The sequence below is a fragment of the Physella acuta genome, unplaced genomic scaffold (genome assembly GCF_028476545.2).
Source record: "Physella acuta isolate Inbredline_101_S28 unplaced genomic scaffold, ASM2847654v3 ptg001488l, whole genome shotgun sequence".
In the NCBI taxonomy this organism is placed as follows: domain Eukaryota; kingdom Metazoa; phylum Mollusca; class Gastropoda; family Physidae; genus Physella; species Physella acuta.
In genome coordinates, this window is record NW_026733003.1 from 62,064 (window position 1) to 186,188 (window position 124,125).

General features: G+C 40.3%; 2 protein-coding genes across 2 annotated transcripts; one reads left to right on the forward strand and one right to left on the reverse strand.

Moving 5' to 3' along the window:
• Positions 1 to 3,505: 3,505 nt before the first annotated feature.
• On the forward strand, positions 3,506 to 81,160 carry LOC131928352 (uncharacterized). The gene is made up of 23 exons (XM_059284353.1): positions 3,506 to 3,697; positions 5,756 to 5,882; positions 8,120 to 8,221; positions 10,377 to 10,489; positions 16,944 to 17,006; positions 18,369 to 18,429; positions 18,622 to 18,663; positions 22,060 to 22,274; positions 22,879 to 22,947; positions 23,896 to 23,986; positions 24,466 to 24,683; positions 28,767 to 28,817; positions 29,389 to 29,485; positions 30,220 to 30,309; positions 37,702 to 37,876; positions 38,903 to 39,123; positions 40,019 to 40,212; positions 41,162 to 41,257; positions 41,741 to 41,955; positions 42,921 to 43,058; positions 76,283 to 76,427; positions 77,358 to 79,067; positions 79,871 to 81,160. The coding sequence occupies exons 1-23, from the start codon at positions 3,557 to 3,559 to the stop codon at positions 80,102 to 80,104; spliced, it is 4,608 nt and encodes a 1,535-aa protein (XP_059140336.1). The 5' UTR covers positions 3,506 to 3,556; the 3' UTR covers positions 80,105 to 81,160.
• A 23,818-nt stretch (positions 81,161 to 104,978) lies between these two features.
• On the reverse strand, positions 104,979 to 121,677 carry LOC131928354 (bone morphogenetic protein 2; the record flags this gene model as incomplete). Its single annotated transcript, XM_059284356.1, is given in 2 exon segments — positions 104,979 to 109,894; positions 121,165 to 121,677. Coding segments are annotated over 2 exon segments (1,481 nt in total), but the record flags the coding sequence as incomplete, so codon positions are not given.
• Positions 121,678 to 124,125: the final 2,448 nt, after the last annotated feature.

Genomic DNA, 124,125 nt, shown 5'->3' on the forward strand with positions numbered 1-124,125 from the left:
CTATTGGATTTACCTTATATTTTCTTTTCATAAACTGCAATAAATATTGATCTATAGGCATCTATTTACAGCTGCGTTGCTAAATATGAAATTATAACATTAAGGGAATTAATTGTGCTAGTTCTAATAGTTACGGCAAAAATAGAAAATAAACCTTGGTCATGTCCCCTGGCAGTAAGAAAACTACAAAAGTAATATTTATAATTTATCAGCATTGGTTCAGACAAAAAACAAAATATTGAAATTTAAAATAATATCATATTACTAGCAGATAGTTCATAATAAATCTGAAAATGACTCTCCCTTTTTATACACATAGTATGCTTCAAAATATAATCATTTCTCACCCATCATAAACTCTTCCGTCATACTTCCCCCCCCCCCCCCCCCCTCCCACCACCATCATACACTCCTCCACCTCTCAGAGTACGTAATATGGAACGGATCAAAGTGTTTAGAGAAGCGACATAACTCGACGTCTCACAGATGGAACCAGTGGCGTAGCGAGGTCGGGTGTCACCCGGTGCGGCACTTAATGGTGTCACCCCCCCCCCCCCAGAGGCGTAGCGACCCTTCCCGGGGACAAACTTTCAATTTTCGATTTGCATCCTCCCACCCCCCCCCCCCCTCAAACTTTCGATTTGCACCTCTTTAACACTCGAATTAATCACTTAATTAACTGGAATTATCATTTTTCTCTATATATTTTGCTATTTTTTGCCTTAGTGTCACTCCCCTAAATGGTGTCACCCGGTGCGGTCCGCACCCCCTCGCTACGCCTCTGGATGGAACAGAACAATTTGTGTAGGGACAAAACTTGATGTCTCACAAAAAGATGGAACAGAACAATTTGTGTAGAGAAGGGACAAAACTTGATGTCTCACAAACAGTGTTTCTTCCAGACTTTTTTCTCCGGGGGGGGGGGGGGGGGGCACTTGAAATTTTCGGGGGGGGGGGGCGGTAGACTTTCTTCGGGGGGGGGGGGCGGACACTGTCAAAAGTAAGTATTTTCTATATAAATTATATAAATTTCATTTCGTTCGGGGGGCGGTAAAAAAATTTCGGGGGGGGGGGGGGGGGGGGCGGGGGGGATGCTTAGTCCCCCCCCCCCCCGAAGAGATGCCTGGAAGAAACTCTGCTCACAAAAAGATGGAGCAGAACAACTTACCTACTTAGAGACGGGACATAAACCAATTTTCCCTCTAAGGGGGAAAAACTAGTTTTCAAGATGTATTTTCTGTGCGCGCTGTTCTAAAAGTCTTATACAGGGATAAATTTATTTTACAACTTTACTGCGCGGCAGCTTAAAACAACTGCGCGGCCGCGCAACCGCGCATCTTAGAGGGATCATAAACTCGATGTCTCACAAAAAGATGGAACAGAACAATCTGCTTAGAGAAGGGACACAGCTCAGTGTCTCAAAAAAAAAATTATATATATATATATATATATATATATATATATATATATATATATATATATATATATATATATATATATATATATATATATATTAAAAATGGAATAGAACAATTTGTTTCGAGAAGGGACACAACTCCATGTCTCCCAAGACCGGCGGTTCTGGCTAGGCCAGTGGTGTGGCACGCTCCAGTTCCCACACCACAGAGATAAGATCGCAATGCATGTTCTTTACAAGACAAATATTTCTGGAATAATTGTATACATGTGTGTAGTGCTATGTACTTGCAGAGGCTTCACGTGTTATTTATTTAAAGCAAATTAACATATTTTAAAACACCGTTTATGCCTCAGTCTTAGAAGCATCTGATGTTCTGGATTTCATGAATTAACTTCTATACATTTTTCGACAATGTTTTTTGATGTTGTATATGGAAGTATGTGCGTGTAGATGCTTCTTATCTTGTTGTCTGCAGAAAGCAAACAGACAAATTTCTGGAGTTCCTTCTTAATGGAATGTGGTGTTTTGTTTCAGTATTATTATCTCTACAGTTGAAAGCTTTCATTTAAATTAACAAGACCAGTGTCTACGTTAGTTGCGTTACATGAAACAAGAATAAAAGATCTAACAAAGAATTCACTTTATATATGCAACATATTTACTCCTTCACTGGAATGTAATGTTTTACATTTTTCATTTAAAAGTGATACTTAATTTAATTACATTAATTTATTTCAGTTAGAATTTTTTTTAATTTTTTATTTTAAAATTCGACTCTTCTAAAAATAGAATGCAAAAGTTGAACCTGCTAAGAAGGAACAAAACAATCTCAGATAATCGAGTACATGACACGACTGTCTTATCAGTACATTAGCCCTGTAGCGTACACTATAGCACTAGGTGTACAAAAAAAACATGAGTTTTTCGTGGACGCTTTTGTCTAGAGAATACTAAGACTTAGAAAGTAGGAACAACTAAAATAAACCATTAACAAATATTAAATTTCACGGTAAAAAAGTTCCACGTTAGATATCGAGTGATTTTAAAAACATTGTTTAGGTGTTAAACTATAAAGATTTTTTTAAATATCAGGCTTTATTATTTTATGGATTTTAAACAACCGGCACTTGATTTTATCACCCCCTCCTCCCCAAAACAATATTTTGATGTTAATTTCCCGGTACTCTAGCAATAAACAAAGAAAAAGTTAATGGTTAAATTGATGGTACTTTACAATTACAAAGAATACGTTAAACTATTTTAATGTTAAATTGCTGTTACTTTTACAATAGAGAAAGAAAACGTTAATATAAATTGCCGGTACTTTGAAAATGTTAACTTATTTTGATGTTAAACTGAAGGCACTTTGAAAATAAACCAACAAAATATTATGAACTTAAATTAAAAACAGGTTAAAGTACTTTAGCGTTGAACTAAGTAGATGTCACGCACTAAGAAGATAAGCTATTTTAGACGTTAAGTGATTTTTCACAAAATATAAGACAAAATAGTTTTGAGATATTTAATACTTATAGTTCTAGTATTTTGTGGATTTATATTTTTAAAAAAAAAACGCTTTTAAAATTTGATACCATTTACATTTTCAACTGCTATAGTCGAAAGTACAGTAACATAAAATAAAAACGCTATTCGTTTTGATGCCATTTAGATTTTAATTTAACTGCTATAGTTGAAATTACAGCAGTCAAATAAAAAACGGTTATCGTTTTGATACCATTTCGATTTTTAACTGCTGTAGTGGAAATTAGGTTCAAACAAAAATGGATTTTTTAAATATAATTTTGATGTGTATTTAACTGCTATAGTCGAAATTAAAGTAACAAATTAAAAACGCTATTCGTTTTGATGCTATTTAGATTTTAATTTAACTGCTATAGTTTAAATTACAGTCAAATAAAAACGGTTATCGTTTTGATACCATTTCGATTTTCGACTGCTATAGTCGAAATTACAGTAAAATCAAAAACGCTATTCGTTTTATAAATCACATGTAGAAGTGTGTTCAACTGATTTAGCGAAAACTGAAGTCACATTTAAAAGAAAACGCTTTTTAAAAAAAATAGCATATGAGATGTTTGTATAACTGCTACAGTGAGAGCTGAAGGTAAAAAAAAAATGGACACTGTGGTAGCAGTGTTTTTGATACTGTGTGTTGTTTGCTATGGAGCATGTAAAGCACTGCAAGCCGAAGTGATAGACACAGAGGGGAGAGAACCATGTGTGGAGGATTGTACGGCTTGGTGCTGTTCAAAAATGGTAAATATAGTATTGATGATTTTTTAATGGGTGAGTAGATGTGTGGTGGGATAGGTGTGTAGGGGGTGGGATGAGGGTGTCTAGGACATTACCTCCCTCCGTTTTACCCCCGAACACCCTCCCCCGGAGTTATTACTCTCGTCAATTACTCTCCCCCCCCCCCCCCCCCATCACGAAGAACCCTGACCCTAACCCCAAAACCTAAACCTATAGCTAACCCTAACGCCAACATCAATCCTAAAAACAACTCTAAACCTACATCTAACCCTTACCTAACCCTCACCCCAACCCAAATCCTAACCCTATACTTATCTGTGAGGGGGGGATAACTGACAGGGGGAGGAATTGCCAGGGGGAAATTGCTCCGGGGCTAATGTCGGGGGAGAGGGGGGGGTAATTGACCGGGGGGTAATGTCCTGCTCCCGTGTATTAGTAGGCGTGTGTTGGAACTTATGTTTAATTTTATAAATATACAGAGACATATGTAATAGTACAGGTGTGTAGTGGTATATGTGTCTAGTGAAGTAGATGTGTAGTGAAATAGGTGTGCAGGGGATTAATATATAAAGAAATATGTAATTAGGGGATATGTTTGTAAAGGACGGTTTGTGGACGGGTATAACTTTAAGGGAATATTTTTACCCATTCGGTACAGTGGAGTAGCTTGGGTGTGGGAATCGATTCAACATGTGCATAATTTTGTTAAAAAAATGTGGCCTATATAGGCCTACAGTAGATGGGACGGCTTGGCCTAATCGGTAGAGCGCTAGGCTGCTAACACAGAAGTCTCGAGTTCGAATCCGGGTTCAAGTCAGTAGAACGTCCACTCTGATGAGTAAAGTTAGGGAAAGTAAATGCAAAATGCTGACCACACCTTCCCTTCATATGTCGAGGGCAAAAATCGACTTTTGCGGACGCGTCTGGACTGGGGGGAAGGGGGGGGGGGCGGTTCAATGTGGACGTCAAAATGCGGAATTAAACTCGTGGTCGAGTCGGTAAAGCTCATGGTTGCTACACCGAAAAGTCTCGAGTTCGAACCCTCGGGCAGATGAGGCTCGTTAGCTGGGGACAGCCACTCTTCTAGGAGAGACAACTCCAAAAATTAAACAACTGCTGCCTTGTAGTTTGTTCTTGGTTGGACAAAGGCTATGGAAGCAAATCCAAAAAAGAAAAGCAGGCTGAAATCGGAGTCAATGGCCTCAATGGCGCATAACCAGTTGACACGTAACGCTTAATTGTGTTGGAGGCGTGGTCGAGTCGGCAAAAAGCTCATGGTTGATAAATTCGAACAAAGTCTCGAGTTCAAACCCACTGGCAGATAAATCTCGATCCCCTTCAACACTAATAATTAAGAACGAAGAAGAAGAAGAAGAAGAAACCACAAAATACTTACATTTGATAATTTTAAAAAATTGATTCCGAAATTTTGTAGACGTCATAAATAGATGACCCCATACCTTTCCATTTTGTCCCGTCCCCGGCTATTAATTTTGCAGCCTCCCAAGACATCCCTGCTGTCTGCAGTTCTTCAAGAAGACTCCGCCTCCAGGTCTGTCTTAGGCGCCCTGTCTCCCGCTTTCCCTGGGGGTTCCACCCCAGCGCCTGGCGTTCTTTACTTTACACACAGTAGCATCAAAAGTCGAGTGCAGGGGGTGCGGTCCGCACCAGGTGACACCCGGCCTAGAGACGCCACTGCCTACACATAAGCCTGTTACCTACTTATTTGCTATTATTCTTTCTTCTACACCAGGGGTCTCCAAACTTTTCAGTCCGATGGCCGCATTAACTATTAATTTTCGATTCGAGGGGCCAGTTTCTTCCAGACATGTCTTTGATTTTTCTGGGCAACGTTCCTCAGCCATCACCAACAAACGTTTTTTTCCGTGGACAAAAAGATCTCCGCGGGCCGGATGAGAGGACCTCGCGGGCCGCATTCGGCCCGCGGGCCGTAGTTTGGAGACCCCTGTTCTACACTGTTATTTTATTTATTACTTCCTCGTTTTCATAAGCGGACTTCATATATTTTGTGTCAGTGTCAAGCCGCCATTTCTGTTCCAGCCTTCGTGTCACGCATGTCATCTTCTTATGGGGAATCCCCAACAGTGTCGTCATGAGTGGTCACGTGACGAACACAGCAAGATGGCGGACTGCTGGAGCCGCTGCAGCGAAGGGCTGAATGAAACAGGTTAGGAAGTGACGTCACTGCGTCTAACTATCCCGTTTATTAGACCCATTCGGAATTAAAGATTCAAAGTAGAGTGGCAAATATAGAGTTCTAGATACATTTATCCGAAGTAAAGATAATAAGCAGTGGCAAATATTTTAGTTCTAGTTAAATTCTTCCTAAGCAGTGTTTCTTCCAGACTTTTTTCTCCGGGGAGGGGCACTTGATATTTTCGGGGGGGGGGGGGGCGGTCAACATTTTCCGAGGGGGGGGGGGGGCGGACACTAGTAAAAGTATATGTTTACTATATAAATTCCATCTTGTTCGGGGGGCGGTGGACTTTTTTCGGGGGGCGGGGGCAGAGTCCGCCCCCCCCCCCTCTCCGAAGAAATGCCTGGAAGAAACTCTGTTCCTAAGTATAGATAACTAGCTGCATCCCGTGCTCCGCCACGGTAAATCTTTTTTAAATGTACCAACTTTGGAACAGAACAAAACAAACAAAAACATAACACAAACACAAACAAAACACAACCACAACACAACACAACCACAACACAACACAACAAAACAAACAAAAACATAACACAAACACAAACAAAACACAATCACAACACAACACAACCACAACCACAACCACAACCACAACACAACCACAACCACAACGACAACACAACCACAACATAACCACAACACAACACAACCACAAACACAAACACAACCACAACACAACCACAACACAACCACAACCACAACCACAACACAACCACAACCACAACGACAACACAACCACAACATAACCACAACACAACACAACCACAAACACAACCACAACACAACCACAACACAACCACAACATAACCACAACACAACACAACCACAACACAACCACAACACAACACAACCACAACACAACCACAATACAACCACAACACAACACAACCACAACACAACCACAACACAACCACAACCACAACCACAACCACAACACAACCACAACACAACCACAACACAACACAACCACAACACAACCACAACAATAGAATCACCAACGAACAACACGATTTTCTTAGGCATCCGCGCCCAGAGAGAGCCTTTCCAGCATTCTCTATACTATAATTCTAAATTTTCACCATCTGTTAACACCGAAAAACAAAAACAAAAAAATAGTGATTTTGAGAGATCATATTCTAATTAGAAAATAATGTAAATAATCTTAACATTTTTTCTATTTTACTTAACATATAATAATCAATGTGGAAGTAATAAAAAAAATTAACTTAATTTATTGAGAGTGAGTTGAATATTTAAAAAAAACATTTTCCCATACGTCCGCGCTCAGAGAGAGCCTTTCCATTATTCTCAAAAAGTCTAATTTCACCATCTGTTTTCATAACACCGAAAAACAAAAGCAAAAAGATAGTGATTTTAGAGAAATCATAGACTAATTAGAAAAAAAAAATAAATAATATAAATAATCTTAACATTTTTCTCTTTTAATTATGAACATTAACATATACTAATCAATGCGGTAGTAATACAAAAAAGATTAACTTAAATTATTGTTGAGATAAATATATTTTCAAATTACCTCCCTTGAAAAAAATTACCACAAAAAAAAGTTGAATTAATTAGTTTTTTTGACCTACTTTTATGGAAATGTATCCATTTTTTCTAAGAATATAAACTAAAATGATATTTGACATTGTACTTTTTAATATGTTTTAGCAATGTGCGAATATTTAATATTTTCATAACGTTATGCAAAAAAGTAAACACAGTGTCATTTATAAAATAGCTCTATGCCGCTATATAAACAAACCCTACTCTAACACTTATAATAAGACACTGCGGTGCACTGAAAAGCACAGCATGGTGCGTAGTTTACTTTTATAGTCCCAAAATCTATAGCGATGACGGACGGACGGACGGACGGAAGGAAGGAAGGACAAGCACAGCCCGCTTATATTATAGATACGTAATGACAAATTTATTATAGAGTACAGGAAAAAGAGAAAAAAATGTATTGGAGTTCTAGTTATATTCTTCTAAACTAGAGATAAAGAAATAAGTGGCAAATACAAAGGAGAAAAAAAGTTAAGTGAAAGTTCAAACAAAACAAATAATACTGAAAACACTAACAAAATATTATCATTTCTTTCGAGAACCCAGTGATTTTTTTTTATATGATGTTTGTCATGGTTTAACAAAAAAAACAACAACAACTGTCAACTCATCCACATTATTTGAATTACACACAGGCATGTCCGAGTGGCAACCCACAGACCTTAGGGTCACGCAGCCGGAGTACAGGACCCAGTCGGAGGAGATGGTACTCACACTGGAGTGGAGATCCCCCAACGGTAACCTCGGTTTTAACTCATCGGTATACACGCTCTATTAATAGATGTGTTGGTGAGCGGGGGGTAACGGAATAAGGGTAACTGACATGGGGGTAATTGCTCCGGGGGTTATGTCGGGGGGTGGGGGGGGGGGTGGGGGTTGTGATGTCCGGGGAGGAGGCAATTAACAGAGGGTAATTTCTCCGTGGGGGGGGTAGTGTCGGGGAGATGTCCGGTTGTAATTGACAGGGGGTAACTGACAAGGGGGTAATTGCCCCGGGGGATAATGTCGAGGGGTTGTCCAGGGAAAGAGGTAATTGACAGGGGGTGTTTTCTCCGGGGGGATGGGGAAATCTCTGGGGGTAATGACCAGAAGTATAACTAACTGACATGGGGTTTAATTACTCCGTGGGTTAAGACCGAGGGGGGGGGGGATATCCGGGAGAATGGATGGTTGACAGGGGATAATTTATCCAAAGGGGAGGGGAGGGGAATTATGTCGGGGGAATGTCAGGGGTAAATTGACGGAGGGGGGGGGGGGGTAATGTCCGGCTCCCATCGCGAGGAGGAAGCTGTTGTTCAGAGTTCTGTTCGCTTCTGGAAACGACTGTAGGACGTCAATGAATCCACCCTTCATTGTCATAATAACCGGCACTACTTAACATTTATTCCGAAAATCAAAAGTAAAAAAAAATAAAAATAAAACATACTTTAGGATCCAGCAGTCCGCGTGACAGGTACAGTAGAGTTCATTGTTTTCCCCAACCTCGGCCTCTCGTATGCTTGTTTGGGCTTTGCTGATATTCTAAGTGGCCGAGGTACGTTCTTAATCATCTTCTTCATAGTATCAAAACAATACGGATACATTAGTGTTTCTTTCGGTCAGGCTTCTCTCCGTGGAGACGGTGGGGGAGGGAGAACTGCCGTATTGAACGTCCATCGACCCACATCTCCAAAATAGAAAATTAATTAAATTTTTTTTAGAAATATATAGACCCCTTGCAAATGACGTCATGACGACAGGGTCACTCAAGATGTAAACATCCGCCACCCTTCTACACCCCCCCCCCTCCGGAAGCTTAAGGGTTCCCCCGGAAATTTCAAGTACCCCCCACCTCCGGAAAATATGTCTGAACGTATCCTTTGGGCACATCGTAGCTGCACGATAAATTCGGTTTAGAGAATTTATCGTTACCTAGAAAAACCAACAAACTGTTATAGCTTTATCACTATTATATACCCCAATAATAAACCTATCCAACAAACAATCGGATAATTTTTATATGTAGTCTTAACCGTAGAGATAAACTATCGCTAAGGCTTATTCGTTAGAACCCATATATTTTTAAAAAGTGATTCTGATTTTACCCTGATGTGTAGTCTGAATGTTTGTGTGTTGTGTGTGTTGTGTGTTTGTGTGTGGTGTGTGTTGTGTGTTTTTGTGTGTGGTGTGTGTTGTGTATGTGTGTGTTGTGTGTGTTTGTGTGTGGTGTGTGTTTGTGTGGTGTGTGTGTTTGTGTGGTGTGTGTGTTTGTGTGTGGTGTGTGTGTTTGTGTGTGGTGTGTGTTGTTGTGTTGTGTGTGTTTGTGTGTTGTGTGTGTTTGTGTGGTGTGTGTGTTTGTGTGTATGTGTATGTTTGTGTGTTGTGTATGTTTGTGTGTTGTGTGTGTTTAAGTGTGGTGTGTGTTTGTGTGGTGTGTGTGTTTGTGTGTGGTGTGTGTGTTTGTGTGTGGTGTGTGTTGTTGTGTTGTGTGTGTTTGTGTGTTGTGTGTGTTTGTGTGGTGTGTGTGTTTGTGTGTATGTGTATGTTTGTGTGTTGTGTATGTTTGTGTGTTGTGTGTGTTTGTGTGTGGTGTGTGTTTGTGTGGTGTGTGTGTTTGTGTGTGGTTTGTGTGTTTGTGTGTGGTGTGTGTTGTTGTGTTGTGTGTGTTTGTGTGTTGTGTGTGTTTGTGTGGTGTGTGTGTTTGTGTGTATGTGTATGTTTGTGTGTTGTGTATGTTTGTGTGTTGTGTGTGTTTGTGTGTATGTGTATGTTTGTGTGTTGTGTGTGTTTGTGTGTGGTGTGTGTTTGTGTGTTGTGTGTGTTGTGTGTGTTTGTGTGTTGTGTGTGCTTGTGAGTTGTGTGTGTTTGTGTATGTGTGTGTTTGTGTGTAATTTCATCTCCCCGTGCTCACAGATTGGCAGGCAGACATGTTGACGTACAACGTGACTCACCAGCTGTCGTGTCCACCACGACTGGATGTTGTTCATATCTTTGGTGACACCCCGGAGCTGGTGACCACTGGTCAGGTGAGTTTTGTAGGCCACAATTAGTGAGGTGAGTTCTGTAGGTCACAACTGGTCAGGTGAATTTTGTAGGTCACCAGTGGTAGGTGAGTTCTGTAGGTCACCACTGGTCAGGTGAGTTTTGGAGGTCACCACTGGTAGGTGAGTTTTGTAGTAGTAGATGGTCAGTGGTCGATGGTAGATTAGATGGTCAGTGGTAGATGGTACAGGTATGTTTAGTGGTCGATGGTACATGTAGATGGTCAGTGGTAGATGGTACATGTAGATGGTCAGTGGTAGATGGTACATGTAGATGGTCAGTGGTAGATGGTACATGTAGATGGTCAGTGGTAGATAGTACAGGTATGTTCAGTGGTAGATGGTACAGGTATGGTCAGTGGTAGATGGTAGAGTAGATGGTCAGTGGTAGATGGTACAGGTATGTTTAGTGGTCGATGGTACATGTAGATGGTCAGTGGTAGATGGTACATGTAGATGGTCAGTGGTAGATAGTACAGGTATTTTCAGTGGTCGATGGTAGAGTAGATGGTCAGTGGTAGATGGTACATGTAGATGAACAGTGGTAGATGGTCAGTGGTAGATGGTACATGTAGATGGTCAGTGGTAGATGGTACATGTAGATGGTCAGTGGTAGATGCAGTGCCGGTGCCAGGTTATCTAGCGTCCTAGGCAAAACTTATTAAAACTCCCCCTTTCACACAAATTAATTACTAAAACATATGCATAAGAAAACAATTAAATGAAAGTGACTTTAATTAATTATCAGTTGCATACACGTTATAAGTAGACATCAAAGTCTAATTTTACTTGCCTCCTCCATCTAAAAAAGTTTGTACTAATTCTGTCAATTCCAGTTTGCAAGACTAATCACATTTATTAAAATTGTTGCTAAGTGCACGAGTCAACTTTGTACTTTACAACATAGCCCCTCCCCCCCCTATCCCTCCCCCCTTAGAAAATTTTAAGTGCTTCCCTTCCCCCCTCCCGGGAGAAAAAAAATCTGGAAAAAAAACCCACTGAATCAAAAAAAGTTCTTGTAGTGTTGGGCTCTCAACAGTCCTCCCAAGGTGAGTTCCAAACCGGAACTTACCTGTTTTAAGCTTGACTGTCTATAGTTATAATTGTAACATGTCTATATTATGTGATTATGTAACGATTTTTCGGTTTTTTGAAAAATAAAAGTTTATAAATAATATAGATTCCAGCCTTTAGGAGAGGGTAAAAAATAACTAATTAGATGTTTAATTTATTACTAAGACTGTATGTCTACTAACATTAATTATTGCAATCTGTAACGGCTACTGATATATTTGTTTTTCAACTTGATAATGCTAAAAAAACCTACCAAACTATTTTGTTTAGAACTTAAGCTCTATATCATTTTTACAATAGCAAATAATAACTTAAGGTTGCATTTATATGTAAGCGGTCAACCTAAGGTGCAGGAATTTGAAATGAATGTAAAGATAAGAAACGAATTATCTCCCATTTGAAAATACAAATACCAAAATTTTATTCAAGGGAAATAATTTTCACAAGAATCGCTAAAATAATCAAATTTAATTAAGATATGCTTGAAAAACACAATAAAATATTCTAAATTTCATTGCGTAATATATATAATGGATCTTTTGTATTTTCTATGTAGCCTTGTGAAAACAATATATTTTACCTATTTAATACTTAACTATAGGTTTTGTTTGAATCACTAAAAACGGTAGCTTTATCATAACATACTTCTATTCAAGTTCGATGACATATTATTAATTGCGTTTTCATTTACAAAAGAAATAAAATTTTGGATCCCCTGAATAAAGGGACGCTTTCAATAAAATACTTAAAAAAAACTTTTAAAAAAAAACACGTTTTTCTTGTGGACTAAAAAGTAGAAAATAAATTTTCATACATTTGATGACAAAAAACGTGGGTACGTTCACCATCAAATTTCCCGACCCATCTGCCCGACCCACGTTTTTTGTCATCAAATGTATGTAAATAGTTATTTTCTACTTTTTAGTCCACAAGAAAAACGTGGTTTTTTAAAAAGTTTTTTTTTAAGTATTTTATTTTCTCCTTTTTAGTCCGTTGCTACACATGAAAAACGTGGTTTTTAAAAAGTTTTTTATATAGTTTATTTTCTACTTTATCTAATCACTTGATTAAGTATGACTTGACTAAGTGTTTTTAAATACACGGACTAAAAAAATCTTGAGCGACCGATACGCTTTAAACAGAGAAAGGGTGTAATTTACGTTGCTGGCGTGGAGATCTACTCACGAATCACGTGATCAAATCTCCCATAAACAAACAAATAAACGCGAAGCTGAGTTAAGGAAAAACGTGTTTATGTGTATTTTAGCATGCCCAGCGTACCAACCGTGTCACCGTTAACAATGTGTTACCGTGTCCGTTCTCCTTTTTAGTCCGTTGCTACACATAAAAACGTGGTTTTTTAAAAAGTTTTTTTTAAGTATTTTATTTTCTCCTTTTTAGTCCGTTGCTACACATGAAAAACGTGGTTTTTAAAAAAGTGTTTATAAATACACGGACTAAAAAAAACTTGAGCGACCAGGATTCGAACCTGGGTTGTCGCGGCCACAACGCGAAGTACTAACCACTATACGATCACGGCCAGCGCGCTCACATCGATTGGGGCCGAAGTAACTGTGTCAATAGGCCTCAAGTCTTGTCGGTATCTTTAGAAATCATGTCCTCAATTTTATGGTCCTTGGGGCGTAATTAAATTAAGCTAATTACGGTCACTAATTGCTAGTTTTTATGATTGCATCTGAAATTGTTAGGCGAAAGTAGCATGCATGCCAAATTTCAGGTCTCTAGAGCAATCAGAAGTGGGCTAATTTTCGATGTCAATTTTAACAACAAACAAACAAACAAACGCGAAGCTGAGTTAAGAAAAACGTGTTAAAAACGTGTTAAAAACGTGTTAAAAAATCAAACACGGGTAGATCTAACTGTTTTAGACATTGCTGGAATTATTGATTAAATATAAAAAATATATATAATTCATCAAAACTTACCAAACCAGTATAATACTTTGAACACCCCGTCATAAAAAACTCTGTTCACCAGGACAGGTTTCTAATTCAAAGTCAGAGAAAACGAGAATTACAAGCCCTATTAAAATTAGATAACCATTTGAAATGTTCGAAACTTAAAAAAAACGAACTTATTTAATCGTTTTCTACAAGAATTATGTGACACCAAATTAAAAAGGCAAAGTGACTGGTACAGAGGCGTAGCGACCCTTCCCGGCGCCCGATTTGCACCCCCCCCTCAAACTTTCGATTTGCACACCCCTCAACCTTTCAATTTATTTTTCCAACTCCTTTTGGCGCCCCCTAAGGTCGGCGCCCGGGGACATATGTCCCCCCCTCCCCCCTCGCTACGCTACTGGACTGGTAAAAAGCGCCCCGACCTTTCCAAATTTGTGAGGTTGAGTTGCATTTTCACCATCGCGAATAAATATAGGCCTATGTAGACCTAATTTTGGTGTGGGGGTGCATAATTGATAGTTCGTCCTTGGTGCCGAAATAGATTGCTACTCCTATATAAAAGTTATTAATTATTAGGTACTTTTTACTTTCTCGTATATACGAAGTATAGAGAAAGTATTGTAATCGTGCAAAAAAAAAAATTGAGATTTTTACAAATCTCGACGTTTTACACCTCACTGATACGGAAAAACATAATTTTGCAATCTTGTCCGTATGTCTGTGTGTGTGTGTGTGTCTGTCTGTCTGTCTGTCCGTGTGTAAACACGATAACTTGAGTACCGTTACAGCTAGGTTGATGAAATTTCATATATAAGTATTTTATCAAAATCGTAGATCCGTATCAACTTTTGAGCGATTTCCGACAACCGGAAGTGGTACTTTTTCTACTTTGAATTTTTCAAAAGCCTATAACTTGAGTACTAATTCAGATAGATAAATGAAATTTCACATGTAAGTAAAAGATCTAATTCTCTACCTTCTATCAAATTTTGAGTAATTTCCGTTGACCGGAAGTACTAATTTACGCTATTTCCGATTTCTCAAAAAACGCAAGTAAATTTATAAAGTACTAATAATATTGCGCACTATTACGCACATTTGGTTTTGGTGCTCGCTTGGTGCGCAATTTTTTTTCTACTAGATTTTATTCTATTTTTAAAAGTTTAAGTAAACAAAAATCATGTCTATATTCCGAGTTGACATCCCACGTAGTGTTATATTAGAATATTCGAGAAAGTTTAGGGGAGATCACTCCCGGTTTATTGATAATAGCGATTAAACATTTTGCGCCCCTCTAGGGATGGCGCCCTAGGCGATCGCCTAGTTCGCCTTATAGGTAGCGCCGGCACTGGGTAGATGGTACAGGTATGGTCAGTGGTAGATGGTACATGTATGGTCAGTGGTAGATGGTACAGGTATGGTCAGTGGTAGATGGTACATGTATGGTCAGTGGTAGATGGTACAGGTATGGTCAGTGGTAGATGGTACAGGTATGGTCAGTGGTAGATGGTACAGGTAGATGGTCAGTGGTAGATGGTACAGGTATGGTCAGTGGTAGATGGTACATGTATGGTCAGTGGTAGATGGTACAGGTATGGTCAGTGGTAGATGGTACAGGTATGGTCAGTGGTAGATGGTACAGGTATGTTCAGTGGTAGATGGTACAGGTATGGTCAGTGGTAGATGGTACAGGTAGATGGTCAGTGGTAGATGGTACAGGTATGGTCAGTGGTAGATGGTACAGGTAAATGGTCAGTGGTAGATGGTACAGGTATGGTCAGTGGTAGATGGTAGAGTAGATGGTCAGTGGTAGATGGTACAGGTATGGTCAGTGGTAGATGGTACAGGTATGGTCAGTGGTAGATGGTACAGGTAGATGGTCAGTGGTAGATGGTACAGGTATGGTCAGTGGTAGATGGTACAGGTAAATGGTCAGTGGTAGATGGTACAGGTATGGTCAGTGGTAGATGGTACAGGTAGATGGTCAGTGGTAGATGGTACTGGTATGGTCAGTGGTAGATGGTAGAGTAGATGGTCAGTGGTAGATGGTACAGGTATGGTCAGTGGTAGATGGTACAGGTATGGTCAGTGGTAGATGGTACAGGTATGGTCAGTGGTAGATGGTACAGGTAGATGGTCAGTGGTAGATGGTACAGGTATGGTCAGTGGTAGATGGTCAGTGGTAGGTGGTCAGTGGTAGATGGTACAGGTAGATGGTCAGTGGTAGATGGTACAGGTATTGTCAGTGGTAGGTGGTCAGTGGTCGATGGTACAGGTATTGTCAGTGGTATGGTCAGTGGTGTGGTCAATGGTAGATAGTAGTGGTAGATGGTCAGTGGTAGATGGTCATTGTCAGATGGTAGTGTTTGTTGATCAGTAGTAGATGTTCAGTTTATGAATTTTTTTGTCTTAGATGGTGTCTGAAGAACTGATCCTCTATTCTGTTGCTGCATATAATATGTTGCAACATACAAACTATATGCAACAAATTACTTTCAAAGATACATGAGTGTAGAGATTTTTAAGCAGCAGTATGTTTGTTATAGTCAATGTAATATAATTAATTTAATAGCCAATATTGTATAATCTATTGTATAGCCAATGTTACATGATCTATTTTATAGCCAATAATATATAATATATTGTATAGCCAATATTATATAATATATCGTACAGCAGTGGCGTAGCAAGGGGGGGGGGGTTACGGACCGCACCGGGTGACACCATTTCAGGGGGTGACACCAAGGCAAAAAATAGCAAAATATATAGAGAAAAATGATAATTCCACTTAATTAAGTGGCTAATTCGAGTGTTAAATAGTTTTTTTAAGAGTTGCAAATCGAAAGTTTGAGGGGGAGGGGTGCAAATCGAAAATTGAAAATTTGTCCCCGGGAAGGGTCGCTACGCCTCTGGGGGGAAGTGACACCATTAAGTGCCGCAACGGGTGACACCCGACCTCGCTACGCCACTGCCGTATCTATCTATATATATAATTCTCTTCTGGGAGCCGTTAGAAAACAAGCTGCAAGCGCCTCCTAGCAGTCCCCTCTCTTTCTCTCTATCACTATCACTATCACTACCACCCCCACCCCACCCCTACATTGTCTGGTGAGCTGTGGTCACGCTGTTTACATTTTACAATCATAGAGTCGGGTTTGGTGACGGCTATTAGGGGCAGATAATTTAGTTTGAAACGATTTTAAACTTAGAGGAGGTAACTAAGAGGAGGCTGCTTTCACGTGGGGGGGGGGGGGGGGGTGTTTAGTGTTTTTAAGCAAATATTTTCAGTGGCAGCATTGGTACTGTCGAATTCACAAATTATAAATTACTGAAAAGTAGAAAAAAAACAACTAAATAGCGGCGTATGATACGCAGCGGGTCGGCTCGTAGTCAATATTATATAATCTCTTGTATAGTCAATCTTATATACTCTATTTTCACAGCCAATGTACCGACAAAGATTTCGTATTTCGCCCCCAGTCGTGGGCTGCCAGGATAAGATTCAAGTGAGTTGTTGTGTGTGACGTCATTATCAATATAAGAGAAATATCCACGCTGTCTACTTTATATGCCGAGGTCCCTGAAACACACGAACTCTACTTCATCTGCAATATGCGTCTTGGGCACGAACGGGAAAAAGATGACGCTGATGATTCAGATAGTGGTCCATTTAATTAGTTTGACTAAGATAGCAATTTAGAAGGTTTAATTCGGTTAATATTGCAACTTAAACTATTTAATAAGCTTGATTAACATTTTTAGATAGACCAGTTAACTAGCTTGATTAAAACTTTTTTTTCAGACCAATTAATTAGCTTGATTAACGTTTTTATTTAGACCAATTAATTAGGTTGATTAACCTTTTATTTAGACCAGTTAATTAGCATGATTAACATTTAATTTAGACCAGTTAATTAGCTTGATTAACATTTTTATTTAGACCAGTTAATTATCTTGATTAACATTTTATACCAATTAATTAGCTTGATTAACATTTTATTTAGACCAATTAATTAACTTGATTTACATTTTTATTTACACCAGTTAATTATCTTGATTAACATTTTATACCAATTAATTAGCTTGATCAATATAGCTATTTGGATAATTTAATTTACTAGACTGTCATGGTAATAAGGAGCATTTAATTACTTCGACTAAATGCCAAATGGCAACGATTTAATTAACTCGTACAACATGGTCCTTAGACCAGAGGCGTAGCTACCCTTCCCGGCGCCCGGGGACAAACTTTCAATTTGGCGATTCCCCTCCTATACAACCTTTCAATTTTCAATTTGCACACCCCCCCTCAAACTTTTAATTTGAACCCCCCCCCCCCCTCAAACTTTCAATTTGGCACCCCCCCCCCCCTCGGGAACAACCTTTCAATTTTCAATTTGCACCCTCCCCCCCCCCCTCAAACTTTTAATTTGAACCCCCCTCAAACTTTCAATTTGGCACCCCCCCCCCTTCGGGAACAACCTTTCAATTTTCAATTTGCACCCTCCCCCCCCCCCCCCCCTCAAACTTTTAATTTGAACCCCCCTCAAACTTTAAATTTGTACCATTTTCAGTGGCGTAGCAACCCTTCCCGGCGCCCGGGGACAAACTTTCAATTTGGCGCCCCCCCCCTCGGGAACAACCTTTCAAATTTTCCATTTGCACCCCCCCCCCCTATATTTTTTAAAAATATATTAATAATGCAAAACTGCAGCTAAAATTAGTTTTAAATTTGTTTTAAACCCATTTTCGCGCCCCCTTAGGTCGGCGCCCGGGGACGTATGTACCTCCCCCCCCCCCCCCCGCCCCCCTCGCTACGCCTCTGACTTAGACCACTATTCAACGTTGTCACTGTTTTTCACTTTCAGGTGATAACCCTGTGTGAAAACGAGACAATCGGTCGCGCAGGGGAGCTAACTCTAGAAATAAGTAAGTGTGACATGGGTTGGAACTCGCAAATAATTAAAACAACCTAGTAGACAATTATATTGAAATTGTGTTTTAATTTATTAGTACATTCTAGAACTTAAAATTTGTGTTTGTTCAGAGATTTAAAAATTTAAAAAAAAAACGGAATAAAACTTTGAATTAATCAGTTTTAAAAACACTTTTTTTTTACAGCTTGCGAAATCGTATCAGACTTCAACTGTCCTCAGAAGCCAGGTTAGAGTGAATAAATAAAGCTTAAATTAGAATTAATGATTAAACATTTGTTTTCATTAATTTTGGATCCCTAAAATTTAGGGACAGTAAAAAACAGAAAAAAATGAATTTTTTTTTTATTTCTTCCATTATGCCATCCTTAAAATTAGTTTCAATTTAAAAAAAAATTATCAAGCATATACAAGTAAAAAAAACCTTTATAATAAAAAAATATACGTTATCTTTGGTAAAAGTATTAGTCACCAGAGGCGTAGCGACCCCTTCCGGCGCCCGGGGACAAACTTTCAATTTGGCACCCCCCAATATATTTTTTATATTTATAATTCAAAATAACAGCTAAAATGACCAGGTTAGCGCCCGGGGACATATGTACCCCCCTCCGCCCCTCCCCCCCCCGTCGCTACGCCTCTGTTAGTCACCTTGAAATCGCGTACAAATTTATTTTAGCGACCACAATTGTTCCTCACTGGCGTAACAAGGTCAGGTATCACTCGTTTCGGTAAAGGAGGGCGTCGCCCCATCCCCGTCCAACAATTTTGCATTTCCGGTTTGGTGTCATCCCTCTCCCCTAATATTCCTTTCATTTATAACTTGATAAAACGTTGTTTTTGACAGTAAATTTTCCGAATTTTTAATTCGGTGTCACCCACTAATGATGTAACACGACTATTGAAGAGTATTTCACATACATTTTAAAAGGAATTTTGCTTTTTAAGCATATGTTGTTTTTTTTTTTTAATTTTTATTTTCGTGTGTAATAAAAAGAACGGGGGCAAATCTAAAGTTTAAACGGTTGACGTAAATTAGTCCATTTTATTGTTAAAGTAGAGCGGTCAATCAAACGCGACCATTTTTCAACCCCTTAATATTACATTGGTGGTATTTTCCCAAGCTATCTGACAGTTTTGTGACGTATCTGCAGATGGTCGATCTAATTCAAGCATTTTTTTAAATTTAAAGTTTTTGTAAGCGTTTAGAATATTTCTACTATAAAACTCCGTATAATCATATACGAGAAGGAGAACCTTGAAATAGCAAGTTGCTTGAAATGAACTTATGTGAATAATAAGTTACTTACCATTTCATTTTTTTATTACACCAAGGGAGACAATAATCTTAAAATCGATACGCATAACGGGCATTTAATAAAATACAAAACAGCAAAAAATAGTATAGTGTATTATGTTTTTGAGCATAAATTATAAAACAAATGTAAAATATGACTTGTTTCTATTCTTTGTACATTACAGAATTATAATTTTATTTAATTTAAAATATAAACCTGTTAGGAATATTCAATTAATATTTTTTTGACTTTCGAACGCTCCCAATCTATTTATGTTGGATGTCTGAATCCATATTTTTCTGGTGTAATCCTATGGAAAAAAAAATCCCTTAAATCATCATTTAATTACACATTTGCATTTTATGAATGAAAGTAGGCTACAAGTAAGAAAGAAGTATTACTATTGTAAATCTGTATCAGTCATCACAAGCCGCAAGCCGATGATGAAAACTGTAATACTAAAGTGAACATGCAAGACAAACTGACGCTGTAAATTACATGTCTGAGGCGGGGAAAAAAAAAGAGAAAAAAGAAAGAAAGAAAAGAAAAAAATGGGGAAAAAAATCCCTTCAATCACAATTTCACCTAGTAGTTCGCTTGACTTAATTAATAATATTCTAGGAATCATTAAGTCAAATTGTTTTTTTTTTACAAGGATTACAAAAAAGATTATGTTACGTTCATCGTTTTGGGTTGTAACGTGTGTATATTTTTTTTTTGTTTAGAGTGATACATTGTTTTGTTTTGTCGGCCTACATTGTGTATTTTTTTTTTATTTCTGCACTTAACATTTTTAGCTGAATAGCTCAAAATATAATAGATTATGAATGCATTCTTTATTGGGCTTTAGGGGCACAGCTATTAGACTAATTGAAGAAGGGCGATAAGTCATGGAAGTAGTGTGAACGTTTACATTACTTTCACACTACAGCGCATATAGATTTTTAAAAATATTTTTCTCAGCAACATTGCGTGTTAGCTACTGTAGAACAATAGCTGCTACCGTAGACCTGTCTGTTTTTCACAAAACCACTCTCAATTTACACGAAAAAAACATAACTTATGAAAAAGAAAACGCATTGAGTTTTTGGGTCAAATTTTGGGTCTACTCTATGACTCCCAACTGAGTATTGAATTACATTGTGACTCTCATTAAACTGATGTTTTGATTACCTTGTGACTCCCACTAAACTGATTCTTTAATTACCCTATGACTCCCACTAATCTGATGCTTTGTTTACCCAATGACTCTCAACTGATTTTACCAATGACTCCCACTAACCTGACTCTCTGTTTACCCAATGACTCCCACTAAACTGACTCTTTGTTTACCCAATGACTCCGACTAACCAGATACTTTGTTTACCCAATGACTCCCACTAAACAGATTCTTTCTTTACCCAATGACTCCCAATCAACTGACTCTCTGTTGACCCTATGACTCCCAATCAACTGACTCTCTGTTGACCCTATGACTCCCAATCAACTGACTCTGTTTAGCCAATGACTCCCAATCAACTAACTCTCTGTTTACCCAATGACTCCAAATCAACTGACTCTCTGTTGACCATATGACTCCCAATCTACTGACTCTTTGTTTACCCAATGACTCCCACTAACCTGAATTTCTGTTTACCCTATGACTCCCAATCAACTGACTTTCTGTTTACCCTATGACTCCCACTAACCTGACTTTCTGTTTACCCTATGATTCCCAATCAACTGACTCTCTGTTGACCATATGACTCCCACTAACCTGACTCTCTGTTTACCCAATGACTCTTAATCTACTGACTCTCTGTTTACCCTATGATTCCCAATCAACTGACTCTCTGTTGACCCTATGACTCCAACTAATCTGACTCTTTGTTTACCCAATGACTCCCAATCAACTGACTCTCTGTTGACCATATGACTCCCACTAACCTGACTCTCTGTTTACCCAATGACTCTTAATCTACTGACTCTCTGTTGACCCTATGACTCCAACTAACCTGACTCTTTGTTTACCCAATGACTCCCAATCAACTGACTCTCTGTTGACCCTATGCAGGGGCGTAGAGAGGGGGGGGGGGGCGGGGTGCGGACCGCACCGGGTGACACCATTTGGGGGGGGGGGGGGTGACACCAAGGCAAAAAATTGCAAAATATATAGAGAAAAACCTGAGGGGGGTGCAAATCGAAAACTTGAAAGTTTGTCCCCGGGAAGGGTCGCTACGCCTCTGGGGGGGTGACACCATTAAGTGCCGCAACGGGTGACACCCGACCTCGCTACGCCACTGACCCTATGACTCCGATTCAACTGACACTTTGTTTACCATTCTATCCAGCCCTGGAGCCTGGCCCAGCCCAAGACGTCCAGTCTACCGTGTTCTCGGTGCTGGGCGGATTCGTTCTCTTCCTCTACTGGCGCCCGCCCACTTTTCTGGGCTCGTCTGGTCGAGTTGAGGTGTATCATATCTTTTGGGGCGTGGTCGATTTGTCGCAAGGGGATCTGTACTTCTTTAATGAAACGGTGGGCGTGGTTTCAATGCAGGTGCCTGGGGTAAGTGGATGTCTGTGGGCGTGGTTTCAGGGTAAGTGGATGTCTGTGGGCGTGGTTTCAGGGTAAGTGGATGTATGTAGGCGTGGTTTCAGGGTAAGTGGATGTCTGTGGGCGTGGTTTCAGGGTAAGTGGATGGTTGTGGGCGTGGCTTCAGGGTAAGTGGATGTATGAGGGCGTGGTTTCAATGAAGGTGCCTGGGGTAAGTGGATAAATGTGGGCGTGTTTTAGTGTAGGTACCTGGCTAAGTGGATGTCTGTGTGCGTGGTTTCAATTAAGCTGCCTGGGGTAAGTGGTTTCAATGAAAGTGCCTGGAGTAAATGGATGTCTGTGGGCGTGGCTTGAATAAGGGTGCCTGGAGTAAATGGATGTCTATGGGCGTGGTTTCAATGAAGGCGTCTTGAGTAAATAATTTGAAGTGTTTTTTTTTAATCACTGTCGCATTACGTGGGTGTTGTCAAAAGGGGTGTGGCTACAAACACCACACCCTGTAGTGTGTGGCTGCGGTCACTGGGCGTGGCTACGACTGTGGCGCCAATAGAATGATACCATTCGGTAGAATTAATTGTTGTAGAGACAACGATCTAATATTAGCTTTACCCAACAGGACTCGTGGAGCGTTAAGATCAACACAGACATCACGACGTTGACGGAGCATGAGACCATCGGCGTGGAGGTAAGAGCAACTGTTTGGTGATGCTGTGTTGCAGAGTTTCTTTCGGGCATCTCTAACCCCCTCACTAAAACGTCTGCCCCCCCCCCCCCCTGAACGAGATAGAATTGATATAGAAAATACACAATTTTACCAGTGTCCGCCCCCCCCCCACCCCTCGGAAAATTTTGTCTGCTCCCCCCACCCCCGAAAATTTCAAGTCCTCCCCCCTCCCGGAGGAAAAGTCTGAAAGAAACACTGCACTGCTGGCGAAGCTGCAAGTCTGACACCAAGCTTTGAACTTTAAAAAAATTACCCTCCCTGTGAATTAAATCTTTGATCTCTAAGACTTTCAATAATATTGTTATGCATTTGCTTAACTAACACCGACTGTTATATGTTGATACGATGTGATCGTTCACAAAAAAAAAACTGTCTACGATGGCCACAATCTCTCAATCACATCAATATCGGCTACAACCGTCTTGTATTTTCTGGCGTGTAAGACGATTTTCAAAGCCCAGAATATCTCAAAATTCAAAGGGGGTGGGGGGGGGGGGGTGCTCTTATATGCCTGTGCAGAGTTCCCGTTTTGTAAATTACATATCTCCCTGCATGAGACTTTGAGAACACCGCGCACACAAAACACACGTTGCACGCTATCTTTTTCGCCTCAGAGAGAACGTTGATGCTAGGTGTCGTTAATATAAAGCGGGTATCTCTAACTTTGTATTGTAACTAGCAAAGTTATGGTTGGGTGGGGGGGGGGGGGGGTAGTTTTATACACTGATCATAGTGGTTTTTTTTTTTAGCTAAAGTCGTATTTTTTAAATGTGAACTTATATATCGCAACAATAACGCAACAATGATCACAACAATAATTGCAACAAAAATCGCAACAAAAATCGTCTGAGAAAATATCTAATGAAATTATTTTCTCCTCTTTATTTCTTTACATGACGACATGACCAGGTACGAGCTGCCGGCCCAGACCAAATTGTGGCGGGTCCCATGGGCAACATCTACATCCCAGCCAACACCTACAGTCTCACCGATGTGTCAGGTGAATGTTCTCTCAACACGACATGTAGGCCTAAACATAGATTATACCTGTCGGCAAAAGTGGTGACCAGAAAAATGCGCAACGGAAAAAAAATGCGCAACATTGAAGTGCGGAAGGGAATTTAAAAAAAAAAACCTATAATTTAATTTGACGTTACAAAATAAAAAAAAAAAAAAAAAAGAAGAACACGTGTGTACATTGTAGCATAATAAAACAAAATATTTTCTCACAAAACAGGAAAAAAAAATGATATTGTATAAGTATAATAAGTATTTGCTCATTTTTCCTGTAAGCGCAAGTTCCGGTTGCGCATTTTTTTGCGCATTTTTCCTCGGAACCGAAAATGACAAAACAGAATTCTATTTAGTTTATATTTTATATCTTAGAAATATATTGCTTTTGTCGGTTAATTTTTTTTTATTAGAAGAAAATGAAGTTGATTTCGCCACGCCCATGACCTTTTGACCTCTCCAAACCAGATTTACCAACCGATGACGCCAACGTCACGGCTCTGGAAACCGTCGACGAGGAAGACGTGATTGACGTCATCGTGTACTGGCCAAGGTCTGGGCCGGAAGTGGCCGAGTACCGGGTCCTCTGGTGGAGCCCGTGCTCTGACGTCACCAACAACTCCACGCTGACGTCAGTCAGTGAAATCGCGTGTCGGGCAACAGCCAATCAGACCTCGGTTACTCAGGTACTAGGAACTCATTGTTAATTTAGCTAAGTTTTAATTTAGCTAATTTAATTTACCTAATTGTAACTTCAGCAATTGTTAATTTAGCTAAGTTTTAATTTAGCTAATTGCAACTTCAGCAATTGTTAATTTACCTAATTTTTAATTTACCTAATTGTTACTTCAACAATTGTTAATTTAGATAAGTTTTAATTTAGCTAATTATAAATTCAGCAATTTTTAATTTAGCAAACTGTTATTCCAGCAACTTGTCAATTAAAATTATTGTTACTCTAGCACATTATTACTTCAAGTAATTGTTACTTTGCAGACTGTTCCTTCAAGTAATTTTTACTTAAGAACATTATTACTTCAAGCAATTGTAACTTAGAATTCTGTTAATTCAAGTAATTGTTACTTGAGCATGTTGTTATTTCAAGTAACAGTTACTTAAACATATTATTACTTCAAGTAATTAATACTAAGAACACATTGTTACTTCAAACACTTGTTACCTAGAACACTGTTACTTCAAGTAATTTTTACTTTAACACATTGTTACTTGAGTAATAGATACTTAGCACACTGTTACTTGAGTAATAGATACTTAGCACATTGTTACTCGAGTAATAGATACTTAGCACATTGTTACTTGAGTAATAGATACTTAGCACACTGTTACTTGAGTAATAGATACTTAGCACATTGTTACTTGAGTAATAGATACTTAGCACATTGTTACTTGAGTAATAGATACTTAGCACATTGTTACTTGAGTAATAGATACTTAGCACATTGTTACTTGAGTAATAGATACTTAGCACATTGTTACTTGAGTAATAGATACTTAGCACATTGTTACTTGAGTAATAGATACTTAGCACATTGTTACTTGAGTAATAGATACTTAGCACATTGTTACTTGAGTAATAGATACTTAGCACATTGTTACTTGAGTAATAGATACTTAGCACATTGTTACTTGAGTAATAGATACTTAGCACATTGTTACTTGAGTAATAGATACTTAGCACACTGTTACTTGAGTAATAGATACTTAGCACATTGTTACTCGAGTAATAGATACTTAGCACATTGTTACTTGAGTAATAGATACTTAGCACATTGTTACTTGAGTAATAGATACTTAGCACATTGTTACTTGAGTAATAGATACTTAGCACACTGTTACTTGAGTAATAGATACTTAGCACATTGTTACTCGAGTAATAGATACTTAGCACATTGTTACTTGAGTAATAGATACTTAGCACACTGTTACTTGAGTAATAGATACTTAGCACATTGTTACTTGAGTAATAGATACTTAGCACATTGTTACTTGAGTAATAGATACTTAGCACATTGTTACTTGAGTAATAGATACTTAGCACATTGTTACTTGAGTAATAGATACTTAGCACATTGTTACTTGAGTAATAGATACTTAGCACATTGTTACTTGAGTAATAGATACTTAGCACATTGTTACTTGAGCAGAGCCGGCGTTGGGGGTGGCGAACGGGGCGGTCGCCATAGGCCCCGCGCTTGAAGGGGCCCCGCGCTTCACCACTGTCATTGTTATCTGAATTAGTTCGTATACTTAAAAAAAATATTTCTGAATTCAATTGGGAAAAACTAAATGGTCGAATGCCGACGTTGTTGATTGTTATAACTGAGGCCACGGTTGATGTTGGTGAGTCCCACCTGAACTGGGACAGGCCGTAATTCGATACAAAAACAGTGTCACACCTGCCCTTTGTGTAGGGTACGGTCGCCTCGCATTTGACCTGAGCTGACTGGAGATGGCGGTCGAGAATTAGCCCACGACGTAAAGAGATACCCTATTGTATGCGGACCGATGAAGACGTCCTTTTAGTGAGCAGACGGGATGTCTGTAGTAGACAGTTAGTGACCTGATGAACTCTAGTCCTGACTTTCTTGTTGTAGATGTCGTATAATGTCGTATATGTACAGTGTTTCTTCCAGACTTTTTTCTCCGGGGGGGGGGGATGGCATTTGAAATTTTCGGGGGGGGGGGGGGGGCGGACACTGTTAAAAAAGTATATATTTTCTATATAAATTATATAAATTTCATTTCGTTCGGGGGGGGGGGGGGGGGGCGGTAGAATTTTTTCGGGGGGGGGGGGGGGGCGGCGCCTTTCCCCCCCCCCCCCCCCCCCCCCCCCCCCCCCGAAGAGATGCCTGGAAGAAACTCTATATGTAGGCCTACTTGTCTTGGTATAACAAAATTAACATTCAGTTGCGTGCAGAGGGGTGGGAGGAGGGCGACGAGGGGGGGGGGGGGCTTAGGATCTATATCAGGCGGCATTAAACAGAGTGATTTATTATTATTTTTTGGAAGAAAGTTAAAACTGTTGTTATGTTGTGTCATTTTAAGGATTCATCCGTTCCAAGACAGAATTATTACTTTACCGTTTTCATCCAAATTGTTTTATTCAATCGTCTTCCAGTGGTGCTCACATGATATAGTCAGCGAATTGTCCTCGTCGCACAACTTTGATTGAGGAAGGGGCATCGTTGAGGCAATGGAGGGTTGTGATTAAGTAGTCATTGATATTCCCCCCAAAAACGCGGTCTTTCAATTTATATCTGATACTTTGGTGAACTTAACTGCATTTGTAGAGTGATTAAGCACATTTTTTTATCGTATGGAAATCCTTTACAATAATTAAGACAATAATGATTTTGGTTTTAAAATATTGTATGAATTCTAAACAAATTTTGAAGTCTATACTGTTTTGATACATCAGGCCAAGTTCGCTGTATTGTAAACTTTATTTTCCTAATTATTCGGCACGTGATTAAATTTTCTTAAGTGATTTGGTATGAATTACATAACTGTCAAAAGTGATTTAATATCTTAGCGAGGAAAAAAAAACTAAGAACATTGGGTTAATACATGGGAGAGATAAAAATCTGTTATTATAGTGGAAAGTTTGACATTAGCTTAAAAACTCCAAAACATTTGTGTTATTATGTGTACATCACATTATATAAGCCTTTATATATATATATATATATATATATATATATATATATATATATATATATATATATATATATATATATATATATATATATATATATATATATATATATATATATATATATATATATATATAATGGAAAGGCCCCGCGCGGATGGTTGGCCCTAGGCCCCGCGTATTCCTAATGTAACGGACACCTATCTACCAGCCAGATAGATGGTGAACGCCCCCGGATTCTTTTTTGGGGTTATATGCAAATGACATAAAGCCTAAATGAATGAACACTAACTCAACAACACACTAGGGCTCGATTTCGATGTCTAGGGAAAACTAGTGATACTATTGAAGTTAACAACTCATTCAATCTGCATACAACCTTTAATAAGCGAACACAGTTGTGGCAGAACACTAGGTTAAACAAGATAAAATATTTAATTTAGAAAATAACAAAACCCAACTTACAAAGCGTAAGAAAAAATACTATCACAGATTCTAACACTGTATAAAAATAGCCACTGGTCACACAACACTGCTATAGCATCAAGAATCACTTGGCATCAAGTAATATAATATTAGAACACTTTAACAACTTAGGAATGCATAGCACACTCAGGACTTAAGTTCTCTCACGTTCAAATGGTCAGAATCTATTGCCGGACAAAATGGACGGCCTGGTCATAATGGACCGCTTGATCAAGGTAGACTGCCTCGTGTCGCCTGTGGGCGATCTAGTTAAAGACTTAGGCAACAGGGGAGGTTATACTCAACTCATGTGGCCATTGGTTGGGGTGGTCATCTGGTCTGAATTAATCAATCAGATCTTGATGGAAAATTTCTACGTCTTAGACACTCTTAATAAGACAGTGGAAAAACCCCGGTAGTTGCACCATCAATCCATATATGGTATTAACACAATGTCAAAATAAAACATTACTGGACCTAAGTAGGTCACACTAACGCCGGCTCTGTACTTGAGTAATAGATACTTAGCACATTGTTACTTGAGTAATAGATACTTAGCACATTGTTACTTGAGTAATAGATACTTAGCACATTGTTACTTAAAAAGTATTGCATTTTTTCCTTCACCTAGGAACACGTGACATTGAGAGGGCTGACCTTCAACACGACCTACAAGGTCAAGGTAAGCGCAGAGGCGTATCCACAAAAAAATATCAATCTCGCATGGTTTTGAACCTTAGCCCCACAGATGAAACTACCGCGTGATAAGTTCACTCTTCAACCCTACACTGCGAAAGTTTAGTTTAGTACCTGTGATGACTGCGAGGTTGGCGGATATTGGAGACGCATTGAGGTTTTACTCAACATTAACATTGAGTAAGGATAGGACAGAGCGTAGCGACCCCTCCCGGCGCCCGGGGACAAACTTTCAATTTGGCGCCCCCCGCCTATATTTTTTTATATTTATAATTCAAAATAGCAGCTAAAATGAACTTACTATGGCGCCCCTAGGGTCAACGCCCGGAGACATATGTACCCCCGCCCCCAATCACTACGCCTCTGAGGCTCGTCTACCCCCCCCTCCTCAGAACAAATTAGAATTTTCATACAAGATAAATATATACTTCGGCAAATGTCCGCCCTCGCCCCCCCCCCCCCCCCTCCCCATCTGGAAATTCAAATTTCAAGTGTCTGTCTGAAAAAAAATGTCTGAAAGAAACACTGCATTCACCCACAACCTAACTCTCTTGCAGGTGGTGCCATTGATGAACGTCTCCGGCAGCGTAGAGGGACAGGAACCTGCGGCACTGAACAGCATCATCAGCGGCTTCACCACCAGCGCTCGCATAGGTGGGTTGTAGTCGCAGCAGTTTAGAATCTCGTTTTTACGTCATTCGGGTAAACAGTTGGCTTTAGCGTACCACCCCGTAGGTTTGGGTGAGTGAGAGATCTGCTTGCTGTGTGGATAGTAAGCAATGCGTGGCGGTGGGCAACGTTCCATTTGAAAGAGAAAAGTTAGTGTGCAGCGTGAATTTGGTGTGGACGGTGTTCTAAAAGGTCATATACTAGGTTTCAACTACTGCGGCAGGTTTAAACCAATGCGGCAGGTTTAAACTAATGCGGCAGGTTTAAACTACTGCGGCGGGTTTAAACTACTGCGGCGGGTTTAAACTACTGCGGCAGGTTTAAACTACTGCGGCAGGTTTAAACTACTGCGGCAGGTTTAAACTACTGCGGCAGGTTTAAACTGCTGCGGCAGGTTTAAACTGCTGCGGCAGGTTTAAACTACTGCGGCAGGTTTAACCTACTTCCATTCTGTTCGTTCTTGCTTAAGTCGACACCACATAAGACAAATTTGCTTTGAAAAACTCGGTAAATTGTTAAGGATCTCAACCCTTAACTCTAAAGACAATTATCTGCCCCTGACTAGCGTCCATATTCGGCTCTCATGCGTGAAAAACATCCGTGAACACAACTCACCTGACGTCACAGCACAGTCCCACGCCGTATACACCGTTGCTAAGGCCGTAGCCATGTTTACTCCCGACGCCACGTTTATTTACTTATTTTCCTGTCTCCCACAGAACCAAACAACTCGGCTTCCGCTCCGTCGGACACGAATGACGTCACCCCAGCGGTCACCACTAGCCCGACCGTTCAAAAAGAGGTCAAAGGTGAGTCATCGTAACTCAACATGATTTTTTGGACACTTGGGGGGGGGGGGTCTTCTATATTTGACGGCTCAATTCTAGATGACTGGGGGATGGAGGGAGGGGGTTGATTTGGAAAAATGTGACGTCACACTGATGCATTTAAAATAGGTATATTTGAAATCTTAGTAAGAAAAACAGATAGTGCTAGTAATCACAAAAGTTAAAGACAATCTTTCGACCTAAGGTCCATAGTACCTGGTCATTGTTTTTCACTTGCGGGGTAACTAACATTATCTGGTTCTCTTTTTCTTTCTTCTTCGTTCTTAATTTTTGAATATGGTGGAGGATTCAGACAACAAGACCAACTTCGTGGACAAACCGGACTGTGGTTTCCAGTTTGTCAGGTGTCCCATATAATTTTTCCCTGAGTGGGGTGGGCTGGGGCCAGTGTCTGCCTCTTGCCTGGCTATACAGAGTACAATCCTGGAGTACGTGTTCAGTGTTTTCCGGGGCCTTGCCACAAGGGCACATTTCGCTACACCCAACCTTCAGTTTTTTGTGCATGTGTTGATTTAGTCTGTTGTGGCCTGTTCTGAGTCGAAAGATTATGTATTGTTGTTTTCGTGTTAAATTGTAATAGCCGTCGTCTTTAATGTAGTGAGGGTGTGTGACAGACCACATTTGCGTTTGTTTGTTTTTAATTATTCTTTTTATTTCTTTTGGGTGTAGCGAAATTTCCGGTTGTGGTTTCTTTCCCCCAATTTTTGCCAGCTGGTCTGCGATCTCGTTTCCCTGGATCTGGCAGTGGCCCGGGATCCACTGTAGCACAATTCTGCTGCAGGTATATTTAAGCCTCTCTAGTGCTGTCATAAGTGTTTGAATATAGGACTCCGGATTTTGTAGGGATTGTAGGACTGATTTGGCATCTGTAAGGAATACAATCTGACTATTCGGTGATTCAGGGTGTTCTGACAGGAGGTTTGCTGCGTGTTCTAAAGCTTCTTTTTCTGCCCTAAAATTGTCGGATAGGCTGCCTGTGGCTATTGCCTTTTCCAGGCTTTCTCCGCTTGGCCATTCAATAAGGATGCCAGCCCCGCCGTTTTTTGTGGCATCTTCAGCTGAGCCATCTGTGAAAACTCTAGTCCAGGTGTTGCTGGGGTACTGATCCTTAATGTGTTTATTTGTTATTTTCCTAAGTTCTTCTAGATCATAGTCAGATTTTTTTCCTATGGTGTCTATTGAGTCAATAATGGTTAAGTGACAGTGGGAGATCCAAGGCGGGGAGAGGTTTTGAGTTTTTATTGCTTCAGGAATGATATTTTCGATTTCATATTTCTTTTTCAGATTCTTTGCTTCTTTGATGAAACTTGTTCTTTGTAGTCTGGTTGATGGACTGGGTTTCTGGAGTTTTTGTTTTAGGTTATGGTTTTCCAGTGCCTCTAGCTTTGTGTATTGAGTGAGGATTTTTGATTCTCTTCTTTCTTCTATTGAGCTAAGAGCGGCTATTTCCTCCATAGCTTTTATGGGTGTTGTTTTCATGGCTCCTGTCATTATTCTCAATCCAATGTTATGAACTTTGTCAATTTTGCTAATATTTGTTTTTGCTGCTGAGCCCCAAGCCGAAGCACCATATTCTAACGTAGGTCTCACATAGCTGGTGTAGGTTTTTTTCAGGATGTGGTGATTTGCTCCCCAGTCTGTTCCTGCCAGTTTCCTCATTAGATTAAGTCTTTTGATCCCATTACTTTGTGTGTTTTCTATTTGTTTTCTCCAGGTAAGTCGAGTGTCAAAAGTGACTCCTAGGTATTTGGGGTGGTCATTTTTTTCTAGCTCTTGGTTTTCTAGGGTAAGTTTCATTTTTTTATGTTTAGTTGATAAGGTGAAGATTGAATAAGTTGTTTTCTTGGTATTGATGGATAAGCCCCAGTTTTTGGTCCATTTGCCGAGCTTGTCAAGTGTTTCTTGAAGACGAAATTTTGAGGTACCAATATATTCCTCTGTGCTGATTAGTGAAAGGTCGTCTGCAAACATGCTTCTTTTTACTCTCCTTGGGATGTTTTCATTTAGGTCATTTATATAAATGAGGAAGAGAGTAGGAGACAAGACTCCTCCTTGAGGGACTCCATTTTTTATAGTTACTGTGTGACTTCTTTTTTTAACACGTTTTTATTAACTCAGCTTCGCGTGTGTTTGTTGTTAAAATTGACATCGAAAATTAGCCCACTTCTGATTGCTCTATAGATCTGAAATTTGGCATGCAGGTTACTTTCGCCTAACAATTTCAGATGCAATCATAAAAACTAGCAATTAGAGACCGTAATTAGCTTAATTTAATTACGCCCCAAGGACCATAAAATTGAGGACATGATTTCTAAAGATACCGACAAGACTGGAGGCCTATAGACACAGTTACTTCGGCCCCAATCGATGTGAGCGCGCTGGCCGTGATCGTATAGTGGTTAGTACTTCGCGTTGTGGCCGCGACAACCCAGGTTCGAATCCTGGTCGCTCAAGATTTTTTTAGTCCGTGTATTTATAAACACTTTTTTAAAAACCACGTTTTTCATGTGTAGCAACGGACTAAAAAGGAGAAAATAAAATACTTAAAAAAAAACTTTTTAAAAAACCACGTTTTTCTTGTGGACTAAAAAGTAGAAAATAACTATTTACATACATTTGATGACAAAAAACGTGGGTCGGGCAGATGGGTCGGGAAATTTGATGGTGAACGTACCCACGTTTTTTGTCATCAAATGTATGTAAATAGTTATTTTCTACTTTTTAGTCCACAAGAAAAACGTGGTTTTTTAAAAAGTTTTTTTTTAAGTATTTTATTCCTTGCATGGAGACTGATGCTTTTCGGTTGCTTAGGTAACCTTTTATCCAGTTTAGCATGTTATGAGATACTTGATGGTTTATTAGTTTTAGAATTAAGCCTTGCTCCCAAACCTTGTCAAAGGCTTTTTCAAAGTCGACCCACACTATTGAGGTTGGTTTTTTTTCTTGAAAGCCATCTTCTATTTCCTGAGAAATGAAGGTGATTTGGTCTTCAGTAGATCTGCACTTCCTGAAGCCTGCCTGTTCGTCTGCTAGTAGATTGTTCGATTCTAGAAACCAGGTCAGTCTGTTGTTTACTACTCTTTCCATCAGTTTACAAACGCAGCTTGTTAAACTTATTGGGCGATAGCTATCGACTTTGTTCCTGGGTTTTCCTATTTTTTGAACAGGTATCATGATTGCTTTTTTCCAAATATTTGGGATTTTCCCAGATTTCCAGCTTGCATTAAATATTTGGAGCAGTTTTTTCTTAGCATTTGGGCCCAGGTGCATGAGCATATCATTTGAGATTTTGTCAGGGCCTGGAGCTTGCTTAAGTTTGAGGAGCTTCATTGCTTCTTCAAGCTCCTTCTTGCTAATTCGAGCTACCATTCCAGTGGAGGAGGGGGGAGAGACTTTCTGTAGTTTTTCTTTAACTTCAGTTTGATTTTTAACCTCTTCTACTCTTTGGTGGCTGATATTTATTTGTCCCACTTTGCTGAAGTGAGTTATAAATTCTTTTGCTGCATCCTTTTCTGTTTTGATCGTGTTTTCAATGTCGATGACTATGGGAGTAGCTCTGTTTTCTTCTTGGTTTAGCCTTTTTGCAATACTCCATAGTTTATGACCATCTCTATCTACATTGAGGTGTTCTGTTTTTTCTTGCCAGCTTTTCCTCAATGCAGTTAGATACTTTTTTCTAAAAACTGCGTTTGCTGATTTTAATTTTATGTTATTTTCTACAGTGGGATTATCTTCAACAATGTTTCTAGCATCAATTGTCTCGTCATGGAGTATCTGGAGGTCTGGAGTCCAGTTTGGGATATAATTTTTCCTTGCTCCCCTTGGAATAGATTTTTTGGCTGCTAACAGAACTGCTTTTGAGAAGGCTGTGTATGACTTGTTCACCTGATTGGTTTTACAGTTGATTGGTCTTGTGTAGGAGTCTGTGAGGGAAGAGAAGAGCTCCCAATTAGCTTTTTTGTAGTTCCATCTAGGGCGGGGGTTGGCTTCAATTGGCCTGTTTGATGTTTCTATCTGGATCAGGATTGGTCGGTGGTCGCTAGTGGCTAGTTGATCTGCAACTTCTCTTTTGCATTTTTTGGATATGCCATTAGTAGCAAAAGCTAGGTCGGGGGTAGACGTGGTTAACCAAGACCTTGAGTAAAAAGTTGGTTTGTCATCAGGTTTATTTAGAAGGATGAGCCTATTTTCTGCTTGCCATTCTTCAATTTCCTCTCCTTTAACATTGAGGTCAGGGTAACCCCAGCTCTGGGAGTGGCTGTTCATGTCTCCCACAACCAGGCACTCTTCGCTGTTTGGCAGGGAGATGCGGTCCAGTTCCAGGTCCTTATCAGGAGGACAGTAGCAATTGAAGATATTTAGGTTACCTTCTGCAAGTATGAGTTTGGTGCCCATTATCTCAGATGCTGTTGAGTTTGGTATAACGATATCTGTTGTTGGAATGTCATTTTTTATGAGAATGAGGATACCTCCTTTAGGTCTGTTTTCCCTGTCCTGCCTTATGCAGGTGTATCCTCTAATAGAGAAGCGAAGATTGTTGTTGAGGTGAGTTTCTTGAATACAAGCAACGTCTACTTTATTTTCATGTAGGAATATTTTTAAGGCTTCCTTTTTTTTATGAACTCCCTCTGCATTCCACTGCAGGATAACAAGTAATTTGTTGTTTTCCTCACTATTTTGGCCAGTAGAATTTACCTTCTGATCCTTGCCCCTGGCTGGCCAGGCAAGAATAGAGGAACCACCAGCTCGCTTTTGTGGGCTCCTTCGAGGCGGAGAGCCCGGCCCCCTACCTGCGCGGCGGGATTCCACAGGCAGGACGCCACTTCTGTTAGTCCTATTTCTTTCCTCCATCATAAAATTAAGCAGTGCGTGCCAGCATGTTATGCGCCATACTAGATGGCCCGTTGACTCCGACTTCAGCCTGCTTTTCTTTCTGGATTTGCTTCCATAGCCTTTGATCACCCAAGAACAAACTACAAGGCAGTAGCTGTTTGATTTTGGAGTTGTCTCTCCTAGATGGGTTGCTGTCCCCAGCTAACGAGCCCCATCTGCCCGGGTTTGGAGTTAAAGCGCCCCATGCTCGCCGTTGAAGTCATTTCCTTGGATTTATGAGATGTTTTTTATTAGATATCCTAACCAATGGATATCCCACCTCATCCTCCATGACCACAAACCAGTTGGTCCACGGCTGTTTATTTGGTATTCACAGCTAACCCTCATATCTAAGGGCCTCTCCCCTATCCGCCACCTGGGGACGCGCTCGGTAGGAGATGGTAGCTCCCCCAAGATTATCTGGTTAATTACTAATTGTATTAACCTCACTCCAGCTACCATCTGTATTTATATATTGAAATCCGAATTTTAGAATTTTTTTTTTAAAACGTTTTTCTTAACTCAGCTTCGCGTTTGTTTGTTTGTTTGGTTGTTTGGATGTTTGTTGTTAAAATTGACATCGAAAATTAGCCCACTTCTGATTGCTCTAGAGACCTGAAATTTGGCATGCATGCTACTTTCGCCTAACAATTTCAGATGCAATCATAAAAACTAGCAATTAGTGACCGTAATTAGCTTAATTTAATTACGCCCCAAGGACCATAAAATTGAGGACATGATTTCTAAAGATACCGACAAGACTGGAGGCCTATCGACACAGTTACTTCGGCCCCAATCGATGTGAGCGCGCTGGCCGTGATCGTATAGTGGTTAGTACTTCGCGTTGTGGCCGCGACAACCCAGGTTCAAATCCTGGTCGCTCAAGATTTTTAGTCCGTGTATTTATAAACACTTTTTTAAAAACCACGTTTTTCATGTGTAGCAACGGACTAAAAAGGAGAAAATAAAATACTTAAAAAAAACTTTTTTAAAAACCACGTTTTTCTTGTGGACTAAAAAGTAGAAAATAACTATTTACATACATTTGATGACAAAAAACGTGGGTCGGGCAGATGGGTCGGGAAATTATTTTACCATTAAAAAAGTGTGACGTGTTAGTTAAGAAAATAAAATACTTAAAAAAAACTTTTTAAAAAACCACGTTTTTCTTGTGGACTAAAAAGTAGAAAATAACTATTTACATACATTTGATGACAAAAAACGTGGGTACGTTCACCATCAAATTTCCCGACCCATCTGCCCGACCCACGTTTTTTGTCATCAAATGTATGTAAATAGTTATTTTCTACTTTTTAGTCCACAAGAAAAACGTGGTTTTTTAAAAAGTTTTTTTTAAGTATTTTATTTTCTCCTTTTTAGTCCGTTGCTACACATGAAAAACGTGGTTTTTAAAAAGTTTTTTATATAGTTTATTTTCTACTTTATCTAATCACTTGATTAAGTATGACTTGACTAAGTGTTTTTAAATACACGGACTAAAAAAATCTTGAGCGACCGATACGCTTTAAACAGAGAAAGGGTGTAATTTACGTTGCTGGCTTGGAGATCTACTCACGAATCACGTGATCAAATCTCCCATAAACAAACAAATAAACGCGAAGCTGAGTTAAGGAAAAACGTGTTTATGTGTATTTTAGCATGCCCAGCGTACCAACCGTGTCACCGTTAACAATGTGTTACCGTGTCCGTTCTCCTTTTTAGTCCGTTGCTACACATGAAAAACGTGGTTTTTAAAAAAATGTTTATAAATACACGGACTAAAAATCTTGAGCGACCAGGATTCGAACCTGGGTTGTCGCGGCCACAACGCGAAGTACTAACCACTATACGATCACGGCCAGCGCGCTCACATCGATTGGGGCCGAAGTAACTGTGTCAATAGGCCTCAAGTCTTGTCGGTATCTTTAGAAATCATGTCCTCAATTTTATGGTCCTTGGGGCGTAATTAAATTAAGCTAATTACGGTCACTAATTGCTAGTTTTTATGATTGCATCTGAAATTGTTAGGCGAAAGTAGCATGCATGCCAAATTTCAGGTCTCTAGAGCAATCAGAAGTGGGCTAATTTTCGATGTCAATTTTAACAACAAACATCCAAACAACCAAACAAACAAACAAACGCGAAGCTGAGTTAAGAAAAACGTTTTAATATGAATCTAACATTGATCCTAATTTGTTTACAATGGGAAGCTACTCAATTAATATTTAGCAAAAAAAAAATATCCAGGCTAGGTTATATCCCTTTTAAAAAAAAAACCTTAGAACGGCCGGTATTATGTGTGACTTAAAGTATGTCACTGTAGTTGAGGTGGGGGGGGGGGGTCAGATTTTTTCAATGGTGTGTAAAAATTAGTGGAGGGGGGAGGGGGGTTGAAAACGTTAGTTCACCAAATCAAGGCCAACAATCGCGTACAATATCCAGTTACTCACATCACACACTTTGTGCTCTTGTTTCCCACAGACGAGCCGGCGATCGGGACGGACCTAGCCGTCGTCTTGTCTGTCGTCTCTCTGGCCCTCCTCCTCCTCCTCATCGTGCTGTGTTGGAGGAGGAGGAGGAGGCACTCCCGCAAGCTCGGCACGCTCGTGCAGTTGGCAGACGACAGGCTGTACTCGGTGCTAACTCCTGGTCACGGGTGAGTGGTTTTTGGTTCTAGTGTCTGTAGCTGAGCATGCAGATATTAGGGGGTCATTTGTGAATGACGTCACATGTTTGTTTATTTGGATGGGGTGGGTGAGTGTTTAGACTTGGGTGACTATGTACTGCGTGAAGAAACTATGGTAGGGGGAAGGGGGTAAGAAAGTGTGTCGTCATTTGTTGTTGTATTTTTTAAAACAATGTTACTAACTGAATTTTAAGTTGTTTTTTTTCTTTTTAACATTTAAAAAGAAAAGGAAAAAAAAAAAAATTAAAATAAATCATCGAATCTTATATTATTTTCGTACAAAGGGAAACTATTCAATTAATATTTTCGACAAACTCTTCGAGGTTGATTACATCCCTTTAAAAAAAAACAGCCAATAAAGTTACGGTTTTGCTAAAGGTCGTCGACGTGCTGGTGCGGGGAGAGGTGGTGGTAGTGGGGGAAGGGGGAGGAGCGGTTGACTTTTATCATCATGTGTGACGACAGAGAAGGCTAGTAGAAATAGCGTGACATCGGTTATGGGCGTCACAAAAATCCTGGTATTAAGACGACCTAGTTAACGGCCAATAATACACGTACGGAGTTGATGTATCACAAAATCCTGATTGGACAAACCAGAGATGCTCAATTTTTTGAAATTTTTGAGTTCGCGCCATATTCATATAGTACTAGTGTATATCTATCACGTATAAACAATATGAAATCGTAAAAACAACAGGATCCCCTCAATATTTAGGATGTTAAAAATTATGCCTCACTTTTAACAACAATTGATCTCAAACGCAAAATCTATTTTTTCTCGAAAGTAAAAACAACAACTGAGATTTGTGGTTTATTCCTTGTGTTCTTCCTTACTTTTTTTTTTCAATTTAAAAAAAATAAATAAAAAAACTAATTATTATACATTTGTAATTATTGCTCAATATTTGGATATTGTTTAGCAAAATTATTTCACCAAAATACTGTCTCCAGCAGCTATTTAAACTTCTGCTCCTATTCTATATTCGATCTGCCCAGCGGCCTTGACCCACAGGCGGCAGACGACTGGGAATTCCCTATCAGCTGTGTCAAGTTTGGCCCCGTGCTGGGGTCGGGGGCGTTCGGCCAAGTGTTCAAGGGGCGGATCTCCCGGGCGCTGCTGGTTCACAGGGGCGCCACTTCCGGACTGGGTGACCAAGGGATGTGGTCCCAGGAAGGGGACACCACCCACGCTACAGTGGCGGTCAAAAAACTTCAAGGTCAGAGGTCACATTCGTTTTTTACTGTTATGACAAAATTCCCTCTAAGGTGCGCTGTTCAGCTGCCGGCCGGTGATTTTGAACCTGCCACGTGCAGTCATTTTGTAAAACACATATATATTAATCATATATCTTTGTATACGACTTTTAGAACACCGCGCACATAAAATACGCCGCAGACGTGGCTCGGTAAATTCTAACACCATTCAAGTGATTATTTCTGTCTATTCTGAGGATTATGGTTACATTGGTTAGGATTAGTAATAGTTCTGTGTTCACCAACAGGTTAATGCAGTAACGTAACTTCCGTTTTCTGTCTGTATCGCCACTTAGTTTAAGGTTCTTGTTCGTATTAGAGTTAATATCAGGGTTAGGACTAAGGCTATGCAGCAATCACCCTTAGGAGCAAAAGCGCGTGTACAATAACAGTAGCGAATCTTGGCTAACCCGCCCCCCCCCCCCCCCGAACGAAATGAAATTTATATAATTTATATAGAAAATATATACTTTTAACAGTGTCCGCCCCCCCCCCCCCCGAAGAAAGTCTACCGCCCTTCCCCCCTGAAAATTTCAAGTGCCCCCCCCCCCTCCCGGAGAAAAGTCTGGAAGAAACACTGCCCGGGATCCAGCCTTTACGGCGTCCTTGAGTCCACTCAGCTCTGATTGGGTACCTGACTCACGTTAGGGAAAACAAAGGCGGCTGGGCATAGTGCTGACCCCTATCCCTTCATATGTCTTGTTCACAGAAACAGGTGAACTCTACTTCATCTGCCCAGTGTTTGAAAGGGCACTTTCACATTGTCATTTGCGCTTGTTACAAATTTTAAGGTTAACATTAATTCATCTGGTGTCCCTGTGGAATCAGGCTAAAATGTAATGTTTTCTCCCGATACAGACGGATGTGATGTCACCTACAAGCAGGACTTCCTGCGGGAGATCGAGCTGATGAAGAGGATCGGTTACCATGACAACATCGTCAGCATGCTGGGCTGTTGCACGCGGCGCGAGCCCATCTGTCTGCTGGTCGAGCACGTGGGTCACGGTGACCTGCTCAACTACCTCAAGACGCGACGTCACGAGATTCAGAAGGTGGGGGGTTTCACGCTTTACGTTTTATAGTTCACACTTCATCTTTTACAGTTTACGCATCAAGCTTTATACTTCACGTTTCAAGTTTTTATACTTCACGTTTCACGTTTTATACCTCACGCTTCACGTTTTATACATTAGGCTTCACGTTTTATACTTCATGCTTCACGTTTTATACTTCAGTCTTCCCGTTTTATACTTCACGCTTCACGTTTTATACTTCAGGCTTCCCTTTTTATACTTCAAACTTCACATTTCACGTTTTATACTTCATGCTTCACGTTTTACACTTCACGCTTCACGTTTTATACTTCATGCTTCACGTTTTATACTTCAGGCTTCCCTTTTTATACTTCAGGGTTGACAGTTCACGTTTTATACTTCAGGCTTCACAGTTCACGTTTTATACTTCACGTTTCTCGCTTCACACTTCACGGTTCACGCTTCACAAGACACGATTCACGCCACACTTCCCATATTACACACTTCACGATAACGAGTGCGGATAAACAAAAAAGATTTTATAATGAGAGTCACAAGGACAAGCGACTTTTTCCCCCATATAAAACACGGTTAGGATCCTTATTCCTAAGGAAACGTCAAATTCCCTTTACTTCAAAGACAAATATTATGAGCGTTCCAGTTTTAAACCAAATGTCTCGAGTTCAAATCCACTTAACAAGCGGTAGTAAAGATTTATGGGTGCAGATCTTATCGCACTATCTTTCCACGTAACTGAGATTTAACCACATTTTCTAGTTTATTTTTTTAAATAATTTTTTTTTTATAACGTCACCAAGATGTTATTGACTGAATCCATTTTGGTCCCCTGAGTAGCAGAGCACTACAATCACACACACTTGTCATGTTGCTACTCTAATTTACTAATTTTTCCGAAGATGCGTTCTTTTTGTATGTGTATAAAAATAATTTTTCTTTCAAATTTCAGCTTCCGGTTTCCGGTCACCATTACGTCAACAACGGCGTTGACATTTTGAACCCTGTCGATCTGATCCGGTTTGCCTGGCAGATCACCAAAGGAATGGTGAGTTGTTGGCTGGTGACGTCACAGTGTGTTGTGGGTCTTAAGTTGATGACGACACATGGTATTTTTTAACATCCTAACTAATTGACCCCTTCAACAAACCCTTTTAACTAACACTCAAATGACCCCCTCAAAATCCTTTCAACTGACCCCCCCCCCCTCAACTGACCCCCTTCAACTGACCCCTTCAACTGACCGACTCAACTGCCCCCCTCAAATGACCCCCCTCAAATGACCCCCTTAAATGACTCCCTCAACTAACCTTCACCCTTAACTGACCCCTTTAAATGACCCCTTCAACTGACCCCCATCAACTGAACCCCTCAGCTCCATCCCCCCATCAACTGCCCCCCCCCCCCCCTTCAACTGTCCCCTCAACTGACTCCCATCAACTGACCCTTTCAACTGACCCCCCTCATTTAACCCCCTCAACCGACCCCCTCAACGGACCCCCTCAACCAACCAGCCTCTACAACCCTACAGGATTTCCTGGCCTCTAAGGGGTTCGTCCATCGCGACCTGGCGGCCCGGAATGTTCTAGTCGGTGCCAACAACGTCTGCAAGATCGGCGACTTCGGGCTGGCCAGGTACGTGTACGACGACGCCGTCTACGTCAGCAGGCGCGGGGGTAAACTTCCGGTCAAGTGGATGTCCATCGAGGCCATCTTTGATATGACGTTTTCCACGGCCAGTGACGTGTAAGTAGAGTGATGTGTCAGTAGAGTGATGTTTCAGTGACGTAGCAGTAGTAAAAAAAAGTGTGTATAGATTCCAATTAACGCCAGCTTTGGAGAATTTGTATGAATGTTTGAGTCAGGTTGATGGAGGGGAGGGGGGTGAAATACGTGAGCCGGAGATGGGAGTGGGGTGGTGAATACGTATAGCAGTGGTAACCTAGGGATAAGACATCAGGTCTTATATATATACAAAAATGTAATATTTGGGTAACGTAATAAATAACTTTATTCGTGTAACAATCGGGGACAAAAATCTTGTTTTGATGAACAAGTCGAGTCAGACGGGTTCTCAGCCGTAGGTGAGTTAGAGTTCTAATGGACACTCAATCATAGCATGATTTGTTTCCTCCTCCTCACACCCCTCCATTGGCACTTCAAAATTCCGGGAAGGCGAACACTTTGAAGCTTGGGGGGGGGGGGGGGGGGGGGTCCGCCATGAACGTGCACCGATGGGAAGCAGTGTTTCTTTCAGATTTTTTTTGGAGGGTGGGGGGGGGGGGGGCACTTGAAAATTTAGGAGGACGAACTAGAATTTACGGGGACGGGGGGCGGACACCGGTAAAAGTATATAGCGGGAGAGGGGCAAGAAACGACCCTTTTCCACCGACTTCCCCACCCCTCTCTCCAACTAACAATTCCCTCGTACTGTTAAAGTATTGCCCCAAACGACTTTACTCGTACAAACGGCACGATATTATATCAGAAAGTTGTAAACACAAGTACAATTTATGAAACCTGTAACACTAGACTATGACACTGATCAGCGCAGTTTTGCAATTTAGATTTTTTGCACTAACTTAAATCATCATACTTATTGTTATTGTTCTTAATAGATCCAGGGAAATAATCCATATTTTTGTACCTATAAAATATTTTCATGATTGTTTCCCTTTAATGATTTTTTCCTTCTTTGCGGATTTGACCAGGTGGAGTTTTGGCATTGTTTTGTTTGAGATCGTCACCCTGGGCGGGACCCCGTACCCCACCCTACAGGCCAGAGAGCTGCTGAGAGAACTGCAGAGAGGCTTCAGGATGGAGAGGCCGGAGAGCTGTTCGGAGAAAATGTGAGTACCGGTTAGATGTAAAAGGAGAGGGGGGGGTGTACATGGGGGTTAGGTGAAGGGGTCGTTTGTCGTCACTCGTCTAGTATTTTGATTGACGTGTGGGGAGGGTCAGTGGGGGTTACGTGAAGGGGTCGACTGACGTGTGGTAATCGATAGACGTCAAAAGTGGAGGGGTTACTATGGGTTAGGTGAGGGTGTCAGTCTGTAAGTGACGTCACGATCGTAGTAGTCGATAGACTTCAGGAAAAGTCACTAAGGGAGTGGACATTTACATTGGTCCTCTATAAATGTCGTCACACAATAAGAGCAGAAAAAAGAAAAGGGCGGGGGGGGGGGGGGGTGGGGGGTGGAGGCGGGGTGCAAGAAAAGTTTTATTTTTTCACACAGATAACTGTTTTCTTATATTTTTTTTATAATTAACAGAGCAAAGCCTTAAATAACTAATGTAAAAAAGTGACAATTACATTTCTAGATTCGATACTTAAAACTGAATCGACTGTTCCCGTTACAGGGTCATCTATCCCTAAACCCAACCCTCTCCCAAATGCTACAGCTATCCTTAAGCTCTTACATACACCATATGCTATTTTAATTTGTGGTCGGGCTTATGTGTTAATATTAGCCTCCCGCTAGAAACTGAAGACACAGAAGTCGATGAATGACGTCACACTCGTAAGGGGAAAGGGGTGGGGGAATTCATGTAGTGTAACGTCACACTTTTTCATCATTAAAAAAAAGTCAAGTAAGAAAACTAATTTTAGCCGTTATTTTGCGTTTTAGAAAACCGTTTTAGTAAATTGTAATCGTAATTGATTAAAAATAGTGTTGACCGAGATCAGTCAAGATTTTAGTTTTTTTTTTAAAATAAATGTTTTAAGAAATATGCAATTGCAATTTTGATGGGTGTTGGGGGGGGGGGAGGGCTGTATGATGAGGTGTGATGTTATTAGTGGGGTCTGGCTTTCTGTGACGATGTGTGACCGAGGGAAGGTGGGGAGGTGAAACTCGTCCAAAAGCGTGACGTCATTTATGGATGACCCATCATAACGACATATATGGTCAACAAAAAACATGACCTTTATATTGCACACGAGACAGTTCCACCTTTGAACCTTTGCACTGTACGAGACTGGATTCTAGTTTTATAACAATCTTAAAAAAACTTTCCACTGCAATTATTTCCCTTTGCGTTTCTTAAAAGTATCTAATAATACAACCCCCACCCCGCCTTTTCTCTGTCCCCCCCCCCCCCCACCCCCACCCCATCCCCACCCTTCCATCTCTCTCAATGTTTGACCGATACAGCAAATTCCATCCCCAAGAGAAGGGGAAACAATTGAAAAAAGTATATCCTCAAGGGAAATAACTCCTCCACCAAATTAAAAAAAAAAACAAAAAAAAAACACGGGGGTACATCCCGTACGCCGCGGGGGAACAAAAGAACATATTTCACAAAATACGGAGCTCTACACCATGACCAACGACCGCGCGGGCTTAACGATGCAATACCCCTAACTACATACCCCGCTTCACACAGGGGGCGCTCCGCGGTCCCAAATTGGGTGGCAAGCCGCCGTATCGCCCGCATCCGGTGGAGAAAAAAAAAAGCAACATATTATGAGATTAAGTTCCGCTAAAGGGGAGATGATTCACCGCCTGATAACTTCTCTCCCCTTCATTGAGCGCATTCTTCCACGGCGTAAGCCGTCCGCGACTACGTCCCCGTGTTGAGCGATGGTATATGAGATACATTCAAGGATTAGAGGGCAGCAGAGGGGGGTGGGGGATTTTCTTGGTGGTGGGGCGCTTTTATTGTGGGATCGGTAGCGTAGGGATATCATCGACGGAGGGATCGTTGGGATAGGGATAACTAGGGATTTAGGATGCCAGGGACTCACTGCTGGGGCGCTGGTGGTATTTTGAAAGCCGGGTGGGTTTTTTTTTCTTTATAAAAATCAATCTTTGATAAAAAGCTGAAAATTGTGAATATCTGCTGTCTTCTGTCTGCCGCAGGTGATGATGTAGTTTGTGGGTCGTATTTCGCAGGTGGTGATCTGCTGTTGTTTATGGCTTAAAGATTGCAGGTGGTGGTGTGGGGGGAGGGGGGCGGGTTGATATGAGTCCAGGTGTTGACTATATAAATGTGCCACATAGTTCAAATCACAACCCCAACACCCTCCACTCCCTCCCCAACACCCTCCACTCCCTCCCCAACACCCTCCACTCCCTCCCCAACACCCTCCACTCCCTCCCCAACCCCTCCACTCCCTCCCCAACACGCTCCCTTCCATTAACACGCTACCCCTCCCCCAACACACTCCCCTACCTCAACACCATCCCCTCCCTCAACACCTTAGCTCACCCTTCCTCAACACCCTCCCCAAATCCACCATCACACCCCCCATACCTCACCAGATACACATTTAATCAGCTGTCGCCCATATTTCACCCCCCCCCCCCCACACTTACTTAACCCCAAACTACTAGGCCTAATCTACTATCACTTAGAAACCCATGCTTTAAAACGAAAAAATGGAAATATTCCACCGCAGACCAGTTCTACCTTGTACCCCATCCATCTTCATCACCCCTCTCTCTGACCACTCCATCTGATAACATTAGCACAATATGAAGCGAGGACAGGCCCGACCCACACTTAGTAATCGGCCACCCAGGGGCCAACCACAAAATTAAAAAAAAAAAAAAAAATTCGCGTGATTCGAGCCGGCACGGGGGGTTTGATCTCACCGGCACTGGCCACGGATTAACCGGGGATTAGCAGGATTAGCAGGCCTACAGAGAACCCGTGTGTTGGGGCTTGGGAACGAATCCTGATCTCGCCATTAAACGTCATCATCCACCTGTTTAATTGAGGGTGGTTTTTATAGGTAGACTTATATAGGTGGGATAGGATGAGGGTCGCGAGACTCCACAGGTGTTGGGGCGGCAGAATCTGCAGGTGTTGAATACACATATTCTTAGCATGAAGGATTCACGATGGCTGACGCGGTCACGCATTTAAAAAAAAAAGGTTTTAGTATTTGGATAAAAATGGACCACACCTATGGTAGATACGTAAAACTTCAAAGTATGTTTTTTTTTATGCGAATACCATAAATAAGGATGAGCTGTAAAAATTATGCCTTGTCACAAAATGTCACAAAATACCAGCGCCCCCCCCCCCCCACGCAACCCTCTGCCGCCCCTATGTACATTAGGTCCTGTATTGTTGAAAGATGCGTTGATTCTCTAGAGAAGCATCACTCTGTAAATAACTTAATTTCACCAAATTAAGTTAGTAACAACATTAAAAGTTTTTTTTTAAATATACTCAATTAAAGTAAAAGTTCAGTTCCCATTTTAAAACCTGACGGTCGGTAGGGCAAGTGAAGTAGAGTTCACCTGTTTCTTTGAACCTCGGCATATGAAGGGACAGTGTGGTCAGCCCTATGTCCAACCACCTTTACTTTCCCTAACGTGAGTTAGATACCCCACCAAGAGCAAGGACGTTCTACTGACTTGAGCCCGGATTCGAACCAAAGACTTACGGGTTAGTAGTCTAGCGCTCTACCACTAGACCACGACCTCAATAATTTTGTTCTAATTGTTTTATTTTAAACACATTTAAGTACATTAAGTATTTCCGTAGACCATAATCTTAGAGAGATTTTTCCTGTCCAATTAGTATTTCTAATATAATAATTTACATTTTCTACCTGGCTAATTAGCATTTCTAAAAGCAATAGCTAAAAAAAAAAAAAAAGTCCCTCCAAGCTAAAGAGACTAATTTGCCCGGGGGTCCGAATTTTAGATTGGCAGTCCATAGTGCAGGTGAAGTAGAGTTATGTTACGGTGACCTCGGCATGTGAAGGAACAGAGTGTCCAGGTCTTTATAAGGTACCCGCCCCTCACTAAAAGTCAGGTACCCTCAGAACTGGGTGGACTTTGGGCGTTTTACGGACTCGAGCACGGGATTCGAACCTGAGACGATCGGACTAGCAGTCGGCGCTCTACCGCCCAACCACCCCGTCCCATCTAGATAGTTTAGAGAGAAATTAAAGATGCTACGATCTCATATGTAAGATGGTTGGGCAGAGAGTTTAAAGTTTTTATTGTACCTTGAATAAATTTTTAAAATGTTAAAAATATATAACAAGAATTATTTCTTTAAAAAGAATGTCTTCTTTATTTAAATGGTTCCTGTGAGTTCCTGGTGAAAAATTGTGGAAAATCGGGACGCTTCCACATGCAATGTTCCATGTAAGTTGCGCGGGCACGCAGTAGTTTTGAACTGCCGCGCATTCATTTTGTAAAATGCCTAAATCTTTGTAAAAGATTGTTAGTACCCTGCACACACAAAATACACGCTGCGCACTAGCTTTTTATCCGTTACTTTCTAATGTACTCGGTTTTGGGTGATTCCTCCAAGTTGGGTCCACGACATCCCGGCTGCTTCTGCTTCACTGACAACTGATCTAAGTTTATTTTAAGCCTACCCGCTTTCTTCTTTCCTTGTTGATTCCAATAGAATGCCTCCCTGATGACGTTTGTTGATTCTCTAAACTAGCACTAACAATACAAGTTTCTACCGACTCTTACCAACATTTTTACCAGGTTTACCAGATGTTCGCATAAATTACAGCATTAAAATTGTTACTATACTATCAGCTCTCAAAAGAAAAAAAAAAAGAATTCCCTTGATGGTTACATTGTTACTTCTCTAGCAAGCCCTCACAAAAGGGACCCGTGTTCCAATCACGCGGGGGGAGAGAAAGCTAATCCCCGATAACCATCTCCCATTTTGGATCTCGTGAAACGCGATCGCCCAGTAGCGGAGATCTCGCGGAGGGCAGCGTGAATCTCGCGAGATCAATCAGCTGGGGTTGCCGGTGGGCAGGGGCGTGAAAAGGGCGACGGTGGGCGGCTGGGCGAGAGATGTGATCACAGGCGGAGGGTTGTAATGGAAGTGTCAGTCTGACATCTTGGAGGTTCGGAGGCGGATCACATATTTTTTGGTTGTTGTAGTATAATAATAATTTTTTTTTCATGAAGTAATGTAAATTAGCATGATAATGACAAAATGAGTGTATGTTGTAAGGTATTTGGTGGTGTTATGTATCAAGAGTGGGTGGACATGGTGAAGGGTGGAAGCAGGCGTTGTAACTGAAGTAAATATAGCGGTAGAGAGCTGGACTGCTAACCCGTAAGTCTCGAAATCGAATCCGGGTTTAATTCAGTAGACCGTCCCTGAGTCCACCCAACTCTGATGGGTACCTAACTCATGTTAGGGAAAGTAAAGGCGGCTGAGCATAGTGCTGACCACATTATCTCTTCATATGCCGAGGTCACAGAAACAAGTGAACTCTACTTCATTTGCCCCATAGACCGTCAGGTTTGAAAGGGAAACTTTTTACTTACTTTAATGTAAATGAGCACGAGAATGACACAATGTTTGTATGTTGTAAGGTATTTGGTGGTGTTATGTATCAAGAGTGGGTGGACATGGTGAAGGGTGGAAGCAGGCGTTGTAACTGAAGTGGGTGGATCATTTTGTTGCTCCTAGTCGTGTAAATATAGAATCACGTGACCTTGTTTAGTTTCTTCGTTATAAAAGAACGCCTTTCTTGTTTTTAGCTTCAAAGTAGGCGCTTGGCCGTGGGTGAAAGATCGTGGAATTTGGTATATTCGTCGTATAATGTTAGCTTTTATAATGGTTAGCTATAGAATATGTTACATAGCTAGAATATTGTTAACTTTGTTATTAATTTTCTCGTGAAGTAATGTAAATTAGCATGATAATGACAAAATGTTTTTATGTTGTAAGGTATTTGGTGGTGTTATGTACCAAGCGTATGTGGATCATTATGTTTTAGTATCTTCGTTACAAAAAGAATACATGTCTTGTTTTTAGCTTCAAAGATGGCGGTTTTTGCCGTGGTAAAAGATCGTAAAATTTGGTATATTCGTGGCAAAAGTTTAGCTTTATAATGGTTACCAATGTCGTAGTCTTTTGTGTATGGAAAATATGTAAATTTGCGATGTTGTCTCGTTAGAATATGATTAACATTTGTTCATCGTTGGAATATTGTTAACATTGGAACATTAATAGAATATTGTTAACTTTGCTGCACGGCTAGGATATCGTTAACTTTGATGCAAAGCTAGATTATTGTTAACTTTGTTATACGACTAAATTATTATTAACTTTATTACATAGCTAGAATATCGTTAACTTTGTTACATTGCTAAAATATTGATAACTTTGTTATACGACCTTAAGTATTGTTAACTTGTTACAAAGCTAGAATATAGTTAACTTTGTTACATGACTTGAGTATCGTTAACTTGGTTACACCGCTAGTATATCGTTAGTGTGGTTACGTCATTTAACCATCACCGCATACAACATCAGCGAGTTTGGGTTAATCCGCTGCTGTGTGTTTGCATCTCCACAATGATTACAGGAAATGCATGATTGACAAAGATTGTATGAGATAAATGATTGCATAGCATGGTTGATCGAATCCTTTGAGCTACTGTATAACCTGATAATCCGCATTCAATAAGTAACTTACATTAACAGTAAAAAAAAAATCAAAGCTAAGTCATCGAAGATAATCAGTCATGACGTATCGTAGTCATATTTGACTGAGGTTAACAAACGTTCTTCCTGTTGGCATTGATACACCAACGTCACCGACAAAAGCACTGGACGTGGCCATTTTCTTCCATGTCATTCAAAAAACTCAGAGGATTTCTGAATCATGTGGGTCAGCCGTCAGGATGGTAAAACCAGTGTTTCCTCCAGAATTTTTTTTCCGGGGGGGGGGGGGGGGGAGGGGACTTGAAATTTTCGGGGGGTCGGTAGACTTTCTTCGGGAGGGGGGGGGGGGCACTGTTAAATGTATATTTTTTCTATATAAATTCCATTTCGTTCGGGTGGGCGGTAGACTTTCTTTCGGGCGGGGCGGGGGGGGGGGGGGGGGGGGGGGGTGGGGGCGGATGCCTGGAAGAAACTCTGGGGGTAAACCGTAGAGGATTATTGAGTCACTTGGGTCAGATTGGTAAGATTAAAGAAAAGCAATCGGGAAAAAAAAAAATAAAATGTGCATCATGGAATGTTTATTGGAACATCTTGGAGGGGTAGAGTCAGTCCTTCATCCACCCCACCCCAACCCCCACCCCACCCCCTTACGAGTTCACATGACACGGGGGTACGTACATGGATTATAAAAACCAATGCCCTCACCAGGTTTTGTTATACACGTCTTATTCTATAACAAAAGCCAATTTCGTTCACACTATACGCGATCCTATACACCTCCTTTCTATGAATCATAACTCCTCTTTTAAAATTACCCCTTACGATCCACCCCCCCCCCCTCCCCCTAAAAAACTCCGCCCCCCCCCCCCCCCCCCCCCCACCGCACGTTATCGTAAAAAAACTTAGCGTGACATGAAACAAGGACAATGGGAGAAAATAACCAACGCAATCGGTTCCTCACGGCGCCCTGTCGTAAAGCCCCCACCGCCCCCGGGGAGCCCGACCCTTCATAATGCGTGCAAACCGGCGGGGGACTTTTTAAACCCGAGCCAGGGGAGGGCCCTGTTTGCCCCGGGTATCCGTGGGCGACCCTGATGGCAGCTCTCTTATACCCTGAATTAAACAAAATATTTCGAGGTGGGTTTGGAAAGGAGGAGAGGGGGGGGGGGGGGGGAGGGGCTTTTCGCAGGTGTTCGTTGTAGATGTCTGGCCGTTTCATCTCAGATGACGTAGGTAGTGAATGGTCCTGGTCTCGTCTCATCTCGCGGTAATTACTGTGACTTTTTTTTATGATTGGCGGAGTTGAAAAAAAAATATGGTCGTACAATAAGGGAGGTAAGTTGTATATAGTTGATGTATTATCCCTTTTCATTATTTCCCTTTTCATATTTTTTTAATGAAAAAAATTTTGGGTTTGAAGAAATGTCGAAGGCATCCATATGGAGGTTTATTATTAGGCCGATTCTAGTCGGAATAAGATACGCATGCGATACGCATGCGCAATGGAGAGAAACTACGACTTAGCGGCGATGTTTTCGATGGTACTGCGCATGCGTGTGTTTACAACCGCAGAACCCTAATACCAACCCTAATCCTTAACCCTATCCCTAATCCTATCCCTAATCCTATCCCTAACCATAACCCTAATCCTATCCCTAACCTTAGCCCTAATCCTATCCCTAACCCTATCCCTAATCCTACCCCTAACCCTCATTCTAGCCCTAACCCTAGCCATAGGTCACTGCGCATGCGCAGAACTATCTTTTGCCGAAAAATCTTATTCCGAGTAGACACTTCGTTATTATTATTATTTATTATTTATTATTACTATTATAAATATTTATTATTATTATTATTATTATTTTATTACTATTATTAATATTTATTATTATTATTAATTATTATTATTATTATTTATATTATTATAATAATTATTAATTTTAAAAAAATCGAAATAAAATATGAATTACTTTAAAAGTTTATCTACCTAATCTCAAGTGCACACTCTCAAGGTAGGTCGTTCAATATTTGCTTTGGAATAATCAAACACCAACAAGCCGTCGATAAGAACGAATTACATTATGTTTTTTTTTTTAAACGGTGGATCCAGTGGATGGCGGCCACCAAGGTCAACATGTCAGTGCTTGGCCTTGACATTTCACCTTGACATCTGGGCCCCAGTGTCAACAAATAACACGTTTACGACTCCAAGGTGTGAGAAGGTGTCACGCCGATTGAGTCGTCTATAAATAACCTCCCTCTCCAAGTCCAAATCTCCGTTCACTGAAGAGCTCTTTAGAGCATTTTTTTTTCATTTATTAAACTTCGGAAACCGAAGAGTTTAATAATATCATTCAAATCAGACCGATACATTTTTTAAAGTGTTTTTTTAAGGGTTATCAGAAATATAAATGACATAGAGATAGATTATAGGTATGATATGCGTATTAGGATCACCTGCTTTAGAATATGGATTACAAAATTTAGTGAGAAAATACATTTTAATGTTGCTTTTTTTTTAAACTAACACCTATTTACTTATAACATTAAAGCCATGACACAAAAAAGATCATAATGTAACCCCATAGGCCTACTTCTGAGTCGCATAACATTGCAACCTGGAAAGATCGCATAGGACACTCTAATACTCAGGAGTTTTGATCGGTGACCGGAAAGATACGCAACGGAAAAATGCGCACAAAAAAGTGTGCAAGTGTATTTTTTTTTCTTAAATCGAGCCTTTACAGACACTAACAAATAATGACCACAAGTACTTTGTAGCCTCATTTAAAAAAAAATATGTTTTAGTATAATTAGTTTGCATTTGCGCATTATTTTGTTAGCGCATTTCTCTGTTTGCGCATTTTTCCGTTGCGCAGTTTTCCGATTGCGCATCGACCAGTGAAACTCTTTAGCGCTGGAGTTAATATTACCTTTTAATATTTCAGTTACATAGCATATATTTTTTGTAACAAGTAATCCAGCAGTTTAGTGCGGTCAAACAGTGGAGTGTGCGATCACGGATACCTGTAGCTCATGAGCTTAGAGCCTTGTACACTTTGAACAAAGTCACAGATATCTATTTAGCTCATGAGCTTAGAGCCTTGTACACTTTGAACAAAGTCACAGATATCTATTTAGCTCATGAGCTTAGAGCCTTGTACACTTTGAACAAAGACACATATATCTATTTAGCTCATGAGCTTAGAACATTGTACACTTTGAACAAAACCAAAGATATCCCTTAAGCTTATGAGGTTAGAATCCTGTAGGCGTACACTTGAAACTAATACAAAGGTATCTCTTTAGCTCAAGAGCTTTAACTCCTTTTAGCTACAGGGGTTAGCATCGTGTACACTTGAAACTAAAACAAAAAAAATATCCTTTAGCTCATGAGCTTAAAACATTGCAAACCTTAAACAAATACAAAGGGATCTTTTTAGCTCATGAGATTATAACCTTGTACACCTGAAACAAATACAAAGGTATATCTTTAGCTCATGAGCTTACAAAATTTTACACCTGGAACAAATACAAAAGTATATTTTTAGCTCATGAGCTTAAAACTTATAACCTCATCTCTCTAAAGGCCGTACACCACCCCGTTCGCCAGCCTCATTCTGTATTCAGCATTACTGAATTCAACCGTATCATCGTTTTACTTTAGTAGATACACCACATGTGGTTTCCCCTTCATCTACATACACACACAATACCCCCCACCACACAACCACACAGCACGACACCACATTACGCCCCCTGCCACTCTCTCGGCACTTACACCTCGAGTTTGATATAAAAATAAAACTACTTCCGTTTGAAACTGAAACCGGATATTCCCGATACATCAAATATCTCCATTCCTACCCTATACAAAATATCTGCTTTATAGTCCCATTTTTTCCTTCTTCTGAGGAGTTGTTATTTTATTGTGGGAAAATGTTTTTTGTGTGTCTTCTTTGGGTGATTTATAGCATGCCGAAAAGTACCAGGTGCACATTTGAACAAAAAAACGATTTACAAACACTTGATAAAGTATTGCTTCTGTGTTTTTTTTAAAGCTATATCTATGTAGTTTTGAAGATATATGGTAATTGTGACATTAGAAAACATGACATTTTGGGGCTCATGTTACCTTTGTGGGGCGTTAGTTTTGTAATTTTAGAAAAAAAATTAAAATAAAAATAAAAACAAGATACATTTGAGACTTAAACATGGCCGAATATGTGGCCAGGCAGGCCCCTACAGTGGTTTTGATATTTGAAAAAATAATTCTCAGCTATTATTGAATCTATATCTAGACATTTCAAATATTGGCTTTAAAATCTTGACTTTTCAAATCTTGACTTTTCAAATCTTGTCATTTTAAATTGTGACTTTACAAACATTGACTTAACGAACGTTGACTAATCAAATCTTGACATTTATAATTTTGACTTTTCAAATCTTGACTTTATAAATATTGAATTTTCAAATCTTGTCTTTTCAAATCTTGACTTTTCAATTCTCGACTTTTCAAATCAGGACTTTTCAAATTTTGACGTTTCAAATATTGTCTTTTCAAATCTTGACTTTTCAAATCTTGACCTTTCAAATCTTGACTTTTCAAATCTCGACTTTTCAAATCAGGACTTTTCAAATTTTGACGTTTCAAATATTGTCTTTTCAAATCTTGACTTTTCAAATCTTGACCTTTCAAATCTTGACTTTTCAAATCTTGACTTTTCAAATCTTGACTATTCAAATCTTGACTTTTCAAATCTTGACTTTTCAAATCTTGACTTTTCAAATCTTGACTTTTCAAATCTTGACCTAAACCTACAGACGTGAGTACATCTATGAACTTCACGTTAACACCCTATCAAGTTCCTTGACTTTGATCAATCAAGTTTTTCCAAACAAACTTCACTCCCCCCCCCCCCACCCCCGTAAGTGCGTAACACACACCAGGGTGCGCTGTTCTCCTTTTGCGCATTTTTGTGCGTACTTATGCGACAGTGTCGGCTTGTAATATCACCCCCTGCCCCGGAATAACAGAACTGCCCCCCCCCCCCTTGCACCCTCCTCACTTATCGTTTAGCTCCACTTGCCGGCACGGCGGATGTAATTAGCACTGTTCATTTGCATAGTAGACCAAGGGCTCACCATCGACAAGTGGGGGGCCCTCATCAACTAGTGAGGGGCCCATCAGCGACAAAATACCCTGGTATTACAGGCACCGCGGGGCCACCGAAGTCCGCATGAGTGCTATTGATCTTGTACAAATATCCGGCCCCCGGAATAGAACAACCGACACCCCCCTTCTCTCACTTAACCCACCACCCCCTCACCCTTTACTACGCCTTTTGCCTCCTTCGTGTACACACACACAACTTAAATAGTATCAAGTGTACTTATCAGGTTCGATAACTCCAGCTGTGTTTACCAACAGGGGAGATAAAAAAAATTCCTACAAGTGTACAGATAATACTATTTAAAAAAAAAATAACCCCCCCCCCCCCACACACACACAAGCTTTTTTTAAAAAAGGGGACATAATCGACTAAAGCATATCGATAACCCAAGCGCAACAAGTTTTTTTTTTTAATAGTGAAGTGTCACCGGCCACCTGGCCAGGACGAGACTTGTCAACACGACAGGGGGAGGCCACTACAGATACGTCTGGGCCGCGTTTACTTTTCCCACCCCCGGCCCCCGAGGCGTCGACGCGAGGCACCGAAGACCACGTGACGGATGTAGACGTCACGTGACCGATGTTGACACCGATGCTGTTGACACCGAAACTGTCCAGTGTCACCCATGCAGCCATAAACATTGGGGTGTGTTTTTTTTTTTGTTTTTTTTTCTTCCCTTGAGGTAATTGAAAATTAATTAATTAAGACGTCTGCTGCAGGTGTCGTTTATGTAGGTCACGTCTGCTAATTGTGAAATACAATTAGGCCCAGCGGATGTATTTTTGGTTTTGTTTAAAAAAAATTATAATTGCATGTTTAGTCTCAAACAGGTTACGCAACACACACACACACACACCCTTCTACACTTTTTTTTGCAAGGCTTGGAGTGTCGTCCCACCACCCCCCCCCCCCTACGTGATCGTCTGTATTGAAATCGTTAGTGTGTGTCGCTAGACTAAAGCAAGACGCAGGCCTAATGCTAACACTAGCCTGAGTCGTCGAACCCAGCCCTAATCCTAAAACTAGCAAAACCTAGCCCTAATCCTAAAACTAGCAAAACCTAGCCCTAATCCTAAAACTAGCAAAACCTAGCCCTAATCCTAAAACTAGCAAAACCTAGCCCTAATCCTAACACTAGCAAAACATAGCCCTAATCCTAACACTAGCAAAACATAGCCCTAATCCTAAAACTAGCAAAACCTAGCCCTAATCCTAAAACTAGCAAAACCTAGCCCTAATCCTAAAACTAGCAAAACCTAGCCCTAATCCTAACACTAGCAAAACATAGCCCTAACCCTAACACTAGCAAAACATAGCCCTACTCCTAAAACTAGCAAAACATAGCCCTAATCCTAAAACTAGCCTTAATCATAAAACTTAGCCCTAATCATAACACTAGCCTGAGTCATAAAAACTATTCTTAATCCTAACACTAGCGAAACCTAGCCCTAAGCCTAACACTAGCCTGATTACGTAAACCTAGCCCTAATCCTAACACTAGCCTTAATCATAAAACTTACCCCTAATCATAAAACTAGCGGCGCCCGATTAATTAAACATAGCCCTAATCAATTTTTCAGCAATATTGACAAAGAGTTTAATTTCAACGCTTAATTAAGAAAGACACGGGTACATAATATAGTCCTAGAAAAGATAGAGTAGACGGGAATCGAACCCACCACTTGTGACGTGATATACGATAGCCTAAAACTGCATGTAAAATATATATTGAATACAAAATATATGTTGCACCCAAAATCTGATAGGCCTATATAGTGCACACAAAATATTTCTGTATATATAATGCACACACAAAATAAGTTACATCTAAAATAAATGTTACATGTAAAATATAAGTTACATGTAAAATATATTTTGCACGTAAAATACATGTTTCACATACATTTTTGCTCCTTCGAGGGAATGTTGTTCAAATTTTTTTTACTTTTAATACACAATACCGCGGAAACTAAATCAAAACAAAATGTATGCAAACTATTTTTACCGACTCTATTCTTAGAAATAAATGTCTCGATCGCTCAAAAAACAGCGAAGGTGCATGCGTCCCTTGCGCTATATTTTTAGATCAATGTCCTATCTATAACAAGACAGATACCATCTGTAAATAAAACCAGTCCAAAACATACTGTCCCAAAGGCTATCACGCTCTGCGCTAAATCCCAAGCCATTGATCGTTAATCCTCCAATACAATACTAGATATAAAGTATTATTTTAATGTTTCAGAGACATAGAGAAGACAATGTAAAAACAAAGCGTATATGGTCGCAACGTTTCTTCCAGAACACCGTCCTTCCGTCCAGAGTTTCTTTCAGACTTTTTATCTCCGGGGAGGGGAGAGGGGCACTTGGAATTTCCGGAAGGGGGGGGGGACGGGGGGGGGGGGACACTGTTAAAAGTATATATTTTCTCAGTCTCAGGGGTTCCACGAAGGTCAAGACCAGAGGCGGCGTTAGGTATACGCGGGGCCTAGGGCCAACCATCCGCGCGGGGCCTTTCCATTATATATATATATATATATATATATATATATATATATATATATATATATATGTATAAAGGCCTATATAATGTGATGTACACATAATAACACAAATGTTTTGGAGTTTATAAGCTAATGTCAAACTTTCCACTATAATAATATCAGATTTTTATCTCTCCCATGTATTAACCTAATGTTCGTAGTTTTTTTTTTCTTTGCTAAGATATTAAATCACTTTTGACAGTTATGTAATTCATACTAAATCATTTAAGAAAATTTAATCACGTGCCGAATAATTAGGAAAATAAAGTTTACAATACAGCGAACTCGGCCTGATGTATCAAAACAGTATAGACTTCAAAATTTGTTTAGAATTCATACAATATTTTAAAACCAAAAACGTTATTGTCTTAATTATTGAACGGGTGAATCCTTAAGGTGACACAACATAACAACAGTTTTAACTTTCTTCCAAAAATAATAATAAATCACTCTGTTTAATGCCGCCTGATATAGATCCTAAGGCGCCCCCCCCCCCCTCGTCGCCCTCCTCCCACCCCTCTGCACGCAACTGAATGTTAATTTTGTTATACCAAGACAAGTAGGCCTACTTATAGAGTTTCTTACAGGCATCTCTTCGGAAATTTATATAATTTATATAGAAAATATATACTTTTAACAGTGTTCCCCCCCCTGAAGAAAATCTACCGTCCGTCCCCCCCCCCCCGAAAATTTCAAGTGCCCCTCCCCCCCCCCCCCCCCCCCGGAGAAAAAAGTCTGGAAGAAACACTGTACATATACGACATTATTCCACATCTACAACAAGAAAGTCAGGACTAGAGTTCATCAGGTCACTAACTGTCTACTACAGACATCCCGTCTGCTCACTAAAAGGACGTCTTCATGGGTCCGAATACAATAGGGTATCTCTTTACGTCGTGGGCTAATTCTCGACCGCCATCTCCAGTCAGCTCAGGTCAAATGCCAGACGACCGTACCCTACACAAAGGGGAGGTGTGAGACTATTTTTGTATCGAATTACGGCCTGTCCCAGTTCAGGTGGGTGATAACTCACCAACATCAACCGTGGCCTCAGTTATAACAATCAACAACGTCGGCATTCGACCATTTAGTTTTTCCCAATTGAATTCAGCAACAATTTTTTTTAAGTTTACAAACTAATTCAGATAACAATGACATTGCTGAAGCGCGGGGCCCCTTCAAGCGCGGGGCCTATGGCGACCGCCCCGTTTGCCACCCCCTAACGCCGGCTCTGGTCAAGACACACACCCGACTCATGATTAACGATCAGATTTTGACATTGTAGACGATACAATTATTAAGGAGGGTTCGGAGAATGCGCATATGAAACTGGTGGAATTAGGTACTTCCAAAAATGTTAAGAACCACTGCCCTAATATAACTAAAAGGATACTATTCCTTAAATATGCGTTTTTTTTAGCGCAATTTCCTTACAGGAATTGCGATTATTAACTCGTCATTTCTGGATGGATGGATGGATGGATGGATGTGTGTCCGCAATGGATGGATGTGTGTCCGCAGCTTTAAGTCGTATCGCCTCCTCAACGAAGCAATATCGAGGACTAATTCCAAAGCAAATATGTTAAGCAAGTTCCGAGGATGATTGTGGGCCAAAAAAATTCCCGGAATTCCTTCCTGGATTTCCCGGAAAAGCCAAAAAACCTCGAAAAAATGCGGTTTTAGGCCCATATCTCGGCAATCAGACCACTTAGCGACTTGAAACATTTACCAATCGATTCCTGCCATAATTTAGAACAATATTGCCGAAGAAAGTTTTCACAAATATCCTTTCGTTCGGTCACAAAAAAATATTTACTACTTTTTTAAACTGAGCATCGTGTAGGCCTAGGAGTAGTATATTAGGTCCCTTTTGGGTCGGTTTTTTGGCGGAGCAGGGGAGGCGCAGGTACAATGACATATAGTAAAATATTCGGGAGCAGGGAAGGGTGAAGGTACAATGACATATAGTAAAATACTCCCAGCCTGGCGCATCGGGATGGTGAGGTGGATGCGCTGCAGGTACAACGAGATATAGTAAAATACTCCCCCAACTGGGGTTGGCGCAGGTGGTGGGGAAGTAGGTCACCTTTTGGTGACCTTGTGACGTAATCATTGACCTTGTGACGTAATCATTGACCTAGTTACGTAATTTTAATGCGTTTTTTAATGAGTTTTAATGAGTTTTTAAAATTTTAATTAATTTTTGACCTAGTTACGTAATTTAATGTGTTTTTATTTTGTTTAATTTGTTTGTTTACTTGTTGTTTAATTACTTTGTTTATATTGTGTAATTTTTATTAACTAGTTACGTAATTTGATTTTAATTACTTTTGTTTATTTATTTATTTGATATATTTCTTTTCTTTGATGTATGGTATTTAAAATAAAAGACACTGGTTATTTGATTGTATGTATGTTTAATAGTAAACGGATAGGGGTGTTGGTGGATGAGAGGGGGAGTAATGATGGGGTTTGAGGGTAGGGGTGCGTTAGCGTGTACTTTGTGAATAACATCCATTAACCAGACATGTAACACCTGTTACGTATCGACCGCCCGCGAAGTTTTCCGGGCTGCGCGTTTTTAATGGGAATGTATTGATCGCACCCACTGGGCCATCACAGCATGATGTCCCACCTAATTAAATTTTTGTTATGCTTCACCGAGTTTCCCCCGCTCGGTTGACAGGTTATGGTAATTAACGACGTACATTAAGTGCCTCTCCGTGAAGTACGTAGGTCATTATGCAACAGCTGTTGTGCGACAGCTGGTGGTGTAATTAGGTTGAGCAACCGGACATTACCTTGTTGGTTTTCTAGTACGCGTATGCTACACGTATATACACATTCACACAATCACAGAAACTAACTTTCTTACTTTTATATTAAAAGACAAGTATGTGTTATTGTTTTGTTACTTGTACCTGTAAATTATGTAACTCGGTATCCTATATAAGATTTTTGACTGGAAGCAAAATCAACCATTTAAAACGATGGATCCGAGATGGAAACATCCGTTTACCGCTCTGATCGCTGGGCCAACTGGGAGTGGTAAAACAGTATTTGTCAAAACCTTTTTATCCCAGGTGTCAGAGATGATGGATCCGGCACCCGAGGAAATTTATTACTGTTACGGGGAGTGGCAACCTTTGTTTGATACCATAAAGAACGTTCAGTTTGTGGAAGGTCTTCCTGACTTAGAAAATGGATCAATGGGGGATGGAAAACGTCGACGTCTAGTCGTCATCGATGATTTGATGGCGGAAACAGATGAGCGAATTACAAAATTGTTTACGAAAGGGAGTCACCATCGTAATATTAGTGTCATGTATATTGTCCAAAACCTATTCGGGAAAAATAAAGAACAAAGAACCATCAGTCTCAATTCGCATTACATAGTGTTGTTCAAGAACCCTAGAGACGGTTCACAAATTACAAATTTGGCAAAACAAATGTATCGCGGTCGCGTTTCGTATGTCCAGGAAAGTTTTAAGGACGCAACATCGGCCCCTCATGGTTATTTGTTGATCGACCTTCGACAGGAAACACCGGATAATCTGAGATTACGCAGTAGTATCTTTTCTTACGAGCAGCAAGTCGTTTACGTCCCGAAATAAAAGCAACCATGTCTGAGTCGGTAAAACAACAAGGTGAGATGTTAAGGTTTTTGGCTCGGGCCAAACCACCCGCCGTGAAAGCCGTTGTCGAAAATGCTACCCCACAACTCGTAAAAACGTTATGCGAGTGCTGTCACAATGTCTTAAAAGGCAACGTTCCCCTCACGCCCGGTCAGAAGAGACGTTTGCGTCGTCACAAAGTGAACTTGAGACAACTTACCAAAAAGTCATTGACCGTCAAAAGACGAAAGCAAATTTTGCAGACCGGTGGTTTCCTAGGTGCTTTACTCGGACCAGTTCTCGGTGTGCTTAAAGGTGTCTTGGGATTTTAAAGATGGCCAGGAAAATGCTTTTAATGGATCCTCGAATATTAGAGTCTATGCAACAAAAAGCATATGTACCACCCGATACACTCAACGATAGTCTACGCCTTTTGGATATGCAAATGGAACATATCTTAAATAGGGAAGATTTGTCACCACACGACAAAGTGAGACAATATCAAAAGACACTACAGCTCTACACGACGCGACTTAGCGATTATAGAAACAAGTCCCTAGGATTAGTCGATGTGAAACCATCCACCGTGAATACCCCAACGACCGAGGTTGAAAAACCACAAGAAAACATAACCGAACCTAAAAAAGAAACAATAGACATAACAGAATCTGAAACTAAAACGAAATCCGGCTCGCCTGACTCTGATATTCACCCCTCGAAGAAAACGAAGACACACGTAGAAAAAACACCACCCTCGAAACGTACCAGAAGTAAGAAAACTAAAACAAGCACTACCAAATGGGACGCGTGGGAAAAAACCAAACACTAAAAAGACATTACTATGATCCTAGCAGACCAGGTGCCTACGGCGGCGTGTTTAAGCACCCTGAAATTGGAACTAAGAAAATTAAAGAATGGTTAAGTCATCAGGATACCTACACGTTACATAAACCTCTTCGGCGACGCTTTCAGAGGCGCGCCACCATCACCGGTGGGATAAATCACCAGTTTCAAGCGGATCTCATAGATATGCGCATGTTACGAAAGCACAATGGTGGTGCTTCTTACCTACTGACCTGCATCGATGTGTTTAGCAAATTCGCCTGGGCGATTCCGATAAAGAAAAAAACGGGTAAGGCTCTAGCGGAGGCCGTACGTAAAATATTTACTACTAGAAAACCTATAAATTTTCAAACAGACAAAGGTAGTGAATTTGTCAACAAGACATTTTTAAAATTTCTTAAAGACGCAGGTGTTCATTTCTTTACCACTGAGAATGAAGATATTAAAGCGGCTATAGTTGAGAGATTCAATCGAACATTAAAAGAAAAAATGTGGCGGTACTTTACAAAAACAAATCGTCTTCGTTACATTGATGTCGTAGACGACTTGATCACCAGCTATAACCACTCGTACCATAGGAGTATTCGTATGGCCCCTGTGAATGTTAATTTGTCTAATCAAGAAAGGGTCTGGAATACTTTATACGAGCCAGGGGACAATACTTATCGAAAAGTATTTAACGAAGGTGATCGTGTACGGATCGCCCAAAGCCGAAACACATTTAAAAAGGGTTATACCCCGTCGTGGACGGAAGAACTGTTTACGGTGAGCCGAGTTAACACAACAAAACCCGTAACGTATGTCTTGAAAGATGATTCAGGTGAAGAAGTGAAAGGCTCGTTTTACAAAGAGGAACTTCAGAAAGTGGGGGACAAAAAAATGTACCGCGTCGAACAAATTATACAAGAAAGAAAGGGTATTGGTGGTAAAGAGTATTTAGTCAAGTGGTTCGGTTATAACCCTTCATTCAATAGTTGGATTTCAACTAGAGACATTTCGAAATATAAAGACTAAGGATGGAGGAAACGGTAAAAAGCCTAAATCTGGATGAACCCGTGGTGGAAGAAACGCTCAGACCGTTCGGTGGGATCGAGGTGAGACCTAGATCCACCACGTCTTCTATCGGTTCGACCATTTCGAGTTGGTTCGGTAGACTAAGGACACGACCGGAAATCGTTTTCATCTCTCAAATGTTGGTTATATTTGTCGTCATTGCTTTTTCACTATTTAATCTGACGCGTGGAACGGTCGACGACAAAGAGGGAAAACTCTGGGTCGTGTTGTTATCCAGCTGTCTCGGATATATTTTACCTAACCCAACCATTGCAAGGACCAAAATTTTACAATGAGTTTTTATGTGACCCTGCCTAGCAATACATCACCGAATATTTTTCCAGACAACGAGGCTGGGCATTTTTTCGTTAAATTACCACAGACTATCGATGTGAGTTTACACTACGAAGTTGGTCTGGTCGAGATTCAAATGCCGAACGCGTTTTGTATGATTAGAGAACATGAAATTTGGCTCCAGTATCATTCCAGTACAGAAGGTGAAGACGTTAACCTTTTCATATATGGAGTACGACAGACCAAAAATAATAACATAGACCCGCTTGTTAACGCTATTAAAAAACTAATAAAAAGAGATATTGATGAACAAAAAGTGGAAGTTATAATTTCAAACTGTAACAAGGGATTTAAGAAAGTTGTCGTAAAAGTAATTGCGGCTGGAATAGAAAGTACCATCCGTGACAGGTTGACAGGCTATTTACATATTCCTGGTAGAGTTAGGGAGAAACATCTCCCTGAAGACGAAGTAAAAACGGTATTCGTCTATTGTGACCTCGTAAAAACGAGACCGGTTGGTGATGTCATGGTCCCTTTGCTTCGAACCGTACCGATCGTTGAGAAGAACCCAAGTTCCGTTTTTCGTATTTACGACAAACCGCACTACATCCCCCTGAACCGCTTTTCATTCGACACTGTGGAAATACTTTTATGCGATGACTTGGGACAAACGCTTTCATTCACAAGTGGAACGTCGGTGTTGACACTCCATTTTAGAACACGTAAACATTTCGATCTCGAATAACTCACGCCATGGTGAAACACACACTTTTACATCGAAACCCTAAATTGTACGAGGATTTTTACTGTAACCAGTACGGTGATGGTTTACCCGTTTTTATCGGTGGACGAAATCAGAGAGGACACGGTATTGGTAGTTTCTTTAGTGGTCTAGGTCGAATGGTCCTCCCTTGGATAAAGACGGGAGGTAAGGCTTTACTCAGAGAAGGTGTTAGTACCGGGTTGCAAGTTGCAAACGACGCATTAGCGGGAAGAGACGTTGGAGAATCGTTTAAAGAACACGCCAAGGAAGCCGGACATCGTTTATTGCAAGGCGCCGTTGATCACCTAGGACAAAACCAATCAGGAAGCGGGTTGAGAAGAAAGCGGGGGTTCTCGAGACCACCGGGTGAACCCTTCGAACAACAGATAAAACTAACACGCAGACCAAACCACAAACATTCGAAGACGTGTGTTAAGAAGAAGCATCCCAAGTATTCAGATATATTTGCTTAACCATGGCTCTTATTCACCCGAGTTCCTGTGAGTGCTTACATTCTGGATTGGATTTATTTAGTACACCCCCGACACAAACTGCCGTCGAGGAGGGTCAATTTGTTGAAATACATCCCCTGGCGTCCTTGGCACAAGGTGCACCTATAGAATTTGTCATTTCTGGCAACAGTGAAGACTATCTCGATTTGTTTAATACTTATTTACACGTGCGCGCTAAAGTAACCTTAGCGAATGGTGATTCAATACCAGCGGACGTTGATGTCGCACCCGTCAATTATTTTTTGCACAGTTTATTTTCACAAGTGGATATTTCTCTAAACGATACGCTAATTACTGCTAGTGAGAACACCTATCGGTATCGCGCCTATCTGGAAGCTACGTTAAATCACGGGGAAGAGGCCAAGAATGGGTCTCTATCGGCCGCTCTTTATGCGAGGGACTTAGCCTGTTATTTCGAGGAATTCAAAGATGACAATAATGAAGGGTATAGGATACGCCGCACCACCGCTGCTGAAAGTCATGAGATCGATATGATGGGACGTATACACTCTGACATTTTCGCTCAAGATCGGTATATGCTGAATGGTGTTGACATTAAAATTAAACTTACACCCGCAAAAGACAGTTTCACTCTCTTGACAGCAGAACCAAACAAGGGATATAAAGCGGTTATAACGTACGCAACATTGGTGGTTAGAAAAGCCAGACTTAACCCCGCCATTTCTATCGCACACGAAAAGGCTTTAACGACAACAAATGCAAAATACCCTTTTAAACGCGTTGTAATAAAAACCTTTGCTATACCGAAAGGTATGTTAAGTCACAACCAAGACAATTTGTATATGAGTCAAACACCGACCCGTTTAGTGATCGGTCTAGTCGCCTCTACCGCTTTTAATGGAAGTTACACGAAAAACCCCTTCAATTTTCAACATTTTCACTTGACGTATTTAAATGTAAGCGTTGATGGTCGCTCGTTATCGGGAAAACCACTGGTCATGGACTTTGATAAGAAACAAGCCATTAGAGCGTTTTTCAATAGTAACCTCGCTCTTGGTATGGTTGGAAAAGATGCTGGTAATGGGATAGATTATAAAAACTTTAAGAACGGGTATACCCTGTTTGCTTTTGATTTAAGCCCTAGTCTTTTGGATGGTGAACAATTTGAATTGGCTAAATCCGGACCTGTTTCTATTGAACTTAAATTTTCACAAGTTACAGCTGACCCGATTCAAGTTATTGTGTATGCTGAACTTGATTCGGTGTTAGAAATTTCGAAAACGAGGCAAGTGCTGACAGATTACACCGCCTAACTTGGCCTATAAAAGAAAATGAACACAAGAGAACTACAAAGTATACTGGCCGCGGACTTATTTGTGCAACGCACAACTCTCTTTGCCGTTTTAGCGTGCGATCAGTTACCCGCGCGTCTCGATAGAACGAAGCAAGCGGCATTCATTATCAATCTAGATTCGTCCTCGGAGGCAGGGAGTCATTGGGTTGGTCTATTTTTCAACGGACTATCGCAATTTACTTATTTCGATAGTTTTGGCTTACCACCTCGGGAGCCGGCCATTTTGTCTTTTATAATAAATAATTCAAACAGACCACTCGTTTACAATTCAAGAGTGTTACAAGATATTCTAACCAACAGTTGTGGGCTATATGCAGCCTATTTTGTTTTGAAGAAAGCTCGAGGTGCAAATTTAAAAGTTATATTACAACCCTTTTCGGCGTCAGCGAGTCGTCAATATATTAACGATCGTATTATAACACGTTTAACACTTCAAATTATTGGAACTAATTATAAAAGATTATTTCAAGATGTCTAATGAAGATTGGATACTTGTGGCCAGGAGTAACAATAAAGTGACGGAAATACGAACGATGAATCACACCGGATTTAAATTGGCGATTGTTAGCCAATTCATGAACAAAAACACTTTAAATCTTAGAGAGCTTATAGATGGGACCGATCTTAATTTTCCTACAAATTCTGGTGTTAGTATGAGTCGCGTCTGCTTTGAGCGCCTGTTGAGTTTACAGGATGAAATTTTAAAAGCCTTTGATGAATTGGAAAAACGTTAATAAACAAATAAAATATAAGAAGACTTTTGTTCTAATTTAGTGTGTGTGTGTGTGTGTGTGTATACGTGTAGCATACGCGTACTAGAAAACCAACAAGGTAATGTCCGGTTGCTCAACCTAATTACACCACCAGCTGTCGCACAACAGCTGTTGCATAATGACCTACGTACTTCACGGAGAGGCACTTAATGTACGTCGTTAATTACCATAACCTGTCAACCGAGCGGGGGAAACTCGGTGAAGCATAACAAAAATTTAATTAGGTGGGACATCATGCTGTGATGGCCCAGTGGGTGCGATCAATACATTCCCATTAAAAACGCGCAGCCCGGAAAACTTCGCGGGCGGTCGATACGTAACAGGTGTTACATGTCTGGTTAATGGATGTTATTCACAAAGTACACGCTAACGCACCCCTACCCTCAAACCCCATCATTACTCCCCCTCTCATCCACTAACACCCCTATCCGTTTACTATTAAACATACATACAATCAAATAAACAGTGTCTTTTATTTTAAACTAGGCATGCTGCCCAGCTTAGCTTAGGCTTTCGAAAACATTGAGAATTTGCATGCTTAATTAATTCGCCCGAGGGTCGGTCTACGACCTCAAGAGTTATGAAGAGGTTCCTCCGTGGACATTTTTTTTCGATTTATAGCTCATATAAGGTACCGGTCAGTCGAGGTCAGTTTTGACCCCCTCATCGTAGACTTTTCGGCCAACCGGCCCCCGTGTTCTGTCGCCCCAAGGCAAGATCCTGCCAAATTTGAAGCGCCTGCGGCGCCGGGAAGTGCCCTATCGGACACCCGACAATCTAGATCTAGATCTAGATTCCTAAAAGAATTTTTTTTTAAAGTTTAGCCCGAGCATAATAAAAAAAAATACATTAACCAAGTTGACTTGGTGTGTCTTGAACCCGCACCACCTGCGTGGTTTAATGTACACTAACATCTTCGCTATTTAGGCACCTTATAAAATACGGAGAATGAAACACGTATTTTAAAATCTTAACTTACGCGAATATGCCTATTCTTTCAAATTAATTTTTTTATCCCAAATTAGCCAGTTCCAAACAAAGATTTTGTATAAAATAAATAAGTCTTGAAATAGTTTAGTCCTAATATAGAAATTTATTTTTGGAATTGATTTTAGAGAAGTTAGAGTCTAAATCTAGATCTTAGCGTCTACGTCTAGATCTAGTTATTGCGTAGATTTAGATTTAGTCTAGATCTAGAATCTCTAGATCTAGAATCCAAATACATAAAATAAATTTTATGAGTTTAGGCTGGAAAAATTGTATTGTATACATTTCATAGTGTACGTAGATCTAAATCAAATTTGAATGAAATAGTTCATTTCTTTTCATTCTAAGCACGGCAGATGACGTCATTAGTTAATGTATAAGCAATAGTGACGTCACAGTTTTATGCGTTCTTTTTCACATATATTAATGCTTTTCCGGTTGCATAAATAATACTGTTTCTCTACATTCGAATACGCCTTTAATTTTTATTTTTCTTCTTTAAATAAAATTGTGGTTATACATTTAAAACATCTAACATATTATTTTCAACAAAAGTCCGTAAAAAGTTCTCGATATATCGCTTCCGATTCTGACGTGATGTCCGGCGAAAAATTTTTGCGGACAGACAGAGAGAGAGAGAGAGAGAGAGATGTGCGAACGTTGGGATTTATATATTAGGATACCATACATCAAAGAAAAGAAATATATCAAATAAATAAATAAACAAAAGTAATTAAAATCAAATTACGTAACTAGTTAATAAAAATTACACAATATAAACAAAGTAATTAAACAACAAGTAAACAAACAAATTAAACAAAATAAAAACACATTAAATTACGTAACTAGGTCAAAAATTAATTAAAATTTTAAAAACTCATTAAAACTCATTAAAAAACGCATTAAAATTACGTAACTAGGTCAATGATTACGTCACAAGGTCAATGATTACGTCACAAGGTCACCAAAAGGTGACCTACTTCCCCACCACCTGCGCCAACCCCAGTTGGGGGAGTATTTTACTATATCTCGTTGTACCTGCAGCGCATCCACCTCACCATCCCGATGCGCCAGGCTGGGAGTATTTTACTATATGTCATTGTACCTTCACCCTTCCCTGCTCCCGAGTATTTTACTATATGTCATTGTACCTGCGCCTCCCCTGCTCCGCCAAAAAACCGACCCAAAAGGGACCTAATATACTACTCCTAGGATGATGTTTACTACTTTTTTTTTAAACTGAGCATCGTGTAGGCCTACTCGTTAAAACAAAACTATTTCCGTTGATATAGGTTAATATAGTTGTCTTTTTTTAGCGCAAAAAAATATCCTTTTGTTCGGTCACAAAAAATAAAAAATTGTTATGGATAACATAAGGAAATTGGGCTTAAATTGTCACTAGACTTTTTATTAACTTGTTTTCTCTATTGAATCGCAATGAATAGATTAACGTGCTTCTAAATAAAAACTTCTAAATTAAAAAAGTGTATTACTACTTATCTTAATTTGAGTTTCGAATAAAGAATTATGCTCTTCGTTATGTTTGAAAGCTTACAAAATATAAATAATTATGTCATTCGCATATTAAACACCATTGTAATATATTCACAGAGATGGATAATAAGAAAAATATACAAGTTAGTTATAAAACAATTTTAATTGGTTTGCAAAAAAAAAATATGTCAGAAAACAAAAGTAATTAAAACATTAAATAAAAATAAAAATATATTTTTAAAAATGTATACAACAATAACTTTAAGAATGTGAAAGGTTTTAACTGCTGACAGAAGGTAGCTAAAAAATGTCTGCTCATCATTTCAATTTTACTTTTTTTTTACTAATTTTTACGCAGTTCATGATATTTTATTATTTATCAAAAGCTTTTTATAATCTTAATTGTGTTTAAGAATAACAATAGGTTATTTTTTAACATTTTTTCGATTTATAATGAATCTCAAAAAGAGTTGAGTCATCTGGCTCTGATATAGACCCCAATTAGGCCCACATAATCAGATCTAAAAATATTTTAACTGAATATTAGTTTTCAAAAAATTGAACCCAGTTGAGGGGATCCCCATTGATAATTTAAACATCTAAAACAAAGACCACCCATATATATATATATATATATATATATATATATATATATATATATATATATATATATATATATATATATATATATATATATATATATATATATATATATATATATATATATATATATATATATATATATATATATATATATATATTAGTAGCACATTTCTTTTAACACTTTAGACAATGTTAAAAAAGTAAAATAGTTTAAAACCTGGTAAAAAGTATTGTTACTTTTAATTTATTTTAAAACAGCTAAGGGAAATAATTATCATTCAAGTTGTCTTTAACAATCGCATCAATTTGAATTGGTTTTATTAGCAATGAATGCAAATATATTTGAATGTTTATAATGCCTTTAACTTTGAATATTAATACAAAAAGATCAGCTATGTCTACACGTTAAGCGTTTGAAAACAAATGTTTATTATTGTCTTTTATTTAATTTAAGAAGCCAATAGCTGTATTAAATAGCAATAGGTATTAATATGTGATTTCTACGTGCATTATCATTGCGTGGAGTTATGTCCAGGAATTAATTGTGTATTAATTTTTTTTTTAAATATTTTTTTTAATGTCGTTTTTGACATGCTGCTTAAGTCTGGCTATCGTGGGTCGATAACCTCTTAATAACGCATATACCCCTGTATGTCCGACAATGATCGAAACATATAAACTCCACGGCATCTGCTCCATAAGTCATTGGAAACGAACGGGAAAGGATAAATCTCAAGCTCAACCTCAGATAAATAACTTCTCTAATGACTCTCACTTCTGAAACCGCATCACCCTTGATCTATACGCGTCTTATGATACGCCCCCTTCGATACAATTTAGCCGCTAACCAAATTTAATGTAAATTCTTTCGGGTTAGCAGTTTGAGCGAACTCCAGACGTTCGCGTTGGCAGTCGTGAGCGCTATCATCCGACCACTTCGACCCACAGATTTAACCATATAGTAAAGTAAAGAATCCTCTTTAGATCTAGCGATCCGTTAAGCAGGTGAAGTAGAGTAGTATGTTTCTTGACCTCGGGTTCTTGAATCCGGGTTCAAATCAGTGGAACGTCCCTGAGTCCACCCAGCTCTAATGGGTACCTAACGCACGTTAGGAACACAGAGACCTTATGAAAGGAATAGCGTGATCAGCACTGTGCCCAGACGCCTTTATTCCCCTAACGTGAGGTCTCTAAAGTAGATGAACTCTACTTCATCTGCCCCGTGTGTCTTGGGCACGAACGGGAAATGATGATAATCAGAGCTGGGTTGGACTTTCTGGAACGTTCTACTGACTTAAACCTAGATTCGAACTCGAAACTTTCAGGTTAGCAGCCTGGCGCTCTACCACAAAGGCCACACCGTCCCATATAGGGGTTGGTTCATCTATATATATTTTTTTTCTTATTTTTTTAAAAATAACTTTTGAAAGGTTTAATGCTTAGCAGACGGTCGTCGGCATAAGGTTACTCGGTATACCCTCCAACCCGAACACGATGGCCAACAATGGATGGATGGCCCGTTGGCCCGCTAGCTGGCACAAGGAAACCTAATAGACTTTAACCAACAATGGGTTTTGATCTGCTCTCCGCGGGTTATCTTTCTTGAAGACGCATTACCTCCCCTTTTTCCATCCAGCTACACCCCCCCCCCCCCCCTTCCCCACCTTGTTATCATAGGCGTAGTTATTTTTTTTTCTCAAGGGGCGCAACTCAAACAATCAGCTTAATCACGTGACCACAGACGGCGAACTTGAAAGCTTTGAGGGTAAAAAGTCGCTTCTTAAAAAAAAAAATTTGATTGTAATAATTCTCTCCCCTGTTCGGCTTTAAAAAAAATGGGGTTTGTTTGTAATTTTAATACAACTTGGGAAATAAGATAGGGGTTCATTTTCTTTCGTCTGAATAAAAAAAAAAGGGGGGGGGGGGTAGAGGGAAGCTCTCAAGAGAACTAGCTAGTTATACTAGTAACATAAGCAGATTTTCTTTAAGAAAAAAAAAAAGATTAACAATAGGTTGGATTCGGTTGACAATTTTTTTGTATTGTGCTGCTTCTTGTTGTACAAATTTTGTTCAGGCTTCCAGCTGGTTCAACGTCATTGAGACCAGGTTCATTTCCCCGCACCCCACCCCCCCCCCCCCCCACTTCTTGCGCCGACTGCGGGATGGTTGCAGGTGCGTGACGTCACGTGCAGGGGCGGAGTCTTTGGTCTAGAGATGAGAATGTCTAGGATGGGTGGGGGGGAGTTATTTTGTCATTTTGTTTCTGAATTAAAAAAAAAAAGAAATTGAAATATGTGATTGAAATGAGTATATAACATGTAATTGAAATGAGTATATAACATGTCATTTGGTGAGTGTATAACATGTCATTTGGTGAGTGTATACCATGTCATTTGGTAAGTGTATAACAGGTAATTCGGAGAGTGTATAAAATGTCATTTGTTGAGTTTACGACGTGTCGTTCGGTGAGTGTTTAACATGTCATTCATTGAGTGTATGATATGTCATTCGGTGAGTGTATAACATGTCATTCGGTGAGTGTATAACATGTCATTAGGTGGATGTGTTACATGTCATTCGATGAGTGCATAACATGGCTTTCGGTGAGTGGGTGACATGTCATTTAGTGAATGTATAAAATGACATGTATATTGTAAGTGAACACAGATTAATTTAGCGACGATGTGAATAGGTCCGGAACATTCCTTTTCGATGAAACATGAGCGTAGACGTGAAATCTAACAATGAACATAATTTGGGCGGAGGTGAACACGAGTTTCTTTTTTCAGACTCCTGTTAGGACGCTTGAATTTTCATTGGGGTGGGGTGGGTGGGGAAGGTGGGTGGGGGCGACACTGGTAAAAATGTATCAGATTCTCTTAAATCAAAGTATATATTTTAAAATAGAAATGTAGATATATATTTTTTTAAAATTGTGTTCGGGGTCTGGGTAGTGGAAGTTCTCTTGGCGAGTGTGTATGTGTATGTGGTGTATGTGTGTGTTTGTGTGTGTATGTGTGTGTATGTGTGTGTATGTGTGTGTATGTGTGTGTGGGGGGGAGGGGAGTGTCGACAAATTCCAAGTGCGCCCCCCCCCCCCCGCTCGAACCCTGCAACGGTATCGACGACCAGTTGTAAACGAGTTGAGTTAAAGGTGGAGGATGAAACTAAATATAGGGTGTTGTAGACATTTAATTGTAGCGTGTTCTTGGATGGACAACGGCTATCGAAGCAAATCTAAAATAAAGAAAATATGCTGAAATCGGAGTCAACGACGCATATCAAGTTGACACATAATACTTGATTGTGTTTGCTGGAAATACCGTCCAACATTGCAACTAGGAACGAAGAAGGAAAAGACAATTTTTAAAATAGTTTAAAAAATAAATAACTAACTCATAGGTGTTGTTTATCAACTTGGAATTATTAAATAATAGAAAATAATTGTGTGCATATATATATATATATATATATATATATATATATATATATATATATATATATATATATATATATATATATATATATATATATATACGACACACATACTCGTGTCATGTTTAAAACACATATAGGCCTACAGTAATCGTTTCTGTGAGTCACCATTATGTGCGTAGCAAAAAAAAATTTTTATTATAAAATAAAATACATTTAAAAAAAAATCTTTTAATTCTCTTTATGCCAGTTTTATTATCTATATCCCCGCAAACGTGTCTTGACATTTCCTCCTTAATTAACTTCGCACTACATAACCCCGGTGTTTTAAAAAAAAATATATTTTGTAACGAAAATATTTCGCCGCATAATTAGCCTGTAAGAAAAGAAAAGAAAAAAAAAACTCCTTTGACTTTGTCACTAGTAACAAGCATACATTAATATTCCTACACGTGTGAACACGAAAGAGACGTGTAAGACGTTTGTTCGCCTGTATACATCCGCAGATCTACCTGGTACTATTTTTTCTCTCCCCTCTTAGCTCCCCTGGACGCGTAACGATGTACATCCGGTTGTAGGTGACGCGGCCCAATAAATATGTTCCCAACATTGGCAGGCGGACAAGTACGGTGTCCGCTTCAGTCATGCCCCGGCGGAGGGGAGACGATTAAAAAATATGAATCTTCGTATGTCGGACATGTTTCATACCTCCCCCACCCCCCTTCCCCGCTTTTTACCCCTCCCCTTACTACTAGCGGCTTGTTACTGTCTAAGGGAGTTGTAAAACTATTTCTTCTGCCTTCTTCTGCTTCAGTGGTTAAATTAATGAGCGGATTTGTCGTTCCTTGCTCTTGTATGTGTGAGTTGGGGAAAGAAAAAAAAAAGGGGGGGGGGGGGAGGACATTTAAGACTTCACAAGTAGAACACCGTACGTATATGAATAAACGGAGTTGGACGGAAAAGAAAAAAAAAAACATACAAGCTAGCGCTGGGATGATTTAATGAGAAACATGTTAACTACACCTCCATCTTTAGAAATAAAATTATGAAAGGTTTCATTCCCCCTTACCTTGTAGCGCAAGTCTCCGGCGTGTTTTTTTTTTTTTTTTTTTTTTTGGGGGGGGGGGGGCTTTACATCAGCTGTAAAGGGGTCTGTACAGGGTTGTAAAGGAGTGACTCACGCCCGCGTCACTTGGAGGTTTTTATTTTTTAAGTTCATAAATAATTAGTGCCGCGGAGCATTTGCCTGTCAGAGGGGGGTCGGGAGATGGCGGAAGTTTTATGGACGCTGTGAAAAATATCAGGTGAATCTTGAAGATACGGTGACGTTGGCTTAATCCAGTGGGCCACCAAGGTGTTAAATTCACAGAAAATTTAGGCCACCTAAGTCTTACAAATGAAGCAATTTTGGCCATCTAAGTGTTTAAAATGAATCAATTTTGGCCACCTAAGTGTTAAAAATGAAGCAATTTTGGCCACCAAAGTGTTACAAATGAAGCTATTTTGGCCACTAAAGTGTTAAAACCGCAGCAATTTGGGTCACCAAAGTATTGAAATCGAGGTAATTTGGGCCATTAAAATGTTTAAATCGAGGTAATTTGGGCCACCAAAGTGTTAAACCCGAGGTAATTTGGGCCACCAAAGTGTTAAAATCGAAATAATTTGGGCCACCAAAGTGTTAAAATCGAGGTAATTTGGGCCACCAAAGTGTTAAAATCGAGGTAATTTGGGCCACCAAAGTGTTAAAATCGAGGTAATTTGGGCCACAGATATGTTCAACAACAAACAATTTAGACCATAATTTGTTTAAGCATCCAACCGCTGAATCACATACGTGTGTGGCGTTCAACAATTTAGACCACAACATTTGAACTACAACATTCAACAATTGAAAGTCAAGTTTTCTTTCCTGACCTGACCATTCGGGTAAGCGAAGTAGAGTTCACCTGTTTCTGTGATCTCGGCATATGAAGGGATAGTATTGTCAGCACTATACATAGCCGTTTTTATTTTCCCTAACGTGAGGTAAGTACCCACCAGAGCTGGGTGGACTCAGGGACGTTCTATTGACTTGGACCCGGTTTCGAACTACAGTATAGACCACAACATTTCGACTACAAATTACTAACTTAAATACAGAACAAGAGCTCACAAAACTTATCAATATTAAGAAAAACAAAAATTTCTGATTACTCAAAAACTCAAGAAACAAAAATGAAGCATCGCTATAAATATAATTTTTTTAAATGTGTATTCCTGAAATAGATTAACAGATTATGAAGAAGAACTAATATAGTTTATTTCAAAAACATTATATCTTAAAAACGTGAAACCTTTTTTTTTTTGAAGAAAGTATGTCTTTTGAATAAATATTAGTTTTGTAAAAACCTTAACTATTTTTAAAAATCTTAAGTCTTTAGTCTAAGCATGCAAGATACGTTTTGGCGACGCCGCATTTAGGGGAGATCTGCTGTAACGAACGTTCCACGTTCAGATCTCCGGGCAGTTTTTTCCAGGCATATCTTCGGGGGGGGGGGGGGGGGTGCAAATCGAAAAATTTGTCTCCGGGCGCTGGGAAGGGTCGCTACGCCTCTGGGGGGAGGGAGTATACAGCCCCCCCCCCCCCATACGTTATTAAACTTATATAGAAAATATATTTTTTATCAGTGTTGACAGGGGAATAATAATGTTGGAGAAGATTCATTCAATGTTACAATGTTACAATGTTACAATGTTACAATGTTACAATGTTACAATGTTACAATGTTACAATGTTACAATGTTACAATGTTACAATGTTACAATGTTACAATGTTACAATGTTACAATGTTACAATGTTACAATGTTACAATGTTACAATGTTACAATGTTACAATGTTACAATGTTACAATGTTACAATGTTACAATGTTACAATGTTACAATGTTACAATGTTACAATGTTACAATGTTACAATGTTACAATGTTACAATGTTACAATGTTACAATGTTACAATGTTACAATGTTACAATGTTACAATGTTACAATGTTACAATGTTACAATGTTACAATGTTACAATGTTACAATGTTACAATGTTACAATGTTACAATGTTACAATGTTACAATGTTACAATGTTACAATGTTACAATGTTACAATGTTACAATGTTACAATGTTACAATGTTACAATGTTACAACTAAGAAAATCAATTAATAAAAAAATGTGCCCTTCTCATTAAACTAAAGCGTATTTAGATGTATATATTTAATTATTCTAAACGTGTCTTGCCCCAGGTACCAGATCATGAGGAAGTGTTGGCTGGCAGACCCAGGTTCGAGACCCACCTTCACCGACTTGTCCGAGTGGTTGCACCAGATGATCACAGACAACGAACACTCGTTCGACATCACAATGGTACTGTGTCAGGATTTGTACAATGTAAGCATAGCTGTGTACAATGTAAGCATAGAGCTTTACAATGGAAGCATAGACGTGTTCAATGTAAGCATAGAGTTTTACAATGTAAGCATAGACTTGAACAATGTGAGCTTATACGTGTACAATGTAAGCGTAGACTTGTTCAGTGTAAGCATAGACTTGGACAATGTAAGCATAGACTTTTACAAATTAATTACAGTATAGGTTGATATTACTTTGATATGCCAATAGGTATTAAGTTTACCTCCAAAATGTCGTTCACATTATCACGAATAACAAACCAGAAACCTGCCCCGCCTCCCGATACCTCTGTTAAATAACCAAACTTGTTCCTTATATTAACACGTTTTTCAGCATTTTTTTTTTCCTGACAAGAAAATATGCGCCACATTTTGAAAATCCCTCACACTTGACAAGGAACATAACCATCAGAGTCGTAGCTACCTATTACGGCGCCCCTGGACCAACTGGACCCCTTCCCTCACTTGTACATGTCGGCGAAAGCGCCCCAATCCCTACCCCATTTAGAAATGTTGGAGACGTTTTTTACTAGCCGCTGTCATTTAAGAGTTGTTGTTTTTTTTTTGAAGTCACACAACTGATATGGAAAAAAAAATTAATCAACCTGGAAAGTCAATACTATCTATCTTAACTATGTGTACAGTACAGTAATGAAGTTCAAAATGAGTTTTTTTAATAATATAATTTCTAACCCATTCGGTCCCCCATATTTTTGTCGCCAGGGCGGCCGCTAAACCCCCCCCCCCCCCACCCTTTCTAGCTACGCCTCTGATCACTGTAATCATTTTCCCCGTTTTAACAAATGCATATATTTATTGGCTACCCTTTAACAAATCGCTTAAACTTCCGTTTTGTAATTTAATTTGTTTATCCAAAAAGGGAGATCACTCTAGTTTTATTATTCCACAGACCGACCCGGAAACCGTGGCTGACGTCGAGACCCGGATATCTCCCCAGCTCTCCAGCACCTCCTCCACGCCGTACCCGACGCTGGACGCCTGCCGGACGCAGCACCAGCTGTCGGAGGCGTACCCCACCTCCCTGTCCGACGACTCCGGGTACCTGAGCCCGCAGAAGGAGAGTGTCTCCAGTAGTGAGACGACCTTCAGGACCACTCTGGGGTCGGACGAGGGGAGGCAATCGTCTTCGTCGCTGTCGTCGGCGATGACGATGAAGGCGTCGGGGTTCGGCGCGGACGTCATCAACGATGACGTGTTCTACGACGACGTCTCGAGCGCCGCCGCGTTTCCGAAACTGATCCGTTTCGAGAAGCGGAGTGAGAATGTCGACGTGGTTGAAAAAGTGGAGGAGTTTCGACCACGGGATGAAGCTGGGGTTTTAGTCAGAAGTAAATCATGGACGATCGCAACCCCGCCCACATCGTGCCGGTCACTTTCCCGACAGTCTGCCCGTAGATGGAGCGACGGGAATCTGCCTGGCATATCCGCTAAGCAGATTACAACTTCTGCCCACGAGACCAACAGCTCTGACGCTAAACGTGCACTGTTTTGCGACAACCTTAACACTAGTTTTGTCGAAAAAGTTGTTCCAATCACGGACATTCCCACAACGAGTATTCCTAAAACGAGTATTCCTAAAACGAGTATTCCTAAACTGGATATTCCTAAAACGGATATTCCTGAAATGATAATTCATAAAACGGATATTTCTGAAATGATAATTCCTAAAATGGAAATCCTTGAAATGATAATTCCTAAAATGGATATTTCTGAAATGATAATTCCTAAAATGGACATTCCTGAACCGGCAGTACCCGAAACGAGTATTTCTAACACGGCCGTTCCCAAAACAGGAGAGAGAGTCAGGCGAAAAGCGGTCGCCTTCCCGCCGTCTCATTCCTTCTACAACCAGTTGTATTTCAGCGGGAATTCCCGAAGGCACCTCCCGCCCGTGGTTAGGGTGTCTCGAAAATCCAACAAAATTTCTCCCCTCGATGTTGGAGAAACGGAAAAAGAAGAAGACTTGGACGATGAAGTTTCGTTTAGAGACCAGCTCTGGGGTAACCAAAGGTCAGCGACCTTGAGATCGCGAGACTTCAGAAAAGTTCATGGAGATCCGTATCAGTGCAGTAAACTGAACCCGGAAGTCCGAAATACGAGGACCACTCTGCTAAATTTAGACGCGGGCCGCGAGACTCAACCATCATGGCGCGAGCCGTTATTCGAGAGCCAACACGAGGAACATTCTGGAAGTTCTGAGATCAGTTTCCAAAAAGATGCGGACCCTGAGCCGTCTGCGAAAATTCCCAAGAAAAATCAGAATTTTCTGAGAACGTTGTCGCCGAGGCTTAGAAGAAACTTTCCAAAAATGAAATCTAGAACGTCCTCGTTGTTAGATTCGTCATGTACGCCTTGGCATCACCCGTATGAGGATTTTAAAAGCATCATCTCCCAGCATGCAATTCTCTCAGACAACCCGCAAGAGAATTCCCATGACGACGACGAGGCGACCCAAGGGAACGAACTCTCGAGACGGAAGTCGAATTTAATGCGAAGTTTTTCAGACGAGGCGGGGTATTTTCTCTCCGATGGGTGTCTGTCACGTGATCAAGGTCAAGTGGACATGAATCGAAGGTCATCTGATCCGGTTCAGTTACAGGTAATGTAATAGTTAGTGACTGGTCAGTGTTCTTCTAAAGTCACGCTTTTTGTTACTTGCTTTTATCATCATGGCTGATAATGTTTAAATAACTTATTAAATTATAATTAAAACAAGTGCTAAACATTTCAAGACAACCACACATGTGTCAACATCAACACACGTGTAAACATTAACACACGTTTCAACATCAACACACGTTTCAACATCAACACACGTTTCACCATCAACACACGTTTCACCATCAACACACGTTTCAACATCAACACACGTTTCAACATCAACACACGTTTCAACATCAACACACGTTTCAACATCAAAACACGTTTCACCATCAACACACGTTTCACCATCAACACACGTTTCAACATCAACACACGTTTCAACATCAACACACGTTTCAACATCAACACACGTTTCAACATCAACACACGTTTCACCATCAACACACGTTTCAACATCAACACACGTTTCAACATCAACACACGTTTCAACATCAACACACGTTTCAACATCAACACACGTTTCAACATCAACACACGTTTCAACATCATTGTGTCAAAATAAATATGTTAGCATCCCCCTACTTAACACCCTTACCAATGCTAAATAATTGCTACATGTACTATACAAGTTCGTATACAGCTACACCACATACACTATCTACCCGACATTCACCATTACCACTGTCAATAACTAAATTATAAATACTTACATTCCCCCACTAACTACCCATTACTTTTATTACATTAACTCTTCAACGACCAAATTATTTTTAATTTTTTTTTAAATTTTCCACCCAGCACACCCCGTCTCTCTGGTCACCAGACCACTCACCTCAGCACGTGCATGCACGTGAGACCACAGACCACGAGCCGGACGACTGGCCAGGTACTCCACCGCACGAGTTAGGCCCACACGTCAGGTGGCAGACGGGCACCGCCTCGCCCCCTCGCAAGAGGGCGCTGTTCCCCAACGAGAGGCACCCGGCTGTTTTGTACCTTGTGGGAAACACCCTTAACTCGTCCAGCAACTAGACACCTTAACACCATTAACTCTATCAGCAACTAGACACCTTAACACCCTTAACTCATCCAGTAACTAGACAACATAACACTATTAACTCGTTCAGTAACTAGACACCTTAACACCCTTAACTCATCCAGTAACTAGACACCATAACACCATTAACTCGTTCAGTAACTAGACACCTTAACACCCTTAACTCGTCCAGTAACTAGACACCATGACACCATTAACTCGTTCAGTAACTAGACACCATAACACCCTTAACTCGCCCAGCAACTAGACACACAAAACACCCTTTATGCTACCATCAACTAGACACCTTAACACCATTTACTGGACTAGCAACTAGACAACGTATCACCTTTAACTATACCAGCAATTAGACACCTTAACACCCTTAACTCTAACAGCGACTAGACACCTTAACTCTACCAGCAACTAGACACCTTAACACCCATGACTGTCAGCAACTAGACACCAAAACGCCCTTTATGCTACCTGCAACTAGACACCTTAACACCATTAACTCTAACAGCCATAAGACACCTTAACACCCATGACTGTCACCTGCTAGATACTCCAAAACACCCTTTATTCTACAAGAAACTAAACACCTTAACACCTTTTATACCAGCAGCTATAGACCATAACACCCTTAACTCTACCAGCAGTTATAGACCATAACACCCTTAACTCTACCAGCAGCTATAGACCATAACACCCTTAACTATAAAAGCAACAAGACTCCTTAACATCTTTCTATCAACTAAACAGCTTAATAAACTTAAGTAAACAAAACGTAAACAAAAAGTCAAGTCACATTAACAGTTTCCAACTTTCAAGCATTCAGACACATTAAAACCACTCGATAAACAAGCCAACAGACACATAAACATCCTTCTCTCGTCTAACTAACACCTTAAAACCCTCTAATCTACAACCAACCTTAACACCAGCGTACTTGCAACCAGTCACCTATATAAACACCTTAACACCATTTTAAATTCTAAAGCAATGTAATCACGAAGAAACAAAAAATGGTAACGTTACTAGTCATTAGATACCTAACACATTTACCAATAGAGCAACTCCTTTAGTAAAGTACACACATAAAATAAAGTGAATAAATCATAAATATGATCAAAGATTCACTCTTGTTTTTTTTCTGTTTTTCTACACACACATTTTCTGTGATGGGACCTCCCTCCCCCACCCCCACCCCCCCAGCCCCAATGGTTACGCCCCTATTCTATTTTACCTCTCCCCACCTCACCAATTACATACATCCCCGAACGCCCTCCACAACGCCCAAAGCCAGCTTCAATTTGATATAAAGACTGCAATTAAAAACATATAAGCTGAAATTATGTTCTACGTATGCCACAATACCCCCCTCCACACACACACACACCCTTACCTTTGGCCGGTTATAAATATAAAAAAAATAAAACCTTGATACAATAGCAAGTTGAGATTTGAGGCTAATCATAATTTGTACCCAACACTGCGTCAAAAAAAAAAAGTTTACGTTCAACATTGGACTCGTCCAAGGTTGATCCGCGCTCAGACTCAACCCTGCGATCCCCCCTCGGATAATGGACTCGCCCACGGCCCCGGCTCTATCCGCTGTTGTTCCTACCCGAGACATCGAAACCACTTTTGACTCTCGGGGTAAAACAAACACGGGCGATGATTGAGTGCTTTCGGCCCGCTGGCTGAGATAATTTGAACAGAGTAAAGAAAACTCCTAGAAGAAAGAGCTCCGGTGTTTGAATAGAGTAGTGCCCCCTTATACAGTAACGCCCGTAAAGGCGGCGCAAGGGGGAGGAGGGGGGTAGAGGGGGGAAGTTGGAGAGCCGCGTTAGCCAACATAAGGGAGACAAGCCGGTGTTTATGAATGAGCCAGCCGTGTAGGGAGCGACACGACGATGTGACGGGCGACCGGCCCGAGTACTTCAAACAAGACGCTCAGGGCTTCGCGGAGCTCAGAGCGTCATTGGACCCTGCGTGCTAATGCGGTGTTGTCTCAGAAATTCGTTGGAATGAGGGGGAGAGGATGGAGTGGGAGAGGTGGTGGTGGTGGTGGTGATCGTGATAGGAGTGGTGGTGGTGGTGGTGATAGTAGTGGTGGTAGTGATGATGGTGGTAGAGGTGGTTGTGGTGGTGGTGGTTGTGGTGGTTGTGGTGGTGGTGGTTGTGGTGGTGGTTGTGGTGGTGGTGGTTGTGGTGGTGGTGGTTGTGGTGGTGGTGGTGATAGTCGTCGTGATAGTAGTGGTGGTGGTGGTGGTGGTGATAGTCGTGATGGTAGTGATGGTGGTGGTGGAGGTGGTGGTGGTGGTGGAGGAGGAAGAAAAGGAGGGAAACAAACCTCATGAGCATTAGAGTACCTAGCTCGTTTGGAGGAGCTAAACAAAATCTTGAGTAGATGCGACTTTTCAATGATGTGGGTCAACTCTAAAGTCGATTACTTGAGGGCGGGGGTCAACTCTAAAGTCGATTACTGTAGAACGTGGGTCAACTCAGAAGTCGATTACTTGAGGAAGTGGGTGAACTAAGAAGTCGATTACATTAGAACGTGGGTCAACTCAAAAGTCGATTACTTGAGGAAGTGGGTGAACTAAGAAGTCGATTACTTTAGAACGTGGGTCAACTCAAAAGTCGATTACTTGAGAACTTGGATCAACTAAAAAAGTCGATTACTGAGGACATGATCAAGAGCGGTTTTTAATTTTATGTAGATATGTGCCGACAGTCAATTCTCGAAGGTTGTTGACGTGGGTTTAACAGACGACTGTCCGAGGCTTTGGCGAGAAGGCGATTTCTCGAGGGCAAAGATCAAAAGTCGATTAAGTCATAGTCTTAAAATTTAAAAATCCGGCTCGCTGAAATTTGAAACGAGTACTTCCTGTCTGGTCAAGTGATTAGGGCGTTGTTTACCCCCCCCCCCCCCCACACACATAAACACTGTACGTAAACTCTGCGCAGACTTCCAAACATAGGCCACCCAATAGTCCCTCTAAGGGTGAAAAGCTAGCGTGCAAAACGTATTTTCTGTGCGCGCTGTTCTAAAAGTCTTATACAAGGATGTATTTATTTTACAAAATCACTGCGCGCCATCTCAAAACTACTGCGCGGCCGCGCAACCGCGCAGCATAGAGGGAACACTGAGGCCACCAACAAATGTTAGTGATATAAGGCGGGTATAAACGTTAGGGAAAGCTTGGTGTTAGAGTGGAGAGTATTTGAACTAGAAGATTTCGCAACAATAGACACTTCAAGGGAGACTACTCTCAGTACTCAACACAACCCAAAATTAAGCCCAACTTCATTTCTAATCACGCGAAGACAAGCTTCCCTCCTTACCAACGTCAATAAAATTTTGAAAAACAAATTTTTTTGCAAAATAATGTTTTAAGTTAAAAGATAAACCCCTTAGGAAAGGAAGTTGATATTTTCATCTCGTCGATGAAAGAAGTAAGCACGAACGTCAATGCGAATAATTCAACGGTTCACTCATATAATACAACACTTCACTCACAATATAGATCTGGATTTTTACTCATATAAATAAAACACAACAGTTCACACAAGGAAAAGAATGGAATAATTCAGTAATAAAAAATGCAACCGTTAAAAATCACAACGATATTTGCAAGTGTTCCATATACTGAAATGTTACGAATAAAATAAACACGTTTGTTACATAAAATGAAAAAGTAAGGGGAGGTAACAATGGAAATGTGTGCAAACAATAACGACGGAGTTATCTAGTAATAGATATAGTAAATCACTTTTGCATATTACAAACATTGACATTAACGAAAAACAAAAATAATAATTGATGACATTTTTTTCTTTAATTATCAATTTATAACTTTTGTTTATATATACCCATATAACTGACAGTGTTTAGAAATAAAGCCATTACAAATGTCACATGTGTATGCTTTATCTTTACTTTAATTTAAAGGATAGCTAATGCATGAAGCAATCCATAGCTCAGTTTACATTTGCACATACAAGTTAAAATTTACACTTGCTTATTTATTGTTGTGTCTTTTTTTTAATGTTCAAACAATGGACTGTAATGTAGCGTCAGTAGTATTTTCAAGCTGCCCATCTTATCCACATTTACCCCATTGTGTCCACATTTACCCCATCGTATCCACATTTACCCCATTGTGTCCACATTTACCCCATTTTGTCCACATTTACCCCATTTTGTCCACATTTACCCCATTGTGTCCACATTTACCCCCATCGTAAGTAGTATATTAGGTCCCTTTTGGGTCGTATGGGTGAGGGGGATGCGGATGCGGATGCGGATGCGGAACAAAGGCTATATAGGAAAATACTCGGATGCGGATGTACAATGACATATAGCAAAATACTCACCCACCTGGGTGGAGTGGGTGATGCGGATGTACAACGACATATAGTAAAATACTCCCTGGGTGATGCGGAGGTACACCGACATATAGTAAAATACTCACCCACCTGGGTGAGGGTGGGTGAGCAGGATGTACAATGAGATATAGTAAAATACTCACCCACCTGGGTGAAGGTGGGTGAGGGTGGGTGAGCAGGATGTACAATGAGATATAGTAAAATACTCACCCACCCTAGGGTGGGGGATGCGGATGCGGAGTAGGTCAGTAGGTCACCTTTTGGTGACCTTGTGACGTAATCATTGACCTTGTGACGTCATCATTGACCTTGTGACGTAATCATTGACCTAGTTACGTAATTTTAATGCGTTTTTAATGAGTTTTAATGAGTTTTTTTTTTTTTTTTTTTTAAATTTTAATTAGTTTCTATTAACGAGTTACGTAATTTTAATGAGTTTTTTAATGAGTTTGAATTTAATTTTGTTTGTTTACTTGTTTATTTTAATTACTTTGTTTATATTGTGTAATTTTTATTAACGAGTTACGTAATTTGCTTATTTGTTTGATTTTAATTAATTTGATTTTAATTACTTTGTTTGTATTTTTATTTTGTTTATTTTTAATTTTATTTTATAATTAGTTTGAATTTTATTTAAATTTTTAATTTTTTTAAATTTTATTTTATAATTAGTAATTATTTTAATTTGATTATTAGTTTGAATTTCATTTTATTTCTTTGATTTTACATTTTTTAAATTTGTTTATTTCTTTTCTTTGTTGTTTAATTTGTTGGTTTGTTTATTTACTTGTATGTATGTTTAATAGTAAACGGATAGGGGTGTTGGTGGATGAGAGGGGGAGTAATGATGGGGTTTGAGGGTAGGGGTGCGTTAGCGTGTACTTTGTGAATAACATACATTAACAACACCTGTTACTCGCTAATGGCACCCGGCACGTATCGATTCACCAGCAAAGTTTTTCTTTTTGTGAGGGACCGTACACTGTCCGAGTTAATTTTGGTCACACCCACTGGACCATCATCAACTTGATAGCCCACCTAATTAAATTTTTTGACACCCGTCATTGATTTATGTGGGTTCGCGAAGCGATCCCACCGGGAGGTATGGTAATTAACGCGAAGCCAGCGTTAAGTGTGGGAACATCTGTTACCACGTTAATCGATTTTACCGATCGCTTTGTTAGCTCCGCGAAGTACATAGGTCATTATGCAACAGCTGTTGTGCGACAGCTGGTGGTGTAATTAGGTTGAGCAACCGGACATTACCTTGTTGGTTTTCTAGTACGCGTTTGCTACACGTATATACACACACACACACACACACATACACTAAATTAGAACAAAAATCTTCTTATATTTTATTTGTTTATTAACGTTTTTCCAATTCATCAAAGGCTTTTAAAATTTCATCCTGTAAACTCAACAGGCGCTCAAAGCAGACGCGACTCATACTAACACCAGAATTTGTAGGAAAATTAAGATCGGTCCCATCTATAAGCTCTCTAAGATTTAAAGTGTTTTTGTTCATGAATTGGCTAACAATCGCCAATTTAAATCCGGTGTGATTCATCGTTCGTATTTCCGTCACTTTATTGTTACTCCTGGCCACAAGTATCCAATCTTCATTAGACATCTTGAAATAATCTTTTATAATTAGTTCCAATAATTTGAAGTGTTAAACGTGTTATAATACGATCGTTAATATATTGACGACTCGCTGACGCCGAAAAGGGTTGTAATATAACTTTTAAATTTGCACCTCGAGCTTTCTTCAAAACAAAATAGGCTGCATATAGCCCACAACTGTTGGTTAGAATATCTTGTAACACTCTTGAATTGTAAACGAGTGGTCTGTTTGAATTATTTTTTATAAAAGACAAAATGGCCCGCTCCCGAGGTGGTAAGCCAAAACTATCGAAATAAGTAAATTGCGATAGTCCGTTGAAAAATAGACCAACCCAATGACTCCCTGCCTCCGAGGACGAATCTAGATTGATAATGAATGCCGCTTGCTTCGTTCTATCGAGACGCGCGGGTAACTGATCGCACGCTAAAACGGCAAAGAGAGTTGTGCGTTGCACAAACAAGTCCGCGGCCAGTATACTTTGTAGTTCTCTTGTGTTCATTTTCTTTTATAGGCCAAGTTAGGCGGTGTAATCTGTCAGCACTTGTCTCGTTTTCGAAATTTCTAACACCGAGTCAAGTTCAGCATACACAATAACTTGAATCGGGTCAGCTGTAACTTGTGAAAATTTAAGTTCAATAGAAACAGGTCCGGATTTAGCCAATTCAAATTGTTCACCATCCAAAAGACTAGGGCTTAAATCAAAAGCAAACAGGGTATACTCGTTCTTAAAGTTTTTATAATCTATCCCATTACCAGCATCTTTTCCAACCATACCAAGAGCGAGGTTACTATTGAAAAACGCTCTAATGGCTTGTTTCTTATCAAAGTCCATGACCAGTGGTTTTCCCGATAACGAGCGACCATCAACGCTTACATTTAAATACGTCAAGTGAAAATGTTGAAAATTGAAGGGGTTTTTCGTGTAACTTCCATTAAAGGCGGTAGAGGCGACTAGACCGATCACTAAACGTGTCGGTGTTTGACTCATATACAAATTGTCTTGGTTGTGACTTAACATACCTTTCGGTATAGCAAAGGTTTTTATTACAACGCGTTTAAAAGGGTATTTTGCATTTGTTGTCGTTAAAGCCTTTTCGTGTGCGATAGAAATGGCGGGGTTAAGTCTGGCTTTTCTAACCACCAATGTTGCGTACGTTATAACCGCTTTATATCCCTTGTTTGGTTCTGCTGTCAAGAGAGTGAAACTGTCTTTTGCGGGTGTAAGTTTAATTTTAATGTCAACACCATTCAGCATATACCGATCTTGAGCGAAAATGTCAGAGTGTATACGTCCCATCATATCGATCTCATGACTTTCAGCAGCGGTGGTGCGGCGAATCCTATACCCTTCATTATTGTCATCTTTGAATTCCTCGAAATAACAGGCTAAGTCCCTCGCATAAAGAGCGGCCGATAGAGACCCATTCTTGGCCTCTTCCCCGTGATTTAACGTAGCTTCCAGATAGGCGCGATACGGATAGGTGTTCTCACTAGCAGTAATTAGCGTATCGTTTAGAGAAATATCCACTTGTGAAAATAAACTGTGCAAAAAATAATTGACGGGTGCGACATCAACGTCCGCTGGTATTGAATCACCATTCGCTAAGGTTACTTTAGCGCGCACGTGTAAATAAGTATTAAACAAATCGAGATAGTCTTCACTGTTGCCAGAAATGGCAAATTCTATAGGTGCACCTTGTGCCAAGGACGCCAGGGGATGTATTTCAACAAATTGACCCTCCTCGACGGCAGTTTGTGTCGGGGGTGTACTAAATAAATCCAATCCAGAATGTAAGCACTCACAGGAACTCGGGTGAATAAGAGCCATGGTTAAGCAAATATATCTGAATACTTGGTATGCTTCTTCTTAACACACGTCTTCGAATGTTTGTGGTTTGGTCTGCGTGTTAGTTTTATCTGTTGTTCGAAGGGTTCACCGGGTGGTCTCGAGAGCCCACGCTTTCTTCTCAACCCGCTTCCTGATTGGTTTTGTCCTAGGTGATCAACGGCGCCTTGCAATAAACGATGTCCGGCTTCCTTGGCGTGTTCTTTAAACGATTCTCCAACGTCTCTTCCCGCTAATGCGTCGTTTGCAACTTGCAACCCGGTACTAACACCTTCTCTGAGTAAAGCCTTACCTCCCGTCTTTATCCAAGGGAGGACCATTCGACCTAGACCACTAAAGAAACTACCAATACCGTGTCCTCTCTGATTTCGTCCACCGATAAAAACGGGTAAACCATCACCGTACTGGTTACAGTAAAAATCCTCGTACAATTTAGGGTTTCGATGTAAAAGTGTGTGTTTCACCATGGTGTGAGTTATTCGAGATCGAAATGTTTACGTGTTCTAAAATGGAGTGTCAACACCGACGTTCCACTTGTGAATGAGAGCGTTTGTCCCAAGTCATCGCATAAAAAAATTTCCACAGTGTCGAATGAAAAGCGGTTCAGGGGGATGTAGTGGGGTTTGTCGTAAATACGAAAAACGGAACTTGGGTTCTTCTCAACGATCGGTACGGTTCGAAGCAAAGGGACCATGACATCACCAACCGGTCTCGTTTTTACGAGGTCACAATAGACGAATACCGTTTTTACTTCGTCTTCAGGGAGATGTTTCTCCCTAACTCTACCAGGAATATGTAAATAGCCTGTCAACCTGTCACGGATGGTACTTTCTATTCCAGCCGCAATTACTTTTACGACAACTTTCTTAAATCCCTTGTTACAGTTTGAAATTATAACTTCCACTTTTTGTTCATCAATATCTCTTTTTATTAGTTTTTTAATAGCGTTAACAAGCGGGTCTATGTAATTATTTTTGGTCTGTCGTACTCCATATATGAAAAGGTTAACGTCTTCACCTTCTGTACTGGAATGATACTGGAGCCAAATTTGATGTTCTCTAAGCATACAAAACGCGTTCGGCATTTGAATCTCGACCAGACCAACTTCGTAGTGTAAACTCACATCGATAGTCTGTGGTAATTTAACGAAAAAATGCCCAGCCTCGTTGTCTGGAAAAACATTCGGTGATGTATTGCTAGGCAGGGTCACATAAAAACTCATTGTAAAATTTTGGTCCTTGCAATGGTTGGGTTAGGTAAAATATATCCGAGACAGCTGGATAACAACACGACCCAGAGTTTTCCCTCTTTGTCGTCGACCGTTCCACGCGTCAGATTAAATAGTGAAAAAGCAATGACGACAAATATAACCAACATTTGAGAGATGAAAACGATTTCCGGTCGTGTCCTTAGTCTACCGAACCAACTCGAAATGGTCGAACCGATAGAAGACGTGGTGGCTCTGGGTCTCACCTCGATCCCACCGAACGGTCTGAGCGTTTCTTCCAACACGGTGTCATCCAGACTTAGGCTTTTTACCGTTTCCTCCATCCTTAGTCTTTATATTTCGAAATGTCTCTAGCTGAAATCCAACTGTTGAATGAAGGGTTATAACCGAACCACTTGACTAAATACTCTTTACCACCGACACCCTTTCTTTCTTGTATAATTTGTTCGACGCGGTACACTTTTTTGTCCCCCACTTTCTGAAGCTCCTCTTTGTAAAACGAACCTTTCACTTCTTCACCTGAATCATCTTTCAAGACGTATGTTACAGGCGTTGTCGCGTTCACGCGGCTCACCGTAAACAGTTCTTCCGTCCACGACGGGGTATAACCCTTTTTAAACGTGTTTCGGCTTTGGCCGATCCGTACACGATCACCTTCGTTAAATACTTTTCGATAAGTAATGTCCCCATGTTCGTATAAAGTATTCCAGACCCTTTCTTGATTAGACAAATTAACATTCACAGGGGCCATACGAATACTCCTATGGTACGAGTGGTTATAGTTGGTGATCAAGTCGTCTACGACATCAATGTAACGAAGACGATTTGTTTTTGTAAAGTACCGCCACATTTTTTCTTTTAATGTTCGATTGAATCTCTCAACTATAGCCGCCTTAATATCTTCATTCTCAGTGGTAAAGAAATGAACGCCTTCATCTTTAAGAAATTTTAAAAATGTCTTGTTGACAAATTCACTACCTTTGTCTGTTTGAAAATTTATAGGTTTTCTAGTAGTAAATATTTTACGTACGGCCTCCGCTAGAGCCTTACCCGTTTTTTTCTTTATCGGAATCGCCCAGGCGAATTTGCTAAACACATCGATGCAGGTCACTAGGTAAGAAGCACCACCATTGTACTTTCGTAACATGCGCATATCTATAAGATCCGCTTGAAACTGGTGATTTATCCCACCGGTGATGGTGGCGCGCCTCTGAAAGCGTCGCCGAAGAGGTTTATGTAACGTGTAGGTATCCTGATGACTTAACCATTCTTTAATTTTCTTAGTTCCAATTTCAGGGTGCTTAAACACGCCGCCGTAGGCACCTGGTATACTAGGATCATAGTAATGTCTTTTTAGTGTTTGGTTTTTTCCCACGCGTCCCATTTGGTAGTGCTTGTTTTAGTTTTCTTACTTCTGGTACGTTTCGATGGTGGTGTTTTTTCTACGTGTGTCTTCGTTTTCTTCGAGGGGTGAATATCAGAGTCAGGCGAGCCGGATTTCGTTTTAGTTTCAGATTCTGTTATGTCTATCGTTTCTTTTTTAGGTTCGGTTATGTTTTCTTGTGGTTTTTCAACCTCGGTCGTTGGGGTATTCACGGTGGATGGTTTCACATCGACTAATCCTAGGGACTTGTTTCTATAATCGCTAAGTCGCGTCGTGTAGAGCTGTAGTGTCTTTTGATATTGTCTCACTTTGTCGTGTGGTGACAAATCTTCCCTATTTAAGATATGTTCCATTTGCATATCCAAAAGGCGTAGACTATCGTTGAGTGTATCGGGTGGTACATATGCTTTTTGTTGCATAGACTCTAATATTCGAGGATCCATTAAAAGCATTTTCCTGGCCATCTTTAAAATCCCAAGACACCTTTAAGCACACCGAGAACTGGTCCGAGTAAAGCACCTAGGAAACCACCGGTCTGCAAAATTTGCTTTCGTCTTTTGACGGTCAATGACTTTTTGGTAAGTTGTCTCAAGTTCACTTTGTGACGACGCAAACGTCTCTTCTGACCGGGCGTGAGGGGAACGTTGCCTTTTAAGACATTGTGACAGCACTCGCATAACGTTTTTACGAGTTGTGGGGTCGCATTTTCGACAACGGCTTTCACGGCGGGTGGTTTGGCCCGAGCCAAAAACCTTAACATCTCACCTTGTTGTTTTACCGACTCAGACATGGTTGCTTTTATTTCGGGACGTAAACGACTTGCTGCTCGTAAGAAAAGATACTACTGCGTAATCTCAGATTATCCGGTGTTTCCTGTCGAAGGTCGATCAACAAATAACCATGAGGGGCCGATGTTGCGTCCTTAAAACTTTCCTGGACATACGAAACGCGACCGGGATACATTTGTTTTGCCAAATTTGTAATTTGTGAACCGTCTCTAGGGTTCTTGAACAACACTATGTAATGCGAATTGAGACTGATGGTTCTTTGTTCTTTATTTTTTCCGAATAGGTTTTGGACAATATACATGACACTAATATTACGATGGTGACTCCCTTTCGTAAACAATTTTGTAATTCGCTCATCTGTTTCCGCCATCAAATCATCGATGACGACTAGACGTCGACGTTTTCCATCCCCCATTGATCCATTTTCTAAGTCAGGAAGACCTTCCACAAACTGAACGTTCTTTATGGTATCAAACAAAGGTTGCCACTCCCCGTAACAGTAATAAATTTCCTCGGGTGCCGGATCCATCATCTCTGACACCTGGGATAAAAAGGTTTTGACAAATACTGTTTTACCACTCCCAGTTGGCCCAGCGATCAGAGCGGTAAAGGGATGTTTCCATCTCGGATCCATCGTTTTAAATGGTTGATTTTGCTTCCAGTCATACATCTTATACAGGATACCGAGTTACATAACTTTCAGGGACAAGTAACAAAACAATAACACATACTTGTCTTTTAATATAAAAGTAAGAAAGTTAGTTTCTGTGATTGTGTGTGTGTGTGTATATACGTGTAGCATACGCGTACTAGAAAACCAACAAGGTAATGTCCGGTTGCTCATTCCCAAATATGTTTTAAAAATAAGCACTCGTCGCGCCACTTCATTTTACAATCTAAACACAAATAAAATCCTCTAAGAACACATAAATACTCAAAGTTGTTTCGTGGGTTCTCCCGTATATCGGTTGTTTGGTTTTTCACTTTGTTTCGAATATCTTGATTCTCCTGTTTAATTTCGGTCTTCTGTTCTTGTTTCTCGGTTTCTCTTATATCACTTTCTGAAAATTCCTTGGTATTCCTTTCGACACGCGGCATGTCAGCCTCTTCTGGATTACTTATACTAACATCAGATGTGAAGACACTGTTTGAGATACACGCCTCAAATTCATCCGATTGAGATGTCAGTACATACTCTTCCCTTTCGATGTTCTGTAGTAGGGAAAAGAAATATAAACATACAAAACATATGTTAATGTGTCAAAATATTGGATGTTGAGGGAGTTGTCCCTAAATACTAAATAATATCACACGCATCCCACGAATAAAACTATCATCAGAACTTTACAAGTCCAAATCAATCTATGGTAATGTATCAAGCACAAAAGTAAAATACAATTTGGAACCGAAAAAATATCAGCTATATCTAAATACATCAACTGGACAGCTTACCGTAATCTCCTTGGGATCTGCTCCAGATGCATGCAGATAATAACACTCCTCCGACACGCTGTAGTAGTCCCGAAAAACTTCTGAAATAATACAATCATCTCATTGCAAAAAACGGAAATCGAAAATTGAATATATAGTTAAATCCGCTAAAATTATAAACTGCTAATATTCAAAAACAATTATCACTATTTAGTAATTGATTGAAATTTGTTAGTGATAGTGTGTATATTGCGTATATATGTAGTGAGTTTTACTCAGTACTTCTGGTAAGTTATACTAAATTCCCGCCCAATAGTATAGTTTGAGTTTAGTTAGCTAATTAAACTTTTTAGATAATCTTTCTGAATATTCGGTATTTAAAGACATGACACTCGCTTTTTGAATAAAAACTCTATCTCTTGTTGCATTCTTGTAGGTAGAAAGTATATAACATAATGACCCTGAATTATATTACACCCATATTACAAAGTGTAACAACCTGTTTAAAATTCTACTTACCCATTTTTTATTCCGCGAGCAGGGGATGTCAGATTTTGAATTCGATTCGTCTCAAAACGTGATTTAACGGTGGTTGGTAGAAAATTCCAACCCTTAAATATATTTTGATTTCGGTGACCATCGCTATAACCGAATAGTTACCGACCATTAATCTTTCATACATATCAAGCGACGGTTCGTAGGACATGTGGAATCAATAATTTTAATTTGATCAAAGAATGACCGGCCTTACGATATGTGAACATAGTTAACGGACAGAGGTAGTCTAAAGGCATATCCCACCTAGGGTGCACCAGTGCCAATGCTATCAGTAAACCACTGTAAATCCACGATGCATGACCAATTTAATTAGATGTGCAATCATACTGATGGTCAGTGGGTGCGATTAATATTACACAGCTGTTGCATAATGACCTATGTACTTCGCGGAGCTAACAAAGCGATCGGTAAAATCGATTAACGTGGTAACAGATGTTCCCACACTTAACGCTGGCTTCGCGTTAATTACCATACCTCCCGGTGGGATCGCTTCGCGAACCCACATAAATCAATGACGGGTGTCAAAAAATTTAATTAGGTGGACCATCATTTGATGGTCCAGTGGGTGTGACCAAAATTAACTCGGACATTGTCCAGTGTTTGACAAAAAGAAAAACTTTGCTGGTGAATCGATACGTGCCGGGTGCCATTAGCGAGTAACAGGTGTTGTTGCATGGCTGGTTAATGGCTGTTATACAAAGACTGTTCTAGTACATGCTAGCACACCCCTACCCTCAAACCCCATCATTACTCCCCCTCTCATCCACCAACACCCCTATCCGTTTACTATTAAACATACATACAAGTAAATAAACAAACCAACAAATAAACAAATAAACAACATTCAAAGTAATTAAAATCAATTTTAAAAAGTTAAAAATTAAAAAAAAAAATTAAAATCAAATTACGTAACTCGTTAATAAAAATTACACAATATAAACAAAGTAATCAAATTAAATAACAAGTAAACAAACAAATAAACAAACAAAATACAAACAAACAATCAAATTACGTAACTAGTCAATAAAAAATTACACAATATAAACAAAGTAATTAAATTGAATTCAAACTAATTATAAAATAAAATTAAAAATAAACAAAATAAAAATAATTAAAAAGTAAACAAATAATCAAATTACGTAACTCGTTAATAAAAAATTACACAATATAAACAAAGTAATTAAATTAAACAACAAGTAAACAACAAATTAAACAATTAAAAAAGTAAACAAATAATCAAATTACGTAACTCGTTAATAAAAATTAATTAAAATTTTAAAAACTCATTAAAACTCATTAAAAAACTCATTAAAATTACGTAACTCGTTAATAGAAACTAATTAAATTTAAAAAAAAAAAAAAAAAAACTCATTAAAACTCATTAAAAACGCATTAAAATTACGTAACTAGGTCAATGATTACGTCACAAGGTCAATGATGACGTCACAAGGTCAATGATTACGTCACAAGGTCACCAAAAGGTGACCTACTGACCTACTCCGCATCCGCATCCCCCACCCTAGGGTGGGTGAGTATTTTACTATATCTCATTGTACATCCTGCTCACCCACCCTCACCCACCTTCACCCAGGTGGGTGAGTATTTTACTATATCTCATTGTACATCCTGCTCACCCACCCTCACCCAGTTGGGTGAGTATTTTACTATATGTCGGTGTACCCCCGCATCACCCAGGGAGTATTTTACTATATGTCTTTGCGGCAGGCTCACCCTCCGCATCACCCACTCCACCCAGGAGGGTGAGTATTTTGCTATATGTCATTGTACCAGGCTGGGGGAGTATTTTCCTATATAGCCTTTGTTCCGCATCCGCATCCGCATCCTGCTCACCCATACGCTCCAAAAGTGACCTAATATACTACTATCGTATCCACATTTACCCCATTTTGTCCACATTTACCCCATTGTGTCCACATTTACCCCATTGTGTCCACATTTACCCCCATTGTATCCACATTTACCCCATCGTATCCACATTTACCCCCATCATATCCACATTTACCCCCATCGTATCCACATTTACCCCATTTTGTCCACATTTACCCCATTGTGTCCACATTTACCCCCATCGTATCCACATTTACCCCATTTTGTCCACATTTACCCCATTGTGTCCACATTTACCCCATTGTGTCCACATTTACCCCATTGTGTCCACATTTACCCCCATTGTATCCACATTTACCCCATCGTATCCACATTTACCCCCATCGTATTCACATTTACCCCATCGTATCCACATTTACCCCCATCATATCCACATTTACCCCAAGTGCCATATCTTATCCACATTATCCTCATCTTATCTACATATTATTTACAATGAATTTGTTCTGTACAGTTTACGCTCTAAACAACTGAATAAAACCAGCGTAAAACACAAAGTCTTCAGATACAACCTCAGTAAAATAAGTATTTAAAAACAACCATAAACATATATTTACAAGTTGACCCTTACAAGTAGGCCTATGTGACTACCACAACCGCATTTTATTTTTAAAAAATAACAACTAATACCATAAATTAATATTCATAAATCGACCATTAAAAGAATGTGACTATTTAACCAAATATCCTACATATGTATGGTAGTTTTTTTGTTTTTTTTTTTAAACCGTTAAAAACGTGCTATTTCAACAACTATACACATTAATATTTCAAAAAAAAAAAAAAATTAAAAACTCAGCGATATTTTTTTAACCCTCTTTTTCACGAACTGCTGAAGTCTAGCAAAAAAAAAAAAGGCTCCCCCTGAGCTATCATCAAATACGTAATTAACAAAGACGGTTCCAGTGGGGGCAGCGTATTGTATACGGCAGGCACTGCTCTTAGCATTGGTCCCGTCCTCTTGAAGACCCTTGCAGGAGCTGACATTCAATCACCGCGCTAATTGAAGCTAAAGAGGCAAGGCGCACACAGCAGCGCACCGCTGTGGAATTTTCCGATTGAGTCACCCCATTGAACGCGGTGGATGTCCGCGCCATATAAACATTTCTAGAGTCCACGAAGCGGGTAGCTTTATTCGAAAATAGTATAGAGGAAAAGAACGAGGGCGGAATTGTCTTTGAAAACCAGATTTTCGTTTCATTCACTTCGGACCAGCATACGGAAAAAAGCTGATAAATCGGTACTGACGGGAAGAAGGGGCAGACAAACGTTCCCCCGGGCTCCCCCCGCTCATTACCCGGTGTAATGAGCAGAGCCCAAGGGACATAATCACCACCATCCGGGGCGAGTGAATCGACGCAGGGGTGGTACGGACACCCGCGAAACAAGCCCACCGTAAGCCTGCGCAGACCATCACTGTCGCATCGCATCAGCGTCCGTTTCACCGCCCCGCATTCTTCCGGGGCAACGGGAATTTCCGTATGAGTTGAGCCTTTTTTATTTTCCGGTGAAGTTTCGCGTTGTTGTAAATTTTTATTTTTCTCCCGTCGCATCCGGGCTTTTGATACTGGTTCCATGGCTAGAATTGCGGGGATTCCCAAACTAATTGATGCTTATTTTTAGTACCCCGATTATCTGAAGGAAAATACTTTGAGCGTACTTTGGAGAAAAAAAAATGAAATAATTCTCTTGAACATGAATGGAGGTTCTTCAGAACGGACGGAAAAAGTCTATGAATGAAAAATTTTCCCCCCAAAAAAGGATAACTATATGAATGAATTTTATAATATAGAAATAGATAAATGAATAAATGAAGATGAATGTATGTTTTGAATGCAGTTAAAAGAGTATATGAAAACTACACATACAACATATTTTGTATTCTATGTTACTGTGAGATACAACTAGTAGGATGATACTACAAGATTAAGTTCAGTAAGTTTTAAAAGTAAATCATTTTGTTTTTGAGAGCTTTGAGTGTTTTGCGCTTTGAAAGTAGATTCTTTAGAGGAAAGAGGAAAATCAGACACGAAAAGATCGTTTATAAAAAATGTGTGATTAAAAAAAATCAAATAATATTTTTTAAAAATCAACATTCTTTTAAATACTTTGCAAATTCAGAATTTGTGGCAGGCTTAGAATACACATGAATACTTCACTTCATAGAATTTCAGATCCTAATGTAACTTATTCACTTTATCACATATCCCTTTTCTCGGATGAGTCGCCTACGTCGAAACGCCGCATATATTGCAAAACATTGTTTAAATAAATGTCTTTTTTTAATCGACAAAAAAAAAAGTCCATTAAAATCATTAAATTCTTAAAAAGCTTGATGCGTTTAACATCTGAAATTTAAAAAAAAAATAGTTGTCTTTTGTTTTGGCTGTGTGCAAATTCTTATTCTTTTTTTTTTTTTTATTTCCCTTTACTGCTCTATTCTCCCTTTGCCCCCTCCCCTCCTTCCCTTCCACCACTTTGGAGCGAAATGACAAGCGCCGGTGTCTCAAGTACGTGACGGTCACGTGACGGCCGTCGGTGAATTTAGCACCCATTCAACGTCACCAAACTATCCCGGGTGGACGGGTTAATCGCGAGCCATTCGATTACAGCGCCCCCAAACTTCCGAATCAAATGAAGAAATTAAAAGAGAAGGGAGCACAATAAACAACGCACTGCGCATTACATCACGGCCGCCCAACTCCAGGCCTTGCGCACTTGCAGGAGTTCACTGCTATACACAAGAGCTCTGTAAAAATCTTGAAACAGAATTAGGATCTAGGGGTTCGTCTATAAATGGGGGTGGGGTGGGGGTTGGCACCGCCCACACCCACTCAAAGCAGGAATGAAGTAGAATTTATATAAAGAAAATATATACTTTAACCGGTGTCCATCCCCACGGAAAATGTAGTCCACACCTCTCATCGAAAGTTTCAAGTACTGGTCACACTCCTAGGTGGGACAGGGGGCAGGGTGGAGTCAGGGGTGTGGTCTGGGGTTGGGTAAGAGGTGGGGTCTGATCTTCATAGAGATGTGTGACGAGAGAAATGTGAGAGAAGGTAAGTTTGACATCACAGTTTTACATTTAAAAAAAGTAACTATTAAACTTGAAATTTGGGAGTAAATCAAGTCGTACTATTTAAAGAACTTTTTCTAAATTTCAATAAAGACTGACCAAAGCACCCAAATCTTGATCCCGTTCATTTAATATTTGAGTAAAAATAAAAATTTAAAAAAATATTAAAATCAAGCTGTTATATAATAATACACTAAAATAGAAAATAAAAGATTTTCTTTATATATGTAATAAAGCACTTACTATGTTGTGGATGGGGGGGGGGGGGGGGGGGTAAGGAAGTAAGTGCGTAGGATGAATAGTGACGTCATTTAGATGGGGGGGGGGGGGTTGTCGGCTGTGGGACTTTTTGTGACGACGTGTGATGTTGGTGAGAAATTTTTTTAAAAAAAAATGTTAATACACAATTTAAAAAAGCTAAGTTCATCAGAGCTTGCTTTAATGGAATGATACCGTAGGTTGAAGGGGTAAAGTGGGAATAGGACGAAATAGCAAGGTGTTGTCTAGTGTGCAGAGTTTCTTCCAGGCATCTCTTCGAGGGGGCAGAGCCCCCTCACCCCGAAGAAAGTCTACCGCCCCCCCCCCCCCGAAATGAAATGGAATTTATATAGAAAATATATACTTTTAACAGAGTCCGCCCCCCCCCCCCCCCGAAAATTTCAAGTGCCCCCACCCCCGGAGAAAAAAGTCTGGAAGAAACACTGCTAGTGTGTGTGTGTGAGTGTGTGAATGTGTATGTGTGTGTTTTTGTGTGTATAAGTCTAAATGTACTTTAGATCAAGTACTAGAGCTATACACTCGCATACAGAATAAAGGGCACTACTTGAAAATCAATACGCTTTTCGAGATTGTAGCCGCCATCAAAATAACCCATTTTAAACTAGAAGGCAGCAGTAAATACATCGCGGGCAGTGACGTAGACTCTGCGAGGCATTTATCAGCAGTAAGAAAATAGCGGTCGGATCGAATGACTTCCCATCTCAATAGGAAATTCCCATTCGATGAGATAGTGCGCGCGCAGGAGTCCCCTGGACAATGTCTGTGTTCCTAACCCTAAACCTAACCCTAAATCTAACTCCTCTCATTGTCGGGGGGGGCCAGCGACAGCCTCGCTGCAGTGTGGGGGGACGGTTCTGGGCGATTCTCCGATTGTTTATTTCGTGCTAAAAGCTCGTTCGGCCGACGGCATTATTCTTCATTGAGCTCTTCTCGGAGGTCCGCGGTACAGACCGGCTTTTCTTTTACCCGGTGTCATGTGACCGCGTGGGAGGCTAACAGACCCACGCTGGGGGGGGGGGGGGGGGGGGGAAATCTGAGAGTTGCTCAGTACACCCTGGGAGTGCCTGGGTTAGGGTTCGAGTTTGGGGTTCGGGTTTTGGATAGAGATGGGGGGCGAGTTGTCGCAAGCGTGACACTTGTCTAGGAGACGATAGTCCTGATCAGCTACAGAGTGGCGTGGCTCTACAGTGATGAGGGGGGGGGGGGGGATGAAATGGGGGGTGCGATTTGTGTTACAAGCGCCCTTTCTTCTAACAAGAATTATATAATAGTTTCTTGAAATACCTGTTGCTTTGTTGGAGTCCCTAACTACAGCTTTCTAGAGTTATCTGTCCGTTCTCCTAAGCAAATTCTATCCCAAAACCCAACAACTGCAATTATCCCAAACCCCAACAACCGCCTCTATCCCAAAACCCAACAAGTGTCTTTATCCCAAATATCTCCTCTATTCCAATTTCCCAAACCCAACAATCACCTTTATCCCAAAAACCCAACAACGCCTCTATCCCAAAACCCAACAATTGCAACTATCCCAAAACTCAAAACCGCCTCTATCCCAAAACCCAACAACTGCAATTATCCCAAACCCCAACAACCGCCTCTATCCCAAAACCCAACAAGTGTCTTTATCCCAAATATCTCCTCTATCCCAATTTCCCAAACCCAACAATCACCTTTATCCCAAAACCCAACAAAGCCTCTATCCCAAAACCAAACAATTGCAATTATCCCAAAACTCAAAACCGCCTCTACCCCATATACAACAACGCCTATATCCCAAAACCCAACAATTGCAACTATCCCAAAACTCAAAACCGCCGCTATCACAAAACCCAACAACCTTTAAATCTGCCTATAACCAATTATCCAAAAAAATGTCTTTTTTTCCAGAACACACCAAAAAACTCAATTTGTTTAGGAAATTCTGTTTGTATTGGAAACGCTATTTATATAGGAAAGTGTATGTATAGGAAACTTTGTATGTATAGGAAACTTTGTATGTATAGGAAACTTTGTATGTATAGGAAACTTTGTATGTATAGGAAACTTTGTATGTATAGGAAACTTTGTATGTATAGGAAACTTTGTATGTATAGGAAACCTTATGTATAGGAAACTTTGTATGTATAGGAAACTCTGTATGTAGAGGAAACTTTGTATGTATAGGAAACTTTGTATGTATAGGAAACTTTGTATGTATAGGAAACTTTGTATGTATAGGAAACTTTGTATGTATAGGAAACTCTATGTATAGGAAACTCTGTATGTATAGGAAACTGTATGTATAGGAAACTTTGTATGTATAGGAAACTCTGTATGTAGGCCTATAGGAAACTATGTATAGGAAACTTTGTATGTATAGGAAACTGTATGTATAGGAAACTCTTTTTGTATAAGAAACCCTATGTATAGGAAACTCTGTATGTATAGGAAACTCTGTATAGGATACTGTATGTATAGGAAACACTATTTGTATAGGAAACGGTATGAGAACTAACGAATGACAATGATATTTTAAACCTTACACCTATAAAAAAAATATTTAAAAAAAGGTAAATAAGAACACGTATATTCTCTATGTAAGGGGAGCGAATAAATTTTTTTTGCAAGAAATGTCCCTGCTTACCAACATATATTATGTCTGCGTCTGTTTGGTTGTGTCTTCCAATATCATTTAGATAACAAATGAAGGATGGTTTTATCCTGGTGAAATGGGTGTGAAACAAGGAGAATCGTGTTGCGTTGAATTCTTGCTGTGTGGAGGTGTGTTTGTAAGGTTTAGGGGGTGTATTTGCGAAGTTGGGTGTATTCGTAATGCGTGGGGTGTAAGCATGAGGTGCGGGGTGTGGTGTAGGTTGCATGCATGATATTCGTGTGGGGTGTGTTTAGTGTGGGTGTATTTAGAACGTGTGGGTGTATTCGTGTGTTTGTGTGTTGAGGGGGGTGTATTCGTGAGGTGTGGGGGTGTATTCGTAAGGTGTGGAATGCAATCGTGAGGTTTTGCGTGTATTAGTAATGCTTTGGGTGTAGTCATGCTTACGGGGGTGTATGTATGATGTGTTGGAATGTATTCGCGATGTTTGTGATATATTCATGATGTATGGGATGTATTCGTGTTATATGTCTAGTAATAATTATGTGTGTAGCGCATATTTAAGAAGTGCACCACGCGGCTGACTCATAATATGTTGTGTGGTATGGGGTGGGAGTGGGGGTGGTGTTCCATTTCATTTGAAATCCTGATGTATAAGGCCTGCGCTAAAAATGCTGATGTTTGCATAAATTATGTCGCTGCTGTTATCTTGGTGGCATTATGTTTAATGTGTGTGCTGGGTGAAAATTAATTGTATCGGGAGAGGGGGGGGGGGGGGTTGTATATGTTTATAAGCATATTTTTTTTATTGGCCAGTAATTTAATTATTTGATTGTGTAGGTTATAGTTTGACTGATCTGTGTGCTTTGTGTTTTGATATGAACTTTTTAAAAGTAACTTAACAAACTTGTTTTTTTAAACATTGATTGAATACAAATGTTTATGCATCTGTTAATGGAAATGGCTTGTGAAATTGGTTGGTGAGCTGATGTGCCGGGGAGGGGGGGGGGGGGGTAGAGTGAGGGGGGGGGTTGCCAGGGATTCTGGTCTCAGTGGGGGAGGGGGGTTGCGAGGGATGCAGGTCCCAACGGGATAGGGAGAGGGAACGTTGCAAGGGATGCAAGTCCCCACTATTGACACACGTTTAATTCTAATACGTATATCTTGGAATAGTTGAACTAGTGCATTCTGGAGTTTAAATTAATTTTTTTTAAATGAAGAGAAGAGATGGGGGTGGAGCAATTTTTTTTTGTTTTATAGCAGAAAGAGTGTAAAATTTAATAGCACGTCATTGACAGTCTAGAGTTAGGCGATGAGCCTGGCTTGACTTCAAATGCTACTTCCGTCATCAACAGGAACTTTAATTCTCTGCGCATGTCAGGTAGGAGATTTATGCGCTTCGTTTTTTTTTCTTTAAATTTTTATCTTCCCCCGTTTTTTTTTTTATATTGTGTGTCTGGGCTTTCTATTTTAGCTTGCTTGTAGGGAATATAGTTATTTAGCGGTTTTTTTTTTCTTACTTGTAGCGAATGTACAATTATTTAATGACAATTTTTGCCTGCTTAAAACAAATACAGCGAATTTTATGGCAATTTTTTTTTGCCTGTGGTGAATACAGTTATTCAACGACCATCTAGAAAGATGTAAAATATAGTTATTGAAGGGCAATGTTAATTATTGAAGTGAAATCAATATGGTAATGATATAAGTCTTTTTAACAATCGAAATGTTAGTTTACACTTTTAAATCCTACGGAGATGTAAGGTGGGCATTTCATCTACTTGTATGTAGCGCGATGTAGGTTTTTTTTTTATTGTTTTGGCCATTTTGTAACCTCCCCCTCCCCCCTCCCCTTTTACTCGTATATGTTAAGTATTAAAATCAAGGCATCTGCTGATTTACAAAGACAGTTAGGGATAGGTTTTGGGATAGGTTTAGGGATAGAGCTAGGGTTATGGATTGGGATAGGAATATGCTTAGGGATAGAGAAAGGATTAAGTTTGCGCTTGGGGATAGGATTAGGGATAGGATTAGGAAGAAATGTCGCAGTTTTACGCATTGGGGATAGGATTAGGGATAGGGTTAGGAAGAAATGTCGCAGTTTTACGCTTGGGGATAGGATTAGGGATAGGGTTAGGATGAAATCTCGCAGTTTTATTATCATAGAGAGGGGGGGGGGTGGACGGACTTACAATGAATAACAATAACACCCTTATCTGCTAAACATGTTTTATCCCGTGGGTTACGCCGGTGCTGTGAGAGTTATCTGCCCGAGTTATCGAGAGTTACCCAGCCATATCTGCAAGTCTGCGCTGTACCGATGAAACAAGGTTTACCTCGGCCGAAAATGGGAGACGTTATTTAAAGTTGTATTAAGATTACAGCCCGTTCTGTTGTTGAAATAAATTCCAGTCGAATCTAAATCTGTGTGGGTGAAGGGGTGATTGCTTGTATATATGAATATTTCAGGAATCTCTTCATGTTGGAAGGGGGCACATCCCCCCCTTCCCCCCGAACGTAATAGAAGTTATATTGAAAATATATACTTTTACCAGTGTCCGCCCCCCCCCCCGCCTAAAAATGTATTTCGATACCCACCTTGGTGAAAAAATTTCAAGTCCCCCCCCCCCCCCCCGATCCCGCAGGAAAAATGTCTGATGAAAGAAACACTGTCTATTTGTGTGTTTGTTGTTTCTAAGTGTGAGTGAGGGGGGGGGGGTAATACCTGAGTATGATACAAAAATTCAAAATCAAATCTCCAAATTGAATCAGCTCACGAAAAGATGAAATGTGTATATGTTCGGATGCCGTATTATGTTTAATAGCGCACTTGTTCGATAATATCGAAGTGGGATTTTGATGAATCAAATTTGCCAATTAGCCCCTCCCCCCCCCCCCCCCCTCTCCCATAATTGTTAGGCTAACTTAACTACTCATGAACATCCCATCTCTATAAAAAAAACTGTGCCACTTTATTATATGAACAAAAGACAAAGGTAGGCTACATCTTATTATGACTATAAAAATAGTTTAAAGACCTCAAAAATTTAAGGGCCCTGGGCTGTGGCCTGATCAGCCTATTCAAATTATCTGCCACCGAAAATGGCCATGAAGTTTAATACAGGGCTATGACTGGGATATGCCGAATCTAGGATAAGACTGACAAAGTGCTGTTTCCGCTTAGTACCCTCCAACAAAGTGGTGCCCCTTAAATTGGCTGTTGCTAGGAGAAGTTAGATAGCAGTGGAGTGGTCGAAGGAGTGCGAGATCGAACCCAGGCAAGAAAGCGAGGGTGGGGCGATTTAATTAGAACCAGGTAAGCTCTACTTCCCCTTTATAGAATAAATTCATCGTGTCGATGGTTCCAGTAGTGGTGTGTGCACGCATGCGCACACATAATCTGGGTTAACACGCGGTGTTTGTGTAATGGTGTTTTTTCAGGACACGTTTTAATTGAAAACAATTCAGGATAAGGTTTTATTAAAAATCTTCGCTATTAAGGACTATGTAATAATAGGTTTACACACACACACACACATATCTATATCTATATATATATAATTCGAATGACGGAAAGAGGGACTGACACACTACCTAGCGGCATATATTAGAAACTCGTCATTTTTGCCCCTGACGCTCAAGGACGACCGCCGTATTTTTTCTTTTCTATCACATTATATATCGACATAAAAGTAACATGTAGTAAAAATCAATTAAAAATCAACAAACGTAGTTTAGAATAAACAAATTTATTGTACTAATTATACTCTAAAAACGATTTGACAAGAGAAAATAAAAACAGATTATCAGGATCCGCTTGCCCCCTGTAACTATTGGGGTGTCCGCCCCTCGAATCTCGGTGGGGGATTCCGCCCTCGATTCTCGGGGTTTTGTTGACTTGGTGTAGTAGACCAGGTAGTTTTGTTCATGTTCAGATATATGGCATTGAAAATAAAACTGCTCGTTCATCACACGTTCTTACACCGCACGCCCAATCTCTCACAATTACACCTACACAATTTTCCCAACATATACACAAGCCATAGTCGTTTCTCAAATTAATAAATAGATTTCAAAACGAACGAACGAAACAAAAATTTAAAATAAAAAAAAAAACTCAGTAGGGAACAAAGCTATTATTTTTTTTGAGGCAACAAAGTTTTTTGTTTTTCTTTGAATGTAACGGAGTACACGCCAGAGGGTTCGTGTACTGTAACTCAGAAGTTTCGTGAACACTACACAGGACACGTCATCACAACACACGAGTCGAACTACAACACAGCAGATGGTCACGGTCTAGTGACGAGGTATGCCGTGTTTTACACAGCGAAAGGAACACATTACAAATAAATTATACACATATAACATAAAAACATTGAAATACGTTGCATACATGAACGAAAAACCTATAAATAACATAAACAACATAAAAGTACTTTTGTTGAAAACAGCTTACAAATACGTTATGCATTTTGAATACTATATAAATACATTACAAATACCCTAAAATAAATTAAATGTACATAAATACCATACAAATACATAACTAAACACACCATAGAAAAAAGCTCATGAAACAGAAAATGCACACACATACATACAAAGCAGAGGACGTGATTTTGTGCACCATATAACAAAGTACACAACATATCACATAGTACCTGTGTACATAACACAGTACATAAGTAATGCCCAGAAGGCCACGAAAAGTGCGCAATGGTACATTTTTATGACAGCACTAATACACACCACAATTAAACAGTACACAACACGACTGCGCAACACACATTGCTATTCCACAATACACAACAAGACAAAATCTTTGGTATAGATAGCTGGATGTACATAGACAACGTAAGCAATACCTGTACACACGTTGGGCGGGGGGAAGGGGGGGGGGGAATTTACAAGGGTTGAATTGGACGTACGTCTAGTAGTTGGGCATATTAGAAAACATCTTGGAGGGATATGATGCAGGCACAATTTTGGAGGCTCACGGTACAGAAATATACTGGCGCACTTTGCATGACAAGTTTAGCGCGGAAGTCCAGGAAGACTGGATGTAGGTAAAATTTAGTAGGGGCATGTTTGGATGAATCTTTTGGGGGGCGATTTTAGAAATATGTTGAAGGGGTGTGTTACATGAATGTGTTGAAGGGCATTTAGAATGAGGAAGAAGTATTGTGTTGGATGTCACACCTCAGAGGGCATTTAGAACAACATGTTTAGGAAAATTTAGGGACAAGTCGAAAGTAAATGGATTGGCAAAATGTTCGAAGTACACACATTTTGGAGAATTTGTGAGGGTGGGGGTTGTTGGAGAGAGGGTTTACGGAAATATGACAAAGGATTACGTTAAATGGAGTGATATTAAGGGACATACTGGGCACATGTTTGGGGGATAAGTTGAGGAACACGTTAAAGTGAAGTAACATGTTTTGTGGATGGCTGTTGCTGAGATTAAGGAACATACTGGGCACAAGTTTGGGGGATAAGTTGAGGAACATGTTAAATTAACATGTTTTGTAGTGACATCTGGGTGGCTGTAGCTGAGACTGAGGAACATACTGGGCACATGTTTGGGGTACAAGTCGGGGAATATGTTTGGAGAACAAAAGGCACATGCTGGTTTTTAAAAAAAAAAGTTGTGGCGATAACTGGATGGAAGGAAGCTGGGTTCAAGAGACATACAGGCACATGTTTGAGGGATATGCTAAGGAACATGTTGCATATATTATTCACATTAAACCAAGTGTTGTTTTCAGACAGTGTTGATGTCTCCATTTAACTAAAGGTGTTGTTTTAAAAAATGGGTCTAAAGTTTACTAATTGAGAACCTTCAGTTTGTTAAAAAAATAGCATGGATGCAAGGAATTTTTTTCTATATTAGGCAAAGAGCTATGGATATCAAAAATAACTTTAAAAGTGGAGAGGTAAACATAAATAAAAGGGCCTGTATAGTATTTTTTAAATTAATAAAATGAGCATAATTAAGCCTAATGTTTAATTTTGTTGGGGTTTTTTTTCTCATGAAAATTTCCAATAACATGTCTAAGCATACTATATTCAAAGAAACAATTTAAAATCAATTTGCTTTAAAAAAAAACAAGCGACATTTTGAAATAAATTATAATTCATAAAAGTAACACAAACATCCCAAGAGAAACTGTTCCTCCAATTTGGCAAGTCTCCCTGGCCAAGTCAAGTAAAATGTGGCCAAATCAAATTTTAACTGGCCAAAATCGTAAAATGATGGCTAGTTTTAAGTTTTAAAATCCTGGCAAACTTTTATTTTAAAAATGCACGATAACAAGTCACAGCAAGTCATAGGCAACATTGCTAGAGCTAGCCGGTTCGGTATTTAGGCTGTACAGCATAACAAGAGCCCATTTAACACGTACACAGGAACTGTCGAACTTCGTCCAATGGCAGTTTTGTATGTTGATCCAAACACTGTTGCTATGATGGCCAAAATGGCGTCCTGGTTGTTAGGATGGACAAAATGGCGTCCTGGTTGTTAGGATGGACAAAATGGCGTCCTGGTTGCTAGGATGGACGAAATGGCGTCCTGGTTGCTATGATGGCCGAAATGGCGTCCTGGTTGCTATGATGGCCGAAATGGCGTCCTGGTTGCTAGAATGGACGAAATGACGTCCTGGTTGCTATGATGGCCAAAATGGCGTCCTGGTTACTAGGTTGGACGAAATGGCGTCCTGGTTGCTAGGATGGCCGAAATGGCGTCCTGGTTGCTAGAATGGACGAAATGGCGTCCTGGTTGCTAGGATGGACGAAATGGAGTCCTGGTTGCTAGGATGGACGAAATGGCGTCCTGGTTGCTAGAATGGACGAAATGACGTCCTGGTTGCTATGATGGCCAAAATGGCGTCCTGGTTGCTAGGATGGACGAAATGGCGTCCTGGTTGCTAGTATGGACGAAATGGCGTCCGGTTGCTCAAATAACCGAAACAGCGCCTAGTTGCAAGGATGGCCAAAAGGAGATTACTCGGGTGGCCCACAGTCATATCTTGCAGGTGTGGCCCCGGACAATTGTGTGACCTTTGTCTCATTAGTTAGTCCCATAATTAGTTAATTACTGGAGGTAGATTCAAACAACATCGGTGGTCATCTTGATAAGCAAAAAAAAAAAAAAACTACTACGTCACAAAAAAAGGAGCGGCAGAGATGAATTGGTTGCCATGACGTCGGGTGTATGACGTAACGCGGACGAAGAAAGAAAGTGACGTATCAAGGCTAAGAGTTGCGATACATTACTCTACTAGCTAAGTATTGGTCAAGCATTGCAACGAAGGATAAATATTTCTCATTGCTATATATGCCCGGCGATTGGTATGCGAACTTCAGCGGAAGTAACGCGAACAACAGATCCATTTTCGCATCTGGCGATGGATAGCGACTTGTATGGATTAAGAACCCAACCAACAGTTAGCGATGGAGAGTAAACAGCTTGTAGAAGCAGGCGATAATCAGCACAGAGTCATGACGTAGAACACAAGTCGTAAACGACAGTAGCAAATCTAAAATTAAAGAAAAACCTCATTTTAGGGCTTTTTTTTTCTTTCTTCAAAATCATTGTATTTTTTGTATTTTATTACAATGTGCCGATTTTTTTCATTTTTTCGTGTCAATGTTTTTCTACTACAGGTAACTCTTGACTCCCTTATTTCCGGGGAGGTAATTCCCGCGTTCACTTGCAACCGCACTCGTCGACGGTCATGTCCTGGTAGGTCTTCAGCACCGTGCGGCCGTTCTCGTCCCGGTACAGCATGGAGATGGGCTTCATCTTGACGGGCACGCAGCAGACCATCGGCACCTTGCCCTTGTCGATCATGTACACCCTGGCCTGCAGCATGGCGTGGTTCGACGCTTTAGAAAAATCTGGCAGCGGCGCGTTGCACTCCCCTTTGCAGTAGTACGCCGGGTAGCCGTGAGGGGCGACGATCCAATCGTTCCAGCCGACCTCGCCGAAATCGACGTACAGCCCGTGGCGCTTGCAGATGGATTTGTTGCCCTTGATCTTGGGCCGTTTCTTTTTCCGGTTCTTTTTGTTTTTCCGGTCTTTTTTCTTCTTGCCGGTTTCGGCGTTTCGTCGGCTCCGGCTCCTGCGCAGGACCGTGGTCGTTTTTTTCTTCGCGGACGTCGTCGTCGTTGACGAAGGGGAGAGTTTATCGTCCGTGTAGACGACGAGCAGCGGCCGCTCCAGCGCCCACTGGTGGTCGGCCAGATGGACGGCCCGGCGGAGCCGGATGTGATTGTCTGTGGACACGACCGGGTCCCTGGACACGACCCTGACCTCTAACCCGTGGTTCACGCCCCGCCTCCACCGCAGCACCGCCGGCTGAATGTCAAAGCTGACCCAGCTCGCGTTGCGGAGGTTCACCGGCCGGGTGTCGATGAGCCGGGTGATGCCGTCGTGTTCCGGCGTCTCCGGCTGCATGATCTCGTGCACCTGAAGTCTATGCGTGGACAGGGATTTCCCGTTGGTCGGGGCGAGCGCACCGTCCACCGCTGGTGCTGACTCGCTGGCGAACAGATCCGTTGTGTGGGCGAAGATGCGCAGCTCGGCGCCGGCGATTGTTTCGTCCTCGGAAATGGAGGCCACGTCAAAATGGATCCTGGAGCACAAGGGAGGTAAGCAGGACCGACTCTCCGAGTCTGAAAAAAACAATTGAAATATTAAATAAAAAAATGTTATCCTGAGATTTTTTGAATAATTTTCAGATAGAGAAATACAAATAGTGGCAGAAATTTAAAAAAGAAAGACTGCAACGGTTTAGTCACCTGGAATTAATAATCATAAAAATTACAGAGAGGTACAAATTGGCGGATTAGCAAAAACCCAAGAAACTACCAAAAAGACGGGACCTAGGACAATTTGCTGTCCAGAATAAGATAAAGATAGAAGACAAACCTAAGTAGAAGAGGGTGGTGTAGGTTGTTGAGCCACGTGGATAGCTGCGTGTCGAAGTTCAGAAAGGACCACAACAACAACAAAAAATAATCTGCTACTATCCCAGTACATTCGTACATAATAGTGATAAATTACATCTTCGTTAAACAGCGTCCAAAAACTTCAATTTAATTGAGGCTTTTCTTTAACGATCATATCGTTAACTCCGTACAACTCATTATCACAAATTTATATCAATAAGTAGGGCCTATTAATAATACTAAAATACGTTAAAGAACTTTTAATGGCAACCAAAGCTTTGACTACTATTAGATTACATCGTTAGCAAAATATGTGTACTTTTACCAGTGAATTCAAAAGCTTGTTATTATAAAAAGGTTTTTATACATGTTTATATTTTTCACAACGTAAAAATAAATTTAAAAGAAAAACGCGTGTAACAAGTTAGAAACGCCTACCCTGAATTTCAACCAATCAGAGATGGTCTCGTGAAAGTTGGTATTTGTGAAAGGAGAATGTAATTTCACGGATTGGTTCAACAGCAAAAACAAACATGTAGTTAAAAGTGTTGTGTGTGGGTTAAAAAATAAAAACCCTCACATTTCAAAGTCTTTTTTTTTTTACAAGGCTGCCCTCCTAAATTTCTACATACATTGCTAGCATTAGACTACAGCCCACTCCAGCACTTTCTCCCGTGAGTCATCATCTCTTCCCGTTGGTACCCAAGACACATGGGGTAGATGCAGTGGCGTAGCGAGGTCGGGTGTAACCAGGTGCGGCACTTAATGGTGTCAATCCCCAGAGGCGTAACGACCCTTCCCGGGGACAAACTTTCAATTTTCGATTTGCACCCCCCCCCTTCAAACTTTCGATTTACACCCCCTCCCCTCAAATTTTTCTCTATATATTTTGCTATTTTTTGCCTTGGTGTCAACCCCTAAATGGTGTCACCCGGTGCGGTCCGCACCCCCACCCCCCGTTACGCCTCTGGGTAGATGAGGTAGAATTCATCTGTTTCAGAGACCTCGACCAACCCTCGTTTCATCTACCCAACCAGAGCTGCCCACCATCTTGGAACAGGCCAGTCATTAAGTTAATGAATGCCCACAAACAACAAATTAGGTAGTTAATACCCACCGCGCCCATTGTCTTTAAACAGCGCCAGAAAAAAAAAAAACTCGTCTGTTACAGTATTCATTGTGTATAGTGCATGACTAGTTCTTGGCATTCTATATAAAATCTAGGCATTGTATGTAATGCTGAGGAAAAGTATACAACAACGCCGGTGCGCGGACCTTTGACCACAGGTGCTTTGACCATAGGTGGTTTGACCAAAGGGGCTTTGACCATCTCGGGGCCCTATGGTCAAAGCTCCGCTGTGGTCAAATTCCCTATGGTCAAAGCACCTAGGACCACAGTGCCGATATTTCATACTTTGCCTAAAACGACAGGGATTGTATACATTCTCTAGGCCCTAGGCATTCTATAGACTGCTGGGTTTCCATGCATTTCCGGTAACATATAGCCTACGTATTTTTAATTATTTTTTTTTACAAGTACTCCTAACACTTTGTTTTAATCATATTTTATATATAAAAGTTTTATAAAAAAAAATTATTTAGTTTTTAATATTTCATAAACTGTAGAAACTTTTATTCTCACTCTGCCTATTCTCCCCCGCCCCCACTCCACGAAAAAAAAAGGGTTGGGGGTGGGGGGGGGGCACAGCCATGTTTTAGCACAGTGTTGACTTTAAAGTATCCCGTGGGCCTAGACGGTACGTGCGAGCCCGCGCCAACGGCAACTGCCTGGTCCCCCCAAGCGCCGTCGAGACGCCGCAAGGGACTCTACTCCGCGGTCAACCGGGGATAAATCTATTTGACTTGGACTTATCTCCCCCGCTTCAAGCGAGCCAGCCGGCTACATGTTTCATGCGGGCGAGCAGTGCGTTGTGTTGTCCGGACGGCCGGTTAAACACCGTGTTTAGATTTATGAGAAAGCGATAAATATTCCAGACATTTTTTTTCCTCTTCTTCAAAGGAATGCTATTTTTTATTTTATTTTCGCCCCCCCCCCTATATACACACACCAATAAGGTAAAAAAAATTTTTAAAATAGACGAAATCCTATGTTTATTTAAGTTTTGACATGTATTTGGAAAAGAGCAACAATTTTTAAAAAAAGTTTTCGAAATTTATTTCATCTCCATTTATTAGTTGCCATGCTGATTCTCTGGTCTTAAATCATTTCAATGTCTATACTAAAACCAAACTGTCGCCTAACCCCACAAAAATAACCCATCTTTAATCAAGGGTCGATAACTTGTTTTGAGCCAAGAAACCCATTATTTTATACAGTGTTATCTAGAATGTATTTTGGGAGACCCTGAAGCAAATATTACAAATAACTAGCATTAAAACATGTAATTTTTAAATAGATCGTTTATGTATCTTTGAACTTTGTTTTGTATGACCTACCAAAAAAACCGACAAGAGCCGAGAGTTACCCGGTGGGTTAAAGTGACCCAATAACCCACAGTGACCCAGTAGCGTGAAGTGACCCAGTTTCCGAAAAGGACCCAGTAGCGTATAGTGACCCAGGAGCCGGAGAGACCCAGTAGCCGGATGAGCCAACATAACCACAGGTTCAGAGGCGTATCCAGGTTTTCGTTGTAGGGGGAGCGGAAATAGCAAAAAAAGGCGCCGAATATGTAATATTTTCTATATAAGTATATATATATATATTTATATATATATATATATATATATATATATATATATATATATATATTAGCTGTATGTTATTGTTTCGATATGATGTAAAATAAATTTAAATAAGCACTCTGAAGAAAAAAAACACACAATGTAGGCCGACGAAACAAAAAAATATGGTATCACTCTTTAAAAAAAAAAAAAAAAAAAATATATATATATATATATATATATATATATATATATATATATATATATATATATATATATATATATATATAAACACACTGCAACCAAAAAACAATGAACGCGGCATAATCTGTTTCGTAATTTTTGTAAAAAAAATTACATAATAATTCCTGGGACATCTAAGACTAGAGAAAAGGGGAAATAATCAATATCTTAATATAAATATGTATATGTCTACACATTTTATTATAAATATCAAAACAAATCAATAATTACTTTAGAATCTAATAAAGTAGCTTAACACTATTCGTTTTTACAAAAATTATTTGTCTATAATCAGAATTAAATATATTGTCATTATAAATGCTAAAGTATTACAGCATAATGAAAGTTTTTTAAATCAGAGTTGTTATAAAAGCCAGCTTTTCACTCTACAATATAAACGTTCGAAATAATAATAATAGCCTACATTTAACAATAATATCGATCTTACATTTCTAATTAGTCAATTTTTTAAATTGCTACTGACAAGTTGTGTTTTTTAAAGATAATTTTTTTAACATAATGAGAAGGTATGGGTTAGATCACTGTATTGCTCACACACATTTTACTGGTAATTGAAAAAACAATATTCACAGAGATTTACGTTTCAAATGTGCCGACCAAAGATAATTTTTTAACAAATATCAATGTTAAAAACTTTGAGTTTAAAAAGTTTCCAAGAAGGCGCCACTTTGCTAAAAATGGCCAGAGGGGGAGCGGCCGCTCCCCCTGCTCCCCCCCTGCGTACGCTACTGCACAGGTTGTACACCCCGCAATATGTGAATATCCTGCGATTGCGGGCATGTGACCCATAACGGAATGGTAGTTTGTTTTATTGCATGATTGTCTAGGTTTTGGACTAACCTTTTCTATAACGAACAGACACGAACCGACACCATAAAAAAACACACACACACATATATTAGACATCTAATAAACATAAAATATCAAGGAAGTGACGTCATGAATGGATGATATCATGTTCCAGCGAGGTTAGTCTTGGGCTAAAGTCATGGGTTGGGACGTGACGTCAGGGATCGAGCTGTGACACCATTGGTTGGGCTGTGACGTCATGGACTAAACTGTGACGCTCTGGACTCAAGTGAAATCATGGGCTGGATTCTCACGTCATAGCTGGTATTTTTTGCCACCTCTGACGTCATGGGTCGCGCATGTAAAATTATGGGCCAGGGTGTGGTCATAGATGGGGATGGGGGGAATTAAGAGGTCTGGGGTGTAAAGTTATATCGGCGGAAAATACTCACTGGTCAAGTTAAAACTATTCCCGTAGCTGTGAAAACAAGGGTTCTAACACAGCTCCGCCTGACCGTTCCTATGTTTTTTTTTTAAAATTCCAGTCTGAGTCCACAGACGTAGCCCTGGTCACGTGCACCAGTCACGTGCCCCCAAAACTCGCGCATGCGCCCTTGACGAGCGATGAGCAGACACGGAGGGCTGAACGTTAAAATAAATTGCCGGAACGTCGGGCAGAGTGAGCGTTAATGCGCGCGGCAGTCAGCCGTAGACGTGCATGTTTAGTCGGTCCGTTATGGGTGTCTGGGGGAGGGGGTGAAGTGGGGGTTGGGGATACGGTAAGGGATGAGACGTATGGGGGGGGGGGGGGGTAGTGGAGCTATTGATAGTCAAAAGTAAATAATCTTTGTAAGAGAAACGGTAGCAACAATTTTTTGGGTTTCTGGTAATACATAAAGGAGACGTTATAAATATGTGAAAATGCTCAAAGGCAGCGATCATTATCGATTCCCGTTCGTGCCCAAGACACATGTGGCAGGTGAAGTAGAGTTCACCTGTTTCAATGGCCTCGGCATTCAAAGGGAATAATGTAGTCACACTATGCCAAGCCGCATTCTACTGGCTTGAACCCGAACTCGAGAATTTTGGGTTAGCAGTCTTGCTCTCTACCGCTAGGCCACGCTATACCTCAAAAGCAGCGCTATATATGTTAAAATACACAAAGGTAGCGATATATGTGATAATTGAAAAGGTATCCAGTTTATGGATTTGTGTGAAGACATTTTCATCCACGGATAAGAAAATACTTTGATGTTTGCGATGTGGATAGTTGCAGATTTTCGCGCTTCCGTTGCCTCTAAATAAAATTACTATACAAGCATTCAAGGAAGAAAAAAAACAGTATAATAAATTCTAAATTACCCCTGCTAATTCTCCAAGAAATCGATTTAGTAGAAAAGGGTTAAAATTAAAGTAACAATATTCGACCATAAACAAATATAATAATAATTCGGGTGTGGGGAAATTGCGAGACGCGAAAAGCGAAATGGCGAGGCGGGAAAATGCGAGAAGGTAATGCGAGACATACCTGCGGAATTAAGGGTAAATAGCGAGACACTTTTTGCGAAAAAAGTGTTTTTCTTTTTTTTTCCATCTTTATTTATTTAAATTATTTTTTTGTTTTTAAATAAACAAGCATTTAGCCATACCCTTTAACATGAGTGTTGTATGTTGTTATTTTTTTATCTAGATACTAAGAAGATAGATAGATCTATATCAAAATCCTAACATCGTTGCTGTGCTACTGTCATCGCCCGCTCTTGTTAGCATCTATTTATGGATTTTTGTTCTTGCAAAAAGTCATTTATGGAAGACCCCAAATAACACCACCACCAAAACCTCCAGAATAGTTGTATCCAAATGATGTAGGTATTTCCTTGTGCTTATATTTATATGGTAAAAAAAAGCTAGAAAAAAATCGTAGGCGGCGGCTATAATACAAAATTTCTATGCAACAATAGAAAATATGTTTGCGGAGGCAGCGGATCCGGGCACGGCGATCTTCAAAGACGGTAAATTAGGCGGCCTCGGCGTTCCACACAAAAGACAGAAGTTGATCTATCATCGGCGGTATTTCAGTCGGTTTCGAACAAGGTGGTATTCTAAGTCGACACAAAAGATGGGGGGAGTTGACAAATCATCAGTATGTCTAGCGACGGAAAAATCGGAAGTTTTAACAATGTAAACGAAACGTCTTTAAAGTCTGGACCAAATACCACTGAAAATCGGGTGCGGTAAATTTTTCGCAGAAATCTTCGCATTTCAACACCACCCAGCGTAAGTATCGGCTTGCGGTAAAATGCGAACCAAAAAAGTCACATGACCGACCGTTTTCGCGCCCTTCTCGCATTTTCCCGTCTCGCCATTTCGCTTTTCGCGTCTCGCAATTTCCCCACACCCTAATAATTCATGTAGAGATGTTTTCAAAATTACTTTTTTTTTGTCTTTTGTAAAAAAAAATGACTTGCTGTGTAGCTTTTTTAATTCTCAAGCCGACGTCTCATTTAGTACACGTTTCATCTTTATGAAGTTTTCTTATAGCTTCAATGGTCATCACCCCCACCCCCTCCCTACCCCCACCACTCACCGCTTCCATATTTACCGTCAATGGTTTATGGTTTCCGAAGAGCCACCACCCCCGGGAACACGCGAACCTCCGAGGGAGCGCCTCACGATAAGCTGGACGGGAGTCTTTTCGCACCGTTCGGGAGAATTATCTTCACGGCGGATCCCCAGCCGAGTCAGACACAGGCTTGGCCCCGCCCTGCTGTTGACAGACCCCCGGGGGACTCCCGCGTTTTACGAGGCATAACCCTAACCCTCACCGGCATACTCAGCTTCGGCTATAGCCGAGTTTTTATTATAATTTTTTATTTATTTTCTCAATACAGAAATGGGAATTTCCCGGTTTAAAAAAAAAAAAAAAAGAAAGGTAAATCATCAAAGTGATTAAGTCCCTTTAGTGAAAGTTTGTCGAGAAGTTCGGCGTATGCTTCGTATCTAATATTAACATGTTATGATAAGCCAGAAGCGGTTTAGTTTTGGCTATTTAGCCGGTTAACTTTGGCCGGTTAGCCTGTGATCGAGTCCAAATATTCACGCCGAAGTCAGTCTACCGTCAATCCACACCGTCTCATTAAAAATATCCTATCGTCGTGTTAAAATCAAGATCTGTTGAAAAAATTAAATATTGGCCGCCTATAAAGAATTTACTGCATTGCCGCTAAACCATCCTTTGAAATCTAGCGAAAAACTAGATCAAATATGTACACAAAAATAGAATCGTGTCCAGATAATCCCTGGCAAATGCAAAAAGTGCAAGGTCGAAAAGTTAATCCTCGCCTTTTGTGACCTATTCCTGTTGTCCAGACATTTGAATACTTGAACACACGCCGTAAAAACAAATCGTTATACACATTACGGTTGGGGTTAGGGGTTAAGGATAAAGTTACCAAATGACAGACCTTTTCATGCAAATTATATCATTAGTTTCATTTTCTCATTTTTAGAATCTTTTTTTTTGGGGGGTTGGCGGGGGTTAACTTTTGTGGCGGGGCTTATCTGGACAAGATCCCAACAATCAATCAATAATAATTTGGTGGTAAATTAAATTTAAAATGACTTCCGGTGGCGCCCGCAGTGTGTATGTGCGTGCTATTCGATAGCTCTTTGGCTAGTGTCTATCGTATGAAATCGATTAAATGTCTGTTATTTATACAAGAAGTATACAGAGTTTCTTCCAGGCATCTGTTCGGGGGGGGGGGGGGCGCTTCGTCCTCTCGATGAAAGTCTAACGTTACCCCCCACCCCCGAGCAAAATGGAATTTATATAGAAAATATATACTTTTAACAGTGTTCGACACCCTCTGGAAGTTTTAGTCCGCCCCCCCCCCCCCCCCCTCCGTGGAAGAAACACTGGAAGTAAACACATTGCTGTTGTTTTACTACATTTTAAACTTCTACAAAGAAAAACAAGTTAATTAAAAAAGTCTAGTGACATTTATGCGCAATTTCCTTATGTTATCTAAAAATAGCTCTGACGTATAATGCTGGGATGCGTTCAAGCTAGAAGAACAATCGGTTTGTAGGTGTTTTTGTAATTTTAAAATGTGTGACCAAACGAGAGGATATTTTTGAAAACTTTCTTCGGCAATATTGCTCTAAATTATGGCAGGAATCGATTGGTACATGTTTCAAGTCGCTAAGTGGTCTGGTTGACGAGATATGGGCCAAAAACTGCTTTTTTTCGAGGTTTTTTGGCTTTTCCGGGAAATACATGAAAGAAACCCGGAATTTTTATGGCCTATGCTCATTCTTGTAACTTGCTTAACATAATTGCTTTTGGAACTAGTCATCGATATTGCTTCGTTGAGGAGGAGATACGACTTAAAGCCCGGACACACATTCATCCATACATTCATCCATCCATCCATCCATCCAGAAATGACGCGTTAATAAACGCAATTCTCCAGAATGGAAATTGCGCTAAAAAAATCTAAGTTTCTTTTTTCTTTTTTATTTTTTTGCGCCCGTCTTTTTTTTTAGTAGAATTTATAAAAAATAAAATAAAAATAACAATATTCGTTTATTATATCTAATGGAGAAGTTTGAAAAAATAAAATTCCACAATCTACACCTTATTTAACAATCGATTCGAATTCATGTTTCCAGTACATAATTTTGTGTTACAGTTATCCACTCTGATCGATTCGTACACTATCGCGTTCAACACCGATGCGGTTTGGTGCTAATCTAGCGCAGAGTGCGAACATAAGCACGGAGTGTGGGTGGGGGGGGGGGGGGTAGGAGGGGGGGGGGGGTGTATTGTCTAATCTAATCCCAGAACAACGTCACGGTATCAAGAGTCAAGGAGGGGTTAAATTGGGAAGTAATCTCTTCAGCGGTAAGCTCTTACGTGTAAGCCCTTGTTGTAACGTTAGCGCCAGGCCCGGGGGGGGGGGGGGGCGGTGACTGAGGGGCTGGAACAGGTAGGTGCAGGTAACAGGGTGCCAGGTAGGGTTAGATTTTTGGACGGGACGTTTGGGAAATTTTGAGGCGCAGTAGACGGTCAAGCGGCTCAATGGGTAGTCAAAATAGTGTGGCTATGAAGGGGGTCGGAAAATTTCCGCTGTGGGTGAAGGGTGGAGAGAGCTGTGGGGTAGGGACAAACAGGGAGAGATTGTGGTGTGGGGTAGGGGCCGATTGTGGTGTGGGGTAGGGGCAGATTGTGGTGTGGGGTATGGGCAGAATGAGCTATGGGTCAGGAACATATTGAGGTGTGGGGTAGGGGCAGACTGAGCTAAGTGGGACGGACATATAGAGCTGTGGTTGACATATATGTATGAGGGGCAGATAGGGGTTAAGGCAGATAGAACCGTGTCGGGTAAGGGCAGGTTAAGCTGTTAGGGGGCATGTAGGCCTGAAGGGGTGGGTGAGTAGACAGGGGTCAGGGGCAGATAAAGCCGTCGAGATGGACACCTAAAGCCGTGTGGCGAGTGAGCCTCACAAAGGGGATCAAGAGCTTATGACGTATCACAGTGAAAAAAAAATAACTTCTGGTTTTTGAAGTATGGCGAGCATGTATTACTTTAAAGCGCATGTCAAAACGTGAACATGTTAAAAAAAAAAAAAAAAAAAAAAAAAAAGGAAAAAAAAACCGCAGTACTTAATTACAGTTTTGAAAAAAAAATGTCTGGCAAAGCAAAAAGAAAAAAAAAATCGCTTCCAGACTAGGGTTAGGCTGTCGACTTCCGGGTCAGACAAGCACTTCTGTTTAGAGATTACATTTTAAAATTTATGTTCACAGCTATGTAGAGGGGGCGGTGTGTGTGTGTGTGGGGGGGGGGGTGCGGGAGGAGAGATGGCGTTCACAGAGGGTGTGAGAGAGGTGGGATACAGAGAGGGTGTGAGAGAGGTGGGATACAGAGAGGGTGTGAGAGAGGTGGGATACAGAGAGGGTGTGAGAGAGGTGGGATACAGAGAGGGTGTGAGAGAGGTGGGATACAGAGAGGGTGTGAGAGAGGTGGGATACAGAGAGGGTGTGAGAGAGGTGGGATACAGAGAGGGTGTGAGAGAGGTGGGATACAGAGAGGGTGTGAGAGAGGTGGGATACAGAGAGGGTGTGAGAGAGGTGGGATACAGAGAGGGTGTGAGAGAGGTGGGATACAGAGAGGGTGTGAGAGAGGTGGGATACAGAGAGGGTGTGAGAGAGGTGGGATACAGAGAGGTGCGGGGAATGAGACTAGTTATGGTAAACAAAACAAAACAAAACAAAAAACTCCGGTAAAAAATAAAACGTGAGGTAATCGGTAATCTTTTCTTAAACCTCACTATTTTTGTTTGTAAATTCATACATTTTAAATGCACGCATATAGTCTTTGACGCAAGTTTTTTTTGTTTTTCTTTTTAAAGAAGCAACAGATAATTTTACGACAAGCAACGGCGAGTCATTCAACAAAATAGGTTGCTGAATCAACGCCGAGTTAAAGCCACCTACAGTAACCTTTAAAGTGAACCCCAGTTTCGAATTATTCCCTCTTAAAGAACATACGAATTAAAATATTTTAATTTGGAAATATAACGCAATTAGGAAAAAAAGCCTATCTAGACTAAAACAAATACATAAAAAACCACCGCACTAAATAATTATAAAAAAATACCCCCACCCCTTTTCCAATTAAAAAAAAATATAACGTTTACCATGACCCACTAAACGCTAGATTGTCAGTAACATGAAATATATTGTTTGTAGTAGTAGTAAGGCAATCCTGGAGAAAAACAATAGAAGAAGAGGCAAGGGCTGCCGGGCTGAAGTGGGAGCAACTAAAGAGAGCTGCACAATACAGAGTCCGGTGGAGAGGTGTGGCTGCAACCCTTTACTCCCCAGGGGCGACACATGAGTAACAGTAGAAGAAAGAAGAATCATAATTCAACTTAATGAAAACCCAGTTCTAAAATAACTAATAAAAAATAAAAAAATAAAAACGTTTACACACAATCTATTTCGCTCTCACACATACACAATCTAACCTTTCCCTAAAATTCCAACCCACCCACACACATAATCTAACACTTCCCAACTCACCCAACTTCCCCCCCCCCCACCCCACAATTCTAACCCTCACCCTCACATCAAATTTTCCCTCACACACCATCTAACTCTCTTCCCCACACAATAACCACCCCCCCCCCCACACACACCATAAAACCTTCTCCCCCACACACCATTATTCCACCCCCACACACTCCTATCAACTTACCCGTGTGTTCAAAACTCCTGACTGTGTTGGCGGAAACGAGGCCGTTGCCCTTGACACTGAGGTAATTGTTCGCGACCCCGTCGCTGTGAGTCTTATACAGATCCAGCATATAGTCCGACACCGGAAGTCCCGGGTTGACCTTGGGCCTGGCCTTGAGGCCCACGTTGTTCAAAAACATCAGCTCCAAAGCGTTCAACTTTTTCCGATCGCTCTCCGAGACGTTCGCCAAGAGGCTGCTCCGCCGGCCAGCGGCGTCCGCGGGGGGCCGGGCTTGGAGGCTGTGGCTGGTGGGCGTGGCTTGCATACCGGGAGGTGACCCGTTGTCCGGACGGCTCTCGCGGGCGGTGACCACTTCCGGTGACACGGGCGGCGGGTGAGTTGATGGCGACGAGGTAGAAGAAGTTGGTGATGATGTGGTGGACGGTGAGGTGGACGATGAAGTGGAGGTGAGAATCACCAGCAGCACGAGCACTAGGGACTTTGAGCTGCAAGTTCCGGTCATGCTTGTCAGGCCTGGAAGGAATATAAAATAAAAAGCTCCGTCATTAGATAATTATAGACATCACGTGGTGTTGTGGCTGGGATTATGAGAAACAACATAGGCATTATATTACACATGAGAAGATACATTTTTTTTTAAAGGTACAAAAATATAGACTATTAGACTGATTTTGTGATATATAGAAGTGTCTTGGTCTTGTTTTAATTTAATGTATAGATATTTTTTCTGGGAAATCTTTGGTTCGGTAAACCCGTTGTGATAGTTTTTTTTTTTTTTTTTTTTGGTGGGGATTTTAGCTAAAAATAAAGTGCTTAAGTTAAGGAATATTTTTTTTTTTACTGGGATATTTTTTCCTTAGGATAACTGGTTTTTTTTATCTTGTTTTGTAGTTGTTCTGTTCAATAGGCTATAGTGTTCATTAAAACAATTTTTTTAAATCATCTTTCGTGACAGTTAAAAACAAGAAATATATTTTCTTAAAGAATGTACATTACAAATTTAACTACATTTACACATAGAAAACTTGGCCGGGCGCACATGGATGACTTAATTTATATTTGGCGGGGCGCACAAGGGCAACTAAATTCATATTTGGCCGGGCGCACAAGGGCGACTAAATTCATATTTAGCCGGGCGCACAAGGGCGACTAAATTCATATTTGACCGGGCGCATATGGGCGACTAAATTCATATTTGACCGGGCGCATATGGGCGACTAAATTCATATTTGACCGGGCGCATATGGGCGACTAAATTCATATTTGACCGGGCGCAGCGGTGTGTCTCTACGCCACTGACTAGACACCATTTATCAATGACCGCTGCCTTCTTGACTCTCCACCTTACAAGCCAAACACACTTATTTCTGTCGCAGTCCCGGGCTAACAATCTCCCACCCCCAGGGTTGTGTGGAATGTGGTGGTTTGTCATTGCCTAAGTCCCAGTCACACTAACAGGTGTCTGGGGTGAATTAAGACTTTAGTCTTACATGTGCCTGGGGGTGACTTAAGACTTTAGTTTTACAAGTAAGGGTCTGGGGTGAATTAAGACTTTAGTGTCTGGGGTGAATTAAGACTTTAGTTTTACAAGTAAGGGTCTGGGGTGAATTAAGACTTTAGTGTCTGGGGTGAATTAAGACTTTAGTCTTACAAGTTGGTGTCTGGGGTGACTTAAGACTTTAGTCATACAAGTTGGTGTCTGGGGGTGACTTAAGACTTTAGTCTTACAAGCTGGTGTCTGGGGTGACTTAAGACTTTAGTCATACAAGTTGGTGTCTGGGGGTGACTTAAGACTTTAGTCTTACAAGTGTCTGGGGTGACTTAAGACGTTAGTCTTACAAGCTGGTGTCTGGGGTGACTTAAGACTTTAGTCATACAAGTTGGTGTCTGGGGGTGACTTAAGACTTTAGTCATACAAGTTGGTGTCTGGGGGTGACTTAAGACTTTAGTCTTACAAGTGTCTGGGGTGACTTAAGACGTTAGTCTTACAAGCTGGTGTCTGGGGTGACTTAAGACTTTAGTCATACAAGTTGGTGTCTGGGGGTGACTTAAGAGTTTAGTCTTACAAGTGTCTGGGGTGACTTAAGACGTTAGTCTTACAAGCTGGTGTCTGGGGTGACTTAAGACTTTAGTCATACAAGTTGGTGTCTGGGGGTGACTTAAGACTTTAGTCATACAAGTTGGTGTCTGGGGGTGACTTAAGACTTTAGTCATACAAGTTGGTGTCTGGGGGTGACTTAAGACTTTAGTCTTACAAGCTGGTGTCTGGGGGTGACTTAAGACTTTAGTCTTACAAGTTGGTGTCTGGGGGTGACTTAAGACTTTAGTCATACACATAAGTGTCTGGGGTGAATTAAGACTTTAGTGTCTGGGGTGACTTAAGACTTCAGTCATACAAGTTGGTGTCTGGGGTGAATTAAGACTTTAGTGTCTGGGGTGAATTAAGACTTTAGTGTTTGGGGTGAATTAAGACTTTAGTGTTTGGGGTGAATTAAGACTTACAGGCAGGTATCTAAGATATGACTTTAGACTTACGTCATAAAAGCAGGTGACTGAGGATGACTTACGTCATCGGTCACGCAACCATATGTATGCATCTGGGGTGAGACCCATGCAGGTGTTTGTATGTTACTTAAGACTTTAGTCATAAACGCAGGTATGCAGGTGTATGTTACTTAAAACTTTAAACGCAGGTATGCAGGTGTCTGTATGTTACTTAAGACTTTAAACGCAGGTATGCAGCTGTCTGTATGTTACTTAAGACTTTAAACGCAGGTATGCAGGTGTCTGTATGTTACTTAAGACTTTAAACGCAGGTATGCAGGTGTCTGAATTGACTAAAAAAGACACCAGGGACACATACAGGTGTCAGGGTGACTTAAAAACTTCCCCGAATACCAACGCTGTGTTAGCCTGACAGTTTACTAAATCCAGGGGTCCCATATTGTGTCAACGGGCTTT

Coding starts and splice junctions, on each gene's coding strand:
- LOC131928352 (XM_059284353.1), top strand. CDS start 3,557: ATGGACACTGTGGTAGCAGTGTTTTTGATACTGTGTGTTGTTTGCTAT. Junction 5,883..8,119: donor CGAAGGGCTGAATGAAACAG/GTTAGGAAGTGA, acceptor AATTACACACAG/GCATGTCCGAGTGGCAACCC. Junction 41,956..42,920: donor TTTTCCACGGCCAGTGACGT/GTAAGTAGAGTG, acceptor GGATTTGACCAG/GTGGAGTTTTGGCATTGTTT.